The sequence below is a fragment of the Tursiops truncatus genome, chromosome 4 (genome assembly GCF_011762595.2).
Source record: "Tursiops truncatus isolate mTurTru1 chromosome 4, mTurTru1.mat.Y, whole genome shotgun sequence".
In the NCBI taxonomy this organism is placed as follows: Eukaryota; Metazoa; Chordata; class Mammalia; order Artiodactyla; family Delphinidae; genus Tursiops; species Tursiops truncatus.
In genome coordinates, this window is record NC_047037.1 from 56,015,514 (window position 1) to 56,159,692 (window position 144,179).

A 144,179-nucleotide genomic window follows, 5' to 3' on the forward strand; every position below is an offset into this window, starting at 1 on the left:
AAGGTGGCTGAAGTGATTGTATCTTCCAGAGTCAGTCTCAGCAGCTGCAAGCCGACCAAAATCCAGTCACGTATTCCATTAATTCTCTACCTTCTTCATCTATTTTTTTGATTGTTTGTTTGTTTGTTTGTTTGTTTTGTTTAACCTCCAGCACCACCCATGATCTGAAATCCCTTATATCTCTGAGCCATTCTCTTTCTGGGTTCCTGCTGTCTTGACTTTTATATTTCACGTGGTAAGATTTTCAATTAGCCCAGTGCTGGACTGAAGTCAGCCAGATCAAAAGTTCCTTCAGAAATTTCTTTTCATAATAAATAGACTGATAAAATGAACACTCTTGGCAGAATACTACATTTTTAATCCCAATTCCAGGCATACTTTTTCATCCCAGCTTGTTAATATATTTATTTCAAAGGCTCTGAGGATCATCATCTCTAAATGGTGGTCGTTCCCAGACACTTCCTGGAAGATGGTTTGGTTTTTCTGTCTTAAAGATTTTGCCTTTTGTGCCACGTATCAATCATAATAGAGTAGACTATGCTGCAATTTTTTAAAAACCTAAAATCACAGGGTTTTAAAACAACAGAGATTTATTACTGACTCATGCTACATGTCCCTTGCTGCTTGACAGGGGGAATCTCATTGTAGTCACTGAGAGGGGGGTACCCAGGCTGACAAAGCAGCCACCAGCTCATCATTACAGTGGAAAGGAGACCTCTAGAGTCTCATATGGACACATATCAAATGCTCTAGCCCAGTGTGACACACATCACTTCCATTCACAACTTATTGGCCTCCACCAACCACAAAGAAATGAGGGAATACAATTCTATCATTTCCAGTAAGTTAGAAATTGAAAGTATTTGACAACACTAATGACAAGCATGTGCTGCTATAAGAATTTGTGCTTTAATGTTGCCATTTGATCTATAAATTATCAAATTGCATACCTTGCCCATTGTACAGGTACTTATTATCATAATAAACTTTTAGACATTTTAGGTAATTGCATTTACTGTCAGAATGTATGTTTCCATTTTCTCAAATTTGAACTGCTTCTCTCTTTCTCATCATTCCTGACACACACACACACACACACACACACACACACACACACATCCCACTCCAGCTAATCCTCAACTACTGCAATAGCTTCCTAACTGGACTCCTTGTTTCCATCCTTGCCCTCCGAAGGCCACTTCCCCCACATGGCCCCCAGAGTGTTCCTTTTCAAAATATAAATCAAATCAAGTCTTCTCTTACTTAAGATCTTCCAGTTTCTTCCCATTAGACAACAGAATACAAACTCTTTACCATGGCCCATGGGAGCTCCACCCTGTCTACCTCTTCAGCTTCCAGGCACATTTCTCCTTGCCCACCCTGCTCCAACCACAATGGCCTTCTTCTTGATCCTTAAATAAGCCAAGCTAATTTGTGAATCAGAACCTTTGCATTAAATCTTCCTTCTACCTGGAATGCTCTCTCGCCAGTTCTTCACCATGGCTGACACCTCTTGCCATTCAGGTCTTATCAAGGCAACATCTACAGAGACTGTTCCTTATCACACAATTTAAAACAGCACTCCCTCTTGCGCCAAGAGCAGGGAGATATGGGGATATATGTATATGTATAGCTGATTCACTTTGTTATAAAGCAGAAACTAACACACCACTGTAAAGCAATTATACTCCAATAAAGATGTTAAAAAAAAGTAAAAAAAAAAACATTTAGAGCACGTCAAAATTATAAAAAATAAATAAACAAATAAATAAAATTGTACTCCCGGGACTTCCCTGGTGGTCCAGTGGTTAAGACTTCACCTTCCAATGCAGAGAGTGCAGATTCAATCCCTGGTCAGGGAGCTAAGATCCCACATGCCTCACGGCCAGAAAACCAAAACATAAAGCAGAATCAATATTGTAACAAATTCAATAAAGACTTTAAAAAATGGTCCACATCAAAAACAATCTTAAAAAATAAAATAAAATAGTACTCCCTCCAATCACTCACTGTTATTCATTAATTTAATAAATATTTAAGTGTCAACTATGTGCTAGACACTATTTTAGATACTTAGCTATATTCTTGAAGAAAACAAACAAGCATGCTGTCTCCAGTGAGGGGAGATACACAATATATAATAAGTATATTAAATAAATTATATATTTTATTAAAAACTAGGAGAGAGGGAGGAAAGGGAGGGAGGGAGAGGGGAGGGAGGGAGGGAGTAAGGGAGGAGGGAAGGAAGGAAAACAGACAAGGAAGGCACATACTTGAATAGGCTCCTGCTGGTCAAAGATGGAACAATATTGAGCACCACTGTGTTTAAATCCTGCCACTTCTATATGATTTGTACCTCAGGATAATCCAAGTTTATAATAAAACTGTGAGAAGAAGTTTCTCTCTATAAAAGTATTTCAGCTAATCAATAAAGCAGGAATGATAGAATTTGAGTATCATCATTTTCCAACATTTTGGTCTGGATCTTTGTGTTGTGGAAGCTGTCTTGTGCCTTATGCGATATTTAGCAGCATTTCTGGCTCTACCCGCCAGACGCTGATAACTGTCTACAGACATTGCCAAATCTCCCTGGGAGGAAAAATCACCCTGCTTGAGAACCACTGATCTAGGAAATGAGCATCGATGGCAGTTTACATGACAAAATGAGAGACAAACAGACATTATGTGCTTTCTGATGGAAGTACAAAATAAAACCCATAAAATAATCTTTTTGGTAGAGATAGACACTAAAACACACTCAATCTTCATGACTTGTAGATTCCATATTTGCCATTTTGCCTGCTCATAAAAATTTATTTGTAACCCCAAACAACAAAATGCTTTTGCAGTTATTCATGGACATTCGCAGCATAGCAAAATATTTGAGTCACCTGACACGCAAGCTCCCAGCTGAAGTCAAACAAGGCATTGGTCTGCTTTCTTGTTTCAGTTTTCATAACTGTAAACAAGAGTCCTTTCCATTGTCAATTTAATGCCACATTTTTGTCCTTTTTGTGGGTGACTTTGCTATTTCAAATGGCCCCCAAGTGTAGTGCTGAAGTCCTGTCTAGTGTTCCTAAGCAAAGAAGGCTGTGATGTGCCTTATGGAGAAAATACATGTGTTAGATAAGCTTCATTCAAGCATGAGTTATAGTGCTGTGGGCGATGAGTTCAATGTTAATGAACCAACAACATTTATTAAATAAGTTGTCTTTAAATAGAAACACACATAAACAAGGTTATGTATTGATTGGTTGACAAAAATGTTGTGACCAGAGGATCACAGAATCCTAACCCAACCCTGCATTTCCCTTAGGAGCAATGGTTCAGTGTTTATTAATTCAGTGTTCACAGCAACTTTATAGAACAGAACTACCACAAATGCTGAGAACTGACTGTATAACAAATGTAATTATATGATTTTGTATTTCCACACTTTGATCTTTTAGAAAATAATTTCCAGTCTGCACTTAATGTTGTCTTTAAATAGCTATCTAATCCATGTACATAAAATACACCATACGTGCACTTATAAATGTATATGTAATGCTTACAAATAAAATTATTCTAAATAATAAACAACAACAATTTACTGAGTAGCAAACAAAATTATATGACTCTGGATTTGCTTCAGAATAATATGGGATGAGGAGCAGTGGCTAAGGGTAGATGAAACAAGACTGGTCATATTTGATAACTATTGAAATTGGGTGATGATATATGGGGTTTCATTATGCTCTACTCTTGTATATGTTTAAAATTTTCTATAATAAAAAATTATAAAAATAGAGCAAGAATAAAATACGGATTTGGGGAGACAGGCATCAGAAGTTAACAATTTCAATTAAGATGGTCAGGATAGGTCTTGTTGAGAAGGTGGCATTTTAAAAAGAAATGAGAAAGTTGGCCATATAAAGAGCTGGAACAAAAGCAACCTAAGCAGAAGGAACAGTCAGTACAAAGGTCCCGAGGCAAAGTGTATCCTATATATTCAAGGCATTGCGAAGAAACCAGTGAGGCTGGAGCAGAGTGAGCAGGAGGAGATGACAGTGGAGAGGTGAGGACAAGGCCTTGTCAGTCCTTGTCAGGGCTTTGACTTTTATTCTGGATTGGATAGGTAGTCAATGGAGGGTTTTATGAGCATCTGGCTTCTGTTGATTCTAAACTCTAGACTGTAAGGAATCTGGAATAAAAGCAAAGAGCCCCAGAACATTGCAGTAATCCCAGTAAGAAATGATGGTACTTGGTGCCAGGAATGGTAGCAGTGGAGGTAGTAATCAGTGGTTGATTTTAGATATATTTTGAGAATAGAGCCAATAGGAGATCCTGAACAACTGAGTGTGGGATATGAGAAAAAGAAAGGGCCAAGATTTTGGACCTTGGCAACTACAAAGAAGGAGTCTTTAATAACTCATATGGAGAGGAAGATATTTGCAAAATACTAGTGTATCCACCATTAGAGATGATCTGATTATGTCCAGTAAAATATTTACACGAGTACAAATAAAATCTGCCATTCATTTGGTGTATACTACACACTTGACACGTTTCACACACTCCTTTCAATACTCACAACATACCTGAGGCTCAGAGGAGGCAAAGAGGCTTGTCCCAAGACACAAGGCAACTCAATGACAGAGTTCGGCTGCAAAACCAACATTTCTCTGGGCACCAAACAAATGCCTCTTCCAGAATAACACATTTACTTGAAAATTAGTATTTTAAGTATGGCAAAGAAGACAACTTTCAATTAATAAAAACAATTAAATAGAAATATCCATCTCATGCCAAGTAAGAGGATTCAATGTTACTTAAAACATAGCTTATTTAAAAGAGTTAACCATTTAAATGCCACAGGGCCACAGTGAATGTTGGCTTTGGACCTTAAGAGGGCCTGCTTCTAAATTCTGCACTTGTTTTGCTAGACTAAGACTCACACATTCACAACCTCTCAGGCTTGCTTGTCTTTCTCAACAAAGAACAGCCTGTACTCTCTTTCTGGACCCTGCTGCTCTGCAGCTAAAGATGAATGTCTAAGACCAAGCCCTGCGAGCTGTAGAAGCACCTGACACAACACCAGAGGCTCACTCACCTCTGCACACGAAGTAGCAGGTTTGATGGATGGCTCTGGATGACATTCATAATGGGCACCAGCTTTCAGAAAAAGGGCTTCTAACAGAGCCTCTTGGATACACAGACCCGGCAAGTTCCTGGCGGACTTACATCAGTTGTGAAGAATAAGTTGGATTCTTCCAATCCAAGAACATGGTATATCTCTCCATCTGTTTGTATCATCTTTAATTTCTTTCATCAGTGTCTTATAATTTTCTGCATACAGGTCTTTTGTCTCCTTAGATAGGTTTATTCCTAGGTATTTTATTCTTTTTGTTGCAATGGTAAATGGGAGTGTTTCCTCAATATCTCTTTCAGATTTTTCATCATTAGTGTATAGAAATGCAAGGGACTTCTGTGCATTAATTTTGTATCAAGCTACTTTACCAAATTCATTGATTAGCTCTAGTAGTTTTCTGATAGCATCTTTAGAGAATCTTTAGGATTCTCTATGTATAATATCATGTCATCTGCAAACAGTGACAGTTTTACTTCTTCTTTTCCAATTTGGATTCCTTTTATTTCTTTTTCTTCTCTGACTGCTGTGGCTAAAACTTCCAAAACTATGTTGAATAATAGTGCTGAGACTGGGCAACCTTGTCTTGTTCCTGATCTTAGTGGAAATGGGTTCAGTTTTTCACCATTGAAAACGATGTTGGCTGTGGGTTTGTCATATATACTACCCAAAGCAATCTACAGATTCATTGCAATCCCTATCAAACTACCAATGGCATTTTTCACAGAACTAGAACAAAAAATTTCACAATTGGTATGGAAACACAAAAGACCCCGAATAGCCAAAGCAATCTTGAGAAAGAAAAATGGATCTGGAGGAATCAGGCTCCCTAACTTCAGACTATACTACAAAGTTACAGTATTCAGGACAGTGTGGTACTGGCACAAAAACAGAAATATAGATCAATGGAACAGGATAGGAAGCCCAGAGATAAACCCACGCACACATGATCACCTTATCTTTGATAAAGGAGGCAAGAATATACAATGGAGAAAAGACAGCCTCTTCAAGAAGTGGTGCTAGGAAAACTGGACAGCTACATGTAAAAGAATGAAATTAGAACACTCCCTAACACCATACACAAAAATAAATTCAAAATAGATTAAAGACCTAAATGTAAGGCCAGACACTATAAAACTCTTAGAGGAAAACATAGACAGAACACTCTATGACTTAAATCACAGCAAGATCCTTTTTGACCCACCTCCTAGAGAAACAGAAATAAAAACAAAAATATACAAATGGAACCTAATGAAACTTAAAAGCCTTTGCACAGCAAAGGAAACCATAAACAAGACAAAAAGACACCCCTCAGGATGGGAGAAAATATTTGCAAACGAAGCAACTGACAAAGGATTAATTTCCAAAATATACAAGCAGCTCATGCAGCTCAATATCAAAAAAACAAACAACCCTAATCCAAAAATGGGCAGAAGACCTAAATAGACATTTCTCCAAAGAAGATATACAGATTGCCAACAAACACATGAAAGGATGGTCAGCATCACCAATCATTAGAGAAATGCAAATCAAAACTACAGTGAGGGGCTTCCCTGGTGGTGCAGTGGTTGAGAGTACACCTGCCAATGCAGGGGACATGGGTTCGTGCCCCGGTCCGGGAAGATCCCACATGCCGCAGAGCGGCTGGGCCCGGGAGCCATGGCCGCTGAGCCTGCGCGTCCGGAGACTGTGCTCCTCAACGAGAGAGGCCACAACAGTGAGAGGCCCATGTACAGCAAAAAAAAAAAAAAAAAAAAAAAAAACTACAGTGAGGTATTACCTCACACCAGTCAGAATGCCCATCATCAAAAAATCTACAGAGAACAAACATATGGACACCAAGGAAAATGGCAGGGTGGGGTGGGGGGGTGATGGTGTGATGAATTGGGAGATTGGGATTGACATATATACACTAATATGTATAAAATGGATAACTAATAAGAAGCTGCTATATACAAAAATAAATAAAATTCTAAAATTAAAAAAAAATCTACAAACAATAAATGCTGGAGAGGGTGTGGAGAAAAGGGAACACTCTTGCACTGTTGGTGGGAATGTAAATTGATATAGCCAATAAGGAGAACAGTATGGAGGTTCCTTAAAGAATTAAAAATAGAACTACCATACGACCCAGCAATCCCACTACTGAGCATATACCCTGAGGAAACCATAATTCAAAAAGAGTCATGCACCACAATGTTCATTGCAGCACTATTTACCGTAGCCAGGACATGGAAGCAACCTAAGTGTCCATCGACAGTTGAATGGGTAAAGAAGATATGGCACATATATACAATGGAATATTACTCAGCCATAAAAAGAAACGAAATTGAGTTATTTGTAGTGAGGTGGATGGACCTAGAGACTGTCATACAGAGTGAAGTAAGTCAGAAAGAGAAAAACAAATACTGTATGCTAACACATATATATGGAATCAAAAAAAAAAATCGTTCTGAAGAACCTAGAGGCAGGACAGGAATAAAGACGCAGATGTAGAGAATGGACTTGAGGACACGGGGAGGGGGAAGGGTAAGCTGGGATGAAGTGAGAGAGTGGCATGGACATATATACACTACCAAATGTAAGATAGCTAGTGGGCAGCAGCCACATAGCACAGGGAGAGCAGCTCGGTGCTTTGTGTCCACCTAGAGGGGTGGGATAGGGAGGGTGGGAGGGAGAAGCAAGAGGGAGGAGATATGGGGATATATGTGTATGTATAGCTGATTCACTTTGTTATACAGCAGAAACTAACACACCATTGTAAAGCAATTATACTGCAATAAAGATGTTTAAAAAAAAAAAGAAAAGTAAAAAATGTAAAAAAAAAAAAAAGAATAAGTTGGAAGCTTGGGGAGAGGAGTAATAGTAACAAAGTATTAAAAAAAAAAAAAACTAACCAAGAATATTTACTATTTAAAATTAATTGACGTACTGGTACCAAACAACGATCTGTGATGCATGAATGTCCCTGCCCAGGTAATTATAAAAGAAGTCTGTAAAATGATGACAGAAAGGCTGTCTACCAGCTTCACTAAAGAATGGTAGGAGCTGAGATAAGACCAGGACCCAATTTATTCCCCTCCCCAAATCAGTTACCAAACATTGTTACAGTAGCATTACAGCAAAATTTAGCTCCATCTCTGCTCCCAAATCAGGCAGCCAATGGTTCTAAGCATGCATTTCAGAATGCAAGGGACTAAAACAGCTTTTCTTTATACTTTAATGAACTACTGCCTGAGAAGCTTCAGTTTAGGTCTCAAACTTCCTTCTCACAACTTTCTAGGAAATGTTTCTACAGTCATTACAATACATTGTTAGTGGGGACAAAAATGAGACTAATGAATGACAAATTTAAAACTTGTCTATGATATAAAACATTCACTCAACAATCATTTGCTGCATAAATCCCATGTGCCAGGCATATTCTGGACACCTAAAAAGCAAATGTGACTATGATGTGGTCCCTGCCCTCAAGAAGTTACCAAAGTTGTGGTGGAAACAGAAAAAAATTACAATTTTATATGAAAAAAAGTACAATAGATTTATGCACAGTGGTTTAAGGGAGCTGCACATAAAGTGTGAGTTGAGGGTAATATAAGGAAGACAGCTTGGAGATGACAGGATTATTCAGGATTAGATTAAAATTCTTCTACTAAGTAGATCCTTGTCCCATGACTTTTGCCAGTGAAACCCAAGATATTCACATTGAAGAAGGCTGTGTAATATGAAATATCCATATTTGCTGACAAAACTGATAGTAAAAACTCCAGTAGGTGCCAGACAATGTTTATTGACTGAATGGCTACAAATTGGCAATAATATCTCCCCACCAAGAGATCAGAGGACACTGCAGTTTCTGTTGATGAGTAAACGTCAAACCACTGGCATTAACTCCTTCGTGTTAATCTCCTCTTCCCAACAACTCCTCCCCCTCCATCCAAGACAAAAACCTAGGAGTAATCCTGACAGTCTCACTCTCACTCTTTGTCTCTAATCCAATACCAAGTCTGCTCTCCAATTACACTCCCCCACCCCTTAGTCCCAGCCACCAGCACCACCAGCATTAAAACCTGTCCACATTCACTATTGGCCCTCCTCCATCAATCTATTCTACTTTTAAAACTCAGCAAACCTGATGTTTTCAAAATTCAAATCCAATCTTATTGCTCACTTGCTTAAAACTATTATTAACTCACCATTGCTTTCAGAATACTGTCCAAGGTCCTCAACATGGCCCCAAAGTCCTAAGTGACCTGGCAGCTTCAGGTTGTACCACATCCTTCATTGTTTTTGCACTGTAACCCACTAGTATTCTCTAACTTCTCCCAATAAGCCAAACTTCCTCCTGCCTCAGGGCCTTTGCACAACCTCTTTCCTCTGCCTAGAACTCGCCTATCCAAACCCAGCCCCATTTTAGACCTCAAGTCAAATTTCACTTCCTAAGAAAGGCTTTCTCTGGCTCTTCATAGTAGATTTGTCCTTCCTACCCCCTAATCCTTATCCCCTCCCTTATGCCCTCTCATACCTCTCAGTACTTTCCCTTCACTGGAATATAAACTCCTAAGGGCAGAGACTGTCTGTATGGTGCATCAATTACAGCTTCTAATTATACACTTTGTGATTATTTGACTAATATCTGTTCCCCCTCCTCACCAGACTGTAAGCATCATGAAGTCAGGGACCATATCTAGCCCATGGTATGCCGACAATAAATATTTACTGAACCCCTCTATCTCTCAACATATCAAAGGCGATGAAAGCCCATGACAAGTTCATATACACAATTTCCAGTGATCAACTGATATGTAGTTAGGAAAAAGTCATAAGGTATATGGGGTATGTGTGAGGGGAGCCTCTTGATTGGAAAACTACCTTAGATAACAGAAAAAAGCGTGCATGCATGCATGCATGTTGGGAAAGGGGGTGCAGAAGAGCTGAGGGCCACCCACTTCTATAGCCTATGAGCTAATATGTGACTTTAGGATATGTCAATTTACCTCTCAGTCAGTTTCCTCATCTATAAAACTAGAAGTGAAAACACTTTCCTGCCCACCTCAAGTGACATGTTGAAGGAGAAGCTTCTATATCAAAGGAAAATGGCTCTACATAAGTTAATATTTATTTTCACTGTTTAAATGTTTCAAAGAATTTGCCTCTGGGGACAACTCTAGATTTTTTTTTTCCTTGCAGAGCTAAATGAATTGTCTTGTTGGACAGTCTGGGTCTGACCAAAATTTCGGGTGAATCACCATGGCTGGTGGAAGCTCTCCATAGTGCAGGTGCCACTTCAAAGGACATTACCCTTTCCACGTATTCAAGAATGATTGGTGAACACAGTTTCTGAAGGTGGAGAAGCTAAACCCTTCTGACCTCCAAACTGAGGCATCCTTTGGAAAGCAGAGTGTTATTGAAACAAAGTCAAAAGGAAGAAAATGTCCTTAAAAAGAAGTCACAAATTCAAATGCTTACGGGGCAGGCAGATGAAGGTGAGAGGCAGCCTGGGTGAGGGGCTAAAGACCCTATGGCACACTGGAGGTGAGGGGAATACATAAAATATTGTCCAAACTAAAGAGAGTGGACTGTTATCATTAATTATGCTAAAGAAATAGGCATCAACCAGGCTGTCCCAGGCAAACCAGGACATACGGTCACTTTGACTAGGCGGCATGACTGCTTGGCTCCAGTTAATGTGGAAACGCCAAACTACTATTGACAGCTATTCCCATTTTTCAAGAGAAATCAGGAAGTTGGGTTTTTTGTGTAAAATTTTCTGATTATTAATGTTGACAACAATTTGTTTTTTAACACTGAGTATACCACACGAAACACATATTTAGGGAGCCAGCTAGCTGATGGCCTATGTCTGTAAGTATTTTCTTCATCATTATTCACCATCATCACCATCAGCAGGGTTATTTTTCTCCAAAGAGACAAGTGTCTGTATCACCTTCCACTGCAGAGAGAGAATCTTTGGTGAACACATTAATGAGCATGTATCTGCTAAGCACCTAGCAGCTGCCCAACAGGTGCTCTCACAAGTATTACCTCTCTTAAACTACCCAACATCGTGGGGGTAGGGATTCTTAACTATCCTCCACTTTACAGGAGACAAATCAGAAGTTCAATGTAACAAAATGATTTAATTTCCCAAACAGCAGACTAGGGATGCAAAGTCATCAATTCTTCACAAGTAACAAGTTTAGAGGAACTTAAAAGGGTAAGAAGCAGAAGGCAAGAAGAAAGAGTAGCATTAAAGCCAAAAAGAAAGGAGTGAGAAAGAAGTAATTTTGACTGTTGGGCATATAATGGGGTCTTAGTATCTTGCTGAATAAATGAATGAACATGTTTGTGAATTTTCGGTTGCGGTGTTGGCATCTGTCAAGTGAAAGAAAATGTATTCGAAGTTAGACCACCTGTATTTGAACATCACCTTCACTGTGCACTAGAATGTGAATTTTGGTAGATATTTAATATTTCTAACCTCAGTCCCTCACCTATAAAATGGACATAACATCTACTTAGAGGGCTGTTTTGAGAAATAATTGGAACAACATGTATGAAATAACTTGCACGGTGTATGGTACATAGAAAAACAACTCAATGGATGTTCCCTTCCTCCCAGTTCACTTGGGAGGAAGGGGAGATATCATTTGTTTTTCTTTTCCTATTGATTTTATTAGTTTTCTAAAAGCGCCTCTTACCTCGAAATGTATCTCTATCCAGTTCTTTTTTATTTACTTTCTTCCCCTTAACTGAATCTGGTTTGCCCCTAACAGGGCTTCCCTCTCTGCCTTTTTCCATGAGGGCTTTTTTGCCTCTGGACTGGAGGTGAAACGGGAGGAGGTTGATATTCTCCTGGATTCCCATTGCTGATTTCAGATCAAGAGTACACACCTTTCATTCACCTATGAGTCTGCAAGCCCTTCAAGAGCCAGACTGTATCCTCCTCCTGCTGGTCAGACACCCCAGCCTGGGGTGTGGGGGAAGAGTTTGGCTAACAGCGGACTATCAGTAGATGCGTGCTGAGTAACTGAACTGGCCGTACAAACTATCTAAATCCCTCTCTTGTAAATCCCAAAGATAAGCTAGATTTAGAGTTGTCCAGTAATTGTAGAGAAGTTCAACGTTACTGAGTGATTAATAAGCACCTGTCCAGTTCTTAAGATTATTATGTGGAAGAATAGACATAAGTTTTAACAAATTCGTCTTTCTCAATTATTGTACATGCACTGATTTATGGATATAATGGGTATAAAGAGTCTAACCAACTGTTAATATCCAACATAAAAATATATTTGGTTAAGGAATAATGGCATTGAAGGTCATAGAACACCTTATAAAGGCAGTTTCACTGTCAGTATGTACTTCATGGAGTATAGCCATTAAAACTACTCTGCAGTGAATGATGAGGGAAATCAGTTACAGTAATTTAGGAAGATTCAAATGCTACACACATTCATAAAACCTCTAATGGAATAGCACACTCTTCCAACAAGGCAGGGGTCATTATCAGAAGGGTTCTGCACCTGCACACCCAGGTCTCAGCTACAGTAGAATTGCTCCAATCTGATGCACATTCCATGTTTGTAGAGTCAAGACAGTGGCAAAGCAAATAATGACAGCGAATGCTCCTCAAAATTTACTCCCATTTGGCCCCTAACACATCACTACCCAACCCATGGGAATAATGATCATTTTTCGGTCAAGGTGAAAATGAAAGCAAAATTGTAAGTGGCTGCTTTGTTAAGATTCTCTGAGATGGGGGCAGAGATACCACTAAAGGCCCATTAAGGCAGGTCTGTCACGAGCATGATTAACATCTCTCAGCTGATAACTGAGGCTTGTTCTCTGTGCCTCCCTGCACAGAAACAAGGCTGTCGATGAAAAGCCCTTGTCAGTGGAGAAAATATGAGCATGATGGAGACTGCCAAAAATATTCCCAAAGTGATACAGGAAGTAAAGCGTACCTGTGGTACTAAGCATATGGCTGGGGATGAGAGAATCCCTGAAAGAGTTTTGAGTTGATGGCCACACACACTTTGCCATATTTTTTTCAGTATGGCTGTGGGGCGCCATTTCCCATCACTGTGCTCTGGGATATGCTGGCTGAGAGGTATCCAACCCCCGACCTGACAGAGGGGGCTGGGCAGTTAGGAGGAACACACCGGGCCTTGTGCAGGTGTGTCTCACAGACCTGTGTGGTGTTCAGGGCAGGGTAAACTGCATGATTTTTGGAATCTGGGGCTCTTATAGGAAACAGCATATCAAGGGAATACTAGGACCGAGCCTGGTCTGCAAAACGAGTGGGATTCCTAAAGTTAAGAGAAGAAAAATCTTCAGGCATGACCACTGTGTGCTCCATAGCAGTGCAGCAGGGTGTACAGAAAGGGGGTCCGGGGGCCTGGGGCCATAGCAGGCACAGTGTTCTCCCTCTCAGCATAAGCCTCTCCCCAAAGTTCCAGCCCCTACTAAGAAGTTACAACTGTCTAAATACGTTAGGATAATAAACCAACTCTAGAAATTATAAACATAAATTTATGTTTCTAAGTTTTTATCAAGATAAAGACAAACCAAAAAAATATGATGGTAATCCTTCACAGCCACATCAGTTTATCAGATGCTATCTAGCCCCCCACCTCCACCCAACACTCCCTCCCCATCTCCTCTTTATAGCTCCATTCTCCAAGGTTACAGAGGCTCAGAAACTCTCAGAGCAGCAGAGCTTTCTCATCTTCTGAAATTTCCCCAAGAAAAAGCAAACATAGACTCTCAAGTGCTACCACAAGTGACAGGAATCCCTAGGCTCCTGCTGTGTTGACAAAATTCTGCAGGAGCAAATGGACCTGGTCAGAAAGAGTCCTGGTTACTGTAATTCTTTAATAGTAACATTTTCCAATCACGGCATCACAGCGATAACCAAGTTCCTCTGACAGGAGAGCATTCTGATAGCAAACCGTTTCAGCCACCCTGGGGGTGGGGAGGGAGAAACAAACACAAAAGCCTGCACAGCAATACAGCCTGAAAGGTTGAGTTTTCATTTACTTCTACCTCTGGAGCTCACGGCACTATAAGCTCCAGCATTAAATTTTAAGCATTTAATGCCGTAGGATCAAGGAGAAGCCGTGATTGGAAAATGGGAACCACTGGTCTTGCAGTGAATTTTCAGCAAGGAAAAGAGGGGCATTGCTTGAAGAGAATGCAACATTGCTTGAAGAGAATTGCTCTTCTGCATTGCTTGAAGAGAATGCAACATTGATCAGGATGAAAAGCATCTATTTCTGGAGATTTGTGAAATGATATCATTAACCGATTATAGTTTAGAGTGTATAGACATGTGACCCTCAAGAAGGTCAATACTCACTAGAATATGATTTGCTGTAATGACAGAAGCCAAATCTTATTTTAACTACCAGCAGAGATGGAAAGAGACTGGGATCTCTTTGAAATTACGATGGTTAGAATGAAATACACTTAATATAGCAAGTTAATAACACAGTATTTCACATTAAATGAAGCTATAATAGGCCTTTTATAGTTAGGAATTGTGCCTGATAAATTATTGACATGTCAAATATAGAATAATGACCTTAAATGTCTTTTTTGCTCTCTTAGTCTTTCAAGTAAAAGCAATCTGAACCACTTAGTTTTGTGACTATAATACAAATTTTTGGTTTTCTAGCAGAAGGTTCTTTTCTATAACTGTATAGACTGGTGCATGAAGAATTAGTCTTTGAAAGAACAAGAATACTGATATCAATTACTAGAAGAAAGTAATGGTACTTTATATTTCTTCAGTGTTTCACAGTTTTTCACTCATTTATTCAATGAGTATTTCAGGAGCTCTTACTATGTGCTATGCTAAATGTTAGGTGGATGGTGGTGACCGAAACAAACTCATCTTTATTTCCATGGAACAAAAACCTTTCACACATCCTAGAGAAAAAGACGGAGCAAGAGTTGATACCCCTTGGCTCAGTCTCATCAACTCCTCTTTTTTGTTGTTATGCTTGGAACAGAGGGTCACTGGAGCCCTCTTATGAAAGGGGCTACTTCCTGGAAGGACACACAAGGATTCTGTGGGATCCCAAGAACAGGAACAGGCACAGTCAGGCTTCCTAGGACCTATAATTGGACCCAGGGCAACCATAAATCTCCACAGGCTTATTTTGCTCTTCTTTTATACCAGGTGTCAGCTACCTCTAGGACTCAGCCACTCTCTGCTGCTCTGCTCTGCTCTCCTCTTGGAACACGTCAATCATGGAGAGGCAGTAATCAACAAGCCCAAAAGCCCAGGTTTAAATGCCAGCTATGCTACTTACTAGCTGTGTGACAGTGAAGATATTAATTAACCTCTCTGTGCCTTAGTTTCCTCATCTGTAAAGTGGAGATATTAATAGAACCTACCTCATAAAGTTGTTGAAGTGTTCATGACATACATCACATAAAGCACTTGGTATAGTGCTTCTCATTCAATAAAATTGTGACCACAAACACTGACATAGGATTTAGTGAAGTGCCAAGCACTGTTTTAAGGGTTTTCTACATGTTAATTTATGTAATCCTCACAACAACACTATGGTGAAAATACTACTATTATCTTCATTTCACTGACAAGAAACCCGAGCCTTAGAGAAGTTAAATAAATTGCTGAAGATCACACAACTGACAAGAATCCACATCTATTTCACTCCAAAACCTGGGGTCTTAATGACTGTGCTAGCGTAATAACTGGCTGAGTCTTCTCCTTGAATCTATAAATTTTTTCTCCATCTCAATGTTGCTTGATTGAAGTGCTCCTAACTTCTGCTCACCATGACTTCTCTTGGCCCTGATTCTACCTCAGGGCTCTAGTCTATATTTCCTCTTTCAAATCCCAGCTCATCTTTTCATGACAAATCCCCTCAAGGTTTGCTAAACCACCCTCTGTCAGTGTCTACCCTAGTCCAGTTTGCTCTGAATGTAGGCAATGAGGTTACTTGGTTCAAACAGGACCACATGGGCATGGCAGACAATAGGACTGACATTTCTAATGTACCCATTCTGTGGATACAATAATAAAGGTTTTTAAAAGTCTGGTAACTAACCCAAGTTAGTCTGTTGTCTCCAGAAGTAGGACTCCAGTCTGGGATTTTTTGACTCCAAGACCAGTGAACCTTCCATAATTCCTCTGGGACATTTCTCTCTGTGTCTATGGAGGCCTAATTCTGCCTAGCTAGGAGCCATCACTTTACTCAAAAATGACTACAGCCAAAATTATACTCAACAATAGCAAGTAAAAATCAGAAAAAAATGACAAATATTTCAGCTATTTCCATATCCCGGAGCTTAGTCCACTGTAAAAGTACATCGTTCACCTAATACAATAAATTCTCTTTAGTATAAACATTTGCTCTTTTTCCCTCCTGATTCCTAAATCAAGATTTCCTGCTTAGGTACTAAGCAGAGAGCAACTTTTTATAGCTCTATCAACAAACAATTCTTGCCCACTCAAACATTGCCAGATGCCATTTTGGGGAGGGTAGGGGAGCTTGGGGGATACTAAGAATCCCAGAATAATCTGCACAAATTCAAATTTTAGAAAATAAAAATGATGGCTTATGAGTGGGAGTAGGGAGTTTGGCAGTGTGGGGTACAATCTGTTTTCCCACTCCTAAGTAAAGAGTTTGTTTATGCTAATTGATTCTCCATCAGGAGATTGGACTTTAGTCTATACACTTTCTCCCAGGCCTGAAATATTCTGAATGTTATGCTTTCAACAGTTTTGGATTAATGTCTGCTAACAGAAGCTAGCTATTAAAACTGAGAATGGAGCAACATAGTTGAAGTTACCTTGGAACATAAAACTATTCCTTAACTATCCTGAGGCCTTGTGTCTTTGTGACATCATGTCCATTATGTTGAAATATCGACTGAGACTTGTCCTCTGCTAGGAGAGGCGAGACAAGTGCTCATACTTAAGAAACTCAAGAAACCTATCTCTTGCGGACAAGTAATAATGATTGCAACAAACCAAGAAGGCCTCAGTTTAACCAACAAATGGATCCTCATGATCTCAAGGATAACAAGAACTGTATTAATGACTTTCCTAATGGTGGAACCCTGTTTATCAAATTACCACAGGGGCAGTGTGGTCTAATGAAAAAAGCATGGCCCCTGAGAGTCTGACAAACCTGAGTTCAAATCCTTCCTCTGGCATGGTTTCTTTCTGACTTAGTTTCCCTTTCTGAGTTTTAGTTTCTTCACCTGTAACAATGGGGATCTTGTCCTAAGAATGCATATATTAGAATGCCTACATAGAAAAAGAAAATAAATAAAGGTTATTTCTTTCCTTCCTTCCCTCATAAGAAACTCCTTATAAGACAAATTTCCACTACAACAGGGCAAATTTGGCATCATTATATCTGATCTCAAATTTGTAATACCTAGAACAGAGCAATAAGAAACTTGTCCTAAGAGAATTTCTACAATAACAGTTCCAAACCAGCTTACTCAAAAGCTGGTTACAACTTTCCCTTGAAACCTCCTATATTTTCAATAAGGTTAATGAGAATGTTTCTAAACAACTATCTGCTAGTTGAGAGTGAAAACATCATCTAGATACTGTTCTGTACCATCTGGTCATTTTGTACCCAGCACACTCACCTCTCACACCTCAGAACAGTGCTGGGGAGGGAGGAGGCTAAAGTCTTTGAAGATCTGATGCTGGAATTCACTAAAATTTTTATAATTCACATCCAGGAAATGCTTAAAGCCATAACTTGGGTAATTAACTAACTTGGCATCGCTCAAAGTTCTGAGTATGGAGAATTAATTAAAAGCAGTATTTCAAGTGTTTGCAAGGGGTAAATTGGGGTGAAATTGTGACAGCTGAATTGAACAGATTGGAATGTAGATGTGTCAGGGCAGAGGTGTCTGAGAATTTTTAACATCTGGAAAGCTGATTAAATTTATTATCTCAGCATTTTCTTCTGCCTTTAATTAGGTAATGACACCCAGAGTAACTATGTAAGACTGCAGAGAGGGGCTCTCTCCCACCAGCGTGGATGTGAAAATCACAGGAGGACTATAGCAGACCTCCTTCTGAATTCAACATGGGTCTTTAAGAGGCAATGACTCTTAGTCCCAAGACATGTGTTTTAAGAAGGGTAAGCTGTGACAAAGCGAGAGAGAAGCATGGACATATATACACTACCAAACGTAAGGTAGATAGCTAGTGGGAAGCAGCCGCATAGCACAGGGAGATCAGCTCTGTGCTTTGTGACCGCCTGGAGGGGTGGGATAGGGAGGGTGGGAGGGAGGGAGACGCAAGAGGGAAGAGATATGGGAACATATGTATATGTATAACTGATTCACTTTGTTATAAAGCAGAAACTAACACACCATTTTAGAGCAATTATACTCCAATAAAGATGTAAAAAACTAAAATAAAATAAAAAAGTGTCCAAATAACATTAGCTGTTAAACTCTTAAATGCCAGCCAATCAACAAACATGCCTCAGAGACCTAGTATTGTTGGGCATGGAGGCAGGGACACAAAGAGCAGATCAGACATATTCTTACGAAAGGATAAGTAGGAAGACATAATCTGCACTAAACTGGTAGCGAGAGATACATCCATTAAATACTTTTAGAGCCCAGAGGTGGGTAGTCTTACTCATTGCTGAGGAAGTCACTTGGAAATGAGGTCAAATGGGAATTAAAATAATCCACTCACTTTGCCATTAAGATCTCAGGGTCTTATTAGTCAATGACCTTGGCCCCCAAAAGAAAAAAAAAGGTTTGGAAAATAGGACATGGTGATATAGGGATCTTGAGAAGGAAAGGAAAAGGAGATAGAGTTTTGGTATTGTTTTTTCCAAAAAAGAACATGTGGTAGGTGATTATGTTATAATCTCATGGCATTATGTCAGTCTGTGGCAGCCATCTACAAAAGACACACTTCTCAGTCAACTCAGTTTTAAACTTTCCACTGATGGGGGCAATAGAATGACCTGTTAGCCATTCCAGTCTGAAGGGGAAATCCAACAGCACCTTATTCCTGGGCCTTGCACATGAAGGAGTTTAGTTGCAAACTTTGCCCCCATCGGCTCTGATTTGGGTTTCAGGAGTCACTGTGGAGGCTCTCCTCGTCATCCAGCACACACTGCCTAGATGGACGCAGCTAGACTTTAGGGTCCGGTTCTCCAGTGAGAATCCTGACTTCACACTGCTCTTCAGACGGTGGGAATTTATGGGTCTCCTGCTTGGCAGAGCCTCATTAGGTAATGAGAGAGGGAGCAGTCCTAAAGAGATGAATAGTAATTCCCCAGTGTAACTTCCTCCTCCACTCCAGCAGACAAATTAATTCCCTGCCTCATGTAATGCTCATGTTCTTTTAAACTCTGGCTGCACCACCATGGCACTGTCGTCTCAATGGATCTATTGGTACTTGTTATTTTAGGGAGGAGTAGACCCATCTGCTTCAGGATAGAAAAGCATTACCAGCTATGCTGCCTAGAAGCCCAGGCTAGTTTTGCATGACTCGTTTGGACAACTCATGTAATAAATAGTTTGTACTTTTTTGCCTACCAGGAGCATGGAGGCCATTCACTTATTCCCCAGTCAATGTGCCAACAAATATTTATTCATTGTCTACTATGCTTCAGGCACGGTAGGTACTCTACAAGAGTGAGGTTTCTTCTATGTCACAGGAAGACCAAAGCAAGGGGATACAAAGAATTAGTTTACAGACAAATAGATATAATAATAATAATAATCTCTTCAAAATGAAAAGCATTTACAAGGTACTATTAAATAGGTTATTTGCTCTAGATTAACTGGAGACACGATAAAGGTACCTGAAGGTACTATAGGAAAGAGAGGAAGAGGAATGTTCTTTTGGAGAGTATTCTAGAACTAAACTGCACATGTGTTTTATTGTGGGAGACAATAAGTCCCTGAGACTGGATCACTCAGGCCAAGTCTAAGTCACATAAACTGATGTGCCACGGAGTTCAACCATAAAGCTAACCAGTCGTTACCTCTATTGAGCTTGTACTGTGTATCCAGTGCTTTGCAGATGTTACTTCTCTTAGCCCTCACTGGAAGTAGGAATCAGAGTTAATAGCTTTCTCTTGGTCCCCTACACGAGCATATTAACTAGTAGAAGCAAATTTAAATTCAACTAAAGCCCCAAATATATAAGCTAGCTCATATTGTAACTTTGCCAAAAGCCTACAGTCTTTATGGGGAGATGAGACCTACACACTTAGAAAACTAAAAATACAGGACAACTATGCTAAGGTGGTACGTAGCTTCAGAGGTGAATTTATTCTTTTAAAGTTCAAGAGTTTTCCAGTGTATTATGGAAAAGGCATATTTACCACCCTTCAACATAAAACAAAATAAGGGTCAGAGGAGAACTATAAACATAGAGTGTTGTAAATAGCAAAGAATTCTAGTTTGGGGTTACCAGGAAAGGACATTTGAGCTTGCCTTGAAGAAAATCAAACATTTTAACAGGTGGAGAAGGAAAGGAATTTTTTCCAAGAAGGCAGGGCATGTGTCCTGGGGACATGGGAGCATATGATCCATTTCAGGAATAACAAGTAGCTCAGTGTGGCTACAGTGTAGCGGATTAATAAGGAAGTATGATGGCAGATGATATCCAAAGAACAGGTTGGGGCTCAATTGTGGAATGCATTGACCACCATGCTAAGAAGTTTATGGTCAACCTTGGAGGCAGTTGGGTGCTATAAATGACTTTCAACAGGAAGGGATATTATCAGATGTGCATTTTATAAACGTAAGTTAGAGAATGGAAAACTGGAGGAAAGACTGGAGAAAATACAGATCATAGGCTAGCATGTCAGTTAGGAACCTATTACAGTGGTGTAATCTGAGATACTAAAGTTAATAGAGTAGAAGGGAGGGGATACCTTTGAGAAGCACTTAATGGGCAAGATTTAACCACAAAGTGAAGAAGAAGAGAAACTGAACATGAGGCTGTGTTGTCTAGCTTAGGTACTAGACAGAGTATAATGAGAGTAAAGGTAAAGTTAGTGAAGAGTCAGTTTGAGATACAAAAGGTAACAGGTACATAGTCTTTTGGGGAAGAGATCACTGTGGGCTGAGCTAGCAATCAGAAGTCACCCAGAATTGGCCTAAATGGCATGACCCCATGAATGAGGGCAAGAAATCAGGGACTTCTTTTCTAGTTCTCCTACAGCTGAACTTGCATTTTATACTAAGTTTGATCAACTCTGGTCAGGTGCTTGCTCCCTATCCGTTACTGAACTCTAACAACAAAAGTAGAATGCTGAGATTTCTTTCCCCCGAAATGCTGAAGAGTGTCAATTGTAATCCTGTACTAATAGTTATGTCTGTAGCAAAAACAGTACTAATGACTTAAACTTGTAAAGTGCTTTACACATTTAAAATATTCTAACATTCGTCACTCATTCATTCAACAGCCAACCACGGGAAGTGACTGTGAGGATTAAGAATATGTGCTCTGGAGTTAGGCTGCCTGTGTTAGGCTCTGCCACACACTCACTGTGTGACCCTAGGCAGGTTACTTAACTCCTCTGTGCCATTTTCTCATCTCATCTATAAATGTGTATAATAGTAATGCTGTGATGATGACCGAGTGAGTTAACTCATGTAAAGCATTTAGAAGAATGCCTGGCACTAGTAAGTGTTCAATATACTGTCATTACTTTCCATAGGGCATGCTGATGAATGCTTTAAACAGTCAAGGAGTTTTTAAAGGCAGAGACTATCACAAAGGAGTGTAGAAGTTGTGGGGAGAGAATCAGAATATAGGTAATCTGTATTATTTTTAAAGTAAATCCTCAAGAACTCAGTTATTTATCTTTGTACCTGATTCTACTACGCCTCTGCAATCATAACCGCTGAAGTACTTAGCACTTAAGTATTCTAAGTACTTAGAATACTACCTGGAACAAAGTGGACACATCTAATAAATACTTGCTAATGAATTTATTAGATGTTCAAAGAGAGATGCTAACAAAATGGCAGTAGAATTCAAAAAGAATGATTACTCTTTTGATGGCCACAACGGAAGCAGCTTCGTGCTGTGCTCAGATGAGTGAGATCTGATGTTATGCCATGTGTCCCCAAAACAGCCAGGAGATTAAGATAGAGTACATTCTAGAATCTGCAGCTTACTGATGACACTTTGCTATGACAAAGCATGAAGGTGAAGTGATTTGTCCAAGGTCATACAACCACAAAGCAACATCACTGAGTTAGAAACAGAGTGTACCAAGCTTCCTGGCCAGTTCCATCTGTTTGGACCTGCATAGACACCGCAGCTTCAGGGACAAGCTGATTAGCATGTTTTGGCCCTCATTCTACATTATTGGCTATAATCAGACCAACTGAAGTTCCTCTCCCATAGCCTCTGAGTAAATGGCCATTGCGTACCCCTTGTTCAGGCATCCGCTTTGAAGCCACCACTGATGATGAAATTAAAGCCCAGCACAGAGCAGATGGGCCATTTCCCCATTCTGGCTGGCACACATTAGGCTCGCTCTGCATCACAGAGATGCTAACAACAGCAAGGAAGGGAAGCATGACCAACAGCTCAGAGAGCACCACTGCTGCTCACGCAGGCAATGTCAGCAACTCCTTCATCAGGGAGGCAGCAACAGGAGACATGTTTGGGCACAGGCGAAGCAGGGGCACCCAGTAAATGCTCCATGAAAGAACCTGACATTTACAAAAGAAAAAGGATTCAAAATAGTCATTATGATAAATACCATATTGTGAACATCTTCACATTTATTTTACAGTTTAGCTTTACTTCTTTTCTATTACATATTGGGGCTGGGAAGCACCATCATCTTTTTAGGTTTGGACCCTCTAAAAATTATAAGGTTTGCATTTTTGTTTAAAGCTTAATGTGGAATGGGAAAATGCATATTAGTATCTCAGAAATATTCTGTCTTTTGTTTGAGGTCATTTTAATACCAAAACATCAAAAATCTTTACCTCCAGTTAGATAACAAACACCTTTTTATATCAAGCAAGTAAAACAAATGTTGCTGTGCTATTTTTGGTTTTACCCAAAGTATTTCAAAGATTAATTAATTTACAACTACAACACAATCTTCTTCCAAGTTTCATCCAACACTGTGGTTAAAGCTAGAGGAAGTCCTCAAAATTTGCCTCATACCTAAAGTATCATATTTCAGAACTTTAAGTGCAGTTCATTCTGGGTGGTAATTTGTCTTTCTTCCTCTGTTTTTCTCTGCACCTACCAGTATTTGCTAAGGTTTCTTCTGTAAGAAGAAAATAAATTTAAGGAAAAGAGGGAAACAAAGACACTGGAAGAAAGAGTACAGAAACTAAGCAAGAATGGTGTAGGGAGGTTAGGCTTTGAAACTGGCTATAGTGCTATGCTGCTTTAAATAACAAATATAATCTCTAAATAAAAATATTTAAAATCCAAACACTTCCTTAGGGATATGTAACAGGTAGGAAAAATATGCAAATATTGGCCATCAAACAAAAGGATGTTCATAAAAAAGACATTCAGGGATTACTTATTTACTGCTTATACCATTTTCTGATCAAGATATCATCTAATAACTTGACTTACTAATTAGGATGTGTACCAGCTGAAATTCTGGGCTTTAGAGCCTTGGCATTAAGACATTGGGTGATTTCTTTAATCCCTGGAATTCAATGAAAATGGGAAGGTGTGAGACCTTCAAAGTAGTATACCTTTAATTACTCAGATACTTAAGCTGAGACATGGGCAGTTTCTCTGGGTCTGTATTAACTCTTAGTCTGAATGAGCTTTGAATTACTTTTAAAGGAAACCTTCCAGTTTTGACAGAGAAGCTAGAAACAAATCATGGTGAGTAATGCTCTTTGATCCCCATTCCTTGCCTCTATGATATCAGTGTTTTAAGACCATTTCCTATGGTGCTAGAGTACTATCACATATTCTGCTCAGGCCATCATCTAGAATATGCAACAGAAGTCCAAATATCATGTATTTAAAAGCACAGAAGAAATAAAATTATATTCACCCTATGCAATGCCATTTCCCCATAAATCTTTCTTAATGGATATTATTTACCCGAGTCAACATTTCATTATAGTCTCTGCACATCCTAATAGTTCTAGCTTTGATTCTGCAAAACAAGATATCTCTTCATGGGGGAAAGAGAGCTGTTTCAGGGCAAATATAGTCAATATGGCTTATCATTTTACCGTTTAGTACCCAATACAGACCACTTGTGTTACTGATCTGCAAAAGTAATCCAGCTCATCTGTGAAGAGTAGGATGTGTTACACCAGCACAACACAATAGACAAACAGTTTCACATCCCTCATGTTTATGCATTCATCCAACAAGTATTCTTACTGAGAGCCTACTAGGTATGGGAAATGAACCAAGCACTGAAGAAAAGCTGTAAAAAATATAAACAAGATTCATAATGTCATATTTTGACCCTTTGGTTGAGAGAGATGTGAGATGCACAATAAACAAATAAAAAAATTTAAAGTCATTTCTGTTGTGAGAAGGACTATAAAGAAAAAAATTTTAATGGTAGAAAGTAATTGGGGAAAAGAGGAAAAGCAAGTGGGCCTCTTAGAAGGAGTGGTGATTCAAAGCCTCCCTAGGGACGTGATATTGATATGAACACAAAAAGATGAGAAGGATCGAACCAAGCCAAGAGCTGGGAATGGACCAATCCAGGAAGAGAGGAAAGTATGTGCAAAGGCCCTGAGGAGACTTGGCATGTCCAGTGGGGCTGGATGGAGAAGAAGTGTCGGACATAATAATGATAGAGAGACCACACAGGGCCTATAGAGAGTTCAAATTTCAAGAGGAGTGGAAATCTATTAGCAGATTTAAAGCAAGGAATGTCTTAGTCTAATTTCCCCTTTTAAAATTATCTCTCTAACTGCTGTAAGGTGTAGATGGTGAGGGGAAAATCAGGGAAGCACAGACACCAGCAATGAGGTTATTACTGCAGTCCAGATGAGAGAAATGTTGGTAGCTTAAACCAGGGTTGTAGTAGTAGAAACAGAAGAGAACTGTTAGACAGATATACTGAAAATAGAAACAATAGAATGTGGAGATTATCTGGATGTGGGAAACCATGGTGAAGTAGAGAAAGGAATCAAAAGTTATTCTTAAATTTTTGGCTTGAGAAACTGGAGTCTGGAGCTCAGGAGATAAGTCTAGAGATATAGACTCGGGAGTCACTTTGCTACAGATGGTATTTAAAGCCATAGAACTGGATAAGGTCATCTAAGAAGCATAGACAAAGAAGAGAAGCCACTTCAACATCTGGAGAACAGGTAGAGACTGAAGAGGCACCTAAGAAAACTGAGAAGAAACAATTAGATGGAAGGAAAACCAAGAGCATGTGGTGTTACAGAATCCAAAAGAGGAGAGTTGCTCAGGAAATAAGTAGTCAACTACATTGAGTGCTGATAAGAGTTCAGGTGACTTTAGAATAAAGGCCTGTACATTGGATCTGGCACCTTAGAAATTATTATTGACCTTGACAAGAGGTTTCAGTGAGAGATGGGGATTAACATCCAATTGGAGTGTATGAAGACTGAATGGGAAATGAGGAAGAGAAGACCGTAGGTCTACCCAATTCATTTGAGAAGTTTTGCTGTGAAGATGAGCAGAAGAATAAGGAGTTAACTAACGGGAGATGCAGGACCAAGAATTTTTGTTTTGTTTTAATATGGAAGATTCTAGAATCCTGCTAATTGGAGTGATCAAGTAAGAGGAAGGGAGATGAAGGATAACTGAAGGAGAGAAATCTTTTCAAAGGTAGGAGAGAAGAGGATCTTGAGTGAGAATAAAGGGGCAAATCTTGGATAGGAACAGGGCAAACATTCCATGAGGAAAAACAGAAAAGGTGAGAACAGATGCCAGCAGATGTGTAGCTCTGTGGTGGAAAAGGCAAGGTCATCAGTTAGGGAACTGGAAACTGTAGGAAGTTTGACAAGAGAGGTGAAGATCTGAATTGTTTCTAAGAGAGAGAAACTGAACTCACTAGGGAACTGTAAGTGGTGGCTGAATGCTGTTTGAAATTTAGTCATTAATTAATGTGAAACCAGTACATCGGATGTTGTGATTTTCTTCAGTAAAGTTTGGCTGTCACTGTACAGGAACCGAAAAAATGGATAGCTGTTTTCACCCAACACTGAGGTTTAGTCTGACAAATAAAATGAAGGGAAAGTGAGGCAAAGGAGTTAAGGGTTTCTACAGTGGGGGATATAGTGAAAGACCATGAAATCAATTGAGGTAACAAAAGAGGTAAAGAGAAGAGGTGAGAGGTTGATGGATAATGAAAAAAGCCAGTGTCATTGGGTAGGGGATTCAATAAGATTAAAAATTTGTTGCAGAGAGAACCTTGGAATAAATAAGCTTCAAAACAGCACTTATTGACCAGGGAGTAGGATGCTGAGTATCCAGATTTCCGATACGCAATTACTGGTGGTGATAAAATTAAGGGTGTGACCATGAGAGTCAGTGGCTGAGGTAGAGAGGAAGACTATATCATACGTTTTGATTCTTAGCAATTTCTTGTAAGGAAATCAAGCCAAAAACCCCACTGTGGGGTGGTATTTGGAAGTAGGAAACTGTGGGTCATGTTACATTTCTGCCATATTCTAGCAGCATGACTTGGAAATCCCCTTAGCACCTCAGTTTTATCATCTGCAAAATGGAACTAATAGTAACTAAGTCAACACTCACGAGGTTATTGTCACTTTTAAATAGAGTAACATATATCAAATTCATTTTAAACTAGGAGACCACTGTAAAATGCAAGTCATGATTGGGATTATTTTATAGGTAAGGAAACCAAGGCTCAAGAAAACTAAATGGTCAAGGTTTGACAGTAAATGAAGAATTAAATTCCCATTACTTGATTCACAGTCCAGTGCTCTTTCCATCAAACCATTTACCATTTTGCCAATCAAACACAAAATCTAACTCCCATTTGTTAAAAACAAGTAATTTTGCATATCTGGATCTTTGTGCAAATAAACCCACTGAATTACAAATTGATTTTTCATGAATTGTCACCCAAAGCACAGACATCCTTAATACCCTACCATTACAACATATTACCTCCTAGGGTCAAGGAATGAGGATCAGAACAACTATCTATCTTGAGTATTAATGTGTAATGCAGATCCTCATAAGTCTGATGTGAATGCAAGAGCAAACTCCCACATTATCAATGCTGGGAGGTTTTCTGGGTTTGCATTATCCAGAATGACATGCATATACTGAAGCTAAACTTTAACAAAAAACAAGCAAACAAAGAATAAAATCTCTCTCCTGGCCCAGAGCATTGCATTAGCCACAGGATAAAATGGACATAGCAGTAAAGGTAACTGAACCAGTGTGAGTGAGCAGTAAAGGGTAACTTAACCAGTGTGAGTAATACTTCGTATGACCCCATGAAAATCAATCAACAAGAACAATAAACTAAATTTAGAACAGCAAGAAAAAGAAATAAGATATTTATTGCTCTTCTCTCACGTCTGGAATGAATAATGTAGTACGGGAATCCTGACTAAATTACAGTGTGCGTACATCCAACGAAAATTGTACTCTACTGCTTACAAATGACACTTTGCTAATCAGGTGATGGTGGTTGTGCCCTCTTGTAAAGTAGGCACCAAAAAAAACATCATCCCAGAGTGTGAGACTAGGGCTTGACCGCTGGAATCCACTCTTTCTTTCCTAAAGGGCACTGTTGTGGCTACTATAGCCCCTCACAAGTGTTATCAACCATACGCTGGAAAGAGATGCCTGCCATCTGCCAATGACTCTAGTCCCCTCCTTAAGAGAGTGGCTAAGAGGAGACTCATCACAGCCTTGCTCATTTTCTGTTTTATAAAATAAAACCGCCTCCCATTTCTTGTTGACTTTTCACATTCTACCTTCTTTCATTTTTCTAAAGGGAGCATGAGACATGATAAGAAAAGGTCATTTACTTTAGTAAACAGGATTCAGCTTGCCTCCTACACAACCTGTCGCCAATTCTCCCACAACCCCACCTCCTTCCTCTTCAGCCAATGCCGGTCAGGCTTCTAGAACAGCTCTGCCAGAATCTGTTTGGTTGTGTGTTTGTGTGTGTGTGTGCCTGGGTTTGGAGGCACAAGGCTGAAACTATAGCCTTTCTGGTTTTGTACAAGGTGATGCTTTCATTAATCACTTGTCTGTTCCCTAGTCCCCAGAGAGAGCCCCTCAAAAATTCCTATTCTATACCTTCTCTCTGTTCGTCAGATCCTCAGTCCCATCTCTGCTCCCCTCATGTTTAATTAAATGCCCTTTCTCCCACTTCTATTGAGAATATGGCAGTTCTAAGACACAGACTATCCTTATCCTTCCTACCCAAATATTCTATACTCTACCTTCCTTTGTCCCCTTCTCCTCCTTCCTTCTTTCTTCTCCAATACACCATCCCTACAATATACCTAATGCTTTTCCTTCTTTCCACATCTACCTCTGTATATCTTCACTCCTCTCTGCCTCTCCAAATGTTATTGAAACATAACGATTCATCTCAAATCCCACCTCACATATAAAATCTTCCCTCACCTTCCCTGACATCACCCTCTTCTAGATTCCAATGAAAAATATTTTTTATAACAGTGATCTGGCAATTAATTTAACTGCCTTGTGACAACTGCACTATTATCTTGGATTGCTGTTTTATTTTCATATTTTGTTATTTTATTTCTGCCATATCTCTCCATATGCTGCAAAAAGAAATACAAACCAAATTCTTAAAAAGTAATTATTTGTGTAAAACTCTTGAAGAAATGTCAAAGGTAGGAACTTACTGTACAAGGAGTCAGTGCCTCAAATATCCTCTTCATCCATCTACAACCCTTGTGAGTGGGACTGGAGATCAGGTGTTATTTTCAGATTTAGGATCAGGGGCCACAGCCAGGACCACTGTTCTCCATCCACCTTCTCTCCCTCCTCACCCACAAAATCTCAGTCAAGACCAAACTGATGATCTATGACCCAGTGCCTAAGGCTGTATGCAGGTTTGTGCCTCTTTAGCCCTGAGAAGATGCACTCCTTACACACACACACACACACACACACACACACACACACTCCACGTTGGGCCAATCCATCAGACAAGGCTTTTGTCCAGACACTTTCTCCTTTGATCTGATCATTGACACACTCAGGCTGCAGTGTCCACATTCAATTTGGTTGATGACCAGCCTGGCTCTTGCCAAGTCTCTCTTCCCAGGGAGGATATCCTCCCCCATTATCCACTGCATGCAGATAGGAATCTAAGTACAGACAGATTCCCCCAGAACAATTTATTCAAAGATTCTTTCAGCAACCCTTTATTAAGCATCTGCTCTGTCCTGGACCTCAAACCTTGATGCCTGGGCCATCTTGCTTCCCTACGACCATGGCAGCCTCTCTCCTAAGCCCAGTTTTCCCCAATCCCTGTGCTGCCTTGGTTCATGAGTTTCTGCCTGACCCTGCTTCCTGTCCTTCACCAACTCCGTAGATTGAGACCACCACACACATCACAGACCAGTTTACTTGCCACCATTTTTTCCATCTTGCAAATTTCAGCACCCTTAAGAATTTTAAAGCCGTAAAATCTTGAGAGCAGTTTGAAGACTATACACTGTGCTCCAAACAGTGACCTCAAATTGAAGAAAGAATACATAAATGGTTCAAAAAAATGTATATTTGGTATTTGTTTTGTTTTCTGTAATATACATTATCGAAAGTAGAACTTGACAGAATTTTCTCGGCTGTCAAGGTCTCTTGGGTTCCTGGACCCACTTTCCACATGGGGGTGTGGGAGGGGTTCCCACACAATGCCAGGCAGTTTTGGACACCAGCAGGGTATCCCACAATTCAGCTCAATTCTGACACTATCTATCCGGAGATAGCATCAGATTCCACAGGTTAAGATCAGTCCTACAAGACTGCCCCCCACCTTCAGATGCCACTCACAAATCTCTGCTTCTGACAGACCAGCTACAGAATGGAGGTTCCAATGACCCCCTCCTTGGCAACTCAATACAGACTCCAGTTGCAGACTCAGGTGGTTACCTGTACTTCTGACTGACTGGCTATAAATCAGAGGTTCCCAAGACCCCCTCTGTGGGTTCATCAGAGAAACATTTTACCTACTAGATCACTAGTTTATTGGCAAAGGATATAACTCAGGAACAGCCAGATGGAAGAGACACATAGGGCAAGGTATGGGGAAAGGGTGTGGAGCTTCCATACCCTCTCCAGGCTTGCCACTCTCCCCAGTCTCCATGTGTTCACCAATCCAGAATTTCTCCAAAACCCGTTCTTTTGGGGTTTTATGGAGGCTTCATTACATAGGCATGATTGATTAAATCACTGGCCATTGGCAACTGATCCAACCTCTAATCCCCTCTCTTCTCCCTGGAGGTCAGGGGGGTAGGACTGAAATTTCCAACCCTCTAATCACAGAGTTGGCAACCAGTCCCTATCCTTAGGTGCTTTCCAAAAGTCATCTCGTTAACATAATGAGAAAACATAACATAACCCTCAGGAAATTCCAAGGGTTTTAGGAGCTCTGTGCCAGAACATGAGGGAGATCAAATATGTGCTTTATGTTATAAATCACAATATCACACAAGACTAGTCAGAAACAGAATGAAAAGCACTGCAGGAGGAATGGATTTTAAAAGGGCAAGAAGCATTGCTCTCAGGATACCTGCTTTGCCATTTTACTTCTCTGAAGGAGCTCTGCCTTTACTAAGGAGAAGCAATGAGCATGTACTTCTCAGGCAGCAGTTCTGCGTTTTCTCCTCACTTATCCAACTGACCTGTGTCTTAATTTCCCTCACATAAACAAGGAGAATAATAAAAGAGCCCCATCTGTAGCTCACAGAGCAAATAAAAAACTAAGCCAGACTCATCAATTCAGTGTTTCTAATTTTCACAAATTTATTTTCGCACGAGTGAAGCCTGAAAGGGAAGGACGCCCAATGATGTACTAACATTGAACAGTAAAGTGACAGCAACATCCAAAATTTCCCAGACGGACTCGCTAATGTTCAAAGTAAAACAAACCCAACAACACCACCGATCCCTCCCCTTAGGAAGAAACCGTTATATTTACACGATCTGTGAACATTAAACAGACCCGCAGAATAATGCTGAAAGGTAGCATGCTGCTTGCAGTGCAAAGACTCCTTCGGTTTTCCAAATGGGCCTTCCTTAATTGACCTTATCAATTTAGCTTTTCACCCCTGGCATGTATGGTCTCTAATTTACCTTGAATTTATTGGAACCATTTGATTTTTTGACCATTATTTTCCCATTACAGAATGTATCATGTAAATGTATTTTCAGGTTCACTAAGAGTAGAGAAGGCTTGCACTGCTTAATGAAAGTACATTTTACCATGTCCTGCATTTATCCCTGAATGCCCATTTCTTATATCAGTTCATGGAGAAATGGAGAAGACCAGGGCCTCCCTGCTGGGGTGGGATAGAAACAGGGTCTGACCCAGCTGAAGACCCTGAAAGATGGTGCAGTTTATGCAAGGCATGAGATCCAGTATGTAGTGAAAATAATAACTATGGAGAGAGGCAACAAATACAACCAGTGGGATATCCCAAAATGTGAATAGAGCATGAGAATTACAAATCCATGGTTAGCAATGATACCTAGAAGTCCAGGCAGGAAGGCAGGAAGTACAGAAGCATTTGATTTGGTAAAAATGTTGTTTCTCCCCAAATTAATCCAAAAATTCAAAGTAATTCCTATCAAAATCCTAAGATTTTTTTTTAATCCTAAGATTCTTAAAACATAAATTTGGCAAGCTGTTTCTAAAGTTTATCTGGAAAAATAAATACTAAAGAATAGCCAAGAAATTTTTGGTGGGAAAAAAATTGATGTACTAGTTCTTACACATATTAAACTATACTGTAAAGCTAATTATCAAAACTTTATTGATGCCAGAATAAGAAAATTATATAAATGGACCAGACTACAATTCAGAAGCAGATCCATGTATTATATAAAATTTAGTCTCTGATCAATTAGCATTTAACAGAAAAACATCTGTCTGTAACTCAGTCGGTAGGTTATACAACTTATTGTCCAAATCAGGACAGTTTGAGAGTGAAAGGAAGTACCAGTGAGATGCTGGGATGACCACCAAAAATTGGACTGCCCTATGCAAATCCAGACACATGGTTATGGAGTTAAAGACAGGGTTATCCCTGCATAATTATTAATAGCTCCCTATTCATTCTCAAAGGTGTTCCAATTTGGACAGTAAGTAATAAAAAAAATTTTTTTTAATAAATAATAAATTTTAAAAATCCCATGGCTGCTCTAGTTCTAGGGTCCTGGTCACCAGGCAGGTATTCAAGAACCAAGCTCCAGGCTCTAAGAGAAGCTGTGACAAGAAGAAGGCAGATCCCCAATTCTCATACAGGAACAAAAGGTAATATTTAGATTACATCTATAAGAATTGGGGGATAGCAATCAAGGCAGAATTCTAGTTTTGATGACTTAGAAATACAGGAGACAGAGCACCAAGGATACTTGACATTGAATGTCAAAGTTCTGATCAGGACAGGATGCCTCACATCAGGAGAGGCCGGAAGGTAAAGACCAAGGTTGGCGTTGTGCAGGGCCTAGCACAGTTTTTACTTAATTACTTTCATTTACTTTATAAATATCACAAATTTTTAGTGAAATTTTTGAGACAGATTGGTCATTATTTTTATCAATTTAAAAAAAAAATCTCCATAAAATGGTTCTCAGTTAAAAGCTACAGAGGTTAAAATAAGATAAAATATGTGAAGGGGTTGCAGAGGGCTGACAAGCCTTCCAAGAGTGGCCATACATGTGCTATTATCACTGAAATTTAAAGGCAACATTTATTGCTAGACACTTTACATACATTATGTTATTTAGCCATAACCAGCACTCCAAGTTGATTTTGTTAGCTTCATCTAACAGAGTATGCTAAGGCTTCCCGAAAAGATACCCACCATTGCTAAGTGGCAGAGTCAGAACCCAGTCTGTTTGGTTTTTATTGGTACCAAGGTTACTCTTTGGGTAGATAAACAGAGATGCCTAAAAGCACAGGGTAAGTTCAACTGACACTTACTCTTGGAAAAAACAATTACACAAAATCCAGTCATAGATTTTAAGAGCATAGATAGTCATTAAATTACAATTATCTGTTTGCTTGATAATTTATGTGTTTACCTGTAAGAGCAAAATTGCATATGAATCTTAGAATCATCCTTGCCTCCTCTAGTTTTACACATTCTACAATCCACTCTCAGCAAATTCTGTCAGCTCTACCTTCAAAACATTTACAGCCCCTCCACTGCTACCGTACTGGTCCACGAGTCTATCCTCTCCTGTCTCAACTGTTTCTACAACCTCAAAACAGGATTCCCTGCTTCAGTCCTTGCCCTCTGCAGTCTGTTCTCAACACAGCAGGCAGAGTGGTTCCAGTAAAGTCTACGTTAATCATGTCTCGCCAGTGCTCGAAGTCCTGTAATGACTCCCCATTTCACCCGGAGCAAAACCCAAGTTCTGACCACTGCCTACGAGGCCCGTTGTGATCTGCTGCCTCCTAACTTTCTAACTTGCCTCCAACCATATCCCCCTAACTCGCTTTGTCTCCTCTCTGTTCCTCAAAAACAATAGTACACGATCACCTCAGCCTGTTTACACTTGCCATTCTCCTGCCTTGGATGTGAAATCTCTTACCTCTCACCACTGGCTAAATCCTTTACCACCTCAAGTTTTCACCAACATGTCAGTTTATCAGTGAGGTTTCCCTGGCTGCTGTAAATAAGTTATCAACCTCCTCATCCCACAGCATCACCCGCCTTACCCTGCAGAACATTCTCCCAGGCTCTTATCACTGACATTATATAGTTACAGTCTTATTTATCTTACCTCTTTATCCCCACTTGAATGTATTAGGTTGAGTAATATGAAATTACCATTTGCATAGGTCAAAAATGATCAACTATCTACAATTTCATCTGGTTTAATTTAGTATCTTTATGAGGATCTGTTTTATCTCTTCTAAATTTCCTTATGCAGATAATAATGCCTTGCATATAAATAACAAGTGTTTCGATTCATTGTTTAAGTCAAGTGTTTTGATTTATTGTTTAACAACAATAAATACTTGTCAAAAAATGATTTATTTGAGGCAAAATTTAAAGAACTAGAGCACACAGGAGTACTCAAGTGTCTTATCTAACTGGTAGTAATCACTTTCCATCTCAGCTCAGTTTGGTCCTCGGATGCCATCTCACGTGCCCACCCAATCAGGGAGCTGGTCTGCCCTGAACTCCCCTCGTGGTTTCTTTGGAGCTCAAAGCCAGAGGCAGCCATACCACTTGCCTCTATCACTTCAAAGGCTTCAAAGCTCTGAGCTCTTTTGACAGTTTCAGAAAGAGAAGGTATCTATTACTTTTTGCTGCTGATTCCCCTTGGGTATTCTGTACTTGCAAATGGGAAACCTGGCATAGGCAGGGCATCTTCAGGCTCCAGGCAGGCTTCCAGATCAACCAGTCATGCCTGCTCTTCTGATTTAGGAATAGGAACAAGATAAAAGACCTAGAGTCTTCCATTTCTGCTCCCTTTGCTCAAGGCTTAGAGATTCCTGATTTCCAGTCTTAATACTTATGAAACACATTTGACTTCCTCTCTTATTTCCTTTTATTTATTCTCAGCAATTTACTCCTCTCTTTGCTTTCCTACTAATCAATATGACCTTTACATATTTGCATAGGTGATTACTTCTTTATAGTAATAAAAGCTCAATAATCTCAGGCCACTTTTCCCCCGTTTTTGAATTTGAGTTCAGAATAATTAAATAGGCTTCACCCCTTTGTTCAGGCAAATGTTTTTGTTTTTGTTTTTGTTTTTTTTGCGGTACGCGGGCCTCTTGCGTTGTGGAGCACAGGCTCCGGACGCGCAGGCTCAGCGGCCATGGCTCACGAGCCCAGCCGCTCTGCGGCATGTGGTTTCATCCCGGATCGGGGCACAAACCCGCGTCCCTTGCATCGGCAGGCGGAGTCCCAACCACTGCGCCACCAGGGAAGCCCGAGGCAAATGTATTTTTAACAGAACTGAACACTCTTACATTCAGAACGTGATCATAACTGGATGCAGTGAGGAGAATGTGCATGTCTTGGAAATGACTACAATGCATGTTCACTGCCTTTTCCTCCTCACCCTTCTCACTAATCCATTCTCCAGACCAATTTCCCCTTTTGGGACTCTAGAAATTCACTGGGCACATTCGTCTGAAAGTTTTTGATACCTCATTTTCTTTTACTGAAATAATTGCTGAGCTGCATGAGATGAGGAGTTCCTCATTCGCCGGTTCTCGTTTACAGAGAGAAAGCCATCTTCATTTTAGCTACAGAGCAAATGTTCAGTGTGCCCCTATTCAAAAATATTAACTCAACTTTTTTAGGATAGGATTTTCTGCTTCAGTTATAGTCCTAGCCTTCACTGCTACACCTTTCCTCCAGACTGAGCCTTGGAAGATAGAGTGCAAAAGACGTAAGGATGAGCAGGATAAGAAACAGATCTCCAGAGCACTTACTATGTCTATCTTAGTCCATTCAGGCTGCTATAACAGAATACCACAAATTGAGTGGCTCATAAAGAGCAGAAATTTATTTCTTATGTTCTGGAGGCTGGGAAGTCCAAGATCAAGGCGCCACCATATTTGGTGTCTAGTGAGGATCCGCTTCCTGATAAAAGATGGTCCATCTACTCATTGTCTCCCCACATGGCAAAAGAGTTGAGGGCGTTCTCTAAGGTCTCTTTTGCAAGGACACTAATCCCATTCATGAGGCCTCCACCCTATGACTTAACCACCTCTCAAAGGTCCCATCTCCTAATATCATCACCTTTAGAGTTAGGATTTCAAGTTATGAATGATAGGGGGACACAAACAGTCAAACCACAACAATGTCTCAGGTCCCTGTTCCATAGATCCCCTTGTTTCCATCTCACACTCTTGAGAAATTGGTTATATATGGAGAGTCTGAGGAAGAAAAGACCTGGGAAATAAGATGGTTCAAGACAGTGGCTTTGTGAGAAGCTATACAGAGAGGAACTCTAATCCACTGTGGAACTGTAAGTCCTCTGCTCTCATTTATATTCCAGGAGTAGTGTGGGCAAGAATTACTTCTAGAAGTGCTAGAGCTTCCTTTTTCTCCACTCAAACTTGGAACAACTTTACCATCCTTCTCTCTCCCACTGTCATTAAGGGCATATCCAAAATCAGCAGACAGCAGGGATAATAGCTCAAAACTATACCAACAGTTTATTCGTCATTTTAAAACTTAGGGCAGTTTTAAAGGTCAAATGTGTGTTCTTTCTAACTACCATCTCAGTATTTTCCTTGTCTCTTTGACCTTAATTTTAACTAGAAGCTCTTCTCTAAGGTAACAAGATTTCAACTTCCAGAGGCTAACAGGTCTTTCAGAACCATCCTCACACAAATGCAGGTAATAGCACTGCTTTCTGAACCAGGCTTACTTTTCTCTCTGCCATGTAATATTTGCAGCCTGATTCCAGAAATGTATCCAAAGTTCAGAGACACATCGTAGCATATTTGACTTTCTGGAGCAAGAGCTAATATGCAATTCACACAAGAACAATCAGGCTATTAAAGATGGTCAGAAGTTCACCAATTAATATTTGTTGCCAATTTACCAAGTTCATTGTTATGCTTAAGCACTTGATTTTTTTTTAAGACTTCCCATACTCCTATACTGGTCAGAAACAGGGAATTAAGCTCTCACATTTAGTGTGGTATCTGATACCTAGTATATTCCTAACAAATATTTATAAATGAAGGTATCAATAAATGAAAAACTGTTTAAAAGATAAAGAAAAGGAGAATACCTTTTTAGAGAGGATGTTGAGGAGGAATGACCCAAGACTTATATACTAGATAAAATAGAACTTTAACTCCTACTTTACTGAAACCTAAATTTCCTGTATTTCATACTAAAATATTAGATTCTTAAAATAGAAATTCTTTTTCTTGAGAGATAATCACTTACCATCATCAGACATATCATTTACATCAAATGGTCACTCTGCTAGAGTATTTGGGGAACATTTCGAAATGATGAATAAGGCTCTTGTCAAACATGTTATTCCTTAAGTAAATACAAATTCATTTATAACTGACAAGGTGATAAAGAAAATTAGAATCATTTTGCTAGAGTTTTGACACAGGCAGACATCAAGGGCAGCTCAGGGACTTTATCCTCTAGGGCTCCCAAGAACAAAAGCCAAACCTCAGCGTGTTGTCTACACCTGCCCTTCCTTCTGAGTCCTTGCACACATCCACTGCCTGCAGCCCTTTCCCCTGGGTGTTTTGCTTAGAATTTTCTTTATCCTTCTCAATCCTTCTTCCCTTTCCCCCTAAATCCATTCCATTCCATCCAAAGAGCACCACTCCTTTCACTGTATTCCCCACTGCAGTTAATGACGCCACCATCCACACAGTCCCCAGTGAGAAACCTGGACACTGTTTTCAAATCCTCTTACCATCACCTTTTCCCCCTTTAATCCAATCAGCGTCAAATCCTGACCTCACATCTTCCAAATACTGCCTGGATCTCTTAATTCTCTGTTGTCCCCACTTCCTTCAGCTCTGGCTTGCATTATTGCCATCACCATCTAATTTCCTGCTTATTGTTTTGTCCAGCTTAATTTAATCTCAACACTACCTTCAGAATAATATTTCAGATATATAAATATGATCATGTTGCTTGCTCTCTTGCTAAAAAAATGTACAATGAATTACAAAGTTAAAAGATTTTTAAAATGCATTAATAGGACTCCATCATCTTCAAGATAAAGCCCAGGACCTCTTCACAGCCTTTGCAAAAGCAGGTGTGGAATTCCAGGATCTGACTTTACTTTCAATTTCCTATATGTACCACATTCAACCAAACCAGCCAGGAATGTTAATGTGATCTCAGGATCCATAAATGGAAGGAAGTTATAGTTTTGCCATCCTCAGCACTAATCAGATGACACTAGAAGTACTATATTCAGAAAAACAGAATTTTACATTGTTTAAGAGTGCAGCCTCTGAATGTAGGCTGCCAGAAGTCACATCCTGTCTCCTCTACTTTCCAGCTCTGTGACTTTGGGCAAATTATTTAATGTCCTTATGCTTTAGTTTCCTCATCAGTAAGATAGGAATGATAAGAGTACCTGTCTTATAGAGATTTTGTGGCAACTAAATTAATTAAAACATATAGAGCACTATTAAATAATAAATTTTACTAGTATTATGTCCATGGTACTTTAGGAGAGACATTAACCAACGGAGCATGGCCTGAGGAAATGACTAGAATAAGAAAAGAAATTGAGATCATGTTATGTGAAGAACAGTTGGATAACATGTAGTTCATAGTGAAGAAGTGTTGGCAGAATAATACAGCTGTGCTAAAACATCTGGAAAACAATCCAGAATGTAGAATCAGGAGCAATAGTGAAACTCTATGAAGATAGATTCCAGTTCAAATTATAGAAACACTTTCCATTAGATAGAAACGTCCAAAAGGAGGAGGAGGGGTGTTATAATTCAATCATTAGTTTTCAGCCAGCGTGACAAGACACACTACGCTGTGATTGATTATGAATGGCACATGTTAAAGTTGGTGCATAACTGGGAGTCTATGCTGCAGCCTGATCTTCAGAACTTAGTAATGCCATGGAGTGGCATGCAAGAAAATGTATGTCACGAAGCGGAAAGGACCAAGAATCACTGCTTTGAAAGAGAGGCTCATCTTATGTTGATATTTGAGAAGCAAAAGAAAAGTGCAGTGATGAATCCCACTGCACCAATTATCAACTCCTCCCAGATTTGGTTTTCACAGCTCTTCACACTACAGCTATATAACATGAACCCTCTACTTCAAGAACTTCCAATCTCTCACGCAACCACCACATACTAGGCTCACATCAGTGAGCCTATTCAATTGCCCTTTTCAGAAAGTCTTCCTAACATTCTTCCTCTTCTTTGGTTGTCAATTTCCCCTCCTCCAATTGTTGGAGGTAGATATTACAACCTTCATTTTTACAGATAAGGAAGTTGAGATTCAGAAGGGTTAATTAACTCATTCCATGTCACAGAGCAAGGAAGGAATGAAAGTGAGAGGTAAAAGCTATTCTATCTGCCTCCTTGATCCATGCTGCCTCTTTCCAATTTAGGGATAGACAGGAGGGTTGAAGAATAAACAGGATTCCAAATTCTGTCAGTCACTCATCTTCTTAGGTGGTTTATCTTAGTCCCGTGCATTCTTAGTACCTAATGTAGAACCCAAGATCTTATATGCTACAAAATGTAAGAGACATGAGCTCTTTAATCAAACTTTTCCAAGGTATTTTTATATTTATGGGGTTTTCTCAGTAACTAAATCATCATCACATCAGGCATTTTCCAGACAATTGTGAAAACTTAGGTTTAAAAGAGGACTAAATATCTAGTTTAATATTTCTAAGAGTCTTTCACCATAGAATCTAAGCAGTTTGAATAGGCTTTTCTTCAACCTGTATCCATCAAAAAAGAATCACTATTCCTATTGCTGAAGTTTTTCTTTTTTTCTTTTATCTTTAAGTACAGGCCCTTCCACTAGGCCAAAGCAGGATTTAGAATTTAAAATATCTTTTCCTTTGCTTGCTTTGTGCCTTTTGCATTGTAAAAACTTACTTTTACAATTAGAGTCATTTGCCTTTTACCTGCAAATCAAAACTACAATGAGATATCATCTCACACCAGTCAGAATGGCCATCATCAAAAAATCTAGAAACAATAAATGCTGGAGAGGGTGTGGAGAAAAGGGAACACTCTTGCACTGCTGGTGGGAATGTGAATTGGTACAGCCACTATGGAGAACAGTATGGAGGTTCCTTAAAAAACTACAAATAGAACTACCATATGACCCAGCAATCCCACTACTAGGCATATACCCTGAGAAAACCATAATTCAAAAAGAGTCATGTACCAAAATGTTCATTGCAGCTCTATTTACAATAGCCCGGAGATGGAAATAACCTAAGTGTCCATCGACAGATGAATGGATAAAGAAGATGTGGCACATATATACAATGGAATATTACTCAGCCATAAAAAGAAACGAAATTGAGCTATTTTTGTAATGAGGTGGATGGAACTAGAGTCTGTCACACAGAGTGAAGTAAGTCAGAAAGAGAAAGACAAATACCATATGCTAACACATATATATGGAATTTAAGAAAAAAAAATGTCATGAAGAACCTAGGGGTAAAACAGAAATAAAGACACAGACCTACTGGAGAACGGACTTGAGGATATGGGGAGGGGGAAGGGTAAGCTGAGACAAAGTGAGAGAGTGGCATGAACATATATACACTACCAAATGTAAAATAGATAGCTAGTGGGAAGCAGCCGCATAGCACAGGGAGATCAGCTCGGTGCTTTGTGACCACCTAGGGGGTGGGATAGGAAGGGTGGGAGGGAGGGAGATGCAAGAGGGAAGAGATGGGAACATATGTATATGTATAACTGATTCACTTTGTTATAAAGCAGAAACTAACACACCATTGTAAAGCAATTATACTCCAATAAAGATGTAAAAAGAAAAAACCTACCCAAGAAAACCAAAATACACCGTCTCAATATCGATGTATGGCCTAGAATATCTCTGATAGCTCTTCCAGCTTTAAAATGCCAGTATTCAATGACTTCTCTGAATTCTGTCTCAAATCCCTTCAGTGAAAATAATGGTCTTAATTTGGCATATTAGATATTTTAGAATACATAGGTAAATAAATATTTATTTATAAATGTATAAATAAATAGCTGCCAGTAATGTCAAATTCATTATTTTAATTAACCCTCACAAAAAATTTTGAAGGTTGCGTTAATATTCCCACTTTATAGATAAGGAGATTGAGACTCAGAGAAGTTAATTAGCTTGCGTCCAATGTAATACTGATAGAAAAAGAGCAGAAATGGAGCTTGAACTCAGTTTCTTCTGCTTCCAGAGTTCATGATTTCTTTTTTTTTAAAGTTTGCTTTATATTCTTTTATTTTTTTAATTTTTACTGGAGTATAATTGATTTACAATCTTGTGTTAGTTTTGGGCAAACAGCAAAGTGAATCAGTTATACATATACATATATCCACTCTTTTTTTTCCTTCTGAATTTTTAATTTATTTTTAATGGATAAAACAGGACTTCCTGGACTTCCCTGGCGGTCCAGTGGTTAAGACTTTGCCTTCCAATGCAGTGGGTGCAGGTTCGATCCCTGGTTGGGGAGCTAGGATCCCACATGTCTCGTGACCAAAAAATCAAAACATAAAACAGAAGCAATATTGTAACAAGTTCAATAAAGACTTTAAAAATGGTCCACATCAAAAAAAAACTTCAAAAATAAAAGAAAGATTTTAAAAGTTATGATCCAAAATTTTTTAAAGTACAAAGCAGTACGCAGTGAAAAGTCCCCCACCGCAACACCCATCCCAGCCGCTCAATTCTCCTTCTCAGAATCAATGATCAATTACTAGTATATTCTTCCACACATATTTTTATGCAACTACAAACAAATGTTTTACATTTTCCTTCTTTTAATTCAAATACTATCGTATTGTTCAAACTCTTATGCACCTAAAATAAAGCTTGGAAGCAAATCTTAAAATTAAACACACATAAAAAAACAATAAAATAACTCTATCTCAGATTGCTATAATATCAGTACAGAGACAGAAGGAATTTCACTAACTTATGAACCCAGTGTATTCTGACCCTATACCCTTAGGGAGATATGTTTTAAGGATAAAAAGAACTGTAAAGAAATCTGAATTTTACTTATTTACTTGTTGTTTGATAGTGGTACAGTGTAGTTATTCAGAAACTATTTTGAGTATATTGTGGAATAGAGAAAAACAGACAAATTGATGTCATTGGGAATCATGGGTTCTCATGTGAGGGAGGGAGATACAGATATGAGAAAAGTGAGAAAGAAAACACTGTGCTGCCGGATTAAAATGATATTATGGACTGAACGTTTGTGTCTCACCCCCATTTATATGTTAAACCTCTAACATTCAATGTGATGGTATTTGAAGGTATCCACTCTTTTTTTTTAGATTCTTTTCCCATATAGGCCATTCTAGAGGACTGAGTCGAGTTCCCTGTGCTATACAGTAGGTCTTTATTAATTATCTGTTTTACATATGTGTAATGTTTTACACATGTGTACATGTCAATCCCAATATCCCAGTTTATCCCTCCCCCCTTACCCCCTGGTAACCATAAGTTTGTTTTCTACATCTGTGACTCTACTTCTGTTTTGTAAATAAGTTCATTTGTACCCTTTGTTTAGATTCCACATATAAGCGATATCATATGATATTTGTCTTTCAGAGTTCATGACTTCTTACCACTATTCCACTTGGCAATAAAAGATATAAATATATCAAAGGAATCTTTGTCCCCCTGGCAAAAACAAAGGGCTGGGCCACTCAATTTGAGGCTGAGAACACTGAGTTCAAGATGCTGGTTTCCTCCAGGAGTAGAATCTTACACATGTCATCAGTAGCCAGTTCAGAGCACCTACTGGGAAAGACAGTGGACAAATTTGATTATAGTTCACCCAATGACCTTCACAGTTAGACGGAGGAGGACCTATGAACCATATTTTCTTGCCCCTCAAATATCTCCCTCACCAATCTGCCATAGCACCTAACATTTCCACTATCACAGCTCCCCTCTGAGATAGAGTGGTGGATTTAACAACCAGGTTAGAGAAGGAAGGGGTTGGGGGAGGGGGGCGAGCGCAGCACAGAGAGTGGGAGAAATCATGTAGAAGAGCCTGTTGGAATCCTGACACCAAAACAAGCTTTCTGCCCAAGACACCTGGCTCTATAGCGGTGCCTAGATCTACAGAAATCCTTTTCAAGGATCGTTAGGAGGCTCTCATTTTGCCTTTCCACTGGGTGCTTACTCTCTCTCTACTTTACTAGATTTCCCATGAGCGTTACGGAATACTGCATTTAAGAAATGAGCAGAGGGCTTCCCTGGTGGTGCAGTGGTTGGGAGTCCGCCTGCCGATGCAGGGGACACAGGTTCGTGCCTCGGTCTAGGAAAATCCCACATCGGCTGGGCCCGTGAGCCATGGCCGCGGAGCCTGCGCGTCTGGAGCCTGTGCTCCGCAGCGTGAGAGGCCGCAACAGTGAGAGGCCCGCGTTACCGCAAAAAAAAAAGAAAAAAAGAAATGAGCAGAATGTAAAATAGAAAAAAATTACATCTAATCAGATACAAATTATAAGTCAAGTAAGTCATGGGAACAGACCTTGATTACAATTTTCCAAAGCAGAAATAAAATGTTTCAGATGAAAAGAATCTGAGAGCCATCTCTGTCAATTCCCTCATGTTACATATGAGGAACTGGAGGCCAGGAGGCAAAGGGTCCCAGTTACAGACGAGTCAGTGATTCCATGGCTTACACTTTTCTCCACTCTTCTCGCCACAGAAAATTAAAGATCACATTTATGGGTGTCTATTGAATATATTTAACTGTGTGGACTTTTATACAGATTCTATTATTTTCTATATTTAATATATATTTAACTTATTCCCAAGAGGTAATAATAATAGCATATGCTTAATTCCTCCCATATTGTACTTTTCATATATTAACTCACATATATTAATGTCATATATATTCATATACTAACAGATACATATATTAACTTGCATATGTTCATGTTATATATACAGTGTACTGATATAATATATATGACATAATTACATTATAGTATCACAAAGCATATATCACCGCATATATTAACTCAATCTTCACAAAAACTCTATGAAAAATATACTATAATTACAATTCTCACTTTACAGAATAGAAAACAGAGGTGAAACAGTATTAGAAATTTGCCCAAGGCCACATAAATAATAAGGAGCAAAACCTGAGTTGGGGCCCACCTGTCCATGTTCTTACTATTATGTTTTGCTTTCTTGCCCTTTTCTCGCACCTGACATATTTTTCTACAAACTCTCATTTTCCCTCGCTAACTTTGATGTGGGGAAGAATGCGGCACTCAAAGAAGAAATAAGTGAATGTTGCCACCATCATTTAGCACTCATTATGTATTTGATATGGATTTTTGCACTTGGTTTGCCTAGCAAAAAATATACAGGTTGAGACAGCATGGGAGGCTTTTTCTTTGTGTGTTTTTTAAATTTTTTTATTTTTTAAATTAATTTTTATTGGAGTATAGTTGATTTTCAGTGTTGTGTTAGTTTCTGCTGTACAGCAAAGTGAATCAATTATACATATACCTATATCCACTCTTTTTTAGATTCTATTCCCATATAGGCCATTACAGAGTATTGAGTAGAGTTACCTGTGCTATACAGTAGGTTCCTATTAGTTATCTATTTTATATATAGGAGTGTGTATATGTTAATCCCAATCTCCCAATTTATTCCTCTCCCCCACTTTCCCCTTTGCTAACCGTAAGTTTGCTTTCTACTTCTGTGACTCTATTTCTGTTTTGTAAATAGGTTCATTTGTATCATTTTTTTTTTTTAGATGAGAGCATGGGTTTTGGAGTTGCACAGGCTTGGGTTGAAATTCTGACTTCACCATTTAAGAGCTATGTGACCTCAGACAATTTATTTCCTTTTCTGAATATCAGTTTCCTCTCCTGGTAAATAGAGCTCTCATAAGGTTACTGTCAGAATTAAATAAAGCAATGCATATAAATGCATTATTTATATAGGTCTAAAGAAATACTTCATACCTTTATGTTTATTATTAGCATTTCTAGTTCTTCTCTAGTAAAAGCTCTTATTACAGTTTATCTCCCTTGATTTTCGACTGAAATGGAAGCAAGAATTGAACCACATTTACCAAGAAGAGATAGATGGTTTCATCATAAATCTGTCATTTGTACCAATCTAGAAGGCACATGTGAGTTATGAGGTTTTCTCACACCAGCTGCGTATGTGTGATGCCCAATAGAGTGAATGTTTAACAATTAAACTGGTTTTAAATACGTAGCATGAAGGGAATCCAACTGAACACCAGATGTGATTATCCACTTGAAAAGCTCATTAAGAAGCGAATTATGGAATAGTGGACTAATTAAGACCACGTAGAAATGTGTTTTCCATTTCTGCATAGAACTTTTAAAACAATGAATCAAACAGAAGGGCCATTGGTATGGCCAATTTGGAAAAAAAAAATTTTTTTCTCCTACTTCCTCCAAATGGAAAACACTAACATTTGCTGAGTGTCTACTCAACATCATACATTATTTTAAATCATCAGTATAGCAGTTCTTTATGATATCTGTTACAACTTCGATTTTCTTTTTTTTTTTTTAATAAATTTATTTATTTATTTTTGGCTGCGTTGGGTCTTCGTTGCTGCGCGCAGGCTTTCTCTAGTTGCTGCGAGCGGGGGCTACTCTTCGTTGCGGTGCACGGACTTCTAATGGCAGTGGCTTCTCTTGTTGCAGAGCACGGGCTCTAGGTGCACGGCCTTCAGTAGTTGTGGCATACGGGCTCAGTAGTTGTGGCTCACGGGCTCTAGAGCGCAGGCTCAGTAGTTGTGGCACATGGGCTTAGTTGCTCCGCGGCATGTGGGATCTTCCTGGACCAGAGCTCGAGCCCATGTCCCCTACATTGGCAGGTGGATTCTCAACCACTGCGCCACCAGGGAAATCCCACTACTTAGATTTTCTTGATGAGAAACATGAGGCTCAGGGAAGTTTAACAGTGTATTTTGGTTATGTAATTAGTATATTGTGGAGCTGGAGTAATTATGAAGGGATTTCAACCTCAAACTAATTTGAATTTCTTTCAGTTAAGCCCTGAGATCATCATTTCTGATAGCTGTTATGACTGTAGCTGTGATGCAAAACTTACTTCATCTCATTCACATGCATAACAACCTTATATTAAAGCCCCCCATCCACACTTGTCTGACCAGTCTGTCTCCTGGTCCAGATAGATCGTAAGCTCCGTAAGAGAAGAGTCATGCGGTTGTCTTCATCAGTATATCCCCAACACCCAGGCTCAGTGCCTGCCACATAGTTACATCTTCAATAAGTACTTGTTGAATGAAGAAATGAATGCTGTGCTGATTTAACTAAAAGAATAGAGTTCAGCTCCACATTCATCCTTTCACAGGTGGCAACACTGCAGGAGGTGGGTGTGTGTGTGGGGAAGGAGTGTTTTGTCTGCAGTTATGCAATTACTCAATGACAGAATGGAATATTAGAAGCCCAGAGCCTCCAAACAGCTGAGTTCAATGAGCCAAGTTACTAGCAGGCTAAAGGACAGGTACATTACTTAACTTGAGTTGTGTCCTCCTGAAGCAGAAATCAAGCACATAACAATTACATGAACAACAGTTGGCCCACACGCGTCACAGAAGTCATAAGTGCCTCCCACACCCGTCACCAGCCACAGGAGTCCATACGTGGTCAACCCAGCTATTAAAAAGCAGTCTGAGGACAGGAATAAAGACACAGACGTAGAAAATGGACTTGAGGACACAGGGAGGGGGAAGGGTAAGCTGGGACGAAGTGAGAGAGTGGCATGGACATATATACACTACCAAACGTAAAATAGATAGCTAGTGGGAAGCAGCCGCATAGCACAGGGAGATCAGCTGGGTGCTTCGTGACCACCTAGAGGGGTGGGATAGGGATGGTGGGAGGGAGACGCAAGAGGGAGGGGATATGGGGATATATGTATATGTATAGCTGATTCACTTTGTTATACAGCAGAAACTAACACACCATTGTAAAGCAATTATACTCCAATAATGATGTAAAAAAAAAAGTAAAAAAAATAGAAAGCATCCTGCACTAAAAATTCAGAGAATCGTTCTTATTTGATTCTTCTCAAAGAGGCTATAGTGCTCAGGGATACACTTCTTTACCTCTAAATGTGAAGAGCAAAGAGAACTATTCATTCTGTCTTCCAGGCATCAAATGGGGGAGAAAGGTATTATATTCCTGTTACGGCATTGTCAAGAGACTATTCAGTAGCACGTGCTATTCCTCCAAATGATATCATTTAAGCGGTGGACAGAGAAACAGGAACCCAGCAAAGAAATGGAATGAACAGCTCAGGAGTGAGAAAGAGAACCAAGAGAGCATTGTTCTGTAAGTCAAGGTGGTAAAGCATTTTTAGAAGAAGGAAACAACCAAAAATATCAAATTCTGCAAGCTGAGAGGCTAAATAAGGTGTGGAAAGACAAGAAGCTATTGGACATACCCACTGGGAAGTTGTAGCACCCTGAGAAAGAGCAGTTCTGGTATAGTGCAAATGTCGTTTGTTATTCTGACTCATCCATGAACTATCTTAGAAGCAGAAATGGGTGGCTTGGTGCCTGCACATAGAACACACTTATAAATGCTGTCAAACGGACACCCAAATGACATAATTAAAGCAAAGTATAGTGGTTCATTGAGGAAGAAAACATCCCAAAGATATTTAAAACTGCTCTTAAGAAGTACCAATGTTTTCTAAATTAAATCCCTAGGTCTAAAATTATCACCTTACATTTGGCTTCTCCCTCCAAAGGCCCTGGAGCCGAAACAACTCAATTCCTAGGGAGAACATATAATTTGCCGTCTGCAAATGATAAAATCTCACGCATTAGAAGCATTCCTAAATTTCTGTGCTTTGAGTGGCCTTTTAAGTTGCTGCTGTGATGTCATTAGTGTTACAATTTTACACAAGATTAGACATGTAATTAGGTGTTAAATAGTTCCACCAGCTCCTGCTTGCTGTTTAATAAAGCAGAGTGCGTTAAGAGTATCCCATATGCGCAGCTCAAGGCCACTGACACTAGAAAACCGCGTCTACTTTGCTCTTTCCCTGCCTCGTATGCCACTTGTCCTTGCAGCTGTCACCTCGAGGCCTCAGCACTGATGGGAAATGAGAAGCCACTGCACAGAGTAGCACTCATAGAACTGTTACTCTCCAGCTGAAGCTTCTGGAAGCAGGGGGAGTCTCCATAAAGAACTCAAATGAAACCGGAACCTGAGAGTTTGTAGCAGTGTTTCCCACTTTGGCTGCATATCAGAGTCACCTGGGAAGCTTTTTTTTAAATTGCAATGCCAGGGACCCACCCCCAGAGATTCTCATGGGTCTGGCTTGAGATCTAGGCCCCAGGATTTTTTTTAATTCCGCCTGATGATTATACTGTTCAGCCAGTGTTCAGAGCCACCACGTTTATGGTCCTCTTGCTGGGATGGGTATCAAGGTGAATGAGGAAGTATTTCAGATGTCATTATCTCAATATCTCAGAAAACTGTTTTCCCTCTGCCACTGACCCATAAGCAAAAAAATCAATAGTCTCAATGTACAAGTACAAAGCACCTTAACTGGATTTTTTTTTTTTACAAAAATATAAAATCCAATTCATTTGCTCTTAAAATTATTAACAAGGGGAAAAGAAGTAAACTAATGTTTAGCATGTGCCTTGATTTACCTTAGATACTTTTGCAACTATTAACCCATTAATCTTCCAAGCAACCCAGAAAGGCAAGTATTATTATTCCCATTTTCACAGCTGAGGAAACTAAGACACAAAGATGTTAAACTGACTTGTCCAAAGTCACACAGTTGGTAGGTGGTGATGCCAGAAGGCAAACAAAGAGTCCCTGTCTGACTCTCCTGCTCATATTCTCATTAGATCATGCTGCCCTTTCTAAAGAAAACCTTACTGAGTGATAATTCAGCAAGCAACAGAAACTTTCTGTCCAAGTCAATAAAAGGGACAGAGGGAGCAGGACAATCAGGAGAAGGAAAGAGAGGAGGTGGGGAGTGGGAAGAAGGAACGGCATCCCGAACTAAGGAAAGGATCTGGAAGGAGAGGGTGGCTGCAGCCAGCAATAGTGAGCCACAACACAGGAGGCCGATGTCAGTACCCATGGTCTTGTTACCAAGCAAGGGCTCGCTGCCCAAAGCCCATAAAAGCCAATACAATGGCAGCAGCTTTTGAGAAAAGAAAGAGCTTCACTGTGAGGTTGACCAGCAAGAAGACAGGAAGCAAGGCTCTCAAATCTGTCTCCCAGATCCAGGGATCAAGGTGAAATTTAAAGGGTTAGAGGAATTTCAAACTTGGAAACTGACTGACGAGTCTCGAATCAGTCCGTGTAAACTACTGGTGCTGCTGGAAGACAGATTTTTCTTATTGAAGGACTTCTCGCTTCATAAAGGTCTCTGGTGGCAAATGTCTATTCTTTGAGTTCCAAAGACTGAAGATTCTTGGTCCAGGGTCATCCTGGAGACATGAGTTCCTGTCTTGCACACACAGTGCTATCTCTGTAAAATAACTCCAGGTCTGATTAACCAACAACATGTTTTAGGGAAACAAAACCAGTTTAAGCTGGTCAATGTTTTATGTATGCACTGTTTCAGTCATGCTTTCCAATAATAGACACTTATATGGTCAAGGCAGGCAGCAAACACAACCAGTGTGTCACTGTGTATCCTGCATTGCGCTAAAAGATGCATAAGACACAGCCCTGCCCTGGAATGCGTTGCTCTAACAGAGGTAAGTAGAATTGGAAGCAGAGCTGAGGAAGCTGTTTGTGCGGGTCAGAAAAGACTTCACAGAAGAGATGACATCTGAGATGGCCTTGGAAACAGAGGTACTCACTCACCTGGCAGGAAAGGCAGGCAGAGAGAAAGTGTGAACTGAGTCAGGGAGGTAGAAGCCCAGCGAGGTGTGTGCCTGAGAAATGGAAAGGGGCCCTTTATAAACTCCTGAGGCAAAGAAATTGTTACATTCTCCCTGACTCCTGCTTTCACTCAAGGCCAAGATTATGTCTTCTAGGACATCTAGTTTTCAAACTATACTCATCTGCAATCATATAGTCATGGCTCAGCCAGGTTCACCCCAGTTCCTAGGTCATTTAATGATGGAATTAGGTCCAGGTCTCCTCCCCTTGCCCTCAGGCCTGTGCATCCACTAACACGGATCTCTTTTTCATGCTAAGATTCCAAATTACAAAATTTTATAAAGTGCTTTCTTTGTCTCTATATCACTTATCTAACCACAATTCAAATGAGATGCTCCTTGTCTTATAAAGTGAGCAGAGTTGAGGTGATTACTTGAGGAGCTCAGGAGGGCTGCATTTGAGCTGAGGGAACCACCAAACCAGCTCCCGTTAACATATTCTCGGTGTTTCTCTGAAGCCTGGAACTTTTTTCAACCTCTACAGAACCTTTATTGTGTTATCCTTAAAGCAGCTACTCCCTTAAATTTTAATTAACAACAAGCTTAGCAGGTTTTAAATAACGGTTTGTCTTTGTGAAAGAAAACTGGGGTGGAAAAACGCCAAATCCATTTCTTAGGATAAGCTGAGGAGTCATTAAATCCTTTCCAACAAATTTTAGACAGTTAATTAGAATAAGTATACCCTTCATATCTTCCTTTCTGTATCATCTTCAAACAACAGAGCAAGGGTGCAAAGCTGAAATAATGACACACAGTCTGAAGAGTATCCTAAGTATATTAAAATCACTGCAACCCCTTTCACTTTGAATGATTTCAAAGCATTTATAATATGGACTGTGTGTCTATTAAATTCTGGCTAATAACCAGGAACAGGATGGGAGCTCAGTAATTTATTGCTTTCCCTGAACTGAACGTGTGACACTTTTCTTTGTCTACTCCAACCCAATCCTTGAGGAGTGATCAGAAGATGCCACCAGAGTCAATGTTGAAATAGCTTCCTGAAAGTTGAAGCCAATCCTCATTCTTATGAAGTAGTTCGTTCAGCTTACATTAAAATCATTCTTATTTCCTGAAAACTGACTAGTTTTAGTAACAAATTTAATTCCTATTCTATGTGTTTTAAAGATATTCAAAAGGAAACCTAAATAATTTTAAATATCCCACATCCAAGTCATTTAAAGAGCTAGCAGATTCAACTTCTAAATCTTTCTGAAAATGTCTAGGGCATCCATTCAGGTATATCTTTTCATTCTGGTCATCCATCCTGGGAGACCAAGGTGGAAATATGACTTCTTACATCTACACTCGTTGTCAAACCCCAGCCATCTCCCATGGTCTCTGTTCCTTCTATCTCTGATGCTGATCCAAGGGTTACAGAAGGAGATCTATTTCCAGAAAGTCAGTAGACAATGATTTAAAATACGCTTCCATTGATTTTTCAATTTACTGAGTCACAACATTTTGGAGCTGAGAGGGATTTCAGATGTTATCAATTTCAAACTTTCCATGTTACAGATTAAAAACAACTAAGTCCTAGAAAAGATAAGTGACTTTCTCAAGGCCACACAGCTAGTTAGTTTAAAAAACAAAAAATGGGGCCAATAACCAATTACTGACTCTGAGTACATGCTCTGAGCCTTAGCTGCTTAGTGTTTCCTGCAGACCAGCAACATCAGCATCACTGAGAGCTTGTTAGAAATAAAGAATCTTGGGTCCCCTTCCCGGACTCACTGAATCAGAATCTGCATGATCACAACATCCCCAGGTAATTCATATGCACATTGAGAATCACTGGGCTAGACAGTAATGTGTCTTTTCCCAGAAAGCGTGAGTATTGGAGACAAGTAGACATGGGTCTACCTTTTCTAAATCTCCTAGAAGCATCACTTTTAATCTAAAAATAATAGCATAATCTACCTTGCAGGGTTTTCATGATATGAGCATAACATAGATATAGGCATATACATTTCATGATATATACATAGACAATATATGCAAACTGTCTGGCATGTAGTATCTAATACAGTATATAGTAGTTAATATTATTTCCAATCTCATGCTTACCATTAATACTGTGCTCAACCAAAAGGAAAGCCACGAGTGACTATGCATCCATGAAGGAATCACCTTTCTTTCTTCCTTCGTTCTATTTGTTAAATATCATTTTAACTTTTATATGTGATTAAGATTTCTATGATATTTCATATTTATAACTTCAAGATGACAGAACTAATCCCCAAGCCAAGTCAGGACCGAAAGAATACAACGGTCCTCTAGTATCTTGACTCTGGATCCTATAATCCTGGCCGTTAGGAGCCAGAGAATATCTGCTGCCTCTGCTGCCATGATTTTCTCCGAGACTCAACTGCCAAGAGATGAACCCACAGATTTAGCAACAGTTGAACACATTTAAAAGATGATCTCTCGTCAGTAAGATGTCACATCTGTCAGCATCAGGGAAAACAGTTTGAAGAGAAACAGAGAAATAGAAAAAAAATAGAACCAAACCTGAACCAAAATTTTGGAAAAATATAGAATAATAAACTGTACCAAATTATATTTTTGGAGGAGACATCTTAGAGGGAATATGGTAATAACATCAATTAGAAAACTGTGTTTCCCTAACGCAGTGGCTCTTAATCCTAGCAGTGCATTAGAAACAACTAGGAGGCTTTAAAAAAAATTGAATGCACATTTCTGAGGGAGGCACCCAGGCTTCAGTGCTTTTTAAAAGATTCCCAGTTGATTTTAATGTGCAGCCAGGGTTGAGAACAACTGCCCTACAGCAACAGAAACCTGGTCTTATTTAACATGGTCAATCCACTGAGAGTTACCGGTTGCTATCTGATACACAGTTCCCCAAACTTTAAGTACTGGATTTAACTTCAGTGTGTACCTCTTCTAGGTCTTTTCACCATTCTTCCAGGACTTCCACCATAAGGAAAGGAGCCCCTGGACCAACATCCTCTAAGATGTTTATATGGACCAGTGGCCGAACCTCTTCAACTTACAGACATGATGAGAAAAGGTAAATCACTGGGACTCTGGAGGCTTTTCAGAATCATTTAACCTGAATACCCAGAGAGTATGCCAAAGAGAAAGCATTAGGCAACTGAGCTTTATATTTTGCAAGTGTTAATGTGGGATGGGCTCTACATTGAGGGAATGGGGTTTTAGACACTTTGGCCGTCCTCCTCCTTGCATTCTCCATGCTCACTCCTACCATGTAGCTTTACAAAGGCTGTTCCCTGTCAGAAATGCCCTTTACACATGCACATATACACACACTGGTCACTTAGCTAACTCTACCTCTGCCTTCAGATATCCATCCAATCAGAACCTCCCACTATCCTCTTGATCAGCACAGAATTTGTGTTTTACTGTCCCCTGAATTTTCACCTCCTACCACCATACCTGGCACATAGTAAGTGCTCAATAAATACTGAACTGAAATAATGAAAATTGCATTCAAGGCAGTGGACATATGGCAGGGAAGGAAAGCAAAAACTAAGAGAGAATGAAAAAAGGATAGACAAGTCCATGGAGCTCTCAAACTCCTTGGAAGAAAAGCCTGGGGTCGGGGAAGAATGGGGGAATAAGAAAAAAAATTAAAGGGCAAAAGCAGTGATAATGAAAGACAAAATGACAATTATACAGCTCAACCCAGCCTTCCAACTTGGGAGTAAATACATTCATAAAATTCTCTGGCCATTTTTAATATTTGGTTTCTCTTTCTTTTTTTTCTTCTGCATCTCTCTGTTTCTTATTGACCTGGTACTATTATTTGGGTTTGATGAAGCTAAATTTTAAACACAACTGCCTATACCAACATATTGCAGCTTAGGCAAGGCTCACCTGCCTGCAGTCTGACAGAAATCAGGATTGATAAATGCGGGCACAAGAAGAAGGACCTGAGGGAGGTTTACCTGAGTGTAAATTTTATAGCTGGTACTTCTATTTTTCCTTTTAAAAATCTGTATTTCCCTACAGATAAAATCCTTTAAAAATTCTGAAGGCAAAATTGTTCTTCACAATAATTTGGAAGCAACTTATTCACAATAGAAAATCTGTTAAATAAATCATGGAATGTAATGTACCACTTAGCAGTTAAAAATGTTTTGGCATAATATTAACTGACAAATCAAGTTGGAAAAGTGCATACATACTATAATTGCAGCCACAAAAATATATACATAGGAAAAGGCGTGAAAGGAAAAGTATGCTTCTTACTCCTCCATTTTCCAAATGCTTTGTAATATGTTATACTATCTTAACTATGGAAAAAATAGTGATATGATATTTAAGTAAAATAGGTTTTCACATGCTTTTTCTCAATGCTTAATCAAGTTATTTTTCATTTGCTTTCAAGCAACTAGGTTGAACCATCTTTCAGCAAGAGCTTTACTATGAGACTGAAATTTTGTGTCATTTTTAAATTCCATACTTTGTATGAAATTTCCTCATTTCTTTAAAATAAAAAAAGGTCACTACCATTGATGGTGCAGAAAGGCAGAGATTTTGTTGCCCTACAGGAATAGTGTGACTATCAATGGCCAGTCCTCCTTAGATTTTGAAGGTTTCATCAGAGCAGGTGAAGCATGATGTATTTGTTTCAACTTCTATTTATTCTCAATGAGTAATTTAATTAAATACATTTTTCATATATATATTTTTTTTACAAACAAAAGGATTAACATTTAAGAAGCAATTACTCTGCACTGCATGTTTTCATAAACTGTTCTCTTCTAATTTGTAAGATAAGGATTATTATGCCCATTTTACAGTTGGGAAAGCTGAGGCTTAGAGAGTTTAAGTAACTTCCAAGCGTGCAACAACTAGCCAGTGATTGAATCGAGATTTAAACCCAAGGTTGTACTCTCTCCCCCGCACCCCATGGCTTACATAGGCTCTTGTCAAACATGAGATATTCGGAGCAGCAGTGAACAACCAAGACCACAGGGGGAAACTATGATAAAACAGAGTTGAAAATTGTATATCACAGGAGATAATAAATATGTGAATATGATATATTGGCAATATTTGTGGCATTAAAAGGAGCAAATAATTAGCTTCATATCCTATACCAGTAAGATTCTATAAAACTCTTAATTACTACTTTCATGTTTTCAGTAACTATGATTTCAGTAACTATGGGGTTTAAAATAATTAAAATATTGACTCTAAGTAAATCATTTTCAGCAAGTTTTATTTATGGGATGGGGATGCCAAGGCTTATGAAATCAATCTGCATGACTTTGGCCTACAAAGTCAAAGACAAATGGAAAAACAGGCAAAGAATACAGCAATAGAATCTGACACTAAGCCAGTATCCTTAGTTTGATGTTGGTTCATTTGCCTGTACCTCTTTCTTAACCACACCTCTGTCTTCACTGCCTAATTCACAGACTCTTGTGGAACAAGACTCAGATTTTAAAACTGACTTTAAACAGCAGCTATTGCTCTGCTTAATACTCTTGGTGGCAGTAATCATGGTGATAAGGAAAGTAATGACGGTTGATAATAAATCTAGATAATTAAGGTCCTCAAGTTAATTATTTGCAAATAAATTAACTAGGTTGTCTGGAAGCACTGCCCAGAATTGCTGGTAACTGTTCCACCCTCAGTTTCTTATTCTGCAAACCTGGCCTCTGTGTGTTCAGCTTCTCCAACTGTGTTCCCCCGGCAATCCCAGAGGCCAGGCAGCCAAAAACCCTTGGCTCCACTCCACACTGCCTTATTCTGAGACCAGAGACAAACTTGTCAGGATATCGGCTTCCCTAGGATTCCTCAAGAGATGCAACATCAAGAAATAAGCTTACAGACAGGCAGAGCAACCAAGTGGAAGTAAAAGTCCACTGAAAATTCTGAAATCTAATTTTTATGGTTCGAGGAAAGTTGAAGTCAACTTTATATTTTTTTCATTATTTTAATTCAAAGCCAGTCCTTTTTCTGATCATCTGCTATATGCAAAACACTGGTTTCTATCCTTATCCTCCATTCCACATGCCCAGCAATGTGAAGGAATATTTTTTCTTCCCTGAACAAATTTCTTTGTTAGGTGAGCCAACGTTAATCTCTAAATCGCAGGAGGCAAAATAAAACAAGAGCAGCAATAACTAATTTAAAAATTAAAGAAGAGAGAGGTTATTAGCCAAGGACATTACCACTGAGTGTTTATCAAATATTCTTTGGATTGTTTATACTAAATATTGAATTGGTATAAAGGAACATTTATCACATGTTACCATACAGAGAATGATGATATAATAAACATCTGAGTACCCTTCATTAAGCTTAAAAACTAAAACAATCAGAATTTTTGAAGCCCTTGAGGGTGCTTCCCTAAGAGCGTCCCCCTCCTTATCCCTGCCCCCACCCAGAGATAACCACCCTCCTGTTTATCATTCCCTTGCTTTTCTTCATGAGTTTGTCACATCTGAATGCTTAAACAATACATTGTTTACTTCTAAATGTTTGGAGACTTTAAATAAATGGAATCATACCATATGAATTGTTCTGCAACTCGCTGTTTTCACCAAACATGGTCCCATGATTTATCAGTGCTGATGTGACTAGCTGTAGCTTATTTCGTCTGCTGTGTAGTATGCCATTATATGAATACACCACCATTTATTCATCCAGTCTACTTCTCATAGACATTGGCATTATTTCCAGTTCTTTTTGTACTGACAATGCTGCTATAAAACTTTTTGTTCATGTCTCCTGTACATATGTACAAACATTTCTTAGGTTTTACACCTAACTTGGGAATTGTCGATTCAAAAGTATGCACAGCTCCCACTTCACCAGGCAATGCCATTGCTTTCCATAGCAGCTACAGATATGATTCCATTGCTGTAGAGTTTTAGGGGTTTTAATTTTCATCAATCCAGAGGGTATTGTGCTTTCAATTCCCATTTTTCAGATCAGTAATAAGATTGAGTCTACGTCCCTAGTGCTTTTCTGTAAAGTGCCTGTTCTAACATGTGGCCCATTTTTAATTGGATTTTTGTCTTTTTCTTATTGACTTGTAGGAATTCTTTATAAAAGTCTGTTTTCTTTCATTTAAAAAATTTAATAGAATATAGAAAGGTAACCATTGAGAATGGTTGAAAACAAAATGAGAGAACTGGAAGATAAAGTGAAAGAAATACCTCAAAATCCAGAGGAAAATTACAAAGAGATGGAAATCTTAAGAGGAAGGATCAGAAAGTTACATGTGAATGATAAGAGCTCCAGGAGCGGGGAAAGAGATGGAGGAGAGAAATAACAATGAGACTTCCTTTTCTGACAGTATAGTAGACCAAATACACCAACCCTCCTGCAGCAACAATTTAAAATGCTATATAAACTTTTAAAAACTTTTATAAAAGTTTCTATTAACCCTTTGTCTATTGTGTGCAAACAGCTTCTCCCAGTTTACTTGTATTTTCACTTTCTTTATGATGTCTTTTCATAAACATAATCTTAATTTTAATGTGTTCTCAGCAATTTTTCAACATTTTGAAATCCTTTCCTATCCCAAGTTCAAAAGGGTATGCTCTGATACAGTTAATATTTTGTAGGTTTGCCTTTCACAATTAAGTCCTTAATCACCTGAAGTTTACTTTTGTGTGTGGTGTGAACTAGGCATCTATTTTTTTCTGTACAGATAACCAATTGTCCAGCACCTTTTGTTGGATAGTTTGTCCTTTCCTCAATGATCTAAAAGTATACATGTATCATATATTAGGTTTCCACATATGCATGGATATGTTTCTGGATCTCTACTCTGTCCCACTGGTGAATTTTGTCTACCTCAGACAAACACCACCCCTGAGCTTACAAACATTAGCATTATAATGCATCGTGATATCTGGTATAAAAGTTGCCCACCTTGTTCTTTTGTAATCAGGATTGTATTTGCTATCCTTAGATGTTTGCACTCCCATACCTATTTTAGAATCAGCTTGTCCAGTCATGCCTACCCCACTTCCCAAAAAAGCTCTTGTGATTTTTATTGGAATTTTATGAAAGCTATTAATTAATTTGTGGTAAATTTGCATCTTTATGTCACCAAGTCTTTTTCTGAATATGATCCTTCGAATGATTTGTATAATCTAGGTAGAACTTACCTATAAATAATCAGAGCCTGGTATTTCCATTATGAGGATATTTTAAATTGATGATTCAATTTTTAATGATTTAGAACTATTTAGATTTTCTAGCTATTTCAAAGCAGTTTCAATAAGCCATACATTTGTAAGAATTTGCTACATAGTTAAGTAAATCATATATCAAAGTTTTTAAATGTCTTGCTATAAAGTTGTTTCTAATATCCTCTATTATCTTTCTAATCTAACTGTATCTGTACTTACAGCTTTTAAATTCCTGATATTTATTTGAGTCTTCTCTAGTTTTTCTTATCAGTCTCATCAGAGGTTTGTCTATTTCATTAGTCTTTTCAAAAAACTAATCTTTGATTTCATTGATTCTTTAATACAGTGCATCTTTTATTCCATTTATTTCTACTCATGGATATTATTTCCTTCCTTACACTTTCTTTTAATATATTCTATTAATCTTTTCAAAACTCCTTACGTTGGATGCCTAGCACATTAATTTTCAGGCTTTCTTCTTAACTAATATAAACATTTAAGATTATTTAGTTCTATCTAATAGAACTAATAGAAGGTGAGGATGTACATACATCTCAAAAACATAGAAGACTTTGGTGGGTGGAAGGCAGAACAGTGGCTGTTTTAATCCATGCCACTCTCAGCTCTGCCATATGAGATAATGAGTTGAGTGCTCCTGGGGCAAAGATACATAGCAACTCTGCCTGTTTCAACTCAGCTGGCATTCAGCAATCTATTGCCCCACAGATTCACTTTGTAGGATCTAAGAGAAGGCACTTTTCCTTGAAGTCTGGAAACTAGAGCTCTCAGTGCCAGAAAAGCTTGAAATTTTCCTAGAAGGAATACTAAATGTATTAGTGGTACAGTACAATGGGCGCTGATAGGAAGAGAGAAGCCAGGAGTCTGTTCTAGCCATGGTTCTCTGGTCTACTTGGTTTCACTTGGCCATTAAGCCTCCCTACACTGGCTGCCTCAGTGTAGGGAGGCTCAGTATTGAAGCCTTTTCTAGCCCACATAAAGGAACATACTTTGTGAGCCTAATAAATGCAAGAGACTGAACATACAAAGGTGAATGCGGTCTGGCTGTAACTCTTGAGCCACTCAATATTCACTGGGCCAGAGAGGCATAAATATAAATATTTAGTATGTTAAGTATTATGGTTACTGTGGTTAGGTTTCTGAAGGGCCTCCCCAAGTTATGACAGATATACATAATTCTTTATTCACACCTTCCCTCCTCTTTCCTGCACCTGCCAGTGCCCCTCACCTCTCTGACTGCTTTGGGACCCTTTGTAGATCTGTCTTCTTGCCCTTTCCAAGTTCTAGTACCCTCGCTGAGTTTTGTTTCTCTGACTACCTAGGGAGTCTCATTAAAACCCACAGTGTTCATAGTTACTTCTGGACACAAATGATGCCCATATCTAAATTTTCATCTCCTCTACCACTGCTTTTTTTTCAACCCCTATTTAACACCTGAAATGCTGACAGAGTTTCAGAATCAGTCTCTTAGCCTCCAGGAATAAACCATTCCAAACAGCCAACCACACTAACGTGAGTGATCTTTCTAAAGTACAAAGCTAATTATATCACTTTCTTGCTTAAATTCTTTTAGTGGCTCCTCTAACTTCAGAAGACATACAACACCCTTTATCTCTGACCCCTGCCTATCTAACCAGCTCATTACCTGCCACCCCCACTCACTGCATCCTGGAATCCAACCACTCTCAGCTACCCTATTCCCCTTATCAACTGTTTGCTCATTGGAGATTTAATTCAGTCTATTACTGAATCCTTTAACCATCACCACTTAAACTGTTATGGCCACCTTGGTTTAATTAAACATGAATTAAAACATTCATGTTCATAAATCAAGTCCTGAGCCAAGTTATCCATCACCAATCTACTGAATGCCCAGTTCAAGGAATGTCCAATACAGTGATAGCCAATTTGCCTGAAGCCAAATTGCCAAATACTAATGCATTTGCCAGTTGATCTTTTTGGTGAATTTATCAAATTTAGTTACTTACCAAAAACTTTGTATAATCATTGTAACTCTCATAGTTCTATGGGTTAGTAGGAACCAAAAAGACTGCAGGGGACCCAGATTTGGGGCTTTGAGACTCTCCTCCTCTGTCTCTCAGTCTCTGCAGCCATTGTCCCTCTATCTCTCTGCCCCGCTGTCTTTTCCTCCCTGTGCTCTAGACACCCTCTGTCTTCAGGGTCCCCTGTTCTCAGGTCTTCCTCCCCTCCCCACCCCCGACCCAGCCATGCCCTACTGCTCTCTCTGTTCTTTGTTTCCTCTCCTCTCTGCCCCTGGGTTTCCCCCTCTCTAGGATCAGCAGGCCAGGCTACATTATGCTGATTCTACTCTTCAACTTTCCCCCAGCAGAGGGTCCCACCAATCTTGTCCAGATCCCTCCTGTTCCAATAACAGGACAAGAGCAAAGACAAATTAAACATTTTGTTATAAGGACAAAATAAAACTGTTCAAATAAAACTTAGCAGAAACTTCAAAAAGCTGTTAAAAATTCCCACCCAAAATCAATTACCGTAATCTTATGAATAGTTAAAAGAAACAAATTTTGGTTAATTGATAAAGTTGCCAAATCTATCAAAGTCATGAAATTTGCACAAGAATATCAGTGATGCTAAAATGTTAGCAAAACAGCAAATAACTCTAAAAAGGACTTGAGTAAAATCATTATAAACAGAAAGGCTCCCATATGAAATGCTAAATTTTTGCTATATCTATTAGAAGAATATATTCATACGCATATTCAAAAAATATATATCTATGAATATAAGAATTATTTATAAAGAGACTAAACCTCCCTCAGAAACTTACTTAGCTTTAAAAAAAACAAACAGATCTTAAAATACTGCTAAAAAGAACATATTCATAAGAAGAATATAATTCAATGTATTTTTAAAATATCATCTTAAAATATTCTTAAGAAAATACATTCATATTAATTTACTATACTTAAAACAATGCTCCTTAAAATGAGTTTTTGTTAAATCTGTGATTAAGTGGGCAAATTATTCATTTGGCAAAGTGATCCTTCAATAAATTGGCAAATTGGCTAATCATGGTGCATTAGCCATTCACTAACTGAACCTTTGGCAAATCAGCACCCAGCATATTGACTTGCTTCCTTTCTGTACTCATTACAACAAGTCTCCTTAAGATGCATTGTAATGATTGGTATCTCACCCAGCTCCCTCAGGACATGTCTTATTCACTTTGTATTCCCCAGAACTTGGCACAGTACGTTTCATCTTATGAAGACTTTAAAATGTTGACAAATGAATAAACAAATGAATTAATAAATGACATTTACCCTGCCTTAACATGAATAGTTTTCTTCCTGCAGGCTAAATACCAAGGGAATCTGAACTTAAATGAGTGAAGCCCAAGGAAAACTTTTTTTCTTGCACATTTTACTCTTTATATCCATGTTTGTATAGGTACAGCCTCATAAATAATTTGCTTGTGAACCATAGGACTACTATCAAACTTTAAGACACTATCCAAATATGGAGTTTGAAATAAAATTGTATTGTGTTGACTATGGCTTGAGGTAAATATAAAGCTTTATTGGACAATTAAAATTTTTTATACAAAATATTTTGTTATACTTGAACTTGCCTTGTAGTTTTATTAATAACTCACATTCTCCAAAAGGATTTGGGCAGAATGCTCCCTGTATATGTAGAAAAGACTGCACATATGTACTACTTGTTATTGTCAACATGTATAAATGCTGATTTGTATCCACCATACTGATTCATGGCTCACCATGAACCATGAAGCCACAGCTGCTCCAACAGAGCTTAAACATACTGCTTCGCCAGCATGCACCAAGGCTAGATCTGCTTCAGACTTATAAATCCAAATTCCTGCTCTATACCTATGGCAGGAGTATCCCCCATATTCGAAACTTATTTTGTAGTCATGCCTGAGTCATTATTCCTCCTGAGAGCTCTACTTCAATGAACTATTCTAGCCTTCATTCCCTTATTTCTCCCTCTACCCCTTTTAAGAAGAGTCCACAGAGAATAGACACAAAGAGCCAAAGAGAGATGAACTGTCCACTCTGTTAGTAGTGGCAGAGTAACCCCCAAAGTACAAGGCTTCCTAGTGTGAAGGATGAAGTTTAGGCCTGAGGCCCAAAATATAGCATCATGCTCATTCCCCAACCCCCCAGCTTTGAAGACAACTTGGCATAGGAGGGGCACCTCACTAATCCACTTAGTCTCAGGCTATGGACACTCCCTTCCCCACCTGGGGCTTACTACCTAGAGATAGCGAGGCCAAGGCACACCAGGCCTGAACAAAGGCAAGTCCAAAAGGATGAGAAAAAAATTGTGCCACTCATAAAGAGTGATCTTCAGTCTCACCCAAAATGTAGACAGGGTCTCTGACTGTCAGGCTCTGGCCTATCTCACCAATCAGATTAGTCAATCCTCACCTGAGCTCATGACACTATGTTTGTCGGGGAGAGAATCTATAAATGAACAATCAGCCTCTCCCTTCTTAGCCAGGGCAGCAAAAACACCCCCTTTGGAACCAGGAAGAATAGCAAAATAAGGACCCCTGCTTTAACACCCTCTACTATTCCCCCAGTCGTCCAAGTTAAGTTCTTGGGCATAAATCTAAACTATATCCTTTTTCTCACTTCCTCATCATCCCCTATATTCTATGAGTCACCAAATCCTGAAGTTTTATCTCCTAGATATTTCTCCATACATCCTTTTCTCTCCATCTATCCTACCTCGATCCTAGATCCAGCCCTGATCATCTTTTGCCAACACTATAGTAGCTATCCCCTAATTCTTCTTTCTGATTTAAGTCTGCCTCCATCGTTAATCTAATCTCCACCCTGAAGCCAGAGTGATCATTCTGAAACTTAGTTCTGATCATGTCACCCTCTGCCATCTTCCCATTAACTACAGGATAAAGGCCAAGTTCCTTAAATGACTTACAAAAACTCTTCATAACCTACTACCTCTCCAAACTCATCTGCCCCATTTCCCCTGTCCCACACTCATCCGAGTAATAATAAAATTTGTGTAGTTTCTGACAGTCAGCATGTAGTTGCAAATCTCCATCCTTTGTTCATGTGATTCCTTTTGTCTGAAATGCCCTTGATTCCCTGTGTCATGTGGTTAACTTGGATTCAATCTTGAAGATTCTGTTTAAGGCATTTCTCCTCCAGGATGCCTTCCCTAACCTTAATCCTTGCTACCTGCCCTGCTCCCTCAGGCTGGGAAAATTACTCCTCTTCTATACTCATGCTGTGAATGGCTCCATCATTGAATTTACTACCCTACGTTTATATTTTTTTTCATGTTGGTCTTCCTGTTGGGTAGGGGCCACATATAATAACTAGAGGTTACCAGCATTCAAAATACGTTCGTAGACTTTAACTGAATCTTTAGTCCTCCAAATTATTCATTCATTCCTTAACTTATCCATTAATTCAATTAGCAATAAATTCATTATTGATGAATTTCATGAGTATGTCCCACCTCACTCATCCACTTTCATTTTGCTGAGTAATATCCTGATTTCCCAGATGTGTTTAGCCTGCATGGAAACAAATCATTTTCCCTCTTCTCTACACATCCCAGAGCACGTGAAGAACATTTGTTAACCATTTCCAAATTGTGATTTGTTTCTAAATTACCCATTTGAATCATTTTTGTATTTTTCTTGTTCTAGTAACATAACTGACTGATTACACTGCATCTCTTTTATGGGTATAGACTGATGTAAGTGATGCAGTGTGACAGCCTACTACTCTGGAGCTGAGACTATTGCTCCCTCCTTGCTGGCCTCCACCTGCAGGAAATCCAAATCTCAATGCAGCCATTAGAATTAAATACATTTTGATAAATAACAACAGGAAAGTAACAAAAGATTATTATTTTACAGCAGGCCTTTGAAGCCACTCAGACTCAGCCTGTCTCTTCTTGCTTCCGAAGTCTGGCTTTAACTGGATGGGCATTGATTTTTTTTTTTTTTCATTCAGGTTCATAGAGAATCAAGTTTAAGAGCTTTGATATAAATCCTACATTTTCCAAAGAAAATCTCACGAAAGAATGGGGAAACTTAGAGGATGGGTGGTGGCTAGCCTGAGGAAGTCAAAAGCCTGCAAGCTGGCCAGCCAGCTAGCTAGTCCAGAGGCACTGGGCCTGGGAGTTGGAGAGTAATAAAAAAGATGGGCTCTCAGAGCTTCTGGCCATGAGAATGAGTGGCCATGAGTGAGTGCTGGTGGGAAAGAGGCAGGAAGGACACGGTCATGAAAAGATGAGGAACAAAGTCCTCTATTTAGCTATGATTCTCCTACTATAAAGGGCCCACTCCTCAAGGAAAGAGTAAGATTTATATAAACTACCTCATGAAGAGAACTTTTAAATAATAGTAATAATGATAATAAACTAATCCATTAATTTTATACTCTAATAACCAGATTAACATATAGTCTTCCTTAAAACCTTTTGGAAATATACTAAGTACATACATGTTCTCACACTTCTATAGGGAATCTAAATATCTAACAACCAGTCCAGAATGAACCAGCGCCCCAGAATGTATGCCAGCCATAAACACCAGTAAGGCCATCCTGGAGCATGAAGCTGAATAGAATCCCTGAATATACACACAATTATACAAATAACAGGCATCTCTTTCCTCCTCTGCAAAGTTCCACACTGGATTCTAGTACTTTTTCAAGCAACGAGAGTGACTAGTGATGAAAATTTAAAAGGAAAATCTGAAGTCTGTCTCATGTATGTTGGCTTTTTGTCTGAAGCTTAAAATAAAAATGGCATAAGAGCTTCTTTCTCCATTTTCAGCACTCTATGTGTCCTCCTCTCTGTCCCCAAGCCCTAAAAGCCAGCAACTCCCCCACTCCCACACCCGTGCAATCCAAAGCTCCCTTCTTCGTGGCTACTTGGTTGCCTGTGTTTCCAGAATCCTTGAGCATTGCCTCCTTCCCATATTTCTCACATATCTCTCCAACCAGCCAGCACCCCCAGCAATTTCTCACTTCTTTTCTGCCTTCTCTGCCAGACATTATTTCAAATCCAACCCTCCACTCATAAGCTTTCTACACTATTCACTGCCTTGACATTCTGTCCTTTAGAAATTCTTTGGAGAAGCACAGCAATTTTGGGATGTTCTGATGTCCATGTCATAAAGGTGTAGCTCCCCACACCATTTCTTTTTTATTTTTTTGAATTTAATTTTATTTATTTTTTTATGTAACAGGTTCTTATTAGTCATCAGTTTTACACACATCATTGTGTACATGTCAATCCCAATCGCCCAATTCATCCCACCCCCACCCCCACCCCGCCGCTTTCCCCGCTTGGTGTCCATACGTTTGTTCTCTACAGCTGTGTCTCTATTTCTGCCCTGCAAACCAGTTCATCTGTACCATTTTTCTAGGTTCCACATACATGAGTTAATATATGATATTTGTTTTTCTTTCTGACTTACTTCACTCTGTATGACAGACTCTAGATCCATCCACGTCTCAACAAATGACCCAATTTTGTTCCTTTTTACGACTCAGTAGTATTCCATTGTATACATGCACCACATCTTCTTTATCCATTCGTCTGTCGATGGGCATTTAGGTTGCTTCCATGACCTGGCTATTGTAAACAGTGCTGCAATGAACATTGGGGTGCATGTGTCTTTTTGAATTATGGTTTTCTCTGGGTATATACCCAGTAGTGGGATTGCTGGATCATATGGTAATTCTATTTTTAGTTTTTTAAGGAACCTCCATACTGTTCTCCATAGTGGCTGTATCAATTTACATTCCCACCAACAGTTCAAGAGGGTTCCCTTTTCTCCACACCCTCAGCATTTGTTGTTTGTAGATTTTCTGATGATGCCCATTCTAACTGGTGTGAGGTGATACCTCATTGTAGTTTTGTGGGATTTTTTGCGGTACGCGGGCCTCTCACTGTTGTGGCCTCTCCCGTTGCGGAGCACAGTCTCCGGACGCACAGGCTCAGCGGCATCTGGGATCCTCCCGGACCGGGGCACGAACCCGTGTCCCCTACATCGGCAGGCGGACTCTCAACCACTGCGCCACCAGGGAAGCCCCTCATTGTAGTTTTGATTTGCATTTCTCTAATAATTAGTGATGTTGAGCAGCTTTTCATGTGCTTCTCAGCCATCTGTATGTCTTCTTTGGAGAAATGTCTGTTTAGGTCTTCTGCCCATTTTTGGATTGGGTTGTTTTTTTTTTTTAATATTGAGCTGCATGAGCTGTTTATATATTTTGGAGATTAATCCTTTGTCCATTGATTCATTTGCAAATATTTTCTCCCATTCTGAGGGTTGTCTTTTCGTCTTGTTTATGGTTTCCTTTGCCGTGCCAAAGCTTTGAAGTTTCACTAGGTCCCATTTGTTTATTTTTGTTTTTATTTCCATTACTCTAGGAGATGGATCAAAAAATATCTTGCTGTGATTTATGTCAAAGAGTATTCTTCCTATGTTTTCCTCTAAGAGCTTTATAGTGTCCGGTCTTACATTTAGGTCTCTAATCCATTTTGAGTTTATTTTTGTGTATGGTGTTAGGGAGTTATCTAATTTCACTCTTTTACATGTAGCTGTCCAGTTTTCCCAGCACCACTTATTGAAGAGACTGTCTTTTCTCCATTGTATATCATTGCTTCCTTTGTCATAGATTAGCTGACCATAGGTGCGTTCCCCACACCATTTTTAAATGGGAACATTTATTAAATACTTCATGTCAGTCATTCTCCTGGATAATCTACTTATGTCATCTCATTTAACCGTAACAATGTAGTTACACATTATTTCCACTTTGCAAGGAACTGAGAATTAGAAAGGCTGAGGAAGTTGTAGAGATCACACAGCTAGTAAGCCATGAAATCAGGTTTTGAACTAGGAGACAGTTTGACTCCAATCTGTTTTTTTCTTTCCGTAGGTTACTGCTCGAAAATTTTAAAAAATACTAATAAAACTATCCAAACTTATGGAGTCTGGCCTTGATTTGACTGACATTTTTGTAAACTCACTCGAATGTTTACAGTACAGGAAAAGAAGTCTGGGTCACCACTGGACATCTCCACATTTCTTATAAATCTCAAGTCAACAGAGCCCTAAGCAACCCTAAGCCTGAGAAAAATGTTAACCAGGATAAACTCTGTCTATTATTACCGAGGGGAAATAAGATATTAAGTTGATAGATTCCTCATATATGTTGCCATTTATTTGAATTAATGCTCCATTAGGTATTCAGAGAGTACAGAAAGATCAATGATGATCAGCTGGGGGTTGGCAAAGGAAACAAACCCAAAGCATTATTTTAAGGGCTGAAGGGATTGCTTTCTTTCTTCAGACTTAAAGAAAAAGCAAAAGTATTGACAGCTAGATATGGGTCCCAAGGAAAGAAGGGAGACTCATTTCTGCTCAGGATTGGGGTGTGTGTGTGTATGTGTGTGTGTGTGTGTGTGCACGTGTGTGTTGGAAGGCAATAGTCACATGCTGGGATCCAATTGCACTCAGGCAGGTTTGGAGGACCCCTCTCGGCCTCTCTGCCTTAGGAAGGCCTGAGCAGCGACTTACTCTTTAGGGGTGTGTTGATTAACTGTGGACTTCAAGTAAAACTGTATTATGTTCAACCTCAGAAACATTTACCAAAAAATCAGGGACCATGACCTCCTGGACAAAAGGAAAACTGTCACAGCACTGAAAGCAGGAGAGGACCGGGCCATTCTCCTGGGACTGGCCATGATGGTGTGCTCCATCATGATGTACTTTCTGCTGGGAATCACACTCCTGCGCTCATACATGCAGAGGTAAAGCCATTGGGTGCTTGGGACTGTCTTTTGTCTCCCTTCTCCCTCCTCCCACACAGCTTATCAATCTTGAGGTCCTCTTCCTCACCTGCTTTCCTAAAAAGAACTTTGAGCAGCGCCTGGCACATACTATTTGTCAATAATGTTATCTAACAATAATGATAAAAATAGTTATATGTATAAACTGCTTACTATGTGCCAGGGACTTGCCATACATTACTTTTTAATTCCCATAACTATTCTACGAGTATGAATATACTCATAAAAATGGCAAAACTGAGGCTCAAGATAGATACAATTTGCCCAGTGTCATATAGCTTTAGTGTTCGGCAGAGCCAAGATTCAAAACCACATCCTGTTAATTCCAGAATCCCTATTCTTGCCTCTTCACACCTCTGTCCATTCTCCACCTGCATTCCTTTCCACCACACCCCACTCTTCCATCACCCCAAATATTAGTGGTTCTCAACTGCACATTTCAACTTCCTAAGAAACTTTTAAGAATACTGACATCCAGGCCCCACCACAATCATTCCACAGGGTCAGATTTAGTAGGTCTGGAGTGGGACCCATTCACCAGTATCTTTTAAATTTCCCCAGGTGATTCTAATAGGTTGAAAAACACTACTATGCACTAACTTTTTAAATTAAAGATTTTGAACCCTTCTTATTTAAATATTTGCCCTAGGTTTACTGAATAGAGAGGCAATTGAATACTGAGTTGTCAAGTGTTCCTCCTGAGTAAGCCACATGATAAACCTCCACAGCATCTCTAGCTAACTGTTGTCCATAAATTGGACACTTTGAGCACAGGGAAGCCCAGCATTGCTATAACTAATGGGGAAGGTCTCAGAGTGCTTCAGCTTAAAGAAACGAGGCCCTTTCAAATGAAAACTTGAGGTTTCAATCCAAAAGAGAATCAAACCATTTTGTGGCATTCATTTCCCCACCTAAATTAATACTTTCATTTTAGAAGGAAACTCTAGTTGAAACACAGTAATCTGCTAAAATTAAGGCATCATCTTTCCCATTTGTGGCTGCTCTGCTCTGTTTCTCTGATGCCTTCAGCTGTGCTGCTTCTCAGTGAAAGCTCTGATGCCTCAGGCCCCAAGAGTTCACTGACTCCAAAACCGCTTTCAGATCCTCACATCTGCTTAGAACCATCTAAGACTTTTTTCGTCCTTGTATAAGCAAAATCTGACCACCCATGTCCCAGGAAAATACAAATTGCCACACCAGAGGGGGTCAGTGCTAGTATCGTGGCTCTGGTATGAAACTGGACATGGAAAGGGTGCCCTGTCAACACATGTCCAGCAAAAAGAAGGGCTATTAATCTGCAAAGAATGTTTTCTGATCACTCTGGTAATCAGCTTATATCCAGAAGCAAAACATTGATTCTGGGTGTGTTACTTCCTAATCACAAATATTACCCTTGATCATAAAATTATAAATGTTTTAGAATGAAAAGCTGACCAATGGGCAGCTGGAGGGTTGGTTTGTTTGTTTAATCTTTCTAATTGAGAGGTCCCAGGGCACTGATAAGAACCCATTAATCTGCATATAACAAGAGCCTCTTTTCCATTGTTTGTGGGGAAGAAGGGCAGCACCATGGAACGAGCCCGGGCAGTAGAGAAATAGAGGATTGGATGGAATCACAATTTCCATCACTTATTAGCTGTGTGTCCTTGCATGTATTTGATTTCTCTGACTGTCAATTCACTCAGCTTTAAAAGGAATTAATACCTAACCTATAGGGTTATTGGGAGAACAAAGAAGACAATGTATGTAAAGCACCAGTTAGGGTGAAGGGGGATGCAATAAGTGATTGCTCTTGGTATAATCAAAAGGTGGAGTTATCTTTTCTCCCTTATTAGAAAGACCTTAAAGAAATATATCACTGTCCTTTCATCTGTCACATTGGACCTCAAGCCCCTCCACCCTTTCACCATCTCTCCTCCCCTTCTCCCTTACCCCTTCGCTGCCTACAAACTGGGCAGACATTGCGAGGTGAGGACCAAGGCATGGCAGGAAGCAGCTTAAAATGCAGAAACGCAGGGTGAGTACAGGTTGTGATGTAAAAAGATGCTGCCTTATGCTTACCAATGAATTTGATAAGGAAAAATATCTAACTTAAATCAAGCACTGGAAAAGATGATACTATATCTGATGGAAATCATTGGCAAAGTTTTCAGATGCCAGGCAAAGTTTGTCTGTGTTTATATTATAGTTAGCCTAAAGCTCCTCTATTTAAAAACATACACATTAACAAATAGGTTGTATTATAGATCTTGAAGATTTTTCAGGTCAAGGAGCTGACAAATGTTCCCCTCTGATTACACCTTCTTTGCCCTTGGCATTTGGGCCTGTGCTTATTCTCCTCCTCTCTGTGTAGTGTGTGGACCGAGGAGGCTCAGTGCACCTTGCTGAATGCATCCATCACGGAAACATTTAACTGCTCCTTCAGCTGTGGTCCGGACTGCTGGAAACTCTCTCAGTACCCCTGTCTCCAGGTGTACGTTAACCTGACTTCTTCTGGAGAGAAGCTCCTTCTCTACCACACGGAAGAGACAATGAAAATCAATCATGAGGTAGGAGCTGGGCGCACACTGCATCTCGTTCACCCCCACACAGCTCCGCACCGTTCCATCTCTCTATCAAGTTCCCCTGTGCCAGCACTTCAAAGGAAAATGCCACTAGGAAGCAGGCCCTTCCTCATCCAGTCACAGAACTCACTACACTACTTGACTCTCTTACTTGGGAAACATTTATTTTCTGTGCAAGTGGTGGTCAAATCACTCCCCATTTTGGAACAGTGAAGATTTAGCCTTTACTTTCATTTAGAAGGGTAAACATTATGTCCTTATTGATACACAAATAGACTTAGTCTTTCAAAGCAAATGTGCAGTTTAGTCACAGCTGTACAAGCCAAAAAGCAAGATATTTGTCATATACCTGGGAACCACGGGGTAAAACTATATTTTGCTTTTCCACGGTCATTGTCACTTCATTCTGTGGTCTTGGAGATGTAACTTAAGCTCTCTGAGCCTCAGTATCCTTTTCTCTAAAAATGTAATAACAATGACCATCTTGCAAGGTCATTCACTGTGAGGATTAGAACAGAGTATGGAGAGTGCTGAGCAGAGCACAGGTGAGACCTTCAACCCATGGTCACACTATGTGGGCCTGTGCATATTTCTTCACATGTGTTATGTTCATAGAGGCTGAATTTTGCAGCACTAGCACATTCAAGTCCACGTGCTGGATGCTCAATATGTATTGTATTAAAGCTGCACATAAAATATGCATTTAAAAGGTCTGGGATGACGAGTAACGTGTCAGCAGAACCAACCTGCCATTATCAATTTTAAGTTAAATACATTGTGTTTTGGATTTATGGTAGCAATTTAGATGGCCAGAGTACTTTCATATGCCAAGACAACCTGATACCATTCTCCAACAGGACAATTGGCTCTCGTCACCAGGATACAATTCTCACAACTCTAGCCTTTCTTGTAAAAACTTTTCATTACAATTATCAGCACTTAAATGATACAGATTATATGTATTGAAAAAAATTCAGTAGCTGCAAAGCTTGATACTAGAACATAGGATTCGTTTTGTGATATATTAACAAAAAGTAAGTAAACCCACCTTGCATTTTGGTTACAGTAACTTAAAAGAATTCTTGCAAATATCTCTGAGGACACAATGTCTGCTCTGATTTCCTTTTGTTTGTGGTACCCACAAACAATACCAGTCCTAATCCTATTCTACAAATATACATAGCTTAGTTCTCCCACAAAGTATACGTTTTTCAAGATCCCTCAAGCCAAGTTTTTAAATCAAAACTGACCTGTAATGATGAATGTCTGTAAAACTCTCAAATCTCCAAGGAATTGGAAATTGGCCAAAATTGAATAGGCATCAAAAAGTGGGACATATTTCCATTTTCTCGTTTTGACACTTTATCACTACAGTATGAATGCAGTATGAATGAATGCAGTATGTAAGCTATAAACCCTATGAATGCAGTATGTAAGCTATAAATCGGGAGTGAACCTACCATGGAAAATCTCAGTTAAAATTTTAGGACCAGTATTCTGTCTGCTGTCAGTATGATACTAGGTCATTGTTTGGTTTATTTACCTGTTTTTAACTGTAAAACATGCAAGAAATGAAAAAGTACAGCTCAAGCACTTGTTATAGAGATTCCCCCACATAACCACCATGAAAGCAAAGAAATAAAACATATCCTGCACTTGCAGGAAATCAGAACCTTGCAGTTCTGGTGACTAATGTTATTAAGTACATTTTCATTTATTTATTGGCATTTTGAATATCCTTTTTTTTTATAATGTCTGTTCAAGTCCCTTGTTTTCTATTGAATTGATTCTATTAGATGGTTTCTTCTTAGTATTCATTGTAGGAATTCTTTAAATCTAGATATGAACCTTCCTTGATTGTTGCGTTGCAAATACCTTCTCCTGAAATGAAAGGTGGCCTTTCCACTCTCTTAATGATGTATTTGAATGAAAGAAGTCTCTAATTCCAGTGCAACCAAACCTTGTCAATATTTTTCTCTTTTCTCTTTTTTCTTTTTCCTTTCTTCCTCTTCTTCTTCCTTTCTTTCGTTTTCTTTTCTTTCTTTTTTTCAAACGTTTGGTTGTCCTGCTGTCTGTTTAAAAAGTCTTCACCTACCCTGAGATCATGAAGTCATTCTCCCAAACTATCTTCTAGAAATGTTATTGTTTCTCCTTTCACATTTAGAGTACAATCTGCCTGGAATTGATTTTTATGCAAGAGTCAAGTTTCTAGGTTTCTTTTTTATTCATATGGACAATCATTTGTCCAAGTCCATTTATGAAAAGAGCACCCTTTCTTCACTGGATTATTTTTATGATCCCATTTTCCCCTCTATTTTCTTGGAAGTTATGTGTTCTGTCACTATTCTTTTAGTGTTTAACTAGTGATTACAACTTGCAATCTTGACTAATCAAGGATATTAAAACATTTTAACTCCATTTATTCTCTTCTCAAGTTATATATTATCATCATTTTTATTCGATATATACTTTAAGCCCATGAAGATATTATTATTGTTTTTGTATATAGTAGCTATCTATTTAGATGTGTCCACATCATTTTCCATTTTCTTATTCTTCATTCCTTCCTTTATCCTTGGTCTGGGATCATTTTTTCCTACTTCCTGAAGAACACTCTTTAATTATTTAGTGCAATATCTGCTCTAAAGAAATCTCTAAGCATTCATTTATCTGAAAATATTTTCTTTTCATTTTCATTCTCAAAGTATATATTCACTGAGTATATAATTCTAAGTTGGCTGTTATTTTATTTCTGTACATTCAAAGCATTCCATTGTCTTCTGGTGAGCATTACTACTATTTGGAAATCAGCTCTCAGTCTAATTGCTACTTCTTTGAAGGTAATTTTGGTCTACTTTAAAGATTATTTTCTTTGGTTTTCTACAGTTGAACTACTATGTGCCAAAGTAAACATTTATTTCTATTTAGCCTGCTTAGTGTTCCCAGGGCCTCTCTCCCTCTTCCTTGATGTTCTTTGTCAATTTTAGAAGGTTCTCAGTCATTATCTCATCAAATATTATCTCTGCTCTCATTCTTTCCCTCTTCTCCTTTTTGAATTCCTACGGACTGTATGTTAGGTATTCTCATTGTATCCCCTGTGTGTCTTCCTGTCTCTTTTGTATTTAATATTCTCCCTCCTTTTGTCTCTCTGTGCTTCATTATAGATATTGACCTACCTTCTGATTCACAGTTCTTTCCTCAGCTCTGACTAATCTCTTAAACCCATCCATTGAGCTCTTAATTTCTCTTATTGTATTTTTCATTTCTAGAATATCCATTTGGATCTTATTTATAATTTCTAGTTTTCTGCAGTATTCTAATTATTCTCTTTTAAATTCTTCAACATAAAAGTAAAATTGTAGTTACTAAAGTTTATTTTGATGACTACAATATCTGAAGCCCCTATGTGCCTGTTCTATTTTTTTTTTAATTGTTTTCACGTTGCATTGTAATGTCTGGTTATTTTTTATTAGTTGTCAAACACCATATCTGCAAAATTATTTATAAAAACAATTTTAAGCCTAGGTTGATATTATGATGTCATCTTTTCCAAAAATTACTTCCATTTGCTTCTGCAAGGCCCCTAGGTGCCATTCGTGATCACCTTATTCTGACTACATAAATTGAGATATTCAAGTTTGAACTTAAGTCCCTTTGAGGACCTATCTTCTTCAGGTTGACCATTACTCCTAGGATGCAGCCCTTAACAGTCCCAGCCCAAAGTGAATAGGGTGTCATCAGAGCCCCCACTTGATAGGTTGTTAATGATAATTCCTGCCCTTAGCTCTTCAAGGCTGTCAAAAATTCCATCCAACCTTCTAGGATCTCAGCCCCCTTCTAGAATCAACAGACACTTCCAGGGGAAAGAAAACACCAAACAGCTGGATCACCTTCCTGGCCCAGTAGTTCTTCACTCGCTGGTTAGCTGTCCTCTGCCTTTAATCAGAAGTAGATACGTGGAAAATACAGTTATCACCATGTCAAAAGGTCACTAAACCATGATCTTAATGTAGCATGAGAAATATACAGGATATTCCTGGGGAGAAAAATTAAAATATTCTCTATCTTGACCTCTCCTTCTTATTACTATTCCCCAAGCTCACCAAAAATAGTAGTCTTCCCCATAGTTACCAACGAATGGGCACGGTTTTACTGAGATACATAAGGCACTACTGACAATGTTTGATTTGGGACAACAGGAGGCAAAGGTATATCAGTCAAGCCGTCTGCTTCTTTGTAGAAAGATATCCAAAAGGATTTTATTTTTAAATTTTCACACTCTCTCATATAGTCTTTTTCTTTGGCTTTTAAATTCAGTGACCAACCTCTTGTCCATATTACAACTGAAGCTGCTTAAGCCGATAAGCTGGCATGCTCTTGTGGAGCAACTGGCTGACTAACGGTCTCTAGGAGCTGCAAGCAGGCTCAAGAACCCCTGCCTCTTCTGGCTACAAGGCTGTCACAGGAATCATAAACTGTGGCTGCGTATTAATTCACTATGGTTGTTAAATTTCTCAATGCTGATCTCCTTTGAGAGTTTAAAACCTTGTTTACCCACCAGGGATCCCCAAAACATGCCCATCTGATTTAAAAGAGTATTAAAAATGAATCTTTGTGCAAAACCAGAAAGTATATCCATTTTTGGTATGTAGTGTACTACCATATATGTAGTATGTTATATATCGCTGTCATGAGGAAGACAGCTATTTTGGATGGAGAGTAAATTATATAAATTAACCAATTATTTATAACTCCAGACTCAGCATCACCCCTCATTTTGTCACCTTTCTGAAGCCTTCTGAGTTCTGCACATCCAGAGAATATACATATCTGGACTAGAATTTCTCAGCCTCAAGGCTATTAACATTTGGGGTGGAATATTCCTTTGTCGTCTGTGAGGGTGGGGTGGAGACTTGTTCTGTACATTGTAGGATCTTTAGCAGCATCCCTGGCCTTTACCCACTAGATGACTAGCATCATCCTCCCTCCAAGTGTGACAACTAAAAGTGTCTCCAGGGCTTCCCTGGTGGCGCGGTGGTTGTGAGTCCGCCTGCCGATGCAGGGGACGCTGGTTCGTGCCCCGGTCTGGGAGGATCCAGCATGCCGCAGAGTGGCTGGGCCCGTGAGCCGGGGCCACTGAGCCTGCGCGTCCGGAGCCTGTGCTCTGCAGCGGGAGGGGCCGCAGCGGTGAGAGGCCCGCGTACCGCGGAAAAAAAAAGTCTCCAGACAGTGGCAAAACCACTGCTCCAGATTTTATTTAGCTTTTAGCTTGAATGCTGGGAGATTCTACAATTTTAATCAAAGCTTGTAAACACTGAGTTCCTCTGTACAGCATTTGGTAGGGTAAGGAAAAAAGGGAAGAAAATAAAGTGAAGTTGAGAATCTAAATGGGAAAAAAAGAGGGGCCCACATTTATTAAGTATCTACTATATACTATGTGCCCAGCACTATGCCAAGAACTTTATAAAAATCATCTCATTTAATCCTGACTAAAACCCTACTCCTAAAGTGGTAATAGCCAAATTTTATCAAGAGCTTAAAATGTGCCAGGCACTGTATAATACTAAATATTTTACATGAACTCATTTGTTTAATTACAGCAACAATCTCACATATTAGGTACCACTGTTATCTCCACTTCACAATAATGAAGCTGAGGTCAGAAAATGAAATAATTTTCCCAAACTCACACATTCTCTAATTAGGTCTGAATTAAAATCTAAGTCTCTTTACCTAAACATGCTCTCTCTTAAAAAGCAAAACATTAGCTCATCCTCTTGAGAGGGTAAAGATAAGAGTTTTAAAAAACTCTAAATTCTAAGAAATATTTATCCTTCTGATGGTATATTTTAGTGAATAGGTGAGAATCCATGCCATTTCATCATACTCCAAGAGGTGATTAGGATCAAGTAAAAGGCCATGAACAAGGACTAGAACTATCCGTGACCCACAGGAACAGTCAAGGTTGTATATTCAACACCAGTTTACACAGAATGCATATTAGATAGTAGTGCACCCTGAAAAGATGGGAAAAAACATGCCCAGAAATTAGACATATGACATCCCCATAATCAGCACCTTAAATTTAGGGATATTTAAATTAGAAATTTCCTGAAACTACCTACGGACCATAGATTCAGAAATGCTTCTGTGATTGACAAAGTTTAGTCACTACTCACCAAAACTGAATTATGGCACAGTTAAGGGCATCTTTGTGCAGAAATGAAGGGAAGAATGTGTCCCAAAACAGCTTGCACTGAGCATCAAGAAGAAAAGCATGGAAAAATGAACCTACTCCTTTCCATTGCTGAGAAAGAGGATCATGGTGAAGGGCAAGGTCAAATTAGATATCTGACTTACTCAAGGGCTAACTGGATACATCATGGACCTGAGGGCTCCATGGCTTAAGCTATTGTGGGTATTAACTAATCCTGCAGCTCCACATGGCTTCTATTTCATTAGTGGATTTCATAGGTCTTTTAAGCTTCTCCTCTACTCTACATCAAGCAGTAATGCCACAACAAATGTGAAAGCTCTGGAAAACACAGAAAAGGAAAACCTCTCTGGAGGAATCTGTCTCCCGATACTGCAGGAAACTATGGTACATAGCAGAGTGTGAATACTGTTTTCCTCTCCTCTACCAAACATTTCAAACAGTCCCACTTGCCAAAATCAAGCAGATACTAGGAGTGCAAACTAAAATTGTCTAAATGTTGTGGGATTCGCCTTTTTAAAAGTGATGGTAAGAAGCAGGAAGTCTCAAACAAGAATGAAAATAACATCCCAGTTTACTCTCTCACCTCCTCTGTCCATCACTAATGTTCAAAGAACTCAAAAGTTTAGAGTACTCCAAGACTGCCAGCTGGGGATCTCTACATCCTTTGAATATAGGGATTATGTCTCCTTCTCCAGCACAGAACACAAAGCCTGGCACGTCATACATGCTTAATAAACATGTACACAATACTCATTGTTTGTGGACACTGAAGAAGTCCCATCTGACTTTAGAACCAAGATATTTATGCTTCAATGAGCAGTGTTTTTGTTTTTATCTTGTAGGCATTGTGGACTAGGATGCCCTGGATACCACAGAGTTCTCACAAATTTGTGGCCCACCTCTGTGAAGTGTAGAGCCTTTACTAAGAGCCTTTTCAGCCTCATTGCTGGTCCCACTTCATCATTCCCACCACCCTTGTCCTGTTTCTCTCTAATGATCTGTTTTAAATTGTTTATGTTTTTCATGCCTATACCCAGCATGCTAATGGTACTTTAGAGACACTCAAAACATATTGATTAGATTTCATCAAACTTAACCCCTCTCTGAAATAAGACACTACCCTTTTAATAAAAGAACAAATGAAGAACAAACCCTTCCCCTGAGGTGATCCTGAGAATTAATAGTTCCCTTCCTACCATCATAAAGAAAAGGAGGCTGACCAGTGAGGTTATCCAGCCAAATATACCCTTCCTACTGCCCCCACTCCTTCCCACAGCTTTTATTTTTAGGGTGAAGGCTTGTCACTTTTTGCTTCACACATGCCTAGTGAAGCATGGCTTAGCAAAAGCCCAACAGGTACTTTCTCAAAACTTTCACTTCTCTATTGATGTGAAAGATTCTGGAAGGGAGGCTAAGAAAACTTTCAGTTGCTTTCCAAAGAACTGGAGAGAAGATGCAATTGCTAAATCCTTGTGGTAAGGGAAAAGACAGTCAGGAGAAGGTGACAGGATCCAGGTTTCCTCAGCTGGGGAGATGAAGGGTCACGTTGTGGGGCCATCTCTGTATTTTCAATACTAAAGAGAATTTAAGGGAGTTGGAAAAGCACAAAGGTTTATTAACAAAATTCAGGATTAAGAAGAGAGATGTGAGGGCTTCCCTGGTGGCGCAGTGGTTGGGAGTCCGCCTGCCAATGCAGGGGACACGGGTTTGAGCCCTGGTGTGGGAAGATCCCACATGCCGCGGAGCAACTAAGCCCACGCGCCACAACTGCTGAGCCTGCGCTCTGGAGCCCACGAGCCACAGCCCCTGAAGCGCATGCCTGCAGCCTGTGCTCTGCAGCAAGAGAAGCCACCACAGTGAGAAGCCTGCACACCACAATGAAGAGTAGCCCCCGCTCTTTGCAACTAGAGAAAGCCCACTTGCAGCAATGAAGACCCAGCACAGCCAAAAATTAATTAATTAAAAATAAAAATTAAAAAAAAGAGAGAAGAGAGATAAGGGTCTAAATCTTCCCCTGAATGGCTGCCTCAGAGTTTTGCTAGGTTTCTATATCCATATGTTAGGCACAAAAGAAAGAAGGACCTATAGCCATGGTAATATAAATATATATAAACAAATTTTGAGTGGCATTTAAGTGTGTTGTATATATAAAATTATTATTCATATGTTCCTTTGTGTTATATATCATGCAGTCTAAAAGTTAAATCTTTCCTAGCCCATACCTCCCACCAAGAAAAGAATGATCTAAAAACACAAGGATTTTTACCTTTTCAATCTACATTACATTTTTCCAACTAAGTGTTGATCACTTACTAAAGTTTTCATTTGTTGAAATGCACTCTCCAAACATGTGATAAAATCATAAGATCACTAAATCTTTACCCCAAATTCATACCAGTCTCAGAAACATACACATGGCTATAGTTTGAAACAAAAACTTAGAATCCTAATGTAGGATTCAGCATAATGTCAAATCTCTTTGGACACAAAAACAAGGAATACATGACAAGAGCCATCAAACAGGACTGTTCCTGTGAAAACCACATAACTAGTAATTTTACCCTCCTTAACGTTTTCTTACTTTAGTATGTGGCACTTGTTTAAAGACTTTAGATCGTAAGGACAAATGTGATATTCCAATAAAAAATATGTTAAAGAAAATTTATTGATGCTTTATGCATATTCATAATTTAATCCTCACACACCTTGCCAGGAAGGCTCTATTAACCCTACTATATACAAAAGTTGATTCTGAGGAGCCAAGTAACTTGCTATAGAAACACAGTAACACAGTAACCAGACCTCTTGAAGACACGTCAGGGGCTTGTGATACTACCTTATATATTCATTAGCACAAAAGAAGGACCCATCAATAATAGAAGTAAATGAATGATTGACATATTATGATAGAATTTTCAAGGATAATAATAATCTAGTGGGAGCCAGTTTATGTGTGTTGAAAGGTGGTGGGTGGCAAGGTTAGAAAAAGCTAAAAACACAAGGGCAGAGAAATCTTTTCTCTACCAGTAACGTGGAGTTGCATTTCTAAGTGCCTGGCCCTGAGGACCCACACCCGATCATGTATGGGACACACCTCATCTGGCCAGTCCAAACGTGCATTTGAGACCCTGATGACTAGAAGCTTTAATAAAGCAGCTCCTGTATTACAACCTTGCTAGATGGTCTCAAAAGTAATGTATATCGCATTGTATTTGGAAGAATCTTATATAGTGACAAAATTATTGTCACTGGCTGATAAATGTTTCTCCAAAAAAAATTTAAAAGCCAAATCAAGTCACAACAGCATAAGAAAAGGAAAAACTCCATTTTTAATGGAATTCCATTTTTATTGAGACCATTTCAATAACTTAGTACTGTTAGCCACTAAAACTACCACTATAAACTCTCTTGGCACCAAAATATAAAGAAACCTGATGCATTCATACGCTAAATTGGCTCTTTTTTAATTCAACCACAAATGACTTGTCTTTAAATTTTTTTACTGTTTTTTGAATCAAAGCATTAAAAAAATTGTAGACATGATCTAACAGTGCTGAAGAAGGAAAAATATAAAGGTATCCCCTTACTTCTTTAAACTCTTTCAATCCAGCATCCAAGCAGTAGAAAATGTATCATGGCAGTCATAGACCAATTTTCATACTAAGTTATAACTCACTGAGAAATTCTGCTTTCTTGGAGATACTTTCAGACCCTTAATGTTGTGCTAGTACCAGCTCTCTGCACTAACCACATTCATGAGTGTACTCACATTTATTCTTAGCTGATTAAATATGAGGTTGTCAACCAGCCCTTGTATGAGAATATTAAGCCTTGTTTATGATAAATATCAGCATGCTCATCCTCCATTCTTAACTAATTGAAGAATCTTCCTGCTGTTTATAAACAAATAATCCGGTGATTACAGCACAGTGAAAAAAAGCAAGTGCCAGTATACCCACTAAAAAGTCAGGGGAAAGAGTCATTCAAACATACTCCATTAGCAAAGCTCATTCCATTTCTTTTATATTTTCTTCCTGTGAAATATACAAATCTAAATTGGTTCTGGAATCCAAGGTCCTACCCACAAGCTCCCATCAGTATAGCTCAAAGTTCACCAACAGCCCACCTCATCCGTATCTCTACATACAGTTGCATGAGTTGTGTACTGTACAATCCTAGGGGTACCAGTGACATTGTAAAACTCATAGATGTCAATATTTAAATCACAACTTATAAACTGGTAGTAGCAGTAAAATATGTGGGTTTTTTTTCATAAAATCAGTGTACTATCACAATTTTTCAACAGAGAATAACAGTGTTTTGATGAGGGGGCATAGTTTTCTAATTCACATTAAAACATGAGATTAGCAGTGATCTTGTCACAAACCATTTTAATTCAGGTAAATCAATTAATCATTTGATAATGTATATAACAAAGGATAGGAATTTTTTTCCTATTGGGAGGCATCTTACCATAAAGAGGGCAAAGACTTAACCAAGGGCCCACACATCTCCCAAAGAAGTTACTTAAATCACTTTTTTCCTCACTTTTTAAAAAGTTAAATGCATTGTTATATCAGTTTTGTCACTGTTCACATACAGACCAAGGAAGAGGTTCACAGAGATTTCATCTCCTCAAAGACTGATCTATAAATTAGGAAAATATACGCAAAAACATATCCAATAAGTAATAAAAAGAAAAACTACAAAGTTCTTTAATTCCATCTGTAACCAGAGAAGAGGGAGGGAGAAGAGAAGGAGAAAGGAGAACAGGAAGAGGGAATAGAGGGGAAAGTAACATAGAGAGGTGAGGGCTGGCAGGCAGGGCAGGGCAGGGAAGGAAAAGAGAGATACAAAGAAAGAAATCAGAGGATGTAAGTGTGTAGGGAAAAAAAGGAGAGGCATATACAAGAGATATAGCAAGAAAGATAGCAGGTGAAAAAATCAAAGAAAAGTTATTGTAAATTCTCAGATGAGTGCTGGTTTAAGAGTAAACTGAATTGATTCTGCTTTATGTTTCCTTGCTTTATGGAAAAAGTTACCTTGTCAACATTAACTGGGCATGAACCATTTATCACAGCTCTTTATTCAATATCTCTACACTTTCTGAGATTCTTTTTTAGCAGCTCACCAGGGGTACAGCTGTCTTCTTGACTAGCAGCAAGGTGACCAAGGTGATTTGGCTGAAAAAAATGAAGCCAAGCTGAAAAGATAAGAGTAAGAGTTCCCTGAGATAACTGACAGCTGTGGACAGATACAAGACAGAAAGGTCAACACTCTGGTTCCATGGAAAAGTATGTTCAGTGGAGAATAACGAACACTCACCATGCTTAGCTGTGGCAAAAGGAATCCACTGGAGTTATCCAATTGTTTTTTGGAGTCACCCAATTTTAATCAATATTTAAGCTATATGAGTGAGCTATCAAAGTACATCTTGGCCGGATACCTAAAAACATTGTTTTAATCAGTGTGTGAGTTCTTAGGGTTTCTAGAGGCACTAGTTTGAATATGAAAAGAAAAACCATCATGGTTATTTCACAGATCATTAAGTTGGCCTCAGTACTCCTCCTAGTACCACACACACACACATACACACACACATAGAGTATCTTCTGGTGACAGTTTATCTCATTTTCCACAGTGCTCCTATATACCTAAGTGTGGAAAAAATTTTGAAGAATCCATGTCCCTGGTGAATGTTGTCATGGAAAACTTCAGGAAGTACCAACACTTCTCCTGCTATTCTGACCCGGAAGGAAACCAGAAGAGTGTCATCCTAACCAAACTCTACAGTTCCAACGTGCTGTTCCATTCACTCTTTTGGCCAACATGTATGATGGCTGGGGGCGTGGCTATCGTTGCCATGGTGAAACTCACACAGTACCTCTCCCTGCTCTGTGAGAGGATTCAACAGATCAATAGATAAAAGCAAAGTGGATGAGATCATTTTCTTTAAAGCTCAAATACTGTTTTCTTTCATTCTTCACCAAAGAACCTTAAGTTTGTAATGTGCAGTCTATTATGAGTTCCTTAATATATTCTTATACGTAGAGCAATAATGCAAAAGCTGTTCTATATGCAAACATGATGTCTTTATTATTCAGGAGAAGAAATAACTGTTTTCTGTTGGTTGGGTTTTTTTCATAATCTTGGTTCAAAGCTGGAACTAGTACTTCCTTCTCTCCTTCCACCAAAATCAGGCTCAGTTATTCATTTGCCAAGCTTCGTGGAGGTATATAGACAATATCAGTGTGATAAGGTCTGTGCTCAGAGTGGTCAGATTTCTTGAAGATATTTCTGCAATATTTTTCATCATTCATTGTTTACTAAAGCTGCAGCCAAAAATATTTTTTTTCCTTACTCTATACTGAGCCCTGTAGCAAGTGAAGGTACCAGATTTCCTTTAGGACTTTAGGCATTTTCCTTGTATTTCTACCATATCACTGTAAAGAAGGGGGGAAACCCAGCCAGCTATTTTTCTTTTATTACTTTATACTCATAACTTTAGATTTTTTAACTGATTTCCAAAAAATAAGCTGTTTTCCTTAACCAATTCTATAATCTCTTCCTGTGCTTTAAATAGAAAGTGAACAGAGCCCTTTTCCATGTAAGACCCTGCTACTGTGTGAGGAAATAACATTTACAAGGAGTTTCATTACCTGTGAACTGACAATGTTGAATAGATGCTCCATTACAATCTGGGAAAGTCTATGTTACTAAGATATTTGTGTTAAAATCTTTATTCCATTTCAATTGAACTGTTAGATGGTAAAATTAAGATCCTACTTGCTGGTCAAGACTGGTGGACTGATTTCAATGGGTAAATCTATTGTGGCAAATTAACATATTGGAATATTGCTTTTGGGAATTTATGTTTAAATTAATGAGTATGTAGTTTCTCTTTCTGACAAGTACTCCCTGATGGGATTTTAAAGCTATATGCACAGAATATTTGTCTCCTCTACATGTTTTACTTTTCTATTTACAGTTCCCTTTTTTGTTGTTAGATTTTATACACACTTTTTTTTCCTGACACACACTTGAACTGAATAACAGATTTAAAGGAAGCCTTTGTTCACACTGACATTAACTTCTTGTGTTTGGAGGTGGGGGTGGGGGTGGGGGAATGAGGAATTGGTTTTAAACAAAAACATTCCGTCTTTTATTTAACATCAATATCAGAAGAAGAAGACAAACATCTATCTTTCTCATCTATTTAAGTAACTTTTTCTAATGTAGTATCAAGGTATTGCAGAATTTTACAAATCATATTTGTGGAACAAATGGTGACATTAATCTGATGAAGTAGAAAGTATTCTGCAATATTGTAATACACAGTTTGACTTTTCATAAATAAATCCATAGGGTATAATCAGGACTTCAAATGTGTAATTAAAACTTAAAAGAAAATCCATTATATCAGCAAGATTTGAATACCTCTTACACTCTAAGCTGGCAAGCCCATGGCAGGCCAAAAACCTATGATTCACTATTTTTAAGCTTATTTAAAGAGATTATAAAGAAAGTTCCCTTTTTAACACCCAAACACATACACACAATATTATGAATACTTGGAAAATATGATGGAAAGCTCAATTCTTACTCCACCTTAAAAACATAATTCTGAAGATGATAGAGAAATCTTTGTGACTACAGAGCTAAAAATTTACAACCTTTAATGTTCCTTGGGCTTCCTTCAAGTGATCCAAGGGTGAAACATATGCAAGTATTATTATATGAGTTACTTTTTATTTTCTTCTGGATTTTTAATTAAAGATTCCCAACTGATGTATCAGATAAGATTGTAGAAATCTCAAAATAATGACACCAAAAAGTAGTTAACTAGTGCCTTCTTGAATTCCAATAAAGCAACAGCCCCTTAAAGTAATTTAAATGTATATGCAATTAAATACTCATTATTAAAGGAGAAAGAACTGGGGCTAGTAATAATGTTTTAAATGTTTTGCATGTGTTAACTAACAATGTTTATAACAACCCTATTAGAGGGAGCACTATTATTATCCTATCCTACAGATGAGAATGTTGAAACTCAGAGATGTTAAGTAGCTTCCCCAAGGTTACACAAACACTAAGATGACACAGAGCTGAGAAAGTACCCAGCTTGCAGCTTTCCCATTGTGGTAACCATTTACACGGCTTTGGGGTCTTTCAGATAACACTAATGAGGTCTGGAAGGGAAGCAGGACTGAACAGACAATTTTTAAGCTGAATCTGTTCCACCCTTTCACATTTGCAGGAACTATAAGGAATAATACAAAGTATACCACTGACTTCTCTCTTAAGAATGAATTTGTAATCTACTGGAAGGGTTGAGATAATACATACGAAAAAATAGAGAACAGCTAGGTCTTTAATCCACATCAATGCGGATAATATCTAAAGAGGGTTGGTATGAGGCTTAACTGGGAGGTATTAAGTAAAATGCCTAGCACTGTATATAGCATATAATAGATGCCTACCAAGTGTTAATTATTACTATTAATAGCAAAATGTATAAGTCATATTAATAGTATTAGTATAACCACTAGTAGTATATGGTCTCTTGGAGCTAGAATAGCTTAAAACATCGTTTTGCCCAAAACTCACACCAATGCATAAATCCCTTCTAATCCTTAGCAGGGATCACCTAGCCATAGGGACAGTTACTACTTGAATCCTACCAGAAGTGAGACAGGTTACCAGTTAATAAAACAATGCTAAAAATTTTCCTGATAACAATTTGAAATCTGCCTCCCTATATCTACTCACTAAATCCACACAAAACCAGATCAATACTCTTGTCACTAACTTATTCTATTAGTGTTATTTTATTTAAAAATGGAGGGAGGGTAGGGAAAGAGCAACTTCCATTTGTTTAGAGTAAAAGACCATAGAAAATAACTCATTCATCCAGAATTATGACATAAATGAAAATTTATAAAGGTAGCATAAATGACATCAACTTTAAAAGGTTAATAATATAATTGTTAGAACCTAAACATTCATGAATTAATTAAATTGATAAGTTAGCTAAACCCTTTAATGCCCATGTGAATTTTATACCTCTCAAGTATGATTTGGCTTTCTGGAAAGTAACACTATCTGAAATTTTACATTATGTCCTTATTCAACTTTATGACAACAAACTAAGTTGTCTAAGTAACCAGATTACTTAGGAGCATAGATGTTTTCCTAACAAAATGTTGCTACAATTGTGCCATGGGTTCATCTTGGCTAAGGTACCATTCTCCAGTGCAATGCCAAGGAACTGGAAGGAAATGTCATTCTGTGCATTCTTGTAGTGACTTTATGAGCAAATGTTTCATTTAGGTAGGAAGAGAAGTTGTTCTCTCAAACAATATAATCACTTAATTAGGGCTTCCAGATCTGTTCTTCAGCCAAGTTCTTCTAAAACAAATTTAATCCCCAAGCCCTTGCAAACTGTAATATGACTTGTTATCAACATAGTATGAGATCAGGCTATGGAGAAAGCTTCAAGGTTCTCTCCCCAATCCCACTACCTATTAGCACAATTAGCAGTACCATAAGTTTTCGTAGGTAGAAGTCACAACATCTCTTTATAAAAATCTCTCCTCCCCCTCCTTGGTGTCTCTCTCTCTCTCTCTCCACCCCCCTTTCTCTTAGCTCTATTTCTTCTCTTGTTTAAGCTCCATACACCAGCAAAGATGATCCCCAGCCATTACATGTTCACGAAATCCCTTGTGTCTATAATCAAAACAGGAGAAAAACCCAGCATTCATATCAGTCCTCAAAAATGCCAGTTCTCTTTGTATCACTTGTATACTACTGGGCCCATCCCCGTAATGACTGACAGCAGGGCACATTATCTGCAGGCCCACCAGGTAGGAGTCAAATAATTCCCCAGATGTAAACACATGTGTGTGAAATAAGAGAGGAAGGGGTGCTTGGCAAGCAAAAACAACAGATGCCCACTACAGGCAACTTGGACAAACTCATACCAGGTTCTTCTGCCAACATAGCTTTTGGTTGGAGAAAAAGTGCCACACATATGGGAAGGAAAAACTAGTGTTACTGAGAGAGTAAAGGAGTAAAAAGAGCTGGCGCTCAAATTTTACCTTGCAATTTTTCTATGAATCCTCTAATTATCTCATAAAATTTTTTTAATTCTGGTTTTCACTCAATGAGAGATACAGGAATATTTTGATTTCAGTCAGAGAGGTTCCCTTAGGGTCAACTGACACCATGCTAAGAGCAAAGAATTGATAGGAAACAGAAACAAGTTTAAAAGAAGGGAGGGTAGTGATAATATATGGGGAAAGGAGATTTGGAATTAGAAAATCTAATTTAAGCAACTATTGCTATTCATCAGTTACTAGAGAATTTCTCTGTGTTTTTCTTAAGGGCCTTCTCCTTCGAGGTTAATAAATACCTATTTAGACTAGCACAGATTCTGTTGTCCCATTTATTGCTTGTTTTGGAGTAAATTCATTTAAGGAGCATGTGAAGAGATGAATGGGTAGTTCTCCCTACCCTTTAGGTTTTTCACACATCATAACATTTAAGAAAACGGTTCCTTCTTAGACCATGCAGTGAGAGAGCTGGTCACAGAGACAGCAACAGGAAGCATCACTCACCATCTGAAATACTATGGTGACTTCAACATCTAGACATCCATATAATACCCTCAACTTAGGTCTGTCCAAACTCATCAGCCTCCTCCAGTTAGAGAATCATCAAAGCTCTGCTCTTTTATTTGCTGCACTAAAATCCAGCAGCAGTTTGTAAGGCAGCTGCAAAGCCTGACACTTAGCTCCTTCCCATGGTGAGCAAACAGACTGTCCTGGTGCCATCCTTGAGCATGAAAGAAGTATCATTTCAGAAAAATTAACAGTATCCGTCTCTAACCAAAAGCATTCAGCTGCTGTAGCTGACATGTAGCAATGCTGAGAAGAAAGCAGTGATTGGGGACTCATACTACATGTAAAATATATTCCTTCCTTTCCAACAGTTCTGACACATACAGAATTTAGTGCAAATACTACACTTAGGTCCATCTCTAGAAAGTCATAATCAGCTGGGAAATTTCAGCTTTTCTAGGAACAGAGAGTGCCCTAAATATAGCTTGGGCAACTGTTAATGGAAATCCCAGGAGCCAGGTCCAGCTCAGCCAGTCGAGGCCACGCAAAACAAACTGGTTTGTTGCTAACACCAACAAAGAGGCCTTCCAACTCTCAATTTCTTTGAAAATGTCACACTATCTGGCTGAATAAATAACCCTTGAATACTAACAACACTCAAGTTATCCTGGCAAACACCCAAGACTATTTAGAAGATTCTACCTGGTGTCTGTGAGAAGTCACATGTCCAAATCATCCAACAGTGGAAATCACTCCACTTCTAAGAATGAAGTCTTTTAATAGCTGAGTAGCCTCAGAAACTCCCAGCATTTACCACTAAATTCAAAAAACCCACTGAGACTGGAACAAAGGGGCCCTTTGGAAGACCAGGTAAAGCCAGCAGTTTACTTTACCTCTGATATCAGTGTAGTTTGTGGTCCCTGAACAGCAGCCACTGGGCAAACTACAAGCTACCTTCACATAGTCATTCCCCCCATTTCCACTTCTATTTTGTGTAAAGTAGGAAATCAAACCCAACGCAACCCTGACATTGGTAGGCATCAAGGCCTGCTAAAAGGAAGAGGCTTTCATTCAGCAATAGACGTAGACCAGCCTGATGTTCTGCCTTTATTTAGGAAAATTTACATCCCAAGACCTAGTAACAGTTTGCTGCTGCAAATGACTTGGATCATGGAGTGAAATGGCCCTTCAAGTCTCTTTCCCACTGTCATCCCCACACCTCTTATGCTTCAGCCATCTAATTAATCCGTGGTCATCCCTAATGTTCTAAATTATTTCACACTTCTGGGCTTTTGCATTTACTGTCTCCTCTGCCTGAGACTCCTTTCTCTGATCTCTCTTCTATTCATCCAGCTAACTGATACTCATTCTTCAAGATTAGCTCAAACTTCGTCTGCACCAGATGATTCAGGTCCAGAGTAGATGCCTATCTTCTGTGCTTCAATAACATCCCATTGCACCCTTCTATAAAAACACTTATCACACCACATGATAGTCGTGGTTTATTTCTCTAGTAGTCCTACAAGTTTCTTGAAGACATGGATTTATTTTATTCATCTTCATTTTATTATGCGTGTATATTCTCAGCCCCTAGTACAATTCCTGGCATATAGGAGGGCTCAATAAATGATACTTAAATGAATAAACAAATAATTGAATTACTAATAAAAAGTAGGCAAATTAAGCAGATTTCTCTGTATTGTGACTTGAATATCTTCCCAAAGAACAAAAATACCTGAAAAGCCACCAGGAGAGATCAGTACCTTTTAGTGTAGATTTTTGTGACCTGACAGTAAAAGTGCAGATGGCCCTGAGCAATGCTGGCTTTCTCAGCCAATAATTCCTCATCACACTAAAGTACCCTATAACCATCTATCACCCCAGAAATGTAAGAGCGGAGCTATAGAAGAACATAAAAGGTAAATTCTGGTAAGAGACAATTGGAGTCTTAAATTTACAGAATGGAATAATGCCCAAGAGGGGGAAGGTCTAAATAAATGATTAGCACACAGGCTTTGGGAACATTCAGACCTGAGTTTGAATCCTGATTCCACTACTCACTAGCTGTGAGATTCAGGAAAATGTATTTAACTTACCTTGCATCAGTTTCTTCATCTGGAACACAGGAATAGTAACACCCAAATCATAAGATTAAATGAGATAATATATAAAATGCTTATCAAAATGTCTAGCACATAATAAACACTCATGAAATGACAGCAATTGTTTTCTGATGATTAATAATAAAAGGCAGGGGACTTCCCTGGTGGAGCAGTGGTTAAGAATCCGCCTGCCAATTCAGGAGACACAGGTTCGAGCCCTGGTTCTGGGAAGAGCCCACATGCCATGGAGCAACTAAGCCTGTGCACCACAACTACTGAGCCTGGTTCTAGAGCCCGCGAGGCACAACTACTGAAGCCCACGCGCCTAGAGCCCGTGCTCCGCAACAAGAGAAGCCACTGCAATGAGAAGCCCATGTACCACAGTGAAGAGTAGCCCCCGCTCTCTGCAACTTAGAGAAGGCCCGCGCACAGCAAGGAAGACCCAATGCAGCCAAAACTAAATACATAAATAAATAAACTTTTCTAAAAATAATAATAATAGTAAAAGGCAGAGACTATTATCATTTTTACGACCGGGAACTGGAAGTTTTGAGGCAAAGGAATGCAAGTTGGGTAATAAAGATTAAGACAAGCTTCATCCCTCCTACAATTTTTCTGAGGACTGGCCCCAGCCTCAGCACTTCCAAATGAAACCTCATAACTAAGGTCAGTTCCTGGGACATTTGAAAGCATTCCTGTCAACAGAGGAATGCAGATGGGGAGTCAAGAGATTGATTTGAGATATTATATCACATGCTCCCTAGTTTCTTTGGAGGAGAAACCTCTGAAGAAGATTCTGTTCACTCCCCACAAGTGGTAAGAAAAGGGATTCAGTCCTCATATAGAACCTCATCTAGGCAGTGTGTGAAATTCCAGAAAACTTCTTTAAAATGGAGGCATAAGAGGCTGAGTGAGCAAGCATCTGAGTTTAAGGGCTCCAGAGAGCCACCCATAAAGGAAACAAGGGGTGCAGGGAGAGACTCAGAGGAGGAGGAAAAAGTGAATGTATACACTTAAACCAGAGGCACTAAGACCAAGGCTACATTCAAGGAGTGCCAGACACTCAATCCAACTCCTGTTTCTTGCTAGAAAAGAATGGAGGAACTGACTCTGATTAACCACACACCTTATCCAAATATACTGACATTTTTACACAAAGGATTACCAGGCACTTACTTTAACTTGAGACTAAGGACATAAACATGAACTATCAACTCAGAAAACGAAAATGTTTATCCCTTACTTTCTATCTCCAATTTCCAGCAAACTGGAACGAGTAAGAAGAAAATGACCTAATATGTGGCTAAATAGCATCACACTGGAAACATTTTTATTCTCCACCCCACCCCCAAAAAAAGGATGGCTATAAGTGGAACACTTCAGACCCTCAAAAAACATAATGTGTATACTCTGGAGCTCTGGTGTGTCAGGAAAGGACCACAGTGCTTAAGATGTCTACACACAAACATACACACTCGCCCTTCTGGAAGAAATAGCTTATTCAAGTATTTTACCAGGCAGGGCTCATCCGCTTCCTAACTGAGTCATTATCATGTAGTGGCTCTGTTCTAGAAATTTTAAAGGGAAGAAAGTGGGGAGAAGGTAGAGGACAGAAGTTCCAGAAACTCTTTCTTCTCACAAATAAGGTATAACCTGATTTCTATTGCAATTGAGCCAGAATAGCAAACTGGTGTTCAGAGAAAAGGTGATGTTTTTCTGCCTAAAATAAAACCACTAATATACCCAGACATCAGCATAATTGACCGGAAATTAGTTAAAACAGCAGAGAGCTGGAAAAAACACAACACAGAGGGTGTCCTGCCATCATCTGGGATCATTTTTCCCCCATCGCTTACCACATGCTTAAAAGAGGTGGGAAAGCAAATTGCCAACCACAGCAGAACATGACAAGCCCCCTGCTGCTCTCTGTGTCCTCGAGCTGCTCCTTCAGTCTGTTCAACCAAGTTCTGGCTGCGGCTGCCCCAGGGATATTACAAGGGCTTGACTCATTTATACGTATGTCACGTTGTCAGGGTTTTCTCCCAAACAGGTAAAATATGCCACAAATCGTGTAATAAAATATGGCACAATTTGTCACATTTGCAACATTTCCAAATGTCAGTGTCATCTCCCTGGCAAACAAGAGAGGGAAGTGGGTTTTAAAAAATCTGGCCAAAAATGGTTCTGCTCTCTGTATTAAGAGGTTGTTCTGTGGCAGGGTCCTTTCCTGGCATGACTTACAGTACTGTTTTGGGAGTGCTCTCACCAGAGCATAAAAGGAGGAAGAGGAAAACCTCAGGAAGATTCGCTATAGGCACTGAAGATGTCCAGTGAATAAATGTGAATTATTACTACCTAAAACTTAATTTTACAGAGTTAGGTTAGATGCTTAGCACATGGTCAAAAATAATGTAAAGGGAGATGACCATAGTGACAGGTGATGCAAAAATGAAAGGATCGAGAAAAACGACCAGGCGGTAGCAGAGCCTCTGAGAATTCACCTGCAAAGCAAGCACTGCCTTGACAAATGGGATTTGGTGTCATCTATGCCTGTGTCCCATTGCTATGTTAAACATCTGTCCAAGTATCAGTAACCAGTAAAAAATACAGAAAAGAACATTATACATCATGATTTGAGATATGTCAGATTTCTATAATATAACAGAGACATATAACATGAAGAAGATATTATACCTTCTTTTAAAAAGAACACTTGTGGAGAGGCCCTATATCACTTGGTATAGGCATTCAAATGTATTTTGGGGGGGACAGTGTGGTGTGATGAGAGAAGCACTGGACATGGAGCCAGTGGACCTACTCCTTGCCTCAGCTCTTCCTCTTTCCAGCTAAAAGACAAGCCCCCTAACCTCTCTCCATGTCTCGATTTTCTCCCTTACAAGGTGATGGTGAAAATAATACCTTTCCTCCTCACCTCAGATGGTTATTATGAAGATCAAATGAGATTATGTGCTTGAAAACATTTCATATACTTTGCACAGCTTTTTTTCCCTTTTCCCAAGGAATTCCATCCATGCCAATGGCTTTAAGACCTTCAAATATCAACTGATATTCCAAAATTTGCATATTTAGCTGTGGGCTCTTTCCTAGGTCTCAAAGCTCTATCTTTATTTGCCTCTGGATATCTCCACCTGGGGAGTCTTCAGGCATTTACAACTCAATATGTCCAGTGGAAATGGCCCTCTTTCTAAACCCACACAAACACTTTTGCTCACACGTACCTCCACCCTCCCTGCCATTCACGCTGAACCTCTTGCTTTCCTTGGTACATGATCCAACCACACTGTCACCATGTTGCACTGACCCTATGCCCTAAGCATCTGTGAGGTCAGCCCCTTCTTTTCTATCCACACTGTCACTCTCCTAGTAGCTATAGCCTCAGAATCAGTCTTCCTACCACCAATCTCTCCACTGCCCCCACCTTCTCTACACCAGAAGGAACTTTTACAAATAGATATCTGATCATATCCCACCCTGAGGAGAACTGTGAAATGACTTCCCGTTGCCTTTATGATGAAGCTCAGATACCGTGACTTGACCTTCAAGTGCTTCATGAATTCATCCCACGTTCCATTTCCAGCCTCATCTTCTCCTACCCACATCCCACTCCCCAAGCCGTCCTGTTCTAGCCATATTGAGCTATTTCTTCAAACACACCAAACTTTCTCAAGCCTCTGTGCCTTTGCCCCTGCTCTCTGCCTAGCCTTCCTGCTAGTGTCAGCAGAGGGATTGGTAAAAGCATGGACTCTGGAAACCAAATGCCTGGGTTCATACCCTGTCTCTGCCCTGGGCATGATACTTGTCTCATTTGGGGTTCACCCAAAAGCAGACTCTGAGACAAAGAGCCAGCAGTTTACTTGGAGGTTCAGAAAATACCAGTAGGGGAGTGGGGAAGTATACAACATGATGATTTGATGCATATATATACTGCAAAATCATTACCAACAACAGGGTTAGTTAACACCTTCGTCACCTCACATAATTACCATTTTGTGTCTATGTATGGTGAGAATATCTACAGTCTACCTTATTAGCAACTGTCAAGTATATAATACAGTATTGTTAACTATAGTCAACATGTTGGACATTAGATTCCCAGAACTTATTCATCTTATAACTGGAAGTCTGTACCCTTTGACCAACATTTCCCCATTTCCCCCACATCCCAGTCCCTGGAAATTACCATTCTACTCTCTGTTTCTGTGAGTTCAGATATTCTAGATTTCACATATAAGTGATGTCATACAATATTTGTCTTTCTCCGACTTATAACACTGAGCATGATGCCCTCAGGGTCCATCCATGTTGTCAAAATGGCAGGATTTCCTTCTTTCTCATGGCTGAATGATATTCCATTATATATATATATATATTTTAATATATGTATATAAAATATATGTATTATATATATAATATATATATATATGAAATAGATCTAGAGTCAGGATTTATGGGCCTAGGAATTGAGGAATAGAAATGGGAGTAGCACCATTCACTATTAGCCCTAATTATCCACAAGCAAATTTTTGCTTCTCATCCCCATGACCTCCCATCCCCAGCAGACTTCTGCTCTGCTAGTCTAAAGGACTAAGTTTTAAAAGGAGGAATGCTTGAAGTATCTGAAATACAACAATGATTAAGACATAATATCATATGTCACATCTATACATATATCTCACATCTTCTTTATCCATTCAACTGTAGCCAGACACTTAGGCTGTTTCCATATCTTGGCTATTGTGAATAATGCTGCAGTGAACATAGGAATGGAGATATCTCTTGGAGATCCTGATTTCATTTGCTTTGGATATATACCCAGAAGTGGGATTGCTGGGTTATATGGTAGTTCTATTTTTAATTTTTTGAGGAAACTCCATAATGTTTTCCATAGTGGCTATAAGATACTCTCCTAGCTCCAAAGCATATTCCTATCATGGCATTTGCCATATTCCTTTTGACTATTTTTTATTACATTTTTATGGGTCTTTCTTTTCTATCAAGCAGTGTCTTGAAGGGAATTCTTGTCAAATTCTATGCCTAGGACTTCTCTCCACCTGTCAATGCAGGGGACACGGGTTCAAACCCTGGTCCAGGAAGATCCCACATGCCACAGAGCAACTAAGCCCATGCACCAAAACTACTGAGCCTGTGCTCTAGAGCCCGTGAGCCACAACTACTGAAGCCTGCACGCCTAGAGCCCATGCTCCACAACAAGAGAAGCCACTGCAATGAGAAGCCCGCGCACTGCAACAAAGAGTAGCCCCCACCCACTGCAACTAGAGAAAGCTCACGTGCAGCAACGAAGACCCAATGCAGCCATAAATAAATAAATAAATTTATTATTAAAAAAAATTCTATGCCTAGCACAAAGTGAGCACTCAGTGTTTGTAAAATTGAGTTGAACTAAGTTGTCTTTCATAAAACTTGCTTTCTTTTTATGCCAAAAAAGGAAAGAAAATGGGAGTTAGAGCTAGAAAAAGAAATAAAAAAAGAAGAGAAAGGAGGTGTGTATTCAAAATGCATTAATAGTAGGAGCTCAGTTAGTATTTTCCGAATAAAATAATAAGAGACTATGAAATGAGCACTAGTACGTATCAGGCATTATGTGAAGCACTGAAAATACAACAATGATTAAGACAAAGTCCCTGCCCCAAAAAAGATTACAGAGGGAACACACAGATTAATGAATAAAACGAATAGATATCACTGAGTTAATAGCGGTAGGGAAGAGACAAGGACACCCAAGGATAGTCACCAGTTCAGGTCAATGCTCTGTAACCAATTTACAAGTGCTAAACAATCACAACCAAAACTGACCTATACTCTGAAGTTTGGGGAACCTCCCTGGTGCCTTGATAGCACATGTTTCCTACTTGGATACTAAATATTTCCAGTTCTATGAGGTCAACTCGACACATTAGAAAATACTACACGGAAACAACCGCCACTAGGGGCGTCGCGCCGAGGCCGTCCCGCCCCGGTCTCTACGCCCGGCCCGATTGGCCGCACGGCGCTGAGGCCTGCCCCCGCTTCCGCGGCCAGCCCCGGAGGGGCGGGAGGGTCCGGGCGGTGGAGTCGCTGTGTCCCGGCGGCGTGGCGTGGAGCACCCGCCGGGGCCGCGGGAACAAGCGCCCCGCGGAACTGCTACTCCCAGAGCAGCCCGGGCCCCCCATCTCCGCCCCGCCGCGCTCTCAGGCGCCGAGCACTACAACTCCCGGCATGCCGTGAACTTGACGGCCGCGCCTCCAGGGTGGAGTCCGGCCCTCCCGGCCGCCCCGCTCTCCCGCCCCGTCCCCGCCGCTCTCCCGGCCGCGCGCGGAACGGGGACGCGAGCCATGGAGGAGACACCGACCCCGCTACTGGGCAGCCGCAAGCCGCACCTGGAGAAGCTGACCTTGGGGGTCACCCACATCCTAGCATCATCCCAAGGTGTGACAGAGGTGACCATCATAGAAAAGGCGCCTGCTGAATGTCACATGATTTCTTCATGGGAACAAAAAAATAACTGTGCTGCCTGAGGATCTGAAGAACTTTTACCTGATGACCAACGGCTTCCACATGACATGGAATGTGAAGCTGGATGAACACACCGTTCCACTGGGCAGCATGGCAATTAACAGCATCTCAAAACTGACTCAACTCAACCAGTCTTCCATGTGCTCTCTTCCTAACGCACCAACTCTTGCAGACCTGGAGGATGATACACAAGAAGCTAGTGAGAACCAGCCAGAGAAGCCTCACTTTGATTCTCGCAGTGCGATATTTGAGCTGATCCTTGCAACCTGAATGGGAAGGTTTGCCTTGCCTACAAAAGAGGTAAACCAGCATTAGCACAAGACACTGAGATCTGGTTCCTGGACAGAGCGTTATACTGGCATTTTCTCACAGATAACTTTACTGCCTATTATCTCCTGCTTATCACCCACCTGGGCCTGCTCCAGTGGGAGTACGCCTTCACAGCTATGGCATTAGCCCACAGGCCAAGCAATGGTTCAACATGTGTAAACCCATCACCTACAACACAAACCTACTCACGGAAGAGACCGACTCCTTTGTGAACAAGCTAGATCCCAGCAAAGTGTTCAAGAGCAAGAACAAGACATTAATCCCCAAATAGAAAGGGCCTGTTCAGCCTGCAGGTGGCCAGAAAGGGCCCACGGGTCCTCCTTCCACCTCTAAATCCTCCTCTGGCTCTGGAAACCATGTCCGAAAATGAGCGCCCAGCTCCCCGCCAGCCCCACAGCGATGATTTCCAAGCACAGATGCCCCAGGCGTGGCCCAAGCCTCAGATTCTGTGTATGGAACCATAGTCCTCTCTCCATCCGAGTGACAAAATCCTAGGCCTTTTACTTCCATTGGCTTGAGCCCGGAGTTGGAAGGGCATACTCAGCTCTCCCCAAGAATCCTTCTCTCATACCCCTTACAGCAGGTTGTGCCACCTACTAATTCTGGAAGCTGTGGAGAATGTAAGGTGTTGTGTAAGTGACTAAGTAGATCTATTAAGAGCTTTCTTTTCTTTCTACTCCAACCCCCTACCCCTCAGCAGTAATTAGAGAAGTCCCCCATAGAAACCACTGGTTTTGACCTATGAGGCATTAGAACTATGCTGCTCAACTGGTAGCACTTTTTTTTTACATCTTTATTAGAGTATAATTGCTTTACAATGGTGTGTTAGTTTCTGCAGGTAGCCACTTTTTAAAGAGCTAAATTTAAGCCATATTAAAAATGGGAGTATTCATGTGGCTAGTGGAGTCTGTATTAGCACAGAGATGATGAAACATTTCTATCATCACAGAAAGTTCTATTGGGCAGCACTGCATTAGAATACTTTTGCATTACCCTTCCTCAGATCAGTTAATTTTTGTTAAAGAATAATGATACCTTAATTTGATGGGTTATAATGTTCCATGAAAAACCTTGAATATCCATTTTTATGTTCTTTATATCCTTCACCACAAACAGATCTTGCTTTGCTCATTTTCAGTTTCCTATAAAGTTTCTCATCTTCATCAGTTTCCTATAAAGTTTCTTGTTTCCAGTTTTGTGATGTGATATTTGTACGTTTGCCAAAATTATCTTTCTCACTTTTTTTTTTAAAGAAGAGGTGATTCTGCTGTACCATTAAAACCAAAACAAAACAAAACCTACCAAGCATTGCTTTGCCAGGACTCTTCATGCACAGTTTTGATGAAATCAGTCACTGTTGACAAGAGCTTCCACCTGCTCTGCCTACTCACAACTGCTCAACAATTCACAGGGTAGCAGAAAAGGATAGAGAGGAACCAAGTTGTCAAGGATAATAGCTGAGGTTTAGTCTTCCAGAAGCATTTTTCTGCCAAAAGTCATCAAAGGGAGAAACAGCAGTGCCAGATAAGAGATTCCAGCATTTGGCTCCTTCCCCAAGTCAGGGTTAGAAGGGGATTGAGAAGTTGTGTCATCTTCCACTGTGGTAGATGTCCTTCCTCTAGAGCTCATGGAGCCCCTGAATTATTTCTTAAGTCCTAGTCCAGTTCTCGATTTCACAAATGAAGCAGCAGAGGAGCCACGAAACAATGGTGCACTTCAAATCAGTGACAATCAGCTGGAATCCCCAAAGGGCTGTAGACAGAAGAGGGTTCTAATAAGGAAAGGTTTGAGACCTGCCTCAGGAGGAGCAGAGCATTCAAGAGCAGGAATGGCTACCTAATATGTAGGACCCAGTGCAAAATGACGATGTGGGACCTTTTGTCCAAAAATCAGGTAAACACTACCATTAGAAGTACTAATATGCAGTAGCAATTCTCATATCAGACAAAATAGACTCTAAAATAAAGACTATTATAAGAGACAAAGAAGGACACTACATAATGATCAAGGGATCAACACAAGAAGATATAACAATTGTAAATATTTATGCATCCAGCATAGGAGCACCTCAATACATAAGGCAAATACTAACAGCCATAAAAGGGGAAATCGACAGCAACACAATCATAGTAGGGGACTTTAACACCCCACTTTCACAATGGACAGATCATCCAAATTGAAAATAAATAAGGAAACACAAGCTTTAAATGACACATTAAACAAGATAGAATTAATTGATATTTATAGGACATTCCATCCAAAAACAACAGAATACACTTTCTTCTCAAGTGCTCATAGAGCACTGTCAAGGACAAATCATATCTTGGGTCACAAATCAAGCCTTGGTAAATTTAAGAAAATTGAAATCATATCAAGTATCTTTTCCAAATACAACACTATGAGACTAGATATCAATTACAGGAAAAAATCTGTAAAAAATACAAACACATGGAGGCTAAACAATACACTACTAAATAACCAAGAGATCACTGAAGAAATCAAAGAGGAAATCAAAAAATACCTACAAACAAATGACAAAGAAAACACGATGACCCAAAACTTATGGGATGCAGCAAAGCAGTTCTAAGAGGGATGTTTATAGCAGTACAATCCTACCTCAAGAAACAAGAAAAATCTCAAATAACCTAAGCTTACACCTAAAGCAATTAGAGAAAGAAGAACAAAAACACCCGAAAGTTAGCAGAAGGAAAGAAATCATAAAGATCAGAAATAAATGAAAAACAAATGAAGGAAATGATAGCAAAGATCAATAAACCTAAAAGCTGGCTCTTTCAGAAAAACAAAATTGATAAAGTATTAGCCAGATGCATCAAAAAAAAAGGGAGGGGCTTCCCTGGTGGCGCAGAGGTTGAAAGTCCACCTGCCGATGCAGGGGACACGGGTTTGTGCCCCTGTCCAGGAAGATCCCACATGCTGCAGAGCGGCTAGGCCCGTGAGCCATGGCTGCTGAGCCTGCACATCTGGAGCCTGTTCTCTGCAACGAGAGAGGCCACAATAGTGAGAGGCCCGTGTGCCACAAAAAAAAAAAGAAAAAAAGGGAGAAGACTAATAGAAACCAAAAAGGAGAAGTAATACTGACAATGCAGAAATACAAAGGATCATGAGAGATTACTACAAGCAATTATATGCCAATAAAATGGACAACTTGGAAGAAATGGACAAATTCTTAGAAAAGCACAACATTCTGAGACTGAACCAGGAAGTAATAGAAAATATAAACAGACCAGTCACAAGCACTGAAATTGAAACTGTGATTAAAAATCTTCTAAGAAACAAAAGCCCAGGACCAGATGGCTTCACAGGCGAATTCTATCAAACATTTAGAGAAGAGCTAACACCTATCCTTCTCAAACTCTTCCAAAATGTAGCAGAGGGAGTAACACTCCGAAACTCATTCTACGAGGCCACCATCACCCTGATACCAAAACCAGACAGAGATTCCACAAAGGAAGAAGACTACAGGCCAATATCACTGATGAACATAGATGCAAAAATCCTCAGTAAAACACTAGCAAACAGAATTCAACAGCACGTTAAAAGCATCATACATCATGATCAAGTGGGATTTATCCCAGGAATGCAAGGATACTTCAATATACTCAAGTCAATGCGATAAACCATATTAACAAATTGAAGGAGAAAAACCATATGATCATCTCAATAGATGCAGAAAAAGCTGTTGACAAAATTCAACACCCATTTATGATAAAAACCCTCGAGAAAGTAGGCATAGAGGGAACTTGCCTCAACATAATAAAGGCCATATATGACAAACCCACAGCCAACATCATTCTCAATGGTAAAAAACTGAAACCATTTCTTCTAAGATCAGGAACAAGACAAAGGTGCCCATACTCACCACTATTATTCAACATAGTTTTGGAAGTTTTAGCCACAGCAATCAGAGAAGAAAAAGAAATAAAAGGAATCCAAATTGGAAAAGAAGAAGTAAAGCTGTCACTGTTTGCAGATGACATGATGCATAGAGAATCCTAAAGATGCTACCAGAAAACTACTAGAGCTAATCAATGAATTTGGTAAAGCAGCAGGAAACAAAATAAATGCACAGAAATCTCTTGCATTCCTATACACTAATGATGAAAAATCTGAAAGAGAAATTAAGGAAACACTCCCATTTACCACTGCAACAAAAAGAATAAAATACCTAGGAATAAACCTACCTAAGGAGACAAAAGACCTGTATGCAGAAAACTATAAGACACTGATAAAAGAAATTAAAGATAATACAAAGAGATGGAGAGATATACCATGTTTTTGGATTGGAAGAATCAACATTGTGAAAATGACTACACTACCCAAAGCAATCTACAGATTCAGTGCAATCCCTATCAAACTACCAATGGCATTTTTCACAGAACTGGAACAAAAAAATTCACAATTCATATGGAAACACAGAAGACCCCGAGTAGCCAAAGCAATCTTGAGAATGAAAAATGGAGCTGGAGGAATTAGGCTCCCTGACTTTAGACTATACTACAAAGCTAAAGTAATCAAGACAGTATGGTACAGGCACAAAAACAGAAATGTAGATCAATGCAACAGGATAGAAAGCCCAGAGATAAACCCATGCACGTATGGTCACCCTGTCTTTGATAAAGGAGGCAAGAATATACAGTGGAGAAAAGACAGCCTCTTCAATAAGTAGTGCTGGTGTGACTGAACAGCTACATGTAAAAGAATGAAATTAGAACACTCCCTAGCACCATACACAAAAATAAACTCAAAATGGATTAAAGACCTAAATGTAAGGCCAGACACTATAAAACTCTTAGAGGAAAACATAGGCAGAACATCTATGACATAAATCACAGCAGGATCCTTTTTGACCCACCTCCTAGAGAAATGGAAATAAAAACAGAAATAAACAAATGGGACCTAATGAAACTTCAAAGCTTTTGCACAGCAAAGGAAACCATAAACAAGACGAAAAGACACCCCTCAGAATGGGAGAAAATATTTGCAAATGAAGCAACTGACAAAGGATTAATCTCCAAAATATGCAAGCAGCTCATGCAGCTCAATATCAAAAAAACAAACAACCCTTGGGGCTTCCCTGATGGCGAAGTGGTTGAGAGTCCGCCTGCCGATGCGGGGGACGCGGGTTCGTGCCCCAGTCTGGGAGGATCCCACATGCCGCGGAGCGGCTGGGCCCGTGAGCCATGGCTGCTGGGCCTGTGCGTTCGGAGCCTGTGCTCCGCAACGGGAGAGGCCGCAGCAGTGAGAGGCCCGCGTACCACAAAAAACAAACAAACAAACAAAACCCAATCCAAAAATGGGCAGAAGACCTAAATAGACATTTCTCCAAAGAACATATACAGATTGCCCACATACACATGAAGAATGCTCAACATCACTAATTAGAGAAATGAAAATCAAAACTACAATGAGGTATCACCTCACACCAGTCAGAATGGTCATCATCAAAAAATCTACAAACAATAAATGCTGGAGAGGGTGTGGAGAAAAGGTAACCCTCTTGCACTGTTGGTGGGAATGTAAATTGATACAGCCACTATGGAGAACAGTATGGAAGTTCGTTAAAAAACTAAAAATAGAACTACCATACAACCCAGGAATCCCACTCCTGGGCATATACCCTGAGAAAACCATAATTCAAAAAGAGTCATGTACCGCAATGTTCACTGCAGCTCTATTTACAATAGCCAGGACATGGAAGCAACCTAAGTGTCCATCAACAGATGAATGGGTAAAGAAGATGTGGCACATATATACAATGGAATATTACTCAGCCATAAAAAGAAACAAAATTGAGTTATTTTTACTGAGGTGGATGGACTGTCATACCGAGTGAAGTAAGTCAGAAAGAGAAAAACAAATACCGTAAGCTAACACATATATATGGAATCTAAAAAAAAAAAAAAAAAAAAAAAATGGTTCTGAAGAACCTAGAGGCAAGACAGGAATAAAGACGCAGACGTAGAGAATGGATTTGAGGACACGAGGAGGGGGAAGTGTAAGCTGGGATGAAGTGAGACAGTGGCATGAACATATATACACTACCAAATGTAAAACAGATACCTAGTGGGAAGCAGCCGCATAGCACAGGGAGATCAGCTTTATGTTCACCTAGAGGAGTGGGATAGGGCGGGTGGGAGGGAGATGCAGGAGGGAGGAGATATGGGGATATGTGTATATGTATAGCTGATTCACTTTGTTATACAGCAGAAACTAACACACCATTGTAAATCAATTATACTACAGTAAAGATGTTAAAAAAAAAAAAAGAAAGAAAATACTATGCAGTTCAGGTCTAGAAAAGAGTTTGTTCACTTCCACTAAGTCCAATCTGGACACAGTACGCAAAAGAGAAAAACAATCTCTTGGAAAGGTGTATTTTCTTAAAACTCTTCATGCACTGACATGTAACATTTGCTAAGGATTTATTTAGTGAAAGAAGCAAGGGAGAAGCCAGCATGTAGGGCTTGCTTCAAGCATATATGATGACCTCTTCTGTGGATACCAGTCAGCCTCTTTCCCAGCCACTCCTGCCATCACCAATGGGCTCATTAACAGTGGCCATGGTGGCAAGGATGGAGTTTATACATGGGCTCCACAATATGAACTCCCACTCACAAAAGCTGATCTGGCTACAACCACCGCTGAGTGCCCAATCTGCCAGTAGCAGAGACTAACACTGAGTATGTGACAAGGCACCATTCCCCATCTAGTGGCAGGTTGAAAGCACTGAACCACTTCCATTGTGGAAGGGGTAGTACTTTGTTCTTACTGAAATAGACACTCTGGCTATGGATGTGGCTTCCCTACTTGCTATGCTTCTGCCAAAACTACCATCCTGGGACTTATAGAAGGTGTTACCCACTATCATGGTATTCTAACAATATTGCTTCTGATCAAAGAACTCACTTCTCAGCAAAAGAAGTGTAGCAATAAGCCCATGATCATGGAATCCACTGGTCTTACCATGTTGCCACCATCCAAAACATCTGGCTTAACAGAACAGTGGAAGGACTTTTTGGAGATTCAGTTACAGGGTGCAATACCTTGCAGAGCTAGCGCAAGGCTCTCCAGGAGCCTATATATGCTCTTATTCAGCATCCGATATATGATTATATTTCTCCCAGAGCTGGGATTCACGGGTCCAGGAATTGAGGAATGGAATTAGGTGTGGTACCACTCACTATCAGCCCTAATCAACCACTAGCAAAATTTCTGCTTCTCATCCCCATGACCTCCCATCCTCAGTAGACCTCTGTCCGCTGGTCTAAAGTCTAAGGTTCAAAGGTAGAAATGCTTTCTCCAGTAGACACAAAAATTATTTAATTAAACTGGAAGTTAAGACTGATATGCCACAACTCACTCCTTATGGTTCTAAATCCACAGCCAACGAAAGAGTTACTGTACTGGCTGGGGAGACTGATCCTAATTATCAAAGGAAAACTGAGTTGCTACTACACAATAAGGAACAGTATGTCTGGAATACAGGTCTCTTAGGGTCTCTCTTAGTACTACTATTCCCTTTGACTAATTTCCATTAATCAATGGAAAACTACAACAACCCAATTAAGGCAGGAATGCTTAATGGCCCAGACCCCTCAGAAATGAAAATGCAAGTCGCTTCACCAGGCAAAGAGCTACAACAAACTGAGGTTCTTGCTGAGGGCAAAGAGAATATGGAATGAGTAGTGGAATAAGGTAGCTATAAATGCCAGCTACAACCACATGACCAGTTATAAAAATGAAAACTCAGGACTTTCCTGGTGGCACAGTGGTTAAGAATCCATCTGCTAATGCAGGGGACACGGGTTCGATCCCTGGTCCAGAAAGATCCCACATGCCGCGGAGCAACTAAGCCCGCGAGCCACAACTACTGAGCCTGCGTGCCACAAATACTGAATCCCACGTGCCTAGAGCCCATGCTCCGCAACAAAGAGAAGCCACCACAATGAGAAGCCCGTGCACCAGAAAAAAGAGTAGCCCCCGCTCACTGCAACTAGAGAAAGCCCACACACAGCAATGAAGACTCAATGCAGCCAAAAAATAAATTAAATAAATTTATTTAAAAAATAAAAAAATAAAAATGAGAACTATAATAGTTATGAGTACTTCTTTATGTTGTTATGAATATGTTTGTATGTATTTTAAGGAAATATATTTGCCTTCTACCCTCTCTTATCCCTTTATCATCTAAGATGTATTACAATAGTTAACTTTATGTCACAATAGTTAAGTGACAAAATATCAAGGATAAGAGTAAATATCACCCAAGGACTTTGCATCCTCTTCTGGCAAAGGGTTAGTGTGTTTTCATGACATGCAGGGTAGTTGTGTCATGTTAGATGGAAGTATGACTTTGTTACTGTCTTTATTTGGAGATTAAATATGGCTTAAGGAGATGTGTATGGTTGCCAGGATGACAAGATGTAGACTGTCATGGTCAGTTCTATGTGTCAACTTGGCTAGGATGTGGCTCCAGTTATTCAAACACTAATCTAGGTGTTACTGTGAAAGTATTTTGTAGATATGATTAGCATCTATTATCAGTGGACTCTTAAGTAGGGGAGATTACCCTAAATAATCTGGGTGGGCCTGATTCTATCAGCTGAATGGTTTTAAGTGCAGAACCAAGGTTTCCCTGAAGAAGAAATTATGCCTATGCCTGAAGCTTCAGCTCACGCCGGAGAGTTCCAGCTAGACCTTACTGATAGCCTGCCCTACAGATATATGTAGATATATAGTATACATATAGATATTATATAGATATATAGATATATCTTGCTTGCACATGACTATCTTGGCAAAATTCACAAGAAACCGGTATTGCTATTTGCCTTCTAAGAGGGAGCTTGGTGGCTGGAAGATAGGAGAGAGACATTTTTCACTGTACACTTTTAGTAACTTTGAATTTTGAACTACTTGAATGTATTAGCTATTCAAAAAAGTTTTTTTATTTTAAAGTTATATAAAGCTATATAATTCCTTGAGAGAGCATGGTTCTAATTCTCACTAATTTCCTCCTCCCTTTTCCTTATATTCAGGTCTTATCTATGTCCATCTAGGTATACTGGCCCAAAACACTTTCTAAACACACAACTTTCAAACTGTGACTCCTTAAAAACTATCCATACCTTGAAAGGGTCAACGGACAACATAATCTTAAAAGACTCTGAAATTGTTCAAGAGTCCATATTAGCCAAACTTTGGTGCTACAAGAAGTATGAGGTACTTTATGAAAATAAACCTCTATAGGGAGAATTTGCTAGTTGCTTCAATGGTGTGTATAAAAATATTGTGGAGATTCACTTTGAAATAGCAAAACATCAAAGAAACAGGTGAGCACTCAATTGCAGCCCAACAGGGAGCCCCATTACACTATGTTACAGGGTAATCACTCATCTTTAGTGTTTCCTGGGATTTTGGAATGTCATTTGAAGCCATATAACTTTATGGTGATGCATTGATCACGATGAATTTCTGCAGTGTTAAATGGCAGATGTTGTTATAAAAAAAATACACCATTTCCGTATCAGACATAATCTCCAATTCGGATCCTTACTATTAAAGGTGAAAATATGGGGAACTAACCCTCCATCAATAAAATGGCAGGGAATAGAAAGCCAACACACAAATGATACAGAGGGAAACTAAAAAACAGCCCCATCACTAGCATGACACTAGAGGTCAGACTGTGAGTTTATCCACTGATGTGTCACTTTGTCACTGATTTTACTGTAAGAAAAATGCTATATTTGTGGATTACAAGGTGGGAAATAAGGAATTGAATAAATTAGCTACTTGTGCTTCCAGAAGAAAATGAATTAAAATAACAACTGGATTAATAAGCAGGTAAAAGTTATTTAAAGACAAAGATTACTGGGAGCTCAGTTGTATCAAACCTCTTAGAGAGTACACAGTCCATGGAAAATCATGACAACTGTAGCCAGCTATCAGGCACTGTACAGTTATCTGGGTTTGCTAGCACTATGGCAATCAAACATAAACTCTGAAAAAAAACACAAAATCAGTATGTTTTCTACTCATAGCCTGACAGAAAATAGGTAAGACTTTCCTAAGCAAAACACAAAACCAACAAGCCATAGAGGAACATACTGACAGATTAAACTACATCAAAATATTGAAAGATTCAAAAACATCCATAGACGTTCACAAGCGAGTGAAAGATATAGATAAAATATTTATAATTCATATAATAGGCAAATTATATATCTAGTAAATAAAGTGCTCCTAAAAATCAAGAAAAAAAAAAAGAGGTCAACAGATAATGAACAAAGGATAGGCATGGGCAATTCACAGAAATAGAAATAAGAATGGCCAATAAGTGTTTGGAAAAATGTTTAATCACATTAATAATCAAGAAAAAGTAAACTAAATCAACAATAATATATTGCTGTATGTTCAGCCTATAAAATCAGCTTCATCAGCCTGTAAAATATCAAAACTGTATGATTCCCAGTGTTATTACTGTGTAAAAATGAGAACTCTGTGTGAGTGCAAATTAGTATAGCCCTTATGGAGAACAATTTAGGAGTATTATCAAATTTTAAAATGTGAATTCCATTTGACTTAGCAATTCCACCTCTAAGGGTATCTCTTAGAGATATAATTATATTTAGATATATGATTGAGGAGTGTGCACTGCATTAATGCTGTTCACAGTAAAAAAAAAAAAATGGAAAATAAAGGTCCATTAAAAAGGAAAGTGGTGAAATATGTACATGCATACCTTGAACATCTATTCAGTGGTTAAAAAAACTGAAATAGACCCATATGTACAAATGTGGAAAGATCTGTAAGACATATGAAAAGCAGGCCAAATTTATGATACATATGAAATGGATATATTCCATATATGTACATTATGTAAATCTATACATGCATGGGGGAAATCTGAAATTATAAACACCAAACAGTTAACAGTGGTTTCTTCTGGGGAGGAGAGCTGGATACAGGACAAAAAGTGAAAGCAGGCTTTGACTTCTTATTCTTTATTCTTCTATGTTACCTAAATCTTAATTTTTATAACATGGTGTAGTGGGCTAAATGGTACCCTCAAAAATATGTGTCCTATGATACTTAGTCTTATGTGTTAACTTAGCTAGACTATAGTACTCAGTTATTTAATCAAACACTAATCTAGTTGTTTCTGTGAAGGTATTTTGTATATGTGGTTAACATCTTGATTGTTGGCTTTAACGGAGATTACCCTTGATGCAGTGGGTGAGCCTCATCCAATCAGTTAAGGCCTTAAGAGTAACCCGCTGTGGTTTCCCAGAGAAGAGATTCTGCCCCAAGACTGTAACATCAATTTCTGCCTGAGTTTTGAGCCAGCCCACCTGACCTACAGATTTCAGACTTGCAGACTCTCAAACGAGCCAGTTCCTTGAGAGAGAGAGAGAGAGAGAGAGAGAGAGAGAGAGACCTCCTCTTCATTCTGTTTTCTGGAGAACCCTGATTAATACATATTCTAACGTCTGGAACCTGTAAATATTACCTTGTTTGGAAAAGGTTTTTTCCAGATGTGACTAAGTTAAGGATCTTGAGATGAGAAGATCATCCTGAATAATCCAGGTGGGCCCTAAATGTCATCACAGGTGTCCTTATAAGAGAGAGGCAGAGGGGGTTTGACACAGAGAAGCAGATGTGAGACAGAGGAAGAGATTGGAGTGGTGTGACAAATCATGGACTGCCAGCTGCCACTAGAAGCTGGAAGAGACAAAAAACAGATTCTCCCCTCCCTGAAGAGTCCAGTGGGTGTACGGCCTTGCCAACACTTTGATTTTGTCCCAGTGATACTGATTTTGAACTTCTGGCCTTCAGAACTGTGAGGTTCTGTTGTTTAAGCCATCAAGTTTTTGGTAATTTGTTATAGTGGCCAAGGACACTAATATGCATGGACATATTCATATAGTACTTGTATAAAAAATATAAAAATCAAAGACTTCTTTTAGGACTAGAGAAGTAACCATGGTGTCACAGAAAGAATGGGATCTTTGGATTCAGACAGACTTGAACTCTTAATTCATGCTCATCACTAGCTACATGACTTCAAAAAAAAATCACTTAAATTCTGAGTCTCAGTTTCCTCATCCATGAAATGGGGTAATAATACCTACTGTGGTAGGCAAAGCAATGGCCCCCAAGACATCCATTTCTCAAACCTGAAGCCTGTGAATATGCTATGATACATGGCAATGGGGATTTTGCAAATGTGATTAAGTTAAAGATTATGAAATGGAAAGATGATCCTAGATTTTCCTGGTGGGCCCAGTGTAATCACAGTGTTCCTTAAAAGAGGGAGGTAGAAGGGTCAGTGTCAGAGAATATACAACAATGGAAAAAGGTCAGAGAGAGGCTGAGATTTGAAGATGCTATGTTACTGGCTTTAAAAATAGAGGGACAGGCCCCCAGCCAAGGAAGACAGGCAGCCTCTAGAAGCTGGAAAAGGCAAGGAAGTAGATTCTACCCTAGAGTCTCCAGAAGAAACGTAGTCCTGCTGATACCTTGGTTTTTAGCCTGGTGAAACGCATTTCAGACGTCTGACCTCCAAAGCTATAAGCTATTCCTGTTGTTTTAAGCTGCTAAATGTGTGGTAATTTGTTACAGGAAATATAGGAAACTAATACACCTACCTATCAGAGTCATGAGGATTAAAAGGATTCTTTTAATTATGGCAATATTTATTATTAGAAGAGGCTATTTTTTGAAAATGATTCTGGGAAGTAACTTATCTATACATAAACCATCTCTATAAGCCAAAAATACTTTTATTCAACTGTTCAGATTTTCAAAAAGTCAAAAGTACAGAGTTCATTTTTGTGTATTCAGCTCTCCATATGTAGAGTAGATTTGCTTTCCACGTATCTCCAGAGGGTTAGATATCATTAAAAAAATATTTAATTTCCTGGTTTCCTGACCTTGAAGTCCATATTCAAGGAAGGCCTTTGGCCAAGAAAATTGAATGACTTCTGTGCATTTTTTTAGTTTTTATCAAAAGGAGACAGACCCAAAGCTTATTTCTTTTTCTGAAGGTTTGCCAAGTTTTCTTTGAATGTAAAAATTATCTTCAGTTTGTTCAAGAAGCCAATCTCTCTCAAACTCCATGCAAGTGACTGTAAATTCTAGAAAGATGCAGTAAAATATCCATCTGATCTCTACCCACACCTAACGTTCCATTCCCTAGTCTCTTTGACCATCAGCACATTTCAAGCATCACATGGCTCGTTTTGCACCTCTACCTGACAGTCAGTTATCATCTGAGCTCTGACTTGCCCTCCAGGATCCCTCTTCTCTAGACCCTCTCCCATACTTTATTGCCAGTCCCAACTCTGGATAAATTCCCCCACCTTCCTTCTCTGTACCTTCTCTGTGCCCAGGAGCTTTGCCAATGTTAGTCTCTGTATGGTCAGGCCATTCAAAATGGCTGTTCTCTCACTCTCTGTCCATCCCCTGCTTGACCAGTCCCTGCTTCACTCACATAACTATCCAATCCTCTTAATTATAGGGCTTAATTAGTCCCTGGTAGCTGAGGAGCCCACCTGACATCAATTCCCGCTATAAAGGTAGCCTCCTTCTCCCTCAAATAGCAAAGACTGCTGAAGCGTCTGGCGCACACAGTGGGGTGTCACTCCAGGACCCTGTGTAAGTCCCCCCTGTCCAATAAATGACTGATGTCTCTGTCACTGTCTTCAGCCTCTTTTTTTAGTCTCAAGACTGGGCAACTACAAGGCTTGCAGGCCTGAGTGGTACAGCGCAACAGTCTCCTAACTGGCCATTTAGATGCATGGTCCACCATAAAACCACCCTGTCATCAGCCTGGCCTGTGGGACTCAGCTATTTATCTTGTTTTGTGCTCATCTTTCATTAGTCTTCCACAGCATGTGCCACAGCAACTATTCCAAATCTTTTTTCCTCTACTAAGCCATTAAACATTCACCATTCCATTCTCTTAGCAAATAGATTCACCTCTGAGTTTCACTCTGCAGATTACAGTAATCTAACAAACTCTTTAACTTCCTTCTACTCTGCCTGAAAAGGCATGCTTCACCAAGGTCCTCTTCCTTTCATCGTTTTGTCTTCACTCACCTCTCACATCTCCATGAATCACCCTTTATTCCAGCACCAATATTTTCCTTTACAGTTACTATTTTACTTGGTTAATAAATATTCTCAAGTTTTTCCTGTTCTTCAATCACCTTTCCCTTCTCCTTTCTCAAAAATATCTAAACTTACTGTTTCTACTTATTTTTAACAGCTAATATTTGTGAATGTTTCTTGAGGGCCCAGTACTATGCTAAGCATTAATAAACATTTTCATATTTATTCCTCCTGAGGTAGGTACTGCTTTCTAGTTCATCTATACAAACAAGGAAACTGTCTTGGAAAGTTTAAGTAACTCAACAGAAACACAGAGCTAGTAAATACAGAATGTGGATTTGAACCCGGACTAGCTAACTGCAAATGCTTGTGCTTAACCACCCAGAGGTAACATCTCTTCCTCTGACTGCCCTTTCTCTTTTCAAACTTCTGTGGCCTGACCCTACTCTGCCAAAAACCTCTCCTTGACGTTGTTAAAGAATTCTGGATCCCAAAACCCAGTGGCTTTTTCCTGGTTCTCATCAGAGTGGCCATTTTACTCTCTCTTAACTTCAGGGATGCTGCACTCCACGTTTTCCTCCTTCTCTGATTTCTCCTACTCTGCCTCAACTTATTCCTTTCCTGCTCAGATCTGTTCTTGATTCTCTTCTTTATTGTTCATACTCTTACTTTTTGCTGGCAGCCAGTCCCAAAGAATAAAATATCAGTGTTATTTATATCACTCCTTTCAGTAATTCAACAACAGTTTATTGAGGCTTTCCCCTTTTGGTTCTGAAAATGTTATTCTGACAAATGGTGGGAGCTATTCCAGGACATGGCCACAATGTGCAAAACATTACCCGGTGAAGGTAATCTAGCTAAATGCATTGTGACAGGCTTAACGGTACTGAAAAGAGGGTGTATGAAACACAGGCTCTGGGAAGGCTACTCACTTTTACACTTCCAATCAAGGAAGGCCTTCTAAAACCTCTGTCTCTATTTGTAAAGTGGAAGTAAGATCATCAGCCCACTTCAGCAGCACGGGGGAAGTCTAGAGCATGACCTATACATAGCAAATATGTAAACCATAAAAGAAACAAGTAAAGGTTCAAACAGCCAACACCAAGTATAATGCACCTATTCAGACTAATTAGCCCTTATTACTGGTAAGTTTACTTGTACAGTGTAAATTTCTATCTGGCTCTTCTTTGAGTTTGTATTTATGTTGAAAGTGGTGGGTATTTGCTGTGCTCTCTCAGCTTAAGCAAGCCTAGTTGAAACTGTTTTTCTGGCTAATGTCTCAGATAACATCCAATGGACTGACTCCAACAAATTATATTAAGCCAAACTATAATAAAATGATGTTTATTAAGTTGGTGAGCAGCTTTATCTGCTCATTTTTTATTAAGGGGCTTAAATTCTCCTGCTCTGGTTCAGGAGAAACAAAACATCCCCTCCTGAGCCACAGACAAAAACAGAACCTTCAGCACATTATCCAACAATATTCTCAAAAGTATGCAGGGCTTTTGTTCCCTGAAGCATCCCTTGGCTGTCATTGGGATTCTCACAGCTGTGGTGCTGGTGTTGGCCACCAAAAGGAACTGAGGTGAAGGTGACAGCTATACACATTTAATTAAGCTCTATCTGTCCCATCCTTCCCAACCTTTGGCAGTGTCCCCTTTGACATCCAAATGGAATTATTAACTTTACCTTTGTGCATTTAATAACCTTAATTTGTGCAAAAAGAACTATAGAAACCAACACGGTCACAAATTCTGTTTTTTTTCCGTATGGCTGTAGGTACCATGGGTGGAGGGGTTCATAATTAGGTAATTTTCCCACACATACCCTAAACTTGGAAGTCAAAAAATTAAGGCCACTTTCTGAAAGTTAATCTAATTAAATCAACACATAATGGGAGGAGACAGAAAATCTCTGTCCCTAAAGACCTGCTCTTCTAAAAACAGTTATCTAAAATTTTTGGTAGTAAGACTGCATCTAAACAGAGAGTGCACCAAGAGAAGTCAGTGGCCAGCAGAAGAAAGATATAGGTCCAGAAGGCAAACCTGGAAGCCTGTGTTCAGTACTAGCCAGGAGACTGAAAACTGCTCAGGCAGAACATTCTGGACCTTGGAGAAATATCTGCTATCTGCTTAGGATTTGAGAAAATTCGATTCCAATATGACCCAACTGAAATGAACTCCAAGACCATTGATCTGCCTGCTTCCCCAGCAAATTTTTCATTGCTAATTTTATTTCCCAGCTACCTCAAAATAAATAATGTAAGTGCCTTGCATTGAAACATAAGATCATTCCCATTCCTACAAAAGGATGACCCTTCATGGTGTGTTAAGTTTCCGTTCTGTTTTATCCGTTAGGTCTTTGCTTGTGTGGTGTTTATCCATCTATGGGGGTATTGGTGAAAGTCCAGTTTCTATAACTGGAAGATTGGGAGTCACAACCTGTGAGGCCTCCAAGGCCAGTCAGCTGCCACCTTTCCTGACTCCCAGGCTACCTGTTTTCCACTTTAAAACACCAGCAATGGACTCACCTGGAAGAAACAATAATCAAGTTTGGTAGGTGGCCATTACCTAATAAATGTAACAAAAGCCATGGCTCTTATTTATACCAACAATACCTAGTTATAGAATATAATAAGAAAAATCCCTTTCCCAGTGGCAAAAAAAGATAAACATATAGCCTGTATAAAGAAAATGATAAAATTTAACCAAAGGACATAAAAGATTTTATAAGAGAGACCACATTCTTGAATGAAAAGATTATTATGAAGTCTCAGTAAATTAATCTATAGATTTAATCCAATTCCCATCAGACTCAAAAGTATTTGTAGGAACTTGACAATATAATTCTGAACTTCTACTGAAAGAATAAACTAAAAAGGATTTTCAAGATAAATTTGAAAAGAAAAATAATACAGGAAGGCTGGCCTACCAGATGGTAAAAATACAGCAATTAACCAGCATAGTACCAGTGTAGAAAGAAAAAGAAAAAGAAGCAAAGCAATACAAAGTCCAGGAGAGACGAGGGGAAGATGGCGGAAGAGTAAGACGCGGAGATCACCTTCCTCCCCACAGATACACCGGAAATATATCTACACGTGGAACAACTCCTACAGAACACCTACTGAACGCTGGCAGAAGACCTCAGACTTTCCAAAAGGCAAGAAAGTCCCCACGTACCTGGGTAGGGTAAAAGAAAAAAGAATAAACAGAGACAAAAGGATAGGGACGGGACCTGCACCAGTGGGAGGGAGCTGTGAAGGAGGAAAGGTGTCAACACACTAGGAAGACCCTTCGCGGGCGGAGACTGCGGGTGGCGGAGGGGGAAAGCTTCGGAGCCACGGAGGAGAGCACAGCAACAGGGGTGCGGAGGGAAAAGCAAGGAGATTCCCGCACAGAGGATCTGTGCCGACCGGCACTCACCAGCCCGAGAGGCTTGTCTGCTCACCCGCCAGGGCGGGCAGGGCTGGGAGCTGAGGCTCGGGCTTCGGTCGGAGCGCAGAGCGCAGGGAGAGGACTGGGGTTGGCAGCGTGAACACAGCCTGCAGGGGGTTGGTGTGCCACGGCTGGCTGGGAGGGAGTCCGGGGAAAAGTCTGGACCTGCCGAAGAGGCAAGAGACTTTTTCTTCCCTCTTTGTTTCCTGGTGCGAGAGGAGAGGGGATTAAGAGCGCTGCTTAAAGGAGCTCCAGAGACAGGCGTGAGCCGCGGCTAAAAGCGCGGACCCCAGAGACAGGCATGAGACGCTAAGGCTGCTGCCAACGCCACCAAGAAGCCTGTGTGCGAGCACAGGTCACTATCCACACCTCCCTTCCGGGGAGCCTGCCCAGCCCGCCACTGCCAGGGTCCCGGGAATCCAGGGACAACTTCCCCAGGAGAACGCACAGTGCGCCTCAGGCTGGTGCAACTTCCCGCCGGCCTCTGCCTCCAAAGGCTCGCCCGGCACTCCGTGCCCCTCCCTCCCCCCAGCCTGAGTGAGCCAGAGCCCCCGAAGCAGCTGCTCCTTTAACCCAGTCCTGTCTGAGCGAAGAACAGACGCCCTCCTGCGACCTACACGCAGAGGCGGGGCCAAATCCAAAACTGAACCCCGGGACCTGTGCGAACAAAGAAGAGAAAGGGAAATCTCTCCCAGCAGCCACAATCTCTCCCAGATTGTGGATTAACTCTCCACAATCAACTTGATGTACCCTGCATCTGTGGAATACCTGAATAGACAACGAATCATCCCAAATTCAGGAGGTGGACTTTGAAAGCAAGATTTATGATTTTTTCCCCTCTTCCTCTTTTTGTGAGTGTGTATGAGTATGCTTCTGTGTGAGATTTTGTCTGTAGAGTTTTGCTTCCACCATTTGACCTAAGGTTCTATCTGTCCGTTTTTTTCCTTAAAAATTATATTTTATTTTATCTTACCTTATTTTATTTTAACTTTCCTTTCTTTCCTTCCTTCCTCCCTCCCTCCCTCCCTCCCTCTCGCTCTCTCTCTCCCTTCCTTCCTTCCTTCCTTCCTTTCTTTCTTTCTTTCTTCTTCTTCTCTCTTTTATTCTGAGCCGTGTGGATGAAAGGCTCTTGGTGCTGCAGCCAGGAGTCAGTGCTGTGCCTCTGAGGTGGGAGAGCCAACATCAGGACACTGGTCCACAAGAGACCTCCCAGCTCCACGTAATATCAAACGGCGAAAATCTCCCAGAGATCTCCATCTCAACACCAACACCCAGCTTCACTCAGCAAACTACAGTGCTGGACACCCTATGCCAAACAACTAGCAAGACAGGAACACAACCCCACCCATTAGCAGAGAGGCTGCCTAAAATCATAATAAGTCCACAGACACCCCAAAACACACCACCAGACGTGGACCTGCCCACCAGAAAGACAAGATCCAGCTTCATCAACCAGAACACAGGCACTAGTCCCCTCCACCAGGAAGCCTACACAACCCACTGAACCAACCTTAGCCTCAGCCACCAAAAACAAAGGGAACGATGAACCTGCAGCCTGCAAAAAGGAGACCCCAAACACAGTAAGATAAGCAAAATCAGAAGACAGAAAAACACACAGCAGATGAAGGAACAAGATAAAAACCCACCAGACCTAACAAATGAAGAGGAAATAGGCAGTCTACCTGGAAAAGAATTCAGGATAATGACAGTAAAGATGATCCAAAATCTTGGAAACAGAATAGACAAAATGCAAGAAACATTTAACAAGGACCTGGAAGAACTAAAGATGAAACAAGCAACGATGAACAACATAAAAAATGAAATTAAAAATACTCTAGATGGGATCAATAGCAAAATAACTGAGGCAGAAGTATGGATAAGTGACCTGGAAGATAAAATAGGGGAAATAACTACCGCAAAGCACAATAAAGAAAAAAGAATGAAAAGAACTGAGGACAGTCTCAGAGACCTCTGGGACAACATTAAACGCACCAACTTTCGAATTATAGGGGTCCCAGAAGAAGAAGAGAAAAAGAAAGGGACTGAGAAAATATTTGAAGAGATGATAGTTGAAAACTTCCATAGTATGGGAAAGGAAATAGTTAATCAAGTCCAAGAAGCACAGAGAGTCCCATGCAGGATAAATCAAAGGAGAAATACGCCAAAACACATATTAATCAAACTGTCAAAAATTAAATACAAAGGAAACATATTAAAAGCAGCAAGGGGAAAACAACAAATAACACACAAGGGAATCCCCATAAGCTTAACAGCTGATCTTTCAGCAGAAACTCTGCAAGCCAGAAGGGACTGGCAGGACATATTTAAAGTGATGAAGGACAAAAACCTGCAACCAAGATTACTCTACCCAGCAAGGATCTCATTCAGATTTGATGGAGAAATTAAAACCTTTACAGACAAGCAAAAGCTGAGAGAGTTCAGCACCACCAAACCAGCTTTACAACAAATGCTAAAGGAACTTCTCTAGGCAAGAAACACAAGAGAAGGAAAAGACCTACAATAAAGAACCCAAATCAATTAAGAAAATGGGAAGAGGAACATACATATTGATAATTACCTTAAATGTAAATGGACTAAATGCTCCCACCAAAAGACACAGATTGGCTGAATGGATACAAAAACAAGACCCATATATATGCTGTCTACAAGAGACCCACCAGACCTAGAGACACATACAGACTGAAAGTAAGGGGACGGAAAAAGATATTCCATGCAAATGGAAACCAAAAGAAAGCTGGAGTAGCAATTCTCATATCAGACAAAATAGACTTTAAAATAAAGACTGTTAGAAGAGACAAAGAAGGACACTACATAATGATCAAGGGATCAATCCAAGAAGAAGATATAACAATTGTAAATATTTATGCACCCAACATAGGAGCACCTGAATACATAAGGCAAATACTAACAGCCATAAAAGGGGAAATCGACAGTAACACATTCATAGTAGGGGACTTTAACACCCCACTATCACCAATAGCCAGATCATCCAAAATGAAAATAAATAAGGAAACACAAGTTTAAATGATACATTAAACAAGATGGACTTAATTGATATTTATAGGACATTCCATCCAAAAACAACAGAATACACATTTTTCTCAAGTGCTCATGGAACACTCTCCAGGATAGATCATATCTTGGGTCACAAATCAAGCCTTGGTAAATTTAAGAAAATTGAAATCGTATCAAGTATTTTTTCCAACCACAACGCTATGAGACTACATATCAATTACAGGAAAAGATCTGTAAAAAATACAACCACATGGAGGCTAAACAATACACTACTTAATAATGAAGTGATCACTGAAGAAATCAAAGAGGAAATCAAAAAATACCTAGAAACAAATGACAATGGAAACACGATGACCCAAAACCTATGGGATGCAGCAAAAGCAGTTCTAAGAGGGAAGTTTATAGCAGTACAATCCTACTTTAAGAAACAGGAAACATCTCAAATAAACAACCTAACCTTTCACTTAAAGCAATTAGAGAAAGAAGAACAAAAAAACCCCAAAGTTAGCAGAAGGAAAGAAATCATAAAAATCAGATCAGAAATAAATGAAAAAGAAATGAAGAAAACGATAGCAAAGATCAATAAAACTAAAAGCTGGTTCTTTGAGAAGATAAACAAAATTGATAAACCATTAGCCAGACTCATCAAGAAAAAGACGGAGAGGACTCAAATCAATAGAATTAGAAATGAAAAAGGAGAAGTAGCAACTGACACTGCAGAAATACAAAAGATCAGGAGAGATTACCAAAAGCAACTCTATGCCAATAAAATGGACAACCTGGAAGAAATGGACAAATTCTTAGAAAGGCACAACCTGCCAAGACTGAATCAGGAAGAAATAGAAAATATGAACAGACCAATCACAAGCACTGAAATTGAAACTGTGATGAAAAATCTTCCAACAAACAAAAGCCCAGGACCAGATGGCTTCACAGACGAGTACTATTAATCATTTAGAGAAGAGCTAACACCTATCCTTCTCAACTTTTCCAAAATATAGCAGAGGGAGGAACACTCCCAACCTCATTCTACGAGGCCACCATCACCCTGATACCAAAACCAGACAAGGATGTCACAAAGAAGGAAAACTACAGGCCAGTATCACTGATGAACATAGATGCAAAAATCCTCAACAAAATACTAGTAAACAGAATCCAACAGCACATTAAACGGATCATACACCATGATCAAGTGGGGTTTATTCCAGGAATGCAAGGATCCTTCAATATACACAAATCAATCAATGTGATACACCATATTAACAAATTGAAGGAGAAAAACCATATGATCATCTCAATAGATGCAGAGAAAGTTTTCGACAAAATTCAATACCCATTTATGATAAAAACCCTGCAGAAAGTAAGCACAGAGGGAACTTACCTCAACATAATAAAGGCCATATATGACAAACCCACAGCCAACATCATCTTCAATGGTGAAAAACTTAAAGCATTTCCACTAAGATCACGAACAAGACAAGGTTGCCCATTCTCACCACTCTTATTCAACATAGTTTTGGAAGTTTTAGCCACAGCAATCAGAGAAGAAAAGGAAATAAAAAGAATCCAACTTGGAAAAGAAGAAGTAAAGCTGTCACTGTTTGCAGATGACATGATGCATAGAGAATCCTAAAGATGCTACCAGAAAACTACTAGAGCTAATCAATGAATTTGGTAAAGCAGTAGGATACAAAATTAATGCACAGAAATCTCTGGCATTCCTATACACTAATGATGAAAAATCTGAAAGTGAAATCAAGAAAACACTCCCATTTACCACTGCAACAGAAAGAATAAAATATCTAGGAATAAACCTACCTAAGGAGACAAAAGACCTGTATGCAGAAAATTATAAGACACTGATGAAAGAAATTAAAGATGATACAAATAGATGGAGAGATATACCATGTTCTTGGATTGGAAGAATCAACACTGTGAAAATGACTCTACTACCCAAAGCAATCTACAGATTCAATGCAATCCCTATCAAACTACCACTGGCATTTTTCACAGAACTAGAACAAAAAATTTCACAATTTGTATGGAAACACAAAAGACACCAAATAGCCAAAGCAATCTTAAGAATGAAAAACGGAGCTGGAGGAATCAGAATCAGGCTCCCTGACTTCAGACTATACTACAAAGCTACAGTAACCAAGGCAGTACGGTACTGGCACAAAAACAAAAAGACAGTTAAATGGAACAGGATAGAAAGCCCAGAGATAAACCCACAACATATGGTCACCTTATCTTTGATAAAGGAGGCAGGAATGTACAGTGGAGAGAGTACAGCCTCTTCAATAAGTGGTGCTGGGAAAACTGGACAGATACATGTAAAAGTATGAGATTAGATCTCTCCCTAACACCATACACAAAAATAAGCTCAAAATGGATTAAAGACCTAAATATAAGGCCAGAAACTATCAAACTCTTAGAGGAAAACATAGGCAGAGCACTCTATGACATAAATCACAGCAAGATCCTTTTTGACCCACCTCCTAGAGAAATGTAAATAAAAACAAAAATAAACTAATGGGACCTAATGAAACTTCAAAGCTTTTGCACAGCAAAGGAAACCATAAGCAAGACCAAAAGACAACCCTCATAATGGGAGAAAATATTTGCAAATGAAGCAACTAACAAAGGATTAATCTCCAAACTTTATAAGCAGCTCATGCAGCTCAATAACAAAAAAAACAAACAACCAAATCCATATATGGGCAGAAGACCTAAATAGACATTTCTCCAAAGAAGATATACAGACTGCCAACAAACACATGAAAGAATGCTCAACATCATTAATCATTAGAGAAATGCAAATCAAAACTACAATGTGATATCATCTCACACCAGTCAGAATGGCCATCATCAAGAATTCTAGGGCTTCCCTGGTGGCGCAGTGGTTGGGAGTCTGCCTGCCGATGCAGGGGACACGGGTTCGTGCCCCTATCCGGAAGGGTCCCACATGCCGTGGAGCGGCTGGGCCTGTGGGCCATGGCCACTGGGCCTGTGCATCCGGAGCCTGTGCTCTGCAACGGGAGGGGCCCCAACAGTGAGAGGCCTGTGTACCACAAAAAGAAAAAAAAAAAAAAAAGAAATCTAGAAAGAATAAATTCTGGAGAGGGTGTGGAGAAAAGGGAACATTCTTGCACTGCTGGTGGGAATGTGAATTGGTACAGCCACTATGGACGTTCCTTAAAAAACTAAAAATAGAACTACCATATGATCCAATAACCCCACTGCTGGGCATATACCCTGAGAAAACCATAATTCAAAAATATTCATGTACCAAAATGTTCATTGCAGCTCTATTTACAATAGCCCGGAGATGGAAACAACCTAAGTGTCCATCATCGGATGAATGGATAAAGAAGATATGGCACATATATACAATGGAATATTACTCAGCCATAAAAAGACACAAAATTGAGCTATTTGTAATGAGGTGGATCGACCTAGAATCTGCTATACAGAGTGAAGTAAGTCAGAAAGAGAAAGACAAATACCATATGCTAACACATATATATGGAATTTAAGAAAAAAATGTCATGAACAACCTAGGGGTAAGACAGGAATAAAGACACAGACCTACTAGAGAATGGACTTGAGGATATGGGGAGGGGGAAGGGTAAGCTGTGACAAAGTGAGAGAGTGACATGGACATATATACACTACCAAATGTAAAATAGGTAGCTAGTGGGAAGCAGCCGCATAGCACAGGGAGATCAGCTTGGTGCTTTGTGACCACCTAGAGGGGTGGGATAGGGAGGGTGGGTGGGAGGGAGATGCAAGAGGGAAGAGATATGGGAACATATGTATATGTATAACTGATTCACTTTGTTATAAAGCAGAAACTAACACACCATTGTAAAGCGATTATACTCCAATAAAGATGTAAAAATATATATATATATATGAAGTCCAGGAACACATCAAAGATTTGACAAAGATGGGATTTCAAATTAATGAAAAAATAATGACTATAACAAATGGCATTGGGATAACTAGCTATCAATTTTAGGAATGGTAATACAGTTAAATCACTATTTCAAAAGTTTAAGTTCTAAATGGATCAATCATTTAAATGAAACTACAAAAGTATCTGAAGAAAATTAAGTTTTATCTTTTTAATTTTATTGCAGTAAGAACACAACATGAAATCTACTCTCTTCACAAATTTTTAGGGGTATAATTCACTACTTCTTGACGACAGGTACAATGTTGTGCAGCAGGTCTCTGGAATTAATTCATCTTACTTAACTGAAACTTTATGCCCATTAACTAGTAACTCCCCATTTCTCCCCTCCTTATAGCCCCTGGCAACCACCATTCCACTCTTTGATTCTGAGTTTGACTATTTTAGGTGCCTCATATAAGTGGAATCATGCAGTGTTTGTCTTTCTGTGACTACTCATTTCACTTAGAAAAATGTCCTCACGGTTCATCCATATTGTCACATATTACAGAATTTCCTTTTTCAAGCCTAAAGAGTACTCTATTGTATATACATACCACATTTTCTTTATCCATTCACCTGTCAATGGACATTTAGGTTGTTTCCATATCTTGTCACCTATACTTACACTGCAATGAACATGGGAGTGCTAGCTTTTCAAGATCCTGATTACAATTCTTTTTGGATAAACATCCAGATTTTGATTTGCATTTCCCTCAAGTGATTACTGACATTGAGCATTTTGTCATATAGCTGTTAGCCATTTGTGCATCTTCTTTGGAGAAATGTCTATTTAAGTCTTTACCCCCATTTTCTAATTGGGTTATTAGGTTTTTTGCTATTGAATTGTATGTGTTCCTTATCTATCTTAGATATTAGCCCCTTATCACATATATGGTTTTCCCTCATCCCATAGGTTGTCATTTCACTCTGTTGATTCTTTCCTTTGCTGTGCAGAAGATTTTTAGTTTGAGGTAGTCCCATTTATTTATTTTTAGTTTTTTGCCTATGCTTTTGATGTCATATTGTCATGCCACAAACAATGTCTTTAAGTTTTTCTCCTATGTTTTCTTCTAGGAGTTTTACAGTTTCAGGTTTTAATTTTAAGTCTTCAATTTTGAGTTAATTTTGTGTATGGTCTAATATAAGAATCCAATTTCATTTTCATATGGACACTCAGTGTTCCCAATACCACTTGCTGAATACACTATTCTTTCTCCATTGTGTATTCTTGGCACCCTTGTGGAAGATAAGCTGACCATATATGTGTAGATCTATTTCTAGGCTCTCTATTCTGTTCCATTGGTCTATATTTCTGTCTTTATGCCAGTACCACATTGTTTCAGTTAACATAATACATTGTAATATACATTATAAAATATATTGTAATATATTTTGAAATCAAGAAGTGTGATGCCTTCAGCTTTGTTCTTCTTTCTCAGGATTGGTTTAGCCATTACATGGTCTTTTGTAGTTCCATATGAATTACAGAATTATTTTTCTGTATATTTTTGTAAAAAAAAAAAAAAAAAAAACACTGGGATTTAAATAGGGATTGCATTGAATTTGTAGATCACGTTAGGTAGTGTTGACACTCTGAGAATATTAAGTCTTCCAAGACATAAACACAGGATGTCTTTCCATTTGTTTTTGTCTTCTTTCATTTCTTTCATCGGTGTTCTTATAGTTTTCAGTATACAAGTCTTTCACCTCCTTAGTTTTAAGTTTATTCCTAAGTATTTTGGTTTTTTTGGTGCTAATGTAAATGGGATTGTTTTCTATTCAGATAGTTCACTGTTAGTGTATAGAAACACAACTGATTTTTGTATGTTGATTTTGCATCGTGCAACTACTGAATTTGTTTATTCTAATAAATTTTTGGTGGAGTATTTAGGATTTTTCTATATATTTAAGTTCATGTTATCTGCAAACAGGGACAATTTTACTTCTTCCTTTCTGATTTGGAAACCCTTAACTTCTTTTTCTTGACTAATTGCTCTGGCTAGGATTTCCAGTATTAAGTTGAATAGAAGTAGTGAGAGTGGGCATCCTGCCTTGTTCCTTGAGTATAATGTTAGCTGTGGGCTTTTCATATATGGCCTTTATTTTGTCAAGGTACTTTCTTTCTACTCCTAGTTTGTTGAAAGTTTTTAATCATAAAAAGGTGTTTAACTTTGTCAAACAATTTTTCTGATCTATTGAGATGATCATGTGATTTTTTATCCTTTATTCTGTTAATGTGGTACATCACATTAATTGATTTTTGTCTGTTGATCATCCTTGCAACCCAGGGATAAACCCCATTTGGTCATGGTGTATACATTTAATGTACTATTGGATTCAGCTTTCTAGTATTTTGTTGAGGATTTTTACGTCCGTATTCATAAAGAATACTGGCCTGTAGTTTTATTTTCTTGTGGTGTCTTTGCCAAGCTTTAGTGTTGGGGTAATTCTGGACTCATAAAATGAGTTTGGGAGTGTTCCCTTCTCTTCAATTTTTTGGAAGAATTTGAGAAGTATTGGTGTTAACACGTTATTGACCAGGGGATTTTTGCAGAAACTAACACCTGTGGCTGTAATACATATCTGGTCAAAAATGTGTTAATTCTATAAAGGTTTGGTAGAATTCATCTGGTTTGGGCTTTTCTTTTTGGGGAGGTTTTTGATTGCTGATTCAATCTTCATACCAGTTACAGGTCTGTTCAAACTTTCTCTTTTTTCATGATTTAGTCTTGGTAGATTGTATGTTTCTAGGAATTTATCCATTTCTTCTAGGTTATCAGTTTTGTTGGCATAAATTGTTCATCTAGTCTCTAATAATTCTTTTTATTTATGTTGCAAAAGTTGTAATGTCTCTTCTTTTATTTCTGATTTTATGAGTCTTTTTTTCTTAGCCTAAGGATTTGTCAATTTCATTTATTTTTTTTCAAAAAAACCAACCCTTAGTTTTGATTTTTTTCTACTGTTTTTCTATTTTATTTATTTCTGCTCTAACCTTTATTATTTCCTTTCTTCTACTAACTCTGGCCTTAGTTTGTTCTTCTCTTTCTAGCTCTTTGAGGTGTAAAGTTAAGTTATTTGAGATCTTTTTTTTTTTTACAGTTGTTTATTGCTATAAGCTTCCTTTTAGCCCTGTATTTTTTGCATCCCATAAGTTTTATTAATATAAATTTATTTATTGGCTGCATTGGGTTTTTGTTGCTGTGCATGGGCATTCTCTAGTTGTGGTTAGCAGGGGCTACTCTTCATTGCAGTGCATGGGCTTCTCATTAAGGTGTTTCTCTTGTTGCAGAGCACGGGCTCTAGGTGCACAGGCTTCAGTAGTTGTGGCACGCAGGCTCAGTAATTGTGGCTTGTGGGCTCTAGGGTGCAGGCTCAGTAGTTGTGGTGCATGGGCTTAGTTGCTCCATGGTATGTGGGATCTTCCTGGACCAGCTTTCGAATCATGTCCCCTGCATTGGCAGGTGGATTCTTAACCACTGCGCCACCAGGGAAGTCCCCATCCATAAGTTTTGTTATGTTGTGTTTTCATTTTCATTTGTTCCAAGGTATTTTTTAATTTCCTTTTTCAATTCTTCTTTGACCCAATGGTTGTTCAATAGTATGTTGTTTAATTTCTATGCATTTGTGAATTTTCCAGTTTTCCCTCTGCTATTGATCTCTAGTTTCATTCCATTATTGTCAGAAAAGATATTTAGTATGACTTCAATCTTAAATTTTTAAGACTTGTTTTTTGACCTAACATGATTTATCCTACAGAAAGATCCATGTGGGTTTCAATAGAATGTGTACTGCACTGTTGTTTGATGAAATGTTCAATATATGTCTGTTAGGTCACTTTAGTCTGTGGTGTTGTTCAAGTCCTCTGTTTTCTTATTGATCTTCTGGCTGTATATTTTATCCATTATTGAAAGTGGGGTATTGAAGTCTCCTACTATTATTGTATTACTATTTGTCTCTTTAGTTCTATCAATGTTTGCTTCATATATTAAGGTGTTCTGATGTTGCATGCATATATATTTATAGTTATATCTTCCTGGTTATATCTTTCTGGTTGATTAACCCTTTTATCACTATATAATGATCTTCTTTGTCTCTGGTGACAGTTTTTGACTTAAAGTCTATTTTTTTCTGATTAAGTAGCCACCCCTGCTTTCTTTCAGTTACCATTTGCTTAGAATATCTTTTACTACTCTTCACTTTCAGCTTATGTGTGACATTAAATCTAAAGTGAGTTCTTATAGATAGTATATGGTTGGGTCTTATTTTTTTTTTTTTATCCATTCAGCTATTTCATATCTTTTGACTGGGAAGTTTAATCCATTTAATGTAATTATAGATAGATAAGAATTTACTACTGCCATTTTGTTAACTGTTTCCTGTAGTCTTTTGGTACTTTCGTTTGTCTTTCCTTTGTGTTTTGTTGATTGTTTGTATTGATATGCTTTAACTTCTTTCTCTTTTTCTTTTGTGTAACTTCTACAGGTTTTTTAAAATGTGTATGTGTGGTTACCTTGGGGCTTACATAAATTATCTTATAGTTTAAGCAGCCTACTTTAAGCAGATAATGACTTAAGTTCAGTCACATACAAACACTCTATACCTTAACTTCTCCCCCACACTTTATATAACTGTTGTCATAATTTATATCTATTCAGATTGTGTATATTTTAACACGATTTTAGTTAGTTTTAATATTTTGTCTTTTAACTTTTATACTAGAATTTTAAATGATATATCAAATGCCATTATAGAAATACAGTATTCTATATCTGTCTATATATTCATCTTTACCAGCAAGTATCTTACTTTCTTATGCTATAATGTTGCTGTTTAGCATCCTTTTATTTCAACTTAAAGAACCCTCTCTTGTAAGGCAGGTGTAGTGCTAATGAACTCCTCAGCTTTTGTTTCTCTGGGAAAATCTATCACTCCTTTCTTAGAAAGTAAATAAACATCCATAATGAGCAATTATTAATAATTTTGTTTAAACTTTTGCTAGAATGGATATACCATAAGCTCCTCAAGGAGCTTACTCCATCTCTTATCAGTCAAGTTCTTCACTATATTTAGCTCACGAATCTCCTCTTTTAATTTAAGCCCTTCTCCTTTCTGTCTTCTGGTGACATTAAATTCAATTGGCCAGCATCTTCATAAACACTCTTATTGAAGCCAAGCACCAAATCACCTCCTTGGACCCACTTGACAGTACCTCTCAAAAATAAAGCTTCAAGTTTAAATAAAAGGGGGACAATGGAAGGAGTTCTTCATTAACAATATGTAGAGATTAAATCAGTTTAATATTTACTGTGCAACTACATGAGCAGGACACTACGCTCCTGATTTTAGAGCTCCATCCAGAGTTTATGAGATACATTCACGAACAAACTAAAGTGCATGACAAAAATAGGCACAAATTGATATCTATTAATTATTAACATAATATGATTTTTATTAATTCTCTTTCCCAAGAATAGCACCTTGAACAGTGCTTTATACATACTAAGAATTCATTAAATATTTGAAGATGAAAATTAGGGAAGGGAAGGAAATGAGGAAAAATGAAACAAAGGCTCTTTTTGCCTTAGACATAAGCTTCCCAGGAAAACAAATACAACCAAACACCTCCCACTTTGAAACCTAGCTCTTTAGAAGAAAGGGAATATGACCATCAAATTTGAATTCCTTACACCACCTCTAAGAATATGTCTCACTGAAGGAGAGTCAAACTTTAGAAAAGTTGTACTCAGGAAAAATCATTAAATAGGATATCAGAAATCAAGTTTATGTAATTAAAAGGATTGTTTGTCTCACTTTATTAGGGAAAGGAAAAATTAAGTATGAAAATGATCATGCACACGAGTTGACCCCTCTCATGGTATCATTTGAGTGTATTTTTAACTAAGTTTATTCACAGTCTGAATTGCTAGGTATGGTTCAGGGAACTATAGAAAATGATACATTGAAGAAAATTCAAAAAGAGATTGGAGGTTCCTTAAAAAGCTACAAATAGAACTACCATATGACCCAGCAATCCCACTACTGGGCATATACCCTGAGAAAACCGAAATTCAAAAGGAGTCATGTACCAAAATGTTCATTGCAGCTCTATTTACAATAGCCCGGAGATGGAAACAACCTAAGTGCCCATCATCGGATGAATGGATAAAGAAGATGTGGCACATATATACAATGGAATATTACTCAGCCATAAAAAGAAACGAAATTGAGCTATTTGTAATGAGGTGGATAGACCTAGAGTCTGTCATACAGAGTGAAGTAAGTCAGAAAGAAAAAGACAAATACCGTATGCTAACACATATATATGGAATTTAAGAAAAAAAAAATGTCATGAAGAACCTAGGGGTAAGGCAGGAATAAAGACGCAGACCTCCTAGAGAACGGACTTGAGGTTATGGGGAGGGGGAAGAGTGAGCTGTGACAGGGCGAGAGAGAGTCATGGGCATATACACACTAACAAACGTAGTAAGGTAGATAGCTAGTGGGAAGCAGCCGCATGGCACAGGGATATTGGCTTGGTGCTTTGTGACAGCCTGGAGGGGTGGGATAGGGAGGGTGGGAGGGAGGGAGACGCAAGAGGGAAGAGATATGGGAACATATGTATATGTATAACTGATTCATTTTGTTATAAAGCAGAAACTAACACACCATTGTAAAGCAATTATACCCCAATAAAGATGTTAAAAAAAAAAAAGAGATTGGACAAAGGTAATCGCTTCAACAAAATTGTTTTAAACTTATTGAGCTCTGTCCCATTCATAAATGCTAGATTTATGTAAAATGGATCGCACTGAGAGCTCTTTCTTTTGCTTGCATTTTGTGTCCTGCCACCTAATTTGTTAACACATGGTGTGAGAGTTGGACAGTTCATGCCTAGGAACTCAAAAATACATTATGCATAAGAAAAACAGCATGGCTGTGATCTTGATGCAGAACATGTTGCCATCTATTGTTTGTCAGAGGAAAAGGGTTGCAAATTTCAGAACCTGAATAAGATGAATTAGTATCTGGGTGGCATTTGCCTCATAAACATTCAAGTAGAAATGGGGAAACAGGACAATTCATCAAGATTTTAACTAAAGAAAAAAAAAGAATTTTAGTTAAACAAAAATGATTTATAACTATAGAAGTTTCTAGATAGGTTTCATTTGAAATGAGAGATTTAAGTATAGAGACGTTTAAGGCTTCTAAACTTTAGGTAATGGGCTGTATGGAATTCAGTCAGAAGGTGGAAATGGCTTTTTAGCAAGTGCTGAAAACCAGAGAAATTAAATTATCCTTTACATTTTATGACAAACCCTCCAAAATGCTTCAAGAGAACCCCCCAAAAATATAGAGATTATTTTGAGAATATGAGCTCCATGAGGACAGAGGTTTATATACCTTTTTCATCCACTGCATCCCCAGTGCTGAGAACCATAACTAGAAGAGAGGAGGTATTCAATAAATTCTGTTTAATTTTTATAGGATTTAATATTATACAGCAGGGGGTAAAATTAGAGTCTCCTTTGTTCAAAATGAAAAAGGAAGGAATGAATGGAGAGAGGAAGAAAGGGAAGAAGGAAAAGAGGAAAAGAAGGAAGAAGAGAGGTGGAAGGAAGGACCATTTCTCTTATTGAATAAAAGAAATAACAAGTTAAATACTGTGCAGTCCATAAAAATACCATCACATCACCCTACTGACTCAGTCAACCCTTCAGGAATTAATTCCACCCCAGTCATCATGGCTACTACAGTGTCTGAAAGCTCTAAAACGTTTTGAATTATGGAGTAAATTGCAACACAATAGGAAAACAAGACAGTGGCATATAAATCTTTTTCAATTGTAACACTTTCACATGTGCTTTTCAAATTTAAAATATATCATGGAAAAATACAGTTAAAGTAATTTATCTGGTAGAATCAGTTACATTTATTTCAATTCAAGGAGAAAATTTAAGATTTTTCTGTTAATATATAAAGAGCTTCTGTTTTAAGCACTATTTGTCTTACATCTGTAACCCCTGGGTGCCACATTCTTCTTGTTGTCAGTGCCGGTCATCAACAAAAAAGGTGACCCTCTCAAAAAACAAATTTTTTTCTTATACAGCAGAATATAAACCTCAAAAGTAAAGACTTCCTTTAAATGCTGAAATCCTGAAGTCAGCTTCTTTATGCTAGAATCAGAAGTCCACATTCAATCTATCATCCTTGTAGAGTTGCTCTCTGGTTATTGATAATTATAAGAATCAATTACAAGCATAATTTAAAAAGTAAACTTGTCTCTCCAGTACAAGTTATTCGTTAAACACTGGTAGTCATTCATCCCCTTGTCCTGTTATCCCATGTCCCCAGTGTAGGTGGCTTGCTGACATGGAAACAGGATTGAAGAGTTGATGGATTTCTCCCAGGGGCAAAGGTGCATATTGGCCCAGCGAATCTGCTGGCCCAGCGAATCTGCAATCTGCTGGTGGGTTAAATCCACCTCTTGTTTTCAATTTGGCTACCAGAAATAATGAACTGCCACACTGAGCCATTCCTCTGAACTTCCAGAAGTCACTTTTTCTTCACAGTGTGAGGTTTCTCTCCATGATAAAGAGCCTCAGGATATTGTAAGAGGAATTACATCAGAAACATGCCACCTGTGGAAGGAGAAATCTGGGAGGCCAAACAATGCTTCACCTTCTGTGCTTCCTCTCAGGCTCAAACAGATTTACCGGCAAAACAGAGGTCTGGCCCTGGGGATATTTTTAGGGAGCCCTCTGAAAAGGCTCTATCTCTCCCCCAGTGTACCCCACACCCTCAAAAATCTTATTCTGAGGAATTCCCAATAACTAAATTTCTTTGACAGAGAAAAAATATGAAAGAAAACTAATATTCAGTATGTGTTCTGGGGTAGGTATTATATACCCTTCCACATCAATTCTTATAACGATATGAAGTAGACATTAATTGTCCTCATTTTATAGCACAGGAAACAGAGACTTCAAAGGGACAGAATACTTTCCCAGGCTCACATAGATGGTAGGGGTAGAGTCAAATTTCTTAACCCAGATTTATTGTGTTATTCCATCCTACACTATAGGGCAAGGTAATATGATACAGTCTTGCTAAGAAAGAAATGACTTAAAAATAAAAAAAAGAAATGACTAATACATCATTTTTCCCTAAGAGCAGGTCTTAATAGGAAAGAAGAAGAAATAGTACTTGGTGACTGTATTATAGTTCAGTCTCAGGACATAACAGAACTCTTGGAGCACTATGACAACCTTCACTGGTATCCCAAGTTTTCCATAAATACATCTGTAGTCTTGGATATAGATACAAACAGAATCGTGTTGTAAGAGTATATTCTGTTGCCAAGTGGCACTAGGGTATAAAGATCAACTATGAGTCATACCCAAGTAAGTATGACAGGTAGATTCTGGGGTCAAGGTTTTATTTGCTTCAGAAAAGACCAAAAATTTGGTCAGCTCAGTACACCTAGGATTGTCCAAATAAAAAGGCCCAAATAAAAGGCTTAGGGTGAGGTAGAGGAAGTGAACACAGACCAACCTGGCCTTTTCGGTCCTCAAAGAGCTGCCCAATAGAACTTTCTGCAATGATGGAAATGGACTGTATCTGTGCTATCCAATAAAGTAGCCACTAGCCTTATGTGGCTATTGAGCACTTGAAAAGTAACTAGCACGGTTGAGAAAATGAATTTTTAATTTTATTTAACTTTAAGTTATCTAAATTGAAATAGCCATATATGGATAGTGGGTACCACAGTGCGCAGATTAGCTCTCATGGCCACATGGACACCTGCCTCCTCATGGCATTCTTCCTGATGTATTGATCACCCAGCTTCAACCCAAGCCAGACTCAGACCCAAAAAGCTGACCTGGGCGGGACCAGGATTGGCAAGTATCACGAAAAAGGAGAGATGTGGAACGGGAGGTAAAGCAGAGGAAGCATCAACAATATCTCTGCTTCATTTTCTTTCTTCAAGTCCCTAAAATTGTCAAATCAGTTTGACATTTTTTGAGCAAAATTTCGGTCAATGCAGGAATGAGCAAGACACAGTGTTGGCTCTCTAGATCACAGCCTAGCAGTGACTAAGGTGATACTTCAGTCAAGTAGGAGCTAGCCAGGCAAGGAAATGTGGAAAGGACCCACATGTGAAAAGTCAAGAAGTGAAAGCAAGCAAGGCCTATTTGGAGAGCTGAGAGTAAGTTAGCATGACCAGAGCACAAGTGTTGTTATGGACTGAATTGCATGTCCCCAGAATTCATAGATTGGCATTCTAACCCCCAGTACCTCAGAATGTGACTGTATTTGGAAATAGAGCCTTGAAAGAGGTAATTAAGTTGAAATGCAGTCATTAGGGTGGGCCCTAATCTGATATGACAGGTCTCTTTATAATAAAAGGAATTTGGACACAGACAGACACAGAGTGAAAACCATGTGAAGACATCTCCAACTACAAGCCAAGGAGAGAGGCCTCAGAAGAAACCAACCCAGCTGACACCTCATTCTTGCACTTCTGGCCTCCAGAGCTGTGAGAAAGTAAGTTTCTGTTGTGGAAGCCACCCGGCCTGTGGTAGTTTGTGATGGCAGCCCTAGCACACTACCGTGGGTATTTACACAAGGAACAAGCCTAAAAAAGTCAGTCTGGGACCACTTCATGATGGGAATTGATGTCATGCTAAGGAATTGAAGATTTATCCTGAAACCACTGAAGGCTTTTAAGCAGGCAAGTGATGTGATCTGGTTTGCGTTTTTTTAAGTTTATTGTGTGTGTTAGGTTTAAACCTGCCTTGACTCTAGTCATCTGCTGATATTTGGCTTGCTAGCTTCCAGCCTCGGTTCTGATTTGACTTCAAACATTCCATGACAGCAGGTACAGCTGTGATGAAACAGCCAGTTATTCTTTCTCTCTGATATGTGTCACGGGTCAGTAGACAGCCCTGTCTTAACATGTTTTAAAAGCCTCTACTCGCTGCACCTGGGTCAGACACGATTATTTCGAATTCACTGAATAAAATTCCCTAAGTGCCTAAGTGACTCTAAGGTAAATGGAGTTCAGCAAAAAGGGAGGCACATTAACTCTTTCAGGTCACTAGGCTACCATTTAATGCATTACTGCAAAAGCACTTTCAAATAAATAACAGGTTGTAAGAGGCATTGAGACAATTAGCCTCCTTAAGCTGACTTTAAAAAAAAAAAAAACGGATGACAGGCAGCTTTGAGACATATGCTGGATGACTATGATGCAAGGAAGCTTTAAAATAAAAATAGACCAGAAAATTTACATGCAAATGAGTACTGTCATCTTGGGCGTCAGTTTGCTTATTCCAAAAACCCTTCCAGTTACTTAAAATACTTTAGAAACCCTCCTTCTGGACATGCCTTCAGAGCTGGGTGATGAGACCTCCAGTTCTCAGGTCTTATTTGAGATCCACCTACAGTCAACATAAGGGAGAATTTGCTCCATCTGTGGAGCAGAGGACTCATCTCTGGGCTTTCTGGAAGCAGAGTCTTCCTGAGCGAGGACAGCCATGCTTTTGAGGGGATGGAGGACCTGCACCTGCACCTGCACCTGCACCTGCACCTGGAAACTGGGCAGAGATCTCTTGAAGAATAAGGAGCACCAGTGTTTATTTGGCATCTTCCATGGCATGTTGCATTCTTAATTTCCACAATAACCATGCCTTAGGGAAGGCCAGGTGCTGAGCAAGAGATAGAAGGATATGAAGAGGTTTCCTGAACAACAGGATCGTGCATATACCATGGCACACCTGTGCCTGATGGGAGGGAAAATACTACTCCTTCTGACTCCCTAACTGCCAGCCAATGGGCAGAAACCACTATTCCCAACTTGTGCTTCTCCTGTTCCTTGACATTCTTCCATACAGTTTCCTCCAAATACGATTGTCCTCCTTTCTATTCATCCTTAAACCCTGCTTCTTCTTTCAGGTCAGTTCAAATGCTACTTCCTTTATTAAGTAGTCTCTGAACTCCCAATCAAGAAATAATCCAGCCTTTTTCTAAATTCCCCTAGCTTCTCTTTTGTTCTTATAGCATGGTAATTTATAGTCTTCTACTAAAGGATGAGCTTCCTAAAGTCAGGGTCTATGTGCCATTAATTCTGGTATCCCCCAACTCCTAAAGCAATGCCTAGAACAGAATACAAAATCTTCTGAATCAGTCAGTTAAGAAAGAAAAAGATTCATAGTAGTGTCTGGGTCTTAGTTCAGTCTATGATAAAAATGCCATAGATTGGGTGGCTTAAACAATAAAAATTTACTTCTCATAGCTCTGGAGGCTGAAGAGCTTGAGATCAGGGTGCCAGTATGGTCAGATTCTGGTGACAGCCCTCTTCCCAGTTTGCAGGCAGCCATCTTCTTGTTGAGTCCTCACAGGGCAGAAAGAGAGAGATTATCTCTCTTGTGCTCTTCTTATAAGGGCACTAATCTCATTCATAAGGGTTCCAACATACAATTTTTGGAGAAACACAAATATTCAGTAAAGGTAATATTCTCCAATTATTAGCATGAAGGGTATGAACAGACTATAATAGCATAAGATCAAGACCCAGAAGGACAGAAGCAAAGGGGCAGATCAAGCAAAAATGCCACGAAGCCATGAGGAAATAGCATGACACAGATTCTGAATCAGAGAGGCAGGTATACACCAAGACATTCCCAAATCAGAATCAACAATAGAGTACAGAACACAGAAATAAAGGAAACTTTACAGACAAAGCAAATTTCTACTTCAGGATCCAAGCCCCTTTGTCATCTGGAAGACATGATAGGAACTAGTTGTGTCCCAAATGTCATCTTCATATGATGGTTATTTAGAATTTAGTATATATTTTCCCATAGAAATAATGCTAAAATGGAAATGAGTTACCTGGTCTGAAATTATATATAATTCATAACATACCTGAAAAACACAACAAATAGAACTAGTTCAACCACAGTTGGCCACCATTTATAGAATAAATAAATGCTTTGAAAAATAAGGGGAAGTTTCCAGTTTGGACTAACATGGAAAAAGCCCATTGTCTTGCCCATGAATTACAAGTAAAAACTCTGGAAAGGAATCATAAAGCAATTATATGAAGATTGAAAAAGTTAATAATAGCATGTTAAATGAGCAGGGAAATCAAAACTTGAGGAATGATCAATATGGTGGTAAGTTTCCTAGAGTTTTCCTTTCCTGTATCTCTGTATTTAGACACTAAGGCAGCCTGAATCATAGGACTTCATAGCAAGTTTAAATAGAAAAATCTCCAAGAGAAACCTTCTCTTTCTGGCTAGAGGACAGTGGATGGTGGTGGGAGCTTATGTGATAGAGAGCATAGGGAAAATCCCCATATTTTTTTCTTTCACTCTCCTGGCCCTCCCATGAGGCAAATCCAAACACAGGCAGCACCCCTTTGGCTGGGGAAGTATTCAGGGACCTAAAACTCTGAGAGAACACCTTCTCTTTGACTGGAGAAACTTGGAAATGAGGCTGATGTGCTCTGAATAGTATAGGGAGAATCCCTGTCATTTCTCTCTCTTTTTTCTTTTGCTCTTTCACCTCCGAGGCAGATTTGGTTGAGGGAAATGTGTGACAGTGCAGGGAAGAAAAAGCCCTAGCTTTGTAGCCAGAGACCTATGAAAAGGGGTATCTTAGAACTGGAGGGTTTGGGAGCTGGAGAGAGGAGAGAGGACCCCCCCCACACACAAACCTATGCATGATGTCCTAGGCTCATGCATGAGCTGTGAATGAGTGCAACTGATCCAAAGCAGAATAGCAAAGGGTTTGAGAATGCACCTATACTGCTTAGGTCCCGGACTGGCCCCTGGGTGGAATACAAACAGGACTTGCTCAGGGCTCCTTCTTGCTCATCTGCTGCAGGTCTCTGATTGGGATGGGGCACTGGAAGGGCTTTGAAAACTAAATTGACATCAGATCCACAGCCCACAGAAGACGGATTGGAACATGTTGTCTAAATTGAACCAGGCTGACTACTGAGTTTCTCCAGAGAATTTTAATAGGACCCAAAGACCCAGAGTATCATAATACAATATTCAAAATGTCCAGGACACAATACAACATTAATCAAAGTCTCAACAATTCTCAAGGCAAAAGACAGTCAACAGATGACAATCCCATGATGATGATACTGGAATTACCAAACAAAGACTTTAAAGCAGGTATTGTAACTATGTTCCATGAAGGAAGGGCAAACTCTCTCAAATGAATGGAAAGACAGAAGTGTTCACCAAAGAAATAGAAACTATAAAAAGAGAAATAAATGCAAATTTGTAATTAAAGAACACATTAACTAAAATAAAACATTAATGAGATGGACTCATTAGCAAAACAGAAATACTAAAGAGTGAGGGAACTCTATTATCCAGTCTAAACAACAGAGGTTTATAAAAAGAGAGATTGTGGGAAAATGAACAGAGCTTCAGGAATTTGTCAAACAGTCTCAAAATTCTAGTATTCAGGTTATTAGAGTCCCAAAAGGAGGGGGAAAAAAAGAATTAATGAAGAAAAATATTTCAAGAAATAATGGTTAACTTTTTCCAAACTTTGGTGAAAGATAAGAAACTACATAATCAAGAAGTTCAGTGAACCCCTACAGGATAAACTCAAAGAATAAAAATCCTCCATACATCATAATCAAATTGTTGAAAACTAAGTTTTTTCAAGAAAAATAATTTGAAAAAGATAATGTAAAACACGTTAAATATAGGGAAACAATGAATCAAATGACTAAAAGATTTCTCATCAGAAACCATGGAGGACAAAATACAATGGAACGTTTTTAAAGTAAAAGAACTATCAACCAGAGAAAATATCCCTCACAAATGAATGGGAGGAAAAAGACATTCTCAGATGAAGGAAAACTAAGAGAATTCATCAGCAACACATCTGCTCTAAAAAGCGTACTAAGAGAAGATTATCAGGCAACAGGGAAATCATAATAGAAAGAAACCTGGAATTTAAGGAATAAAGAAGAACTACATATATGGTAAATATCTAGGTAAAAAAATTAACTACACTTCTTTTATGTCCTTTAATATACCTAAGCCTGTTGAAAACAAAAACGATAACATTGCCTGGTGGGGTTTAGAATTATGTAGATGTCATGCATATGTCATCTATAACATAAAGAATTCAAATAATCCAAAAGAAGTCAGGAAAGGAAAAACAGAAAAATGAAAAATAGAGGGCACACACAATAAACAAATTAAAAATTGGCAGACCTAAAACCAACCATATCAGTAATTACATTGAAAGCAAGTGGTCTAAATATACTAATTAAAATACAGAGATTGTCAGAGTAGATGAAATATAAGACCTATAGGGTAAAAGTAAAATGATGGAAAAAGATCTACCACAGAAACACTATTCAAGAGAAAGCCAAAGAGGCTATATTAATATCAGACAAAAACAAAATTTTAGAACATGGAAAGTTATCAGGGATAAAGAAGGTCATTACATAATGATAGAAGAGTCAATTCATACAAATAAGACATAACAATCCTAAATTTCTATGCACCTGAGTAAAGACCTTGAAAATAACCAAAACAAAAGCTGAAACAACTGAAAGGAGAAATAGACAAATCCACATTATATTTGGAATCTTCAACATTTCTCTCTCAACAATCAATAGAACTAAAAGAAAAATCAGGGAAAAGTATGGAAGAACTGAACACCATCACACAACTGGACAGATTTAATTGACATTTATCAAAACACTCCACTCAACAACAGCAGAATACATATTTCTTCAAATGCACATGAAACATTCACCAAGATAGACCATTTTCTATCTTGTAACATGAAACTTAAGAAATGTAAAAGAATTGAAATTATACAAAATATGTTCTCTTACCATAATGGAATTAAACTAGAAATCATAACATAGATGTTTGGGAAAAAAATCCCCAAATATTTGGAAATTAACCAGTATACTTCTAAATAATCCATGGGTCAAAAAAAATTAGAAGATATTCTGAATTAAATGAAAATACAGCTTATCAAAATTTGAGGGATACAGCTAAAACAGTGCTTAGAGGGGAAATTTATAGTATTAAATGGTAATACTAGAAAAGGACAAAAATCTCAAATCAATAAATTATATTCCACTTAAGAAATTAGCAAATAAAAGCAAACTAAACCCCAAGCAAGTAGAAGAAATGATTATAATACCAGAAACCAATGAAAGTGAAAAAAGAAAACAAAGAAAATTAATGAAACCAAAAGCTGGTTCTATAAAGAAATCAATACAATTGATAAATATCTAGCTAAATAAATCAATTTTTTAAAAAGGAAAGATACAAATTATTTATGTCATGAATAAAAGAGGATGTATCACCATAAACCTGAGAGACACTAAAAGGAAAGTAAGGGAATACTAAAAATAACTCCATAGCTATAAATTCAATAACATGAATAAAATCAACCAATTCCCTGAAAGATTCAAATGACCCAAAACCTACTCAAAACAAATAAATAATCTGAATATCCTTATATCTACTAAAGAAACTGAATTTGTAATTAAAATCCTCCTGACAAAGAAAACTCCAAATCCAAATGCTCTTACCAGTGAATTCTACCAATTGATTTTTTTAAAAGATGCAAAGTAAAATTCAATGGAGAAAGAATAATCTTCACAACAAATGGTGCTGGAACAATAGACATATATATTCAAAAAAAAAAAGAAGAACCTATATCTCACACTTCATGCAAAAATTAACTCAAAAGGTATCATAGATTTAAATGTCAATCAGAAAACTGTAACATTTTTGAAGAAAACACAGGAAAAAAATCTTTATGACCTTGGGTTACACAAAGAGTTTTTAGATACAACACCAAAAGCATGATCCACTAAAAAAAAAAAAAAAAAAAAAGATAAATTAGTCTTCACCAAATCTAAAAACTTCTGCTTGGTGAAAGACACTATTAAGAGAATGAAAATACAAGGTACACACTGGGAGAAAATATTTGCATATCACATACCTAACAATGTTGTATTGAGACTATATAAAGAACATTTGGGGCTTCCCTGGTGGCGCAGTGGTTGAGAGTCCGCCTGCCGATGCAGGGGACGTGGGTTCGTGCCCCGGTCTGGGAAGATCCCACATGCCGCGGAGCGGCTAGGCCCGTGAGCCATGGCCACTGAGCCTGCACGTCCAGAGCCTGTGCTCCGCAACGGGAGAGGCCACAACAGTGAGAGGCCCAGGTACCACAAAAAAAAAGAAAAGAACACTTGAAACTCAACAAGAAAACAAGAAATGGGCATAATATATCAACAGACATTTCACAAAAGATGTACAAATGACAAAAAAGGAAATGAAAACATGCTCAACATCATTAGACATCAGGGAAAAGCAAACTAAAATCACACAAAGATAACTACACTCCCAATAGAATTATTATATGTATTTTTTGAAGCAACTGGAATTCTCATACATTGCTGGTAGGAATGCAAAATGGTATAGCCACTTGGGAAAACAATTTGCCAGTTTCTCATAAAATTAAACATATACTTACCATATAACTCAAAGTCAGAAATTCTACTCCTATTATTTACACAAGAAAGCTGAAAACGTACGTTCAAAAAAACACCTTTAATACATGGTTTTAAATGTTTTTAAAAGTTTTAAAGAGTTTTAATACATGGTGCAGCAGGAGGGAATTTGGCAGGACAAGGGAACTTTTCTGTCTCCTGCTTGTGAGGTGGGTATGTGATTTTTGCATTTGTCTACATTTTTAAATTTAAAAATGAAATATAATGAAATAAAAACAAAGGGAAATAAACTTCAAATGGAGCAGATCCTGTACTTCTCTGTTCCTCACTCACTTCAGCATTAACAATTCCCAGAAACAGGTTCGAATATCATTTTGGTGAGAGGGTCAGAATAGGGAGGGACTGAACCGGCCTTTCTGGACTCTACATCTCTATATTTTTATAACAAAAGATCTTTCCAGTTTATTTACTTTTTTTCCTAGTAGTCCTTAAATGGGACCAGTGGGCCACTGTCTCTAAAAGGGAATGAAGAAGAAAAGCTGACATTGTTTGCATGGGCAAATCCTTCCTAAATTGGTTATTCTTAAATCAAGTATATAATGATACATTATATTCCTTTCACTGCACCTGGAAAAGCCTGACACCATCTAAGTAAAAATTTAAAAATCTACTGCTACTTAATCAAACTCTCTCCTCTCATGTTGGTCCTAAATTGAATAGAAATGCTTCTGCTTATTTTTCAACCTGTTGTATTTTGTGTATTTTTGGAAGTTACCTAATTTTTTCTTTGAATGAGTAGGATAATTGTTTTTTAGCTTTAATTTCTTGCTCTTTGTGTTAAAAGCCATTTGTGTGCCTGCGTTTCCTATTATATATCTGACTACCTCAATTTTACTTGCTTATAACCATAATTTTCTATTAAACGGAAAAAGAAATTGTTTCTGCTGTCTTCTTATTATTTTAATTAGGTTTTGGTGTAGTAAAATCAGATTTCCTTGGTTTAAAATATTTTAATGTCCTGTGATTGCACTGAATATTCACTGGGCACAATTTTCTAGAATGGATTAAAAACACTGCTACAATAGTTGTTTTAGCTAGCCTGAATGCTCTAAAAATTGACATTCTTAACATCTCTCTAGTACAAAACTTCAATCTACAAATCAGACTAATCAATCAGAGGCAGTTTGAGTCAGATTATATTATCTTTGCCTTAGATCTTGCAAAAACCACAAAGGTGATATACTGTGAAACAGACCTGAAAAAAATACAATAGAAGTTATATCACATGACTTTAACGAAGCAGCAAAACCTAGAGGGAAAAATAAAATCTCTCTCCTCAACACAGACATGAAAGAGAATGTTTCAGGTTTATAAGACATGAAGACATTGGCTCAAAAATAAATTTTGATTTAGAATGTAGAAAGCCATTACTAGCACTGAAAAACAATGAGATAAACTGGAAAATATTTGGAGAAAAAAATACACAACTGAAACTGCCTCTAAATCTTTCCTTTTTTAATTAACATACTAAGCTTAGAGATGAATTGATTCTTTCCCTTAAGTCAAAGCTATAGGTTGAAAGGCTATTCTTTTTCAGAAGTATTTGAGAACTGACTGGCAGGTAGGTCAAAGGCAAGGCATGTGCTAACTTGCTCTCCCCTGATTCTGCCATCCTGATTCCACTTTGGACATGTCATCCTTCGTTGTGCCATCACCTCAACCTCAGGCTGCGCTCAGAAATCACTAACCCTGGCACTTCTTTTGTTGCCCTGTTACTCTGACAGGTCCTTCAATTACCTCACTGAGTATCCATATAAAGCATGATATTCGATTAACAAAAATAATAAATATAACACAACAACTACCACTCAGAGAGTGCTATTTATTCATTTATTAATTTAACAAAGAAGTTTTGAGCTGCTTTTATGTATATTACCTCTGCCAAGGGCTAGAGATATGATGATGAACAAGACAGAGGTAATCTATGTTCTCATGGACTATAAAGTCTGGTATGTAAAAGACAAGTTAGAAAATAATTGCACAAATAATTATTCATTGTGATATACATTCTGAAAGAAAAGTGCAGGGTGAACTGAGAGCATGTAACAGAGGGACTCCGCTGTCTGGGAAAGCTAAGAATTCCCTAAAGAATTAACATTCAACAAATTGTTAACTATACTGTGACCTGAAGAGGGAGACAGGTGGAAGGAGGATCTGATGGTAGAACAGGAGAGGAGGAAGCAGAGGGAACTAAGAATCAAGAAGTTGGCCTATGTTATCTTACTGAATACGCAAAATGAGAACTTGATGTGTAGTCAGAGAAAATCGGTTTCCGACCCAGCTTTGCCACTTAGACACCATGTGACCCTGGGTAATTCACTTAATCTTTCTTATCTTCAGTACATTCATCTATAAAGTGAGGATAACTGTCCCATAAATTTCATAATGTTGAAAATACCATACCAACTGGCACCAAAAAATACATTCCACAATTTTTTAATAGTTTCAGTCATAATTCCTGCCAAGTTTTATATAGGCAGGAGGGCATATGGCATAAAAAAGCCAAGCACAGAGCTTCTACTTTTTGCATTCCATTGGTTCCAGGCTTCCATATAAAGTATCCTCCAGGTGGGAGCTAGTTCATCCACAAACCTCTTTCTCCTTTCTTCTTAGGAGGTAGTAAATAGTTTTTAAACGAAAATAGGACCAAAGAAGTATCATGAAATAGAGGTATTTAGAGTAAGTAGACTTCTTCCTAAAGAAATTCATAGTATAAGGCTTCCATGGCCAGGAAGCCTTACATGTCCAAGCTACTCTGAATCTTAAAATATTAGAGACTATCTGCAAAGAGAAGATGGTAGAAGGCACACACTCTATAATTCAGATTTTCTCTAGAATTAGATTGATGATGCAAATCCAGTAATGCTAGGTAGGTACTACACAGACTCAGGCGCCAGACTCAGATCTGGGATAGTGATAAACTTAAGAAACTTCAACTGTGGCTTTCATACGAGAAGATAAACTTAATGGACTGACGTTCTTCCATCCAAATATTGATTGAAAAAACTCACAGTAATAATGACAAGACTAAATAACACATTTACCTGTCCATGGCCAAGCTTCCAAAAGACCAGAGGACACAGCCAACAGCTCGGAGTAACCTCCATTACAAGAATGAGACAATGAAAAAGCTACTAGTTTTGTGAGGCAACATATCCCCTTTATGTCACCTCAGTAACAGCATTAATCTTTTTGCTTTAGTAAAGGATTCAAAACTGATTTCTGAGTGACTGGCTATTTCACAAAAATTCCAGAGAGATAAAGCCTTTCACCTCTAGCTGCCCAGCCTGAATCAGTAGTGCCTGAAATTGACTACCATTTAAAAGCCAAACGTTGACCTATGTGAAATGAAAGGTTACAGAATATAATGCCACATAGGCAGGTTTCAACAGCTCAGGGTGACATTTGAGTCAATGATGCAAATGGAACAGCTGGAAGGCATGGAAAGCGTTAAATTCCTCTGGCTGGATATTTATTTTTTTTTTTTTTTTTTTTTTTTTTTTTTTTTTTTTTTGCGGTACGCGGGCCTCTCACCGCTGCGGCGTCTCCCGCTGCGGAGCACAGGCTCCGGACGCGCAGGCTCAGCGGCCATGGCTCACGGGCCCAGCCGCTCCGCGACATGTGGGATCTTCCCGGACCGGGGCACAAACCCGCGTCCCCTGCATCGGCAGGCGGACTCCCAACCACTGCGCCACCAGGGAAGCCCCTAGATATTTATTTTTAAAACAAATACCACAAGGAAATTTGACAGGCCATAATTACAAACTCGATGAACAGAGAAGGATTATTTGATGTGTCAGAGACCGCATGACTCACTGTCCGGGCACCAGCTGTGCCTAAGCTTCGTAAATGTTTAATGCATGAGACCCCCTATGCACACACGTTGTCTGTCTGTCTCTCTCTCTCTCTCTCTCTCTCTCTCTCTCACACACACACACACACACACACACACCGGAACAACCAGTTGTTCTTTTCTTCCTAGTGACTCTATGCTCTTTTTAAGATCCTCTCTCACTTGTAACATTCTGACTTTCCTGAATTATAAGGGTGAACTTTCAGCTATTATATTACTAAGAAGAATGAATCAGGAAAAGAAGAAAACTAAAAACCCATCTTGATTCTTTCATTATCCTCTTAAAAGGGGGTTTCTACCTCTACATTGTTCCTCTGCATCAAAGGACCCTGATGCTTATCTCAATAGGCGGGAGCTGCTAGAGAGAAAGACTGGTAGAACCTTGTCATGGCAAAGCGCATTAACAATTCCCAGGAAATAAAAATAGAATCTGGGGGATAAAGTCTAACCTTTTCCTTTTCTTTTGTGATTCGTCTAGTTCCACTTGCTCATAGGGCGTTGTGTGCAGAGGCCTCGCACCCGGCACTTCAAACCAGAGCTTCTTGTGGGAAACTGCTGCACCCGACAGCTCACCTGTGGGGCTGTGTGCGGAAGCGCTGAGCACGACACCACAATTCAAGATGGCGGCCGCGGGCCGTGTGAAGAGAGGCTGTCCCTGACAGGCTCGGTGGGGTGGCGGTGGGTCGTGTGCAGAGACGCTGTGTCCGGCACCGTGATCTGGAGCCGTGAGCAGCGCAGCTGCGCCAGCCCAACAAGAACTCCACCCCACCCCCCAAACGAGAGCCCTATAAAGCAGCCCCGCCCACCGCCTGTGGAGAGAGAGTGTGCTCTAGAGCGGGATCTCCTACCTCTCCGTTCGCTGATCAAAGAAGAAAGCTTTTCTTTGCTTCAGAACCAAACCTGGGCTTGTTCTATTGGGGTGAGTGACACCAGGCAGGAGGACGCATGTTGGCACCAGACTCAAAAAGGTCAGTCGGGCTTCCCTGGTGGCGCAGTGGTTGAGAGTCTGCCTGCCGATGCAGGGGACACGAGTTCGTGCCCCGGTCCAGGAGGATCCCACATGCTGAGGAGCGGCTGGGCCCGTGAGCCATGGCTGCTGAGCCTGCACGTCTGGAGCCTGTGCTCCACAACGGGGGAGGCCACAACAGTGAGAGGCCTGCGTACCGCAAAAAAAAAAAAAAAAAAAAAAAAGTCAGTAACACCTTGGCCAATGGGAAAACACTGAACCAGCACTACATTCAGACTCACCCGTGTTTCACTGAAACTGCTTTTTGAATGAAAATACCCCACTAGATGACGTCCCTGAGCCTGATCCTGTCACTGCTTATATTGTAATTTGACAGATGGTCACTGGCAGAGGACAGTGAGTTTTTTCTCCCAACCTCTTACCCATGCCTATAATCTAAGACCTCTGGTGTCCAGCTCTAGGACACTGGCCTTGGGTACCCAGTCCTCCCCACTACAATTCAAGATTTCCACTTTCCATTCATTGCATCGCTCCCACACTCAAAAAAGTTCAATATTGATTTTTACTAGATCAAGCTTAATTTTACTGACTTTCAAGGTCTTTCATAAATGGTGTCATCCCACTTGGTCAGCCTGATTTATCACAATTTGGAGGGCTCTAGTCAGGCCCATCACTTCACAGGCCGAGACAGCTACCCTTGTTCCTAAGATTTTCCAAATCTGCATCCCAGAGCAATGCAGAAAATGTTTCTCCTGGACTGGTATATTCCAGTTGGAAAACTTTGCAGTGATGGTGGTGATAATTATAAATAAGTCATTTTAAAGTTATTGTTTGAATTGTGAATCAAGGAGAATAATTTGACTTTCAAATGTAATTCGTTTATTTAGTTATAAG

The 144,179-nt window shown here is 39.1% G+C and overlaps 1 protein-coding gene and 1 pseudogene across 1 annotated transcript; both read left to right on the forward strand.

Moving 5' to 3' along the window:
- The first annotated feature begins 52,921 nt into the window (after nt 1-52,921).
- Nucleotides 52,922-82,661, forward strand: KCNMB2 (potassium calcium-activated channel subfamily M regulatory beta subunit 2). The gene is made up of 4 exons (XM_019946045.3): nt 52,922-52,977; nt 67,745-67,915; nt 70,308-70,503; nt 82,377-82,661. Exons 1-4 carry the CDS (start codon nt 52,922-52,924, stop codon nt 82,659-82,661), a joined length of 708 nt encoding a protein of 235 aa, XP_019801604.1.
- Nucleotides 82,662-95,604: 12,943 nt separating this feature from the next.
- LOC101321821 (tubulin polyglutamylase complex subunit 2 pseudogene) lies at nt 95,605-97,549 on the forward strand (annotated as a pseudogene).
- Nucleotides 97,550-144,179: the final 46,630 nt, after the last annotated feature.

What these genes read in the sequence shown, in the direction of transcription:
- KCNMB2 (XM_019946045.3), top strand. Translation starts at nt 52,922, where the DNA reads ATGTTTATATGGACCAGTGGCCGAACCTCTTCAACTTACAGACATGAT. An exon ending in TACAGACATGATGAGAAAAG is followed by an intron (nt 52,978 to 67,744) that starts GTAAATCACTGG and finishes GTTCAACCTCAG; the next exon opens with AAACATTTACCAAAAAATCA. An exon ending in CTGCGCTCATACATGCAGAG is followed by an intron (nt 67,916 to 70,307) that starts GTAAAGCCATTG and finishes CTCTCTGTGTAG; the next exon opens with TGTGTGGACCGAGGAGGCTC.